The sequence below is a fragment of the Aquarana catesbeiana genome, linkage group LG01 (genome assembly GCF_042186555.1).
Source record: "Aquarana catesbeiana isolate 2022-GZ linkage group LG01, ASM4218655v1, whole genome shotgun sequence".
Taxonomy (NCBI): domain Eukaryota; kingdom Metazoa; phylum Chordata; class Amphibia; order Anura; family Ranidae; genus Aquarana; species Aquarana catesbeiana.
In genome coordinates this window covers 970,207,089-970,331,932 of record NC_133324.1, presented here as the reverse complement: position 1 = coordinate 970,331,932, position 124,844 = coordinate 970,207,089, and the positions used below count along the sequence as shown (strand labels likewise).

The window sequence follows — 124,844 nt, the reverse complement described above, 5'->3', positions numbered from 1 at the left end:
ATCTCCAGTTATTTGTATATATTATTTGTAGTTTGTGGGTCTGTGGTTGGTTTTGCACTGTTTATATTTCACTTATTTGTCACCTATTTAATAAACACCCTTATTTTTCACTTACATGTGTTTCTGGTTTCCTCTGTGCAGTCCACACAGTCTGGTCTACTAAATTCCGTGACAGCTACAGTTGAAAGACACTTATGGGTAGCTATCAAATCAGTAGATGGCGACCCTATCTCGGTGGCTTAGCCCTGCTGATAGAATACATCTTTCTAATCCAATAACGAAACATACCTTAGCAATTTGGGATAAATTTAAGAGTTTGCATGGTCTCCAATCACCACATATTCACCTGCTTTTTTTTCTTTAATAATCCAGCCTTTTATCCTGCTTGGAAATTTCCAAGATCATTCTCTGCATGGTCCACTCTCTGCATTCTCTGCATGGTCCTCTACGACTCTGACTCGCTTATACAATCTAGCTTCTGCTACCACTATTCATACCTTTCCTGTACTATGTGAAACCTTTGGGTTACCTAGAACTGAAATATTCCACTATTTACAAATTAAAGACTTCTACGAACCATTCCTTAGTACAGGCTCAACTCTCAACCAAATGACTCAATTTGAGCGGATATGTATAAGCGACCCACACATCAGAGGACTAATTTCATTCTTATATCAGCAACTCATTGAGACTTCTAATGAGATCTTACCCTTGTATGCTACTAAATGGCCACAGGATATGAACCGAGTGCTTGATGCCAAAGATTGGTCTAGTATCTGGTTAGCCACCAAAACTTCCTCTTCAAACTGTTTTGCTGTAGAAACAAATTATAAGGTTCTAGCACGTTGGTACCTTTGGATTACCTAGAACAGAAATATTCCACTATTTACGAATTATAGACTTCTACGAACCATTCCTTAGTACAGGCTCAACTCTCAACCAAATGATTCAATTTGAGCGGATATGTATAAGCGACCCACACATCAGAGGACTAATTTCATTCTTGTATGCTACTAAATGGGCACAGGATATGAACCGAGTGCTTGATGCCAAAGATTGGTCTAGTGTCTGGTTAGCCACCAAAACTTCCTCTTCAAACTGTTTTGCTGTAGAAAAAAAATTCTAGGTTCTAGCACGTTGGTACCTTGTACCAGCTAGAATAGCAAAATTAATCCCCACATATTCACCTGATTGCTTTAGAGGGTGTGATACGCCAGGCACACATTTCCACACATGGTGGCAATGTCCAGTTGTCGAAGAATTCTGCAAGAACATATTTTTAATGGCATCTAAAGCTCTGGAAACCGCAATTCCTCCAGATCCATGCTATGGTACTTCTAAATCTTAAGCCCGCTACACTCACCCACACCCATTTTCAATTGTTTATTCAACTTACCCTGTTTCCCCGAAAAAAAGACCTAGCGTGATTGTTGGTGATGGCTGCAATATAAGCCCTACCCCCCAAATAAGCCCTACCCTGAAAATAAGACCTACAAGAACTCTAGGGTTTATTTGGGGGGTAGGGCTTTTATTGCAGCCATCACAGACAATCACGCTAGGTCTTATTTTCGGGGAAACAGGGCAGTACTGCAGCTAAACAAACTATTGCCAAGGCATGGAAGTCCCAAACTCTAATCGTTGCTGAAGCTAAACACAGAATGAACACAATGAAATAGAGCACTCATATACGCTAAGATGACAGCTATTGAAGAAAATAAGATCAATACATTTTGCAAGATTTGGCAACCATGGGTTAAACACTACTTCTCCACTGATTCTGACCAATCTTTGTTGCTACCACAATAGGTTACATAGAATATTTACCAATTAAATGTGTATATCTACCATGAGCCAGAACACCACCTCGTGAAATTTCTCCCTTCTATCTTTAACCCTTTCCCCTTCTTTGATATTTTCTTTTCTTTTGGTTTTTTTTTTAAGCTTCTCTCTCATTAGACTGGTGTATTACGATGTGATAGACCAGGTATTTATCCCTTTCTTTTTCTATGCAATATAAAACATAGCGATTCTCATTTTTTATCCTTTTTTTCTCTCCTTTTTATGTCGCCTATCTTACAACCGGATAATGATATTTAGTCTGATTGTTTGATCATTATCTCTTTTCTTAAAGTCTTCAATTTACAGTGTATATAAAGTAAACACTGTGGTAAGATAGTTCTAAATTTACTATTATAATGGATTTGTTGTAGTCGTATTAGTGCAATTGTGACAGAGAAAATTGAGTACTGTCCGTGATACTTTTTTTATTTGCACTAACATACAATTTTTCAGGACAAGCTTTCGGGGTATGTCCCCTTCTTCAAGGTCCAAGCAGTACTGATTCACAAATTTTTAAGCAGAATGTTAAAGAAAAAGAAGAAAAAAAAAAAAAAAGAGAAAACCAAACACATACAAATCAATGGTAATAAAGATAGCAGCAGAGTTAGTGAGATAAGACAGAGGGAGAGCTAGGGGGGAATGCAGGGGGGGGGGATACTAATCACAGAGCGGTCGTAAAACTTTAGCATAATGTGTAAGGAAACCAATATCTAAATTCAGGCCATTATTCTTCGTGTCAAAAAGAAGTATCATTCTTAGGAAAGGAAAAGGTTTGAACTAAGAATGATACTTCTTTTTGACACGAAGAATAATGGCCTGAATTTGGATATTGGTTTCCTTACACATTATGCTAAAGTTTTACGACCGCTCTGTGATTAGTATCCCCCCCCCCCTGCATTCCCCCCTAGCTCTCCCTCTGTCTTATCTCACTAACTCTGCTGCTATCTTTATTACCATTGATTTGTATGTGTTTGGTTTTCTCTTTTTTTTTTTTTTTCTTCTTTTTCTTTAACATTCTGCTTAAAAATTTGTGAATCAGTACTGCTTGGACCTTGAAGAAGGGGACATACTCCGAAAGCTTGTCCTGAAAAATTGTATGTTAGTGCAAATAAAAAAAGTATCACGGACAGTACTCAATTTTCTCTGTCACTATTATAATGTAAATCATTTGGGATGCATTCTATGTATTCATGCATTATATTCTTTTATTTTCTCTTGTGAAAACTCAATAAATACATATAACAATAAAGTGATTCAAAGATGCTTTGGTTTTGCTTTCATTAGGAAAAAAAAAGAGAGAAAAGAATGTCCAATGGGCAGTCCTTCTTGTATCCACAAGACCCGCGTAAGTAGAGGCATTCTAGTGCTAAGAAGATCAAATGTGATCTATCCGGGGAACCTAGAACATCCATTGGGCAGTCCTTTTTGCATCCAGAAGACCCCTATAGTTAGAGATGCTATAGCGCTAAGAAAATCAGGACACTCCCTCTAAAACTCATATTTAGCAGAGGCCTAATCCTCGTACACACCATCGGACTTTCCGACAACAAAACCATGGAATTTTGTCTGAAGGGCGTTGGCTCAAACTTGTCTTGCATACAACAAAGTAATTAGAGAAAGCCCTGGACAGCCGCACTCAAATTAATATGTTGCCTTTATTGAATAAAAGTCATAAAAGATGCATGCCACAGCCACAGCTATGATTAAGCACTGACTACAGTGTGAAACACGTCAGCTTTCCTGCATTTTTCTGCTGCGGCATGTATCTTTTATGACTTTTATTCAATAAAGGCAACATATTAATTTGAGTGCGGCTGTGCAGGACTTTCTCTAATTACTTCGTTGTAAAAGCATTGCCGGCACCTGTTGCTTCTAGCATAGAGGAGATGTTTGCCTTCGATCGGCTTTCCTAGAGCAGTGATAATTTTCTCTTTGTCTTGCATACACACGGCCACACAATTGCCGGCCAACAATTACGAACGTAGTGACGTACTACATGGTTTTTCAGTTCTTTAGTGCCTCCCTTTGGGCTCCTTCTGCTAATTTCGTGTTAGTAGAAGTTTGGTGAGTGTTGATTCGCGCTTTTCATTTCACGCTTTTCAGTTCTGAACGGCCGTTCATCAACCAGCCATGTTGCGGAATCGGAGGAGATAACGTGTTATTTAATTATTGGCCTTGGAGTTATTGCTTTGACTTTATTTTTTGGATTGAATAATGATTTGATTTGGTATATTTTCTATATTTTTGGATGTATAGAATGAACTTTTTGGTTAAAGCGGAGGTCCGGCTGAAAAAAAAAAAATTAAAAGTCAGCAGCTACAAACAACTGTAGCTGCTGACTTTTAATAAGCACACTTACCTTTCCACGGTGCCAGCGATGTCGGCCGCCCAAGGCCGATCTGTCCATCGGATCAGGTCCCGGCGCCGCCATTCAAACTAAGGCAAACAGGCAGTGGAGCCTTGCTGTGTGTTTTACTTCAAATGACAGTTTGGTAGTCGGCAGTTACATTTTAAAAAATACAATGTAAAAATTAACAAGGGACACCAACATAGTTGTATCTTTGATCTTATAAACTACAGGATAATGGTGTTGTGGTAACTTGCACAAATTAAAAAAAGAAAAAAAAAAAAAAAAAAACATAATAATATTATTCTTGATATCACTAGAAAAAAAAAGCTGTTGAAAATTTGTTTGAAAAACTCCATCAGTATCACCAGCAAAGCAGCTTCATTATTATCCAATTAAAGAAGAAGAAAAGAGAACTGTGAGCTGTATTTCAAGATTTCATAATTTGCCGCGTCACGAATGTTAATTCTCCATTACGAACGCTAGTTTACAAGACCGACCGCTTCCGGCTCGTCCTTGCTGTCCTTGCCGAGCATGTGTGTTTGTACTTTGGACTTTTGTCGGACGGACTTGTGTACACACGATCGGAAAATCCGACAACACACGTTTGTTGGTGGAAAATTTGAAGACATGTCAGCCAACATTTGTTGGCGGAAAGTCCGACAACAATTGTCCGATGGAGCGCACACACGGTCAGATTTTCCGCCAACAGCCTGCCATCGAACATTTCCCATCGGAAAATCCGATCGTGTGTAAAAGGCTTTAGCATCCCTTGTTATCGAAGTGCTACAATGTCAGGGGACTTAATTGCTGCAAGGTGGGGTCGTTTCACATGACCCCCCCCCCCCCATAGACAGTTACCCATGTATTAAAAGACAGAAATTTCAGCTGCAAACTTGTTACGTTTTTTTATGAGAGTTTCTTTTCTGGGAACAAAATGTTGCCTTTAGTATTCTTTCTTTAGCCAAAGACCATAAGTAATGATGGGTGTTCTGGTTTACTACCGAGGAGATCCATAAATGAGAACAATTGTCCTGTAACCAGCGCCCATACTTTGTTTTATGTTACAGCTGACCTATCGTTTCTACTGTTGCACATTATTACACCAATACCAGCTGAAGCATCGTGAATATTTCAGATGTCACCCAAAACCGTCACCAGAAAATCGTATTCCAGGATCCAATGAAAAATCTTTAGAAAGTATTCTCAGTCCCCAATAAAATGTAGAACATTAATACATTTGTCAGCTGTAGGACCTGAAATCAATGGAATGGGTTTAGATTTAGAGCTTTACAAAAACTAAATACTTCTCCCCCCTCTACCGCACCTCCCTGGTCAGATCTACCAGCAACTTTCAGTTGTCATTTTGATGGCCAGGATTGTTTTGTAGATCAGGAGAAAATCCTGCTGATGCTGAGTAGATTGACACAATTGAACAGTGTTTGCAGGGTCAAGAAGAATTACAATGTAACAGCACGTTGATACATAGTAATTACTTTGATTCAGTCATAGAAGATCACAAGGGGATGGCCTTTGATCTGCATAGCGTGTAACAAAAAGCAATCTTACAAGTAAAAACAATATTTTCATTTTTCAATGTTCAGTTTTAATTTTGTTACTTATTTTTTTATATTTTTAGTTACAGATTTTAAACACTTTAGCTCTTGTATCTTTACATCGTTTATGGACCAGAGCAATGTCTACATTTCCACTATGCGCCTCTGTTTTTTGTTTTTTTTTTGTTTTTTTTTTATGATATCTTTGTCAGTAGTTAAGAATAAAGGGAGAGCGTAAAAGGATTTTTTTTTTTCTGCTTTATGACAAAGGTGTAAAAAAAAGTAGTTTTACTGTTATTAAACCATGTACATTTTATTCTTTTTTTTTTTTTTTTTTTTTAAAGATAAGAAAAATTATGTTTCTGGTACCAAGCATGGAAATTTTATTTGCAAATGTAAAAAGATCTCTTTTTTTGTTTAACTTTGCTAAGTTTCTTGATATGTGACAATGAAAAAAAAATTAAAAACTAATGAAACTATATATATTTTTTTAAATATAGAAAAATAAAAAATCAGATGAGGAGATAAGGCGAGGAAAGAGTTATTAAGGGCAGGGCTTTGCACTGTGACATCATAACTTAGTCAATATTTGGGGTGACCCCCCTTTGCCTTCTTCTAGGTAGACTAGACGAAGAAGAAGTTGTTGAAGGAACTCGGCAAGTAGGTTGTTCTATGTACATCTTGGAGAACTAAGCACAGGTGTTCTGTAGATGTCGGCTGCCTCCAATCCTACTGTCTCTTCATGTCATCGCAGACAGACTCTTACAGAACTTCTTATTCTTCTTTACGCTGAAGATAGTTCTTAATGACATTGGCTGTATTATTGGGGTTATTGTTCTGCTGCAGAATAAATTTGGGGCCAAACACACGCCTCCCTGATGGTATGGCATTATAGAGAAGTATCTGCCTGTATTTATCAGCATTGAGGACACCATTGATCCTCACCAAATCTCCAACTCCATTTATAGAAATGCAGACCCAAACTTGCAAGAGACCTTCACCATGCTTTCACAGTTGGCTGCAGACACTCAGTATTGTACCGCTCTCCAGCCCTTCACCCAACAAACTGCCTCCAAACTGCCTCCTGCCAAATATTTCACATTGTGACTCATTAGTTCAGAGCACCTGCTGCCATTTTTCTGCACCCCAGTTTCTATGTTTTCCTGGATAGTTGAGTTACTTAGCCTTTTTTTCCACAAGCATTTTTGGCCAGAATTCTTCCATGAAGACCACTTCTGGTCAGACTTCTCCAGACAGTAGAAGGGTGTACCAGGGTCCCCCTGGTTTCCACCAGACTTCTCCAGACAGTAAATGGGTGTACCTGGGTCCCACTGATTTCCACCAGATTTCTCCGGACAGTAGAAGGGTGAAGTAAGCATGATGCGTCTTTCATCTGCTGCATTCAGTTTTCTTGGCCGACCACTGCATCTACACTCCTCAACATTACCCTATCACAGCGTCTATGCTCCTCAATGTTACCAGACCACTGCGTCTACACTCCTCAACATTACCCAACCACTGCATCTATGCTCCTCAACGTTACCTGACCATTGCGCCTACACTCCTCAATGTTATCCACCACTGTGTCTATGCTCCTCAAGGTTACCCAACCACTGCGTCTACACTACTCAATGATACCCAAATACTGCCTCTATGCTCCTCAATGTTACCAGACCACTGCATCTACGCTCCTCAATGTTACCCGAACCATTTTACCTACACTCCTTAATGTTACCCACCACTGCGTCTATGCTCCCCAATGTTACACGACCACTGCATCTATTCTCCTCAACATTACAAGACCACTGCGTCAACTCTCCTCAGCGTTGCGCATTTCTTTGTGCTTCTTCAAAAGAGCTTGAACAGCACATCTTGAACCCCCAGTCTGCTGGGAAATCTGTGCCTGGGAGAGACTTTGCTGATGCAGTATAACTCCCCTGTGTCTTGTTGCTGTGCTCAGTCTTGCCATGGTGTATGACCTGTGACATGAAACTGTCTTCCACAACCTCACCTTAGTAGTGGAGTTTGGCTGTTCCTCGCCCAGTTTTAAGCCTCCTACACAGCTGTTTGCATTTCAGTTAATTACTGTGTTTCAACCTACATATGAAATTGATGATCATTAGCACCTGCTTGGTATAATTTGTTGATCATACACTTGACTCTAAGCCTACAAAATCCCTGAATTTGTGCGAGTGTACAAAGTGTGCAAGTGTAATGCCGCGTACACACGGTCGGACTTTTCGTCTACAAAAGTCCGACGGACGCCGACAGACTAAAGGTGGCTGACAATCCGATCGTGTGTGGGCTTCCCCGGACTTTCAGCGGACTTTTCCAGCCGCAAATTTGATGGACTTTAGATTTGAAACATGCTTCAAATCTTTACGTCGTACCTACACCGGACCCAGAAATCCGCTCGTCTGTGTGCTAGTCTGACGGGCAAAAACCCACGCTAGGGCAGCTATTGGCTACTGGCTTTCAACTTCCTTATTTTAGTCCGATGTACGTCATCACGTACGAATCCGTCGGACTTTTGTGTGATCGTATGTAGGCAAGTCCGTTCGTAAGGAAGTCTGCCGCAAGTCCGCCAAAAGTCCGTCGAAAGTCTGTCGGACTTTTGTAGCCGAAAAGTCAGACCGTGTGTACGCGGCATTAGAATTGATGCTGGTTTGAAGCCAAAAGGTGGTCACACCAAACATTGTGGGTGCTATGTAAACTTTGTATAATAATAATATTGATTTGATAAATATTTTTCTTCTGTTCGCTCACTTTGCATCTTGTAAATTGATAAAAATAAGCAATTAAAATATATATTTTTGAAAGCATTCTTACTTTCCTTACATTTCTCCACACCTGCCTAAAACTTTTTCACAGTACTTTATGTATATATATATATATATATATATATATATATATATAAAATTAGATTTTATTTTTATTTACTGACCTCTGGAAGATAGGACCCCTATCAGAGATCCTAGCCCAATGACCATCATTTCATCCAGTCATTCTCAAAGGATATTTTGACATCCAAACTCTGATCTTACCAGAATCTGCCCCATGTGGTGTCATTACTGGAGATCTTTAGACGTGGGTCAGTCTCGGGGTCCCATCTACACTGATTGAAGGGTTGGCCGGTAGTAATAGAACATCTGTCACCGAATGTACTAATAAAATGGAATCCATTGCCGGTCATCTCTCAGAGTCATTGTTACACGGCCATTATACATTTTTAACAGAACTTGTGAACTTTATACACTGTTTAATAAACATATGATACAAAAAAAGAAAAAGCTTGGGTAAAGAAAAGAACAACAGAACTGGGACTGGGAGATAATATTCTGGTACATTCGGTGGAAGCTTTAGCGCTAAAGCTAATAATTATACAACATGGAAATTTATCCCAAAAGTGATTATATCTTCTGAGCCTCTCCACATCGTGCGATCATGGCTGGTCTGGGGGTTGGAGTTGGGTTGGGGGTTGGAGTTGAGTTGGGTTGGGGGTTGGAATTGAGTTGGGTTGGGAGTTGGAGTTGAGTTGGGTTGGGGGTTGGAGTTGAGTTGGGTTGGGGGTTGGAGTTAAGTTGGGTTGGGGGTTGGAGTTGAGTTGGGTTGGGGGTTGGCCATTATTATCCTTCTGCTGGACGCTCACCCTAGGACCCCGCTCTGCCGCTCCTGAGGAGGGGGTCCAGAAGGGGCTTACAGAGGATTCTGGATGGCCCCAGCTGTATCCTAAAAGGAAAGATTGACAGAAAGCATCACCTGATATATTTCTCTGTCATTAATGTCATTGGAATAAAATCAATTCTATTGTTGGCGTCATTGAGAAAAAATAGTCAAATCACTGGTGTCAGTGGGATATACCCAGTTGATAGACGCTCAAAAAAATGTAATCATTGTATGCAGGACGTGTCTAGTATGTCCAGTCCTTCTGCCCTGCTGCCGGGATCCCCCTGTCACAGTACACCACAATTCAGCTCTGATGAATCACAGATGCATTGTAAAGGACGTCCTGGCAGCAGGTGCTGTAAAAAAAAAAAAAACAGTCTGGCAATGTTTATCAACAACATTGTTCAGCCACCAATACAGAAAGATACAAAGAAATGTTGTTTCATTTTGTAACTTTCTGTTTAATTATCTACAGATCAAATGGATGAACTTTGATCTGCAGATGAAGTCTGTTAAAGCAACCTGACAAGAAAAAAAAAAGTTTTGTTTTTTTTTATTAACTGCTTGCTGACCACTTCACGCACATATACTGTGGAAAAGGGGCATGTACAGGCATACTAACGTACCTGTACGCCGGCTTTGAGAAGCGGCTTGCGCACGCGCGCTCGCCCGCTGTGAGCTCCGTAAGTGTGATCGCGGGTCCCGCGGACTCGATGTCTGTGGGGATACCCACGATAGTCACACGGAGAGGAAGAACGGGGAGATGCTGATGTGAACAAGCATTTCCCCATTCTGCCTAGCGACAGGACACTGATCACCGCTCCCTGTAATCTGGAGCGGTGATCAGTGTCGTGTCACACACAGCCCCTCCCCCCTACTGTTGGAATCACTCCCTAGGACACACTTAACCCCTGCAGCGCCCCCTCCTGGTTAACCACTTCACTGCCAGTCACATTTACACAGTAATCAATGCATTTTTAATCGCACTGATTGCTGTATAAATGTGAATGGTCCCAAAATAGCGCCAAAAGTGTCCGATGTGTCCGCCATAATGTCGCAGTCACGATAGAAATTGCTGAGCGCCGCCATTACAAGTAAACAAAAAATTATTAATAAAAATGCCATAAAACTATCCCCTATTTTGTAGACGCTATAACTTTTGCGCAAACCTATCAATAAACGCTTATTGTGATTTTTTTTTACCAAAAATATGTAGAGGAATACATATCGGCCTAAACTGAGGGAAAAAAAATGTTTTTTTATATATTTTTTGGGGATATTTATTATAGCAAAAAGTAAAAAAATAATGCGTTTTTTTTTTCAAAAATGCCGCTATTTTTTTGTTTATAGCGCAAAAAATAAAAACCGCAGAGGTGATCAAATATCACCAAAAGAAAACTCTATTTGTGGGGAATTAATTTTGTTTGCAAAAGTGCTTTGGTTATTGGCCAGCCAAATGGTCCGGGGCTTAAGTGGTTAAATGTTCCACTGTTGAACCCCTTATTAACCCTTAGTTTACTCTAATCAGCTCATTGGCCCTAATTAACTCCTTATTCTCCTTCTCCTTTTAATTATAGTTTTCCTGGTGGTTTTTTTCCATTTTATTAACTAATATTTTATCTTTTTTTCTGCTTTTGTTTGCTCTGTTCATTAATATTTTTATACCTTTTTTTACACCTCACGAAAAAAAACGCAAAATTTAAAAAACTACTTTACTTCATTTGTAAATAACTTTGCAATGCTTTGTACCAAAATCATGATTTGTGTGTTGTTTTAAACAAGATAAATTACAGAACAAAATGCACACTTTTTAAGTGCAATAACATTATTTATTTGTAAATTAACACTGCTCAATAAAGAAAAGGTGCCTTTTGTTTGGTTTTATTACATTTAATTTTCTAAGGATTGCAAAAAAAATCATGGTTGCAGGAAAATATTCACAAAAAGAAAGCCTTGTTTGTCCTTATATATATATATATATATATATATATATATATACACACACACACACACAGACAGTATATTATGTTGTTATCATAAGTAATAAAAAAAATGATCACCTAATAAACAGGCTCATAGCAGAAATGTGAAAATTGCTCTGGTCCATAACGGGGTGAACAGGTGTGGGAGCCGAAGTGGGTAAAATAAGATAAGCCTCCTCATTGGTGTCATCAATATAAACCAATCCCCATTGCTGGTGTCAGTGGAATAAAATAAGCCCCATTGTTTGTTACATAGTAGGTGAGGTTGAAAAAAGACACAAGTCCATCAAGTCCAACCTATGTGTGTGATTATGTGTCAGTATTACATTGTATATCCCTGTATGTTGCGATTGTTCAGGTATTTATCTAATAGTTTTTTAAAACTATCAATACCCCCCACTGAGACCACCACCTGTGGAAGGGAATTCCACATCCTTGCCGCTCTTACAATAAAGAACCCTCTACCTAATTTAAGGTTAAACCTCTTTTCTTCTAATTTTAATGAGTGGCCACTGCAAAAAACTTTTATCCCTATTGTGGGGTCACCAGTACAGTATTTGTAAATTGAAATCATATCCCCTCTCAAGCGTCTCTTCTCCAGAGAGAATAAGTTCAGCGCTCACAACCTTTCCTCATATCTAATATCCTCCAGACCCTTTATTATCTTTGTTGCCCTTCTTTGTACTCGCTCCATTTCCAGTACATCCTTCCTGAGGACTGGTGCCCAGAACTGGACAGCATACTCCAGGTGCGACCGGACCAGAGTCTTGTAGAGCGGGAGAATTATCGTTTTATCTCTGGAGTTGATCCCCCTTTTTAATGCCAATATTCTGTTTGCTTTGTTAGCAGCAGCTTGGCATTGCATACCATTGCTGAGTCTATCATCTACTAGGACCCCCAGGTCCTTTTCCATCCTAGATTCCCCCAGAGGTTCTCCCCCCAGTGTATAGATTGCATTCATATTTTTGCCACCCAAATGCATTATTTTACATTTTTCTACATTGAACCTCATTTGCCATGTAGTTGCCCACCCCATTAATTTGTTCAGATCTTCTTGCAAGGTTTCCACATCCTGATGAGAAGTTGTTGCCCTGCTTAGCTTAGTATCGTCCGCAAATACAGAGATTGAACTGTTTATCCCATCCTCCAGATCATTTATGAACAAATTAAATAGGATTGGTCCCAGCACAGAACCCTGGAGGACCCCACTACCCACCCCTGCCCATTCCGAGTACTCCTCATTTATCACCACCCTCTGAACTCGTCCTTGTAGCCAGTTTTGTGTCAGTAGAATAAAATAAGCCCCATTATTGGGATCAGTGGAATAAAATAAGCCCCATTGTTGGTGTCAGTGGAATGAAATAAGCCACATTGTTGGTATCACTCGATTAAAATAAGCCCCATTGTTGGTGTCAGTGGATTAAAATAAGCCCCGTTGTTGGTGTTGGTAGATTAAATAAACTCCATTTTTGGTGTCAGTGGAATAAAATAAGCCCCATTATTGGCGTCAGTGGAATAAATAAGCTCCATTGTTGTCAGTGGAATAAAATAAGCCCCATTTGTCAGTGAAATGCAGTAATTGGAGGAATTGGGTAAGAGGATGCTTGGAGGAGAGACTGTGGGAATGGAGGGGGGAGACTGGAGGAACTGGGCCCAAAGACTGAAGGAAATGAAAGGAAAGACTGTGGAAACTGAGGCGAGCGAGTGTGGAAAATGGATGGACAGCCTGAAGGAACTGGAAGGAGATACTACAGGAAATAGGAGGAGTGATTCCAGGAACTGGGAGGAGATACTACAGAAAATAGGAGTGATTGCAGGAACTGGGAGGAGATACTACAGGAAATAGGAGGAGTGATTGCATGAACTGGAAGGAGATACTACAGGAAATAGGAGGAGTGATTGCAGGAACTGGAAGGAGATACTACAGGAAATAGGAGTGATTGCAGGAACTTGGAGGAGATACTACAGGAAATAGAAGGAGTGATTGCAGGAACTGGAAGGAGATACTACAGGAAATAGGAGGAGTAATTCCAAGAACTGGGAGGAGATACTACAGGAAATAGGAGGAGTGATTCCAGGAACTGGGAGGAGATACTACAGGAAATAGGAGGAGTGATTCCAGGAACTTGGAGGAGATACTACAGGAAATAGGAGGAGTGATTGCAGGAACTGGGAGGAGATACTACAGAAAATAGGAGGAGTGATTGCAAGAACTGGAAGGAAATACTACAGGAAATAGGAGGAGTGATTGCAGGAACTGGAAGGAGATACTACAGGAAATAGGAGGAGTGATTCCAGGAACTGGGAGGAGATACTACAGGAAATAGGAGGAGTAATTACAGGAACTTGGAGGAGATACTACAGGAAATAGGAGGAGTGATTGCAGGAACTGGAAGGAGATACTACAGCAAATAGGAGGAGTGATTGCAGGAACTGGAAGGAGATACTACAGGAAATAGGAGGAGTGATTCCAGGAACTGGGAGGAGATACTACAGGAAATAGGAGGAGTGATTCCAGGAACTGGGAGGAGATACTACAGGAAATAGGAGGAGTGATTCCAGGAACTGGGAGGAGATACTACAGAAAATAGGAGGAGTGATTGCAAGAACTGGAAGGAGATACTACAGGAAATAGGAGGAGTGATTCCAGGAACTGGGAGAAGATACTACAGGAAATAGGAGGAGTGATTCCAGGAACTGGGAGGAGATACTACAGGAAATAGGAGGAGTGATTGCAGGAACTGAGTTGAGACACTGAAGGGGCTTGGGGGAGAGACTGAAAGAACTGTATTAAAAAATCATAAATTGGGGGGTGGGTGAGACTGCAAGATCCTTGAAGTGTGACTGCAGGAATGGGTAGGAGATACTGCAAAAACTGGGGGAGGAGAGACTACAGAAACTGGATGATAATGAGAGACTGCAGGGACTAGGGGGAGAGACTGAAGAAATAGGGGGGAAAAAACTACAGGAACTCTGAACAGAGGCTGCAAGAACTTGGAGGAGAGGCTGCAGGAACTGGTAGGAGATACTGCAGGAACTGGGGAAGGAGAGACTGCAAGAACTGGGGAAGGAAAGACTGCAGAAACCCTGAGGTGTGGCTGCAGGAACTGGAAGGAGATACTGCAGGAACCGGGGAAGGAGAGACTACAGGAACTGGAGGAGGGGAGACTGCCAGGACTAGTGGGAGAGACTGAAGAAATGGGGGGGGGGGGACTACAGAAACTCTGACGAGTGGCTGCAGGAACTTGGAGGACAGACTGCAGGAACTGTGGGAAAAGAATAAAGGTAGTCCAGGAGCACTGGGTGGAAAGATTGCAGAAAATGGGGAGAGATGTTTAATATCTTAGGAAGACAGATTGTGGGAAATGGACAGTGATTGGGGGTGTCTGGCAAAGATGTGACCACTGGTGAGAAAATAAAGAGTATAATCTAGTGCCCTGGAACAGCAGTACCCAGTAGATAGAGCTATAGGGAGGGTGGTGGACAGCAGTACCCAGTATATGGAGCTATAGGGAGGGTGGTGGACAGCAGTATCCAGTATATGGAGCTATAGGGAGGGTGGTGGACAGCATTACTCAGTATATGGAGCTATAGGGAGGGTGGTGGACAGCAGTACTTAGTATATGGAGCTATAGGGAGGGTGGTGGGCAGCAGTACCCAGTATATGGAGCTATAGGGAGGGTGGTGGACAGCATTACTCAGTATATGGAGCTATAGGGAGGGTGGTGGACAGCAGTACCCAGTATATAGAGCTATAGGGAGGGTGGTGACAGAAGTAAAATGAAGCGAGAGAGTTGGGGCTCAGAGGTACCCCTGGGGCGGGGGTGATAAATGTGATTACAAGGAGTGTGCTAAGGACATGCACACTGCTCATAGAGGTGGGGGCATTGCAGAATGAGGGAGTTCTCTAGAGAGGGCGCAAAAGAGTCAGTCGAGTTTATGCTAAAAGGAGTATTTTCCCGAGCTGCCCAATTCTTTGTGAGGAGCAGAAACTGAAATCCGAATCTACATGATATACTACAAGCTAGGATGGAGGAATATACTGACTGCCTGTGTGTGAGCGACATTACAGACATTCGGTGGGTGATCCCCAATCATATAATTTCCTGCACCCAATAAACCAAATAGGATGCTTACCCGATAACTAGCGCCCCCTATCTCGAGGTTTCCTGGGGAAAAAAAGACAATGCAGCTGTTATTGTGAGTAAGGGGAAAACAAAGTCATCAATGCTAAATGACTGATCAGAGTCATGTGCACAGTGTTGGAATCCAAACCAATTGGTGTTGCTATATTAAAGCAGAGCTCCACCTTTATAACAAGCCAATTGCTTCTCCTATTGGATCTGCCAGACAGTGCAGTCGGTATCCATGTTAGGCTGGATTCACACCTATGCAGTTTTAGTGCTTTTTGCATTTTGCAGATTTGCACTACAGTCCATTTAACATGGTTTCCTATGGAACACGTTCTGTAGTGCAAATCTGCAAAATGCAAAAGGCACTAAAACTGCCATAGGTGTGAATCCAGCCTTAAACAGCATATGCTTAAACTAGCTGCATACAGAGTTCATCAGTTTCATTGGTTATTTATTGATAAAGTTCTACGCTACTAAGTAGGAAGTCCAACCTGACTATGTAATAATCAAATATGGCTGCACCCATCTACATATATAATAAATACTGATTACAGAAACAAGGTAAAGCAGATGGGATTTGAAGGAAATATTTAGCAGGGCCCCGATGTAAGGGTTCATGAATGATCAGAAATCATCTCTTAGCTGGAATGAAATGGTCTTTGCCCAAACCGGTGCACAGACAATGGGATCTCTCACTTCCTATAGGAAAATTAAACTTAGGAAGAAAATGACCGACCATAGATTAGAAAAATGTTCTCCTTACGTTGACGTTTTTTATTCCACCTCCTTAGAAAAAGAGAGCAGACCACCAGAATGAGCACCACAGCCAGACAAATGAGGACAATCTTCAGAATGTCAGAGGGGGAAGATTTTCTGATTAAAAAGAAAATAAATATATAAAAAAATAACTTAATCAATCATCCAAACAATAAAATGAATAGCCTATTATAAGTAAATAAAAAGACAGCTTATACTGCTATACTCACCTTCAATCTGGAGTGGTCCTCCAAAGTAAAATCTTTCTGCCACAAGATGTCACCAGTCTTCCACACTGAATGATGGCCAGCTTTTAATCCCTTTCCCCTGAGCCCAGCCACCATCACACAGCCTGGGCTAACAGTATTAATGCACAAAACTGCCCTCACCGATCATGACGTTAAAGACTGCAAACACTGAAGACGAAAAGGAATGACCAGTGACATTATCAGATTGGCTAGAAGACCCACTGAAAAAATGAAATATACACAGTATTTATGTGTGTAGCATGAGTGGTTAAGCAGCTCCCTCTAGTGGCTGCGATAAGCCTACACAAAATGTTACCATCAGGAACATCGCCCAATCAGGAAATCAGGTGTTCTCCAGGAACATCTACCAGACAGGAAATCAGGTGTTCATCAGGACCATCACCCAGACTGGAAAATAGGTGTTCACCAGGAACATCACCCAGACAGTAAATCAGGTGTCCATCAGGAACTTCATCTAGACAGGAAATCTGGTGTTCATCAGGAACATCACCCAGACAGAAAATCAGATGTCCATCAGGAACATCACCCAGACAGGAAATCAGGTATTCATCAGGAACTTCACCTAGACAGGAAATCAAGTGTTCATCAGGAACATCACTCAGACAGGAAATCAAGTGTTCTCCAGGAACATCACCCAGACAGAAAACCAGATGTCCATCAGGAACATCACCCAGACAAGAAATTATTATTATACAGGATTTATACAGGTGTTCTCCAGGAACATCTACCAGACAGGAAATCAGGTGTTCATCAGGATCATCACCCAGACTGGAAATCAGGTGTTCATCAGGAACTTCACCTAGACAGGAAATCAAGTGTTCATCAGGAACATCACTCAGACAGGAAATCAAGTGTTCTCCAGGAACATCACCCAGACAGAAAACCAGATGTCCATCAGGAACATCACCCAGACAAGAAATTATTATTATACAGGATTTATACAGGTGTTCTCCAGGAACATCTACCAGACAGGAAATCAGGTGTTCATCAGGACCATCACCCAGACTGGAAATCAGGTGTTCATCAGGAACATCACCTAGACAAGAAATTATTATTATACAGGATTTATACAGGTGTTCTCCAGGAACATCTACCAGACCGGAAATCAGGTGTTCATCAGGACCATCACCCAGACAGGAAATCAGGTGTCCATCAGGAACTTCACCTAGACATGAAATCTGGTGTTCATCAGGAACATCACCCAGACTAGAAAATAAGTGTCCACCAGGAACATCACCCAGACAGGAAATCAGGTGTCCATCAGGAACTTCACCTAGACAGGAAATCTGGTGTCCATCAGGAACTTCACCTAGACAGGAAATCTGGTGTTCATCAGGAACATCACCCAGACAGGAAATCAGGTGTCCATCAGGAACTTCACCTAGAAAGGAAATCTGGTGTTCATCAGGAACATCACCCAGAGAGGAAATCATTTGTCCATCAGGAACATCACCCAGACAGGAAATCAGGTGTTCACCGGGAACATCACCCAGACAGGAAATCAGATGTCCATCAGGAACATCACCCAGACAGGAAATCAGGTGTCAATCAGGAACATCATATAGTTATATATATTAAACAATACAGCCCTAAATTAATATAACAAACATATAGCTGCTCACACTACACTTGACAAACCAAAGTGAAATAATATATTATAACAGTGCAGTGCTAAATGGCAATAAAGTGTAAACACTTAATGCGTCCCATAGGTGTATATATCAATGTAAACAATAAAGCGCATTGTGCAAAATACAAAAAATTCAAAAAAATTGTGTAGAGTCCAGTTCAAAAATTAAATAGCAGAATCCAAAAACAGGAAAAAAAGAAAGAAGATCCCAGTGCAATCTCAATGGTTATAGAAAACGGCAATAACAATTCATGTATCTTTCACCCATATGTGGACAATCACCACCAAAGGAGATGTTTCGCTTACCGGCACATGTGGACTCAGATACCGTAGTACTTGGTAATTAGCCTAATTACTACACTAAGTTTATATATATATATATATATATATATATATATATATATATATATATATATATATATATATATATATATATATATATATATATATATATATATATACGTAATGACCAGGATGGACGTATACCCCAGATGATGTCTTAGTAGATGAAACGCGTTGAGTTTCAGTGCTATTCAGGCCATTGCATTCTAGATGTCTATCTCCTGTTGGATCTTACGACAGGCGTTTTAATCTTGGATATGATGTAAGTGTTCTACCTTTTTAAATAAATTTTACTGCTACAGTTTTTCACTATGTGGAGGCTTTCTGTATTTTTATGGTCCAATGGAATACATGACATGTTAAAGTGAGAAGTGATCCTATAGTGAGATCGAGATGAGAGACCCTCAGAACTGCCTTCTAAGCACCATACTCCTATTTTTTTACAAGCGTGGTTGACTCAGTACTACGGTATCTGAGTCCACATGTTTTGGCAAGCGCAACATCTCCTTTGGGGGTGGTTGTCCACACATGTGTGAAAGATACTTGAATTGTTATTGCCTTTATCCATAACCATTGAGATTGCACCATGATCTTCTTTCTTTTTTCCTGTCTTAGGATTCTGCTTTTTAATTTATGAACTGTACTGGAGAATTTTTTTTAATTTTTTTGTATTTGTATCAGGAACATCACCTAGACAGAAAATCAGGTGTCTATCAGGAACATCACTCAGACAGGAAAACAGGTGTCCATCAGGAACTTCACCTAGACAGGAAATCTGGTGTCCATCAGGAACTTCACCTAGACAGGAAATCTGGTGTCCATCAGGAACTTCACCTAGACAGGAAATCTGGTGTTCATTAGGAACATCACCCAGACAGGAAAACAGGTGTCTATCAGGAATATAACCCAAACATGCAATTAGGTGTCCACCAGGAACATCACCCAGACAGGAAATCAGGTGTCCATCAGGAACTTCACCTAGACAGGAAATCTGGTGTCCATCAGGAACTTCACCTAGACAGGAAATCTGGTGTTCATTAGGAACATCACCCAGACAGGAAATCAGGTGTCTTCAGGAACTTCACCTAGAAAGGAAATCTGGTGTTCATCAGGAACATCACCCAGAGAGGAAATCATTTGTCCATCAGGAACATCACCCAGACAGGAAATCAGGTGTTCACCGGGAACATCACCCAGACAGGAAATCAGATGTCCATCAGGAACATCACCCAGACAGGAAATCAGGTGTCAATCAGGAACATCATATAGTTATATATATTAAACAATACAGCCCTAAATTAATATAACAAACATATAGCTGCTCACACTACACTTGACAAACCAAAGTGAAATAATATATTATAACAGTGCAGTGCTAAATAGCAATAAAGTGTAAACACTTAATGCGTCCCATAGGTGTATATATCAATGTAAACAATAAAGCGCATTGTGCAAAATACAAAAAATTCAAAAAAATTGTGTAGAGTCCAGTTCAAAAATTAAATAGCAGAATCCAAAAACAGGAAAAAAAGAAAGAAGATCCCAGTGCAATCTCAATGGTTATAGAAAACGGCAATAACAATTCATGTATCTTTCACCCATATGTGGACAATCACCACCAAAGGAGATGTTTCGCTTACCGGCACATGTGGACTCAGATACCGTAGTACTTAGTAATTAGCCTAATTACTACACTAAGTTATATATATATATATATATATATATATATATATATATATATATATATATACGTAATGACCAGGATGGACGTATACCCCAGATGATGTCTTAGTAGATGAAACGCGTTGAGTTTCAGTGCTATTCAGGCCATTGCGTTCTAGATGTCTATCTCCTGTTGGATCTTACGACAGGTGTTTTAATCTTGGATATGATGTAAGTGTTCTACCTTTTTAAATAAATTTTACTGCTACAGTTTTTCACTATGTGGAGGCTTTTTGTATTTTTATGGTCCAATGGAATACATGACATGTTAAAGTGAGAAGTGATCCTATAGTGAGATCGAGATGAGAGACCCTCAGAACTGCCTTCTAAGCACCATACTCCTATTTTTTTACAAGCGTGGTTGACTCAGTACTACGGTATCTGAGTCCACATGTTTTGGCAAGCGCAACATCTCCTTTGGGGGTGGTTGTCCACACATGTGTGAAAGATACTTGAATTGTTATTGCCTTTATCCATAACCATTGAGATTGCACCATGATCTTCTTTCTTTTTTCCTGTCTTAGGATTCTGCTTTTTAATTTATGAACTGTACTGGAGAATTTTTTTTAATTTTTTTGTATTTGTATCAGGAACATCACCTAGACAGAAAATCAGGTGTCTATCAGGAACATCACTCAGACAGGAAAACAGGTGTCTATCAGGAATATAACCCAAACATGCAATTAGGTGTTCACCAGGAACATCATCCAGAAAGTAAATCAGGTGTTTACCGGGAACATCACCCAGAGAAAAAATGTGGTGCTCATCAGAAACATCACCCAGACAGGAAATCAGGTGTCTATCGGGAACATCACCCAGACAGGAAATCAGGTGTCTATCAGGAACATCACCCAGACAGGCAATCAGGTTTCCGTAAAGAATATCACACAGACAAAAAAAAATCTGATTTCCATCAGGAACATAACCTAGACAGGAAATAAAGTGTTTATCAGGAACATCACCCACACAGGAAATTAGGGGTTTTAAGGAAAACTGGATTTCTAGAATCAAGAACTGATCTGTGTAGGCTTATGTGCGATTGCATTATGCTGTCCATACTTCCAAGCACAAGGGAGGTGCCAGACATACTGTGACAGGCAGGCGCAGGATTAGGAAGTAGCGTGCATGCTTAGCTTGGTGCCCAGCGGCCTATATAAGCTGATATAGTGCCACAAGAAGTTGCTGAATGGTCTTCAGCTTGTTCTTGCTATTCCTGAGACTCGATTCTGTTACTGCATATCCATTTATGTTCAGGATTATTCTCTGGCCTTCACCTTTTCATGCCATCTGCCTTTACTCATTACCTGCTCAACTGTTCCTGAACCCTGGCTTTCTTACTGGACTTGTCCCTGCCTCTTGATTCTGTATTTTACTGCCTGGCTAATACCGGTCATGGCTTGTCCTGGAGCTCGATTCTGCCACCTTGCTGTCCTGCTGTTGTTGCCTCTGGCTTGCCCTTTGGATCCTTCTTTGGTCTCCTGTTACAGTGCCCATAACTGGATGTTCATCCCCCATAACTGAGATCCTCCATTCCCCATAACTGAGGTCCCCCATCTCCCATAACTGAGGTCCTCCATCCTCCATAGCTGAGGTCCTCCATCCCCCATAACTGATGTCCTCCATCCTCCATAACTGAGATCCTAAATCCCCCATGACTGAGACACTCCATCCCCTATAACTGAGGCCCTCTATCCCCCATAACTGAGAACCTCCATCCCCTATAACTGAGATCCTTAATCCCCCATAACTGAGATCCTTAATCACCCACAACTGAAGTCCTTCAGCCCCCTTTCTTAGCTTTGTTGCCCTTCTCTGGACTCTATCCAGTTCCAGCACATACCTCCTGAGGACTGGTGCCCAGAACTGGAGGGCATACTCAAGATGTGGCCGGATCAGAGTCTTGTAAAGGGGTAGAATTATAGTATAATCTTTGGAATAAATCCCCTTTCTAATGCATGCTAATATTCTAGTGGCCTTACTTGCTGCAGCTTGGCATTGCATTGCCACCCCCATCAAATCATTCTTTGCAGCTATTACCTTTTGTACCACCGCCCCCTCCCTTTAGAATGTAAGCTCTACGAGCAGGGCCCTCCTGTACCTTTTGTATTGAACTGTACTGTAATTGTGTTGTCCCCCTTATACATTGTAAAGCGCTGAGTAAACTGTTGGCGCTATATAAATCTCGTATAATAATAATTGCATGCTTTTGCTGAGACTGTGATCTACTAGAACCCCCAGATCCTTTTCCATCCTGTATTCCCCCAGAGTTTCTCCCCCTAGCATGTACCTTGTAAAGTTTTTCTTTTATCTGAGGACCTGATCTGGAGCCAGATCACCTCATATCTGAAAATGAAAGCTCAGCAGTGACTAAATTATATGAGGATTTTGAGGTGGAAAAGCATCGCCCAAAACTGTGGCTACATTTTTATTGTACTTCAATAGAAAGCATTTTGATACATTGTTACAGTCTGGTATTCTGATTCATTATTCTGAATAATGGCAGATAGAAGAGAACTGCACTGGATAGTCAAAGCGGCTCAATGAATTATCAATTCTCACTCCATAAATTGGGAGATATTTATTTAAGGAATCTTCAACAATTATCCTCTAATATTACATTACACACCCCATGTGTCTTCTGTGTATTACCCTTTCCTTAGGCTTAGAACTATTCACACACAGACCAAAAGATTGTGAAATCGTTCTTCTACAAGTTTGTAGATGAGTTATGTGCTCCCCTTATCTGCTCAGTATTTATATAGGATCCCTTATCTGGTCAGTATTTATGTAGGACCCCTTATCTGCTCAGTATTTATATAGGATCCCTTATCTGGTCAGTATTTATGTAGGACCCCTTATCTGCTCAGTATTTATATAGGATCCCTTATCTGGTCAGTATTTATGTAGGACCCCTTATCAGTTTAGTATCTATGTAGGACCTCATATCTGATCAGTATTTATGTAGGACCCAATATCAGCTCAGTATTTATGTAGGACCCCATATCTACTCAGTATTATGTAGGACCCCATATCTACTCAGTATTATGTAGGACCCCATATCTGCTTAGCATTTATGTATGACCCGTTATCTGCTCAGTATTTATGTTAGACTGCTGATCTGCTCAGTATTTACCAGTGGTGGCCCGTGCATTGTGGGTGCATGGGCACCGCCCCCCCAACACCTCCGCCGCCCTCCCTATTCATGTGTCCGGCCCCTTTCAGGAAGCCGGACACATGAAATACTATGGCGGGGGTGTGTATTTTTGAAGCACGTGATTAGAGCCAGAGGTTCAAATAGGCTTCAAAATAGGGTGGGCTCGGAGCGCAGAGCACTGCGTCCCGATCCCACCCTGCTGTGTGGCATAGCGAATTAATTTTCGCTATTTTCACACTAACGTTCCTCCCTGCCAATCAGCAGGCAGGTCAGTGAGACCTGTCTCCCGATTGGCCAAAGCATTAGGCGATCCTATTGCTTTGGTGGAAGAGGGGACACATCGGAGGAAGCCTGAGGAGCCGAGCGGACACAGGAGCCGCAGCCGCCGATTCCCGCCGAGGAGGAGAGCCACCGCTTCCCACCGAGGAGTAGAGCCCCCGAGGAGGAGAGCCGCTGCTTTCCACCGAGGAGGAGAGACACCGAGGAGGAGAGCCGCCAAGGAGGAGAGCTGCCGAGGAGAGCTGGAGCTTCCCGCCAAGGAGGAGAGCCGCTGAGGAGGAGAGTCTCCACTTTCTGCCGAGGAGGAGACTCGCCGCTTCTCACGAGGAAGAGAGTCGCCGAGGAGGAGAGCCCCGTCACTCCAGGAGTGGAGCAGAGCCCCGCCGTAAAACCCGCTGTAAGAGCCGCCAGACTGGCCGCGGGGGGGGGGGGGTAAGTGAAGTGACAGCCGAGCCGGGGGACGCGCCTGGCTGCATTTGATGGCCACAAGTGGCTGTATATACTGGGCACAAGTGACTGCATATGATGGTCATAAGTGGCTGCTTTTGACAGGCACAAATGGCTGCATATGATGGGCACAAGTGGCTGCATTTGATTGGCACAAGTGGTTGCATATGATGGGCACAAGTGGCTGCATATGATGGGCACAAGTGGCTGCATATGATGGGCACAAGTGGCTGCATATGATGGGCACAAGTGGCTGCATATGATGGGGCACAATTGCTGCATTTGATAGGCACAGTGAAGCTGCAATTGAAGGGGGGGTTCAGTATTTTTCAGTTTGTTTGCTCCCTAAAAAAAAAATTTTGAGCACCAGCCGCCACTGGTATTTACAGTATGTAGGACCCCTTATCTGCTCAGTATTTTGCAGGACCCGATATCTGCTCAATATTTATGTAGGGCCCCTTATCAGTTCAGCTACATTTTCTCCTTCCAGAGACACCACCGATGCAGGGCACTTTTTAGAGGAGATACTAGAATTAGAAAAGAGGCTAGGTAGAGGAGAGGCTCGGCATAAAGGACATAATGGTGACAGAGGACAGTAGAGCTGCGCGATTAATCGTTAAAGAATCAAGATCGCGATTCAACCCTCCTCACGATCTTAAAACAGCATTTCCCCGATTCTATGTAACAAGTGCAGAGAATTCTCTGCTCACTTCTGACAGCTGACCAAAAAGAGATAAAGAGAGATAAAGAGAAACATTGTAACAATTAGATCAAAGGAATGAACTTCGGTCTGTAAATGAGTTCAATTTAACCACTTAAAGACTAAACCTTTTTCTGACACTCGTTGCTTACAAGTTAAAACCAGTATTTTTTGCTAGAAAGTTACTTTTTAGCAGAGACCCTAGAGAATAAAATGACTGTTGTTGCAATAGTATATGTAACACTGTATTTGCGCAGCGGTCTTTCAAACGCAATTTTTTGGGAAAAATACACTTTTTTTTAAAAACTAAACAGTAAAGTTAGCCCAATTTTTTTGTATAATGTGAAAGATAATGTTATGCTGCGAGAATCATGAGAGAATCATGATCTTTATTCTAAGCAAAAAAATTGTGATTCTTATTTTAGGCAGAATCGTGCAGCTCTAGAGAAGAGGTTCAGTATAGAGGAGATACTGGAGGTAGAGGAGGGGCTCAGTATAGAGGAGATACTGCAGGTAGAGGAGAGGCTCAGTACAGAGGAGATACTAGAGGTAGAGAAGAGGCTCAGTATAGAGGAGATACTGGGGGTAGAGGAGAGGCTCAGTATAGAGGAGATACTGGAGGTAGAGGAGGGGCTCAGTATAGAGGAGATACTGGGGGTAGAGGAGAGGCTCAGTGTAGAGGAGATACTGGAGGTAGAGGATAGGCTCAGTATAGAGGAGATACTGGAGGTAGAGAAGAGGCTCAGTATAAAGGAGATACTGAAGGTAGAGGAGAGGCTCAGTATAAAGGAGATACTGGATGTAGAGGAGAGGCTCAGTATAGAGGAGATTTTGGAGGTAGAGGAGAGGATCAGTATAGAGGAGATACTGGAGGTAGAGGAGAGGCTCAGTATAGAGAAGATACTGGAGGTAGAGGAGAGGCTCAGTATAGAGGAGAGAGATGATGGAGGTAGAGGAGGGACTCAGTATAGAGGAGATACTGGAGGTATAGGAGAGGCTCAGTATAGAGGAGATACTGGAGGTAGAGGAGAGGCTCCGTATAAAGGAGATACTGGAGGTAGAGGAGGGACTCAGTATAGAGGAGATCCGGGAGGTAGAGGAGAGGCTCAGTATAGAGGAGATACTGGAGGTAGAGGAGAGGATCAGTATAGAGGAGATACTGGAGGTAGAGGAGAGGCTCAGTATACAGAAGATACTGGATGTAGAGGAGAGGCTCAGTAGAGAGGAGATACTGGCTGTAGAGGAGAGGCTCAGTATAGAGGAGATACTGGATGTAGAGGAGAGGCTCAGTATAGAGGAGATACTGGAGGTAGAGGAGAGGATCAGTATAGAGGAGATACTGGAGGTAGAGGAGAGGCTCAGTATAGAGGAGATACTGGAGGTAGAGGAGAGGCTCAGTATAGATGAGATACTGGAGGTAGAGGAGAGGCTCAGTATAGAGAAGATACTGGAGGTAGAGGAGAGGCTCAGTATAGAGGAGATACTGGAGGTAGAGGAGAGGATCAGTATAGAGGAGATACTGGAGGTAGAGGAGAGGCTCAGTATAGAGAAGATACTGGAGGTAGAGGAGAGGCTCAGTATAGAGGAGATACTGGAGGTAGAGGAGAGGATCAGTATAGAGGAGATACTGAAGGTAGAGGAGAGGATCAGTATAGAGGAGATACTGGAGGTAGAGGAGGGACTCAGTATAGAGGAGATACTGGATGTAGAGGAGAGGCTCAGTACAGAGGAGATACTGGAGGTAGAGGAGAGGCTCAGTATAGAGGAGATACTGGAGGTAGAGGAGGAACTCAGTATAGAGGAGATACTGGAGGTAGAGGAGAGGCTCCGTATAAAGGAGATACTGGAGGTAGAGGAGAGGCTCAGTATAGAGGAGATACTGGAGGTAGAGGAGAGGCTCAGTATAGAGGAGATACTGGAGGTAGAGGAGAGGCTCAGTATAGAAGAGATACTGGATGTAGAGGAGAGGCTCAGTATAGAGGAGATACTGGAGGTAGAGGAGAGGCTCAGTATAGAGGAGATACTGGAAATAGAAGAGAGGCTGAGTATAGAGGAGATACTGGAGGTAGAGGAGAGGCTCAGTATAGAGGAGATACTGGAGGTAGAGGAGAGGCTCAGTATAGAGGAGATACTGGAGGTAGAGGAGAGGCTCAGTATAGAGGAGATACTGGAGGTAGAGGAGAGGCTCAGTATAGAGAAGATACTGGAGGTAGAGGAGAGGCTCAGTATAGAGGAGATACTGGAGGTAGAGGAGAGGCTCAGTATAGAAGAGATACTGGAGGTAGAGGAGAGGCTCAGTATAGAGAAGATACTGGAGGTAGAGGAGAGGCTCAGTATAGAGGAGATACTGGAGGTAGAGGAGAGGCTCAGTATAGAAGAGATACTGGAGGTAGAGGAGAGGCTCAGTATAGAGGAGATAGTGGACGTAGAGGAGAGGCTCAGTATAGAGGAGATACTGCAGGTAGAGGAGAGGCTCAGTATAGAGGAGATACTGGAGGTAGAGGAGAGGCTCAGTATAGAGAAGATACTGGAGGTAGAGGAGAGGCTCAGTATAGAGGAGATACTGGAGGTAGAGGAGAGGCTCAGTATAGAAGAGATACTGGAGGTAGAGGAGAGGCTCAGTATAGAGGAGATAGTGGACGTAGAGGAGAGGCTCAGTATAGAGGAGATACTGGAGGTAGAGGAGAGGCTCAGTATAGAGGAGATACTGGAGGTAGAGGAGAGGCTCAGTATAGAGGAGATACTGGTGGTAGAGGAGAGGCTCAGTATAGGAGGAAATACTGGATGTAGAGGAGAGGCTCAGTATAGAGGAAATACTGGAGGTAGAGGAGAGGCTCCGTATAAAGGAGATACTGGGGGTAGAGGAGAGGCTCAGTATAGAGGAGATACTGGAGGTAGAGGAGAGGCTCAGTATAAAGGAGATACTGGAGGTAGAGGAGAGGCTCCGTATAGAGGAGATACTGGGGGTAGAGGAGAGGCTCAGTATAGGAGGAAATACTGGAGGTAGAGGAGAGGCTCCGTATAGAGGAGATACTGGAGGTAGAGGAGAGGCTCAGTATAGGAGGAAATACTGGATGTAGAGGAGAGGCTCAGTATAGAGGAAATACTGGAGGTAGAGGAGAGGCTCAATATAGAGGAGATCCTGGAGGTAGAGGAGAGGCTCTGTATAAAGGAGATACTGGGGGTAGAGGAGAGGCTCAGTACAGAGGAGATACTGGAGGTAGAGGAGAGGATCAGTATAGAGGAGATACTGGAGGTAGAGGAGGGACTCAGTATAGAGGAGATACTGGAGGTAGAGGAGAGGCTGAGTATAGAGGAGATACTGGAGGTAGAGGAGAGGCTCAGTATAGAGGAGATACTGGAGGTAGAGGAGAGGCTCAGTATAGAGAAGATACTGGAGGTAGAGGAGAGGCTCAGTATAGAGGAGATACTGGAGGTAGAGGAGAGGCTCAGTATAGAGGAGATACTGGAGGTAGAGGAGAGGCTCAGTATAGAGAAGATACTGGAGGTAGAGGAGAGGCTCAGTATAGAGGAGATACTGGAGGTAGAGGAGAGGCTCAGTATAGAAGAGATACTGGAGGTAGAGGAGAGGCTCAGTATAGAGGAGATAGTGGACGTAGAGGAGAGGCTCAGTATAGAGGAGATACTGGAGGTAGAGGAGAGGCTCAGTATAGAGGAGATACTGGAGGTAGAGGAGAGGCTCAGTATAGAGAAGATACTGGAGGTAGAGGAGAGGCTCAGTATAGAGGAGATACTGGAGGTAGAGGAGAGGCTCAGTATAGAAGAGATACTGGAGGTAGAGGAGAGGCTCAGTATAGAGGAGATAGTGGACGTAGAGGAGAGGCTCAGTATAGAGGAGATACTGGAGGTAGAGGAGAGGCTCAGTATAGAGGAAATACTGGAGGTAGAGGAGAGGCTCAGTATAGAGGAGATACTGGTGGTAGAGGAGAGGCTCAGTATAGGAGGAAATACTGGATGTAGAGGAGAGGCTCAGTATAGAGGAAATACTGGAGGTAGAGGAGAGGCTCCGTATAAAGGAGATACTGGGGGTAGAGGAGAGGCTCAGTATAGAGGAGATACTGGAGGTAGAGGAGAGGCTCAGTATAAAGGAGATACTGGAGGTAGAGGAGAGGCTCCGTATAGAGGAGATACTGGGGGTAGAGGAGAGGCTCAGTATAGGAGGAAATACTGGAGGTAGAGGAGAGGCTCCGTATAGAGGAGATACTGGAGGTAGAGGAGAGGCTCAGTATAGGAGGAAATACTGGATGTAGAGGAGAGGCTCAGTATAGAGGAAATACTGGAGGTAGAGGAGAGGCTCAATATAGAGGAGATCCTGGAGGTAGAGGAGAGGCTCCGTATAAAGGAGATACTGGGGGTAGAGGAGAGGCTCAGTACAGAGGAGATACTGGAGGTAGAGGAGAGGATCAGTATAGAGGAGATACTGGAGGTAGAGGAGGGACTCAGTATAGAGGAGATACTGGAGGTAGAGGAGAGGCTCAGTATAGAGGAGATACTGGAGGTAGAGGAGAGGCTCCGTATAAAGGAGATACTGGAGGTAGAGGAGGGGCTCAGTATAGAGGAGATACTGGAGGTAGAGGAGAGGCTCAGTATAGAGAAGATACTGGAGGTAGAGGAGAGGCTCAGTATAGAGGAGATACTGGAGGTAGAGGAGAGGCTCAGTATAGAGGAGATACTGGAGGTAGAGGAGAGGCTCAGTATAGAGGAGATACTGGAGGTAGAGGAGAGGCTCAGTATAGAGGAAATACTGGAGGTAGATGAGAGGATCAGTATAGAGGAGATACTGGAGGTAGAGGAGGGGCTCAGTATAGAGGAGATACTGGAGGTAGAGGAGAGGCTCCGTATAAAGGAGATACTGGGGTTAGAGGAGAGGCTCAGTACAGAGGAGATACTGGAGGTAGAGGAGAGGCTCAGTACAGAGGAGATACTGGAGGTAGAGGAGAGGCTCCGTATAAAGGAGATACTGGAGGTAGAGGAGGGGCTCAGTATAGAGGAGATACTGGAGTTAAAGGAGAAGCTTAGATTGTCATTATAGGGAGGCACTGGAGGGAAGGGGAACACTGGAGATAGAAGAGCGACTCAGTGCAGGTAGAGCACTGAAATTAGAGGTCAGACTAAGTATATAGGGTACACCGGAAGTGGGGGGAAAGGTGTGGTACAATGAAAGCATTCTTCCTCCACCTATCTGGGCCCTCCAATTACAGTTTGCAGACCTTTTTATCTTTTTTTGATTTTTTCCTATCAATAATAAATTAATGTAATAAAAAAAAAATGCGATTGAGATATCCACCACTTCTCACCTAATTTTATTCCCGTTTTTCTTATCATCGCCCTTATCTTCCTTCTCCACTTCACAGAAAGGATCGGTTATGTTACCTTAAAAAGTTAGAACAAAGCAGAGTTTACACAGCTCCACCACACACTACTCTTTAGTTCCTCTGAAAGTCATTTTACAAGAATAACAAGATTTACTAACGTTTTATAAGCCGTCTTTCTTTTTTCTCAAACCCACAAATCATAGAAAAGGATAGGAAAAAAAGGGGGGGGCTGCACTAAGGTGTAGTGTGTGAAACATTGACCAAACCAAATATAAAAAAAAGTGAAAAAGCAGCAATTCTATTATATGACACCCATATAGTAATTAGATATAAAAACATAAGAATCGCGCTGATTTGTAAATGTAAACCATAAATAATAAATGAGCCGGAGAGAAGAAATTGATAATCACTGTAATACAAAAATTAGCATATAACCCAAAAACCCCAATCACAAACATGTGAGTGGGAAATCAAAACCAAAAGAGGAATAATGATTTCCCACTCACATGTTTGTGATTGGGGTTTTTGGGTTATATGCTAATTTTTGTATTGCAGTGATTATCAATTTCTTCACTCCGTCTCATTTATTATTTATGGTTTACATTTACAAATCAGCGCAATGCTTATGTTTTTACATAGAATAGGACAGAACATCTATCTCTGATAGCTCTTTGCTGGACTTTACGCTTGTTCAGCAGTAGATGAACCTCATCTAGAGCAGTGGGGTTTTTTTTTTCTATCCCCACAATACATGACGGCTTCCTTTTCCCGCTGACAATTGTTGTTAAGGAAGCAGCGGGTGCCAGAATGTGCCGTGAACTCGGCAACCAGTGACATCACCGGCTCTACTCATTTTCTGGACAGAAATTCCTGCTTTGTGCAAACAAAGTGGCAGGGATAGCGAAGACATCATTGACCAAATATGGCCAAATGATCATACTTTGTCAATTACTTCACTGGATATACCCCGCCCCTTCGTTTATATTACCGGTGAGGACCAAAGCTGTCATTTGTGGCAAGTGTAGTGACAGAATTCAATGTTTGTCAATCGGCTGGCTTTTTTTTTTTTTTTGGAGGAACTGGGGGCCTCCTAATTTTTAAAAAGGGTCTCCATATTCTCATATGCCCCCCCCCCTCCTGCAGACCAGGCCAGGGCTGTGAAGTAAAGACTTTTGGCCTTATCAATAGGGATGAGCCGAACACCCCCCTGTTCGGTTCGCACCAGAACATGCGAACAGAAAAAAAATTCGTTCGAACACGCGATCACCGTTAGTCTATGGGACACGAACATGAATAATCAAAAGTGCTAATTTTAAAGGCTTATATGCAAGTTTTTGTCATAAAAAGTGTTTGGGGACCCGGGTCCTGCCCCAGGGGACATTGATCAATGCAAAAAAATAGTTTTAAAAATGGTCGTTTTTTCGGGAGCAGTGATTTTAATAATGCTTAAAGTGAAACAATAAAAGTGTAATATCCCTTTAAATTTCGTACCTGGGGGGGTGTCTATAGTATGCCTGTAAAGGGGCGCATGTTTCTCATGTTTATAACAGTCTGAGAGCAAAATGACATTTCAAAGGAAAAAAAGTCATTTAAAACTACTCGCGGCTATTAATGAATTGCCGGTCCGACAATACACATAAAAGTTCATTGATAAAAACGGCATGGGAATTCCCCACAGGGGAACCCCGAACCAAAATTTTTTTAAAAATGACATGGGGGGTCCCCCTAAATTCCATACCAGGCACTTCAGGTCTGGTATGGATATTAAGGGGAACCCCAGCCAAAATTTAAAAAAAAAAAATGATGTGGGGGTCCCCCTAAATTCCATACCAGACCCTTTAGGTCTGGTACGGATTTTAAGCGGAACCCCGCACCAAAATTTAAAAAAAACGGCATGGGGTCCCCCCAAAAATCCATACCAGACCCTTATCCGAGCTCGCAACCTGGCAGGCCACAGGAAAAGAGGGGGGACGAGAGAGCGCCCCCCCTCCTGAACCGTTCCAGGCCACATGCCCTCAACATTGGGAGGGTGCTTTGGGGTAGCCCCCCAAAACACCTTGTCCCCATGTTGATGAGGACAAGGGCCTCATCCCCACAACCCTGGCCAGTGGTTGTGGGGGTCTGCGGCTGGAGGGCTTATCGGAATCTGGAAGCCCCCTTTAACAAGGGGACCCCCAGATCCTGGCCCTCCCCCTGTGTGAAATGGTAAGGGGGTACAAAAGTACCCCTACCATTTCACTAAAAAACTGTCAAAAATGACAAGAGACAGTTTTTGACAATTCCTTTATTTAAATGCTTCTTCTTTCTTCTTTCTTCTATCTTCCTTCGGTTTCTTCCTCCATCTTCTTCTTCTTCTGGTTCTTCTGGCTCTTCCTCCGGTGTTCTCATTCAACATCTCCTCCGCGGCGTCTTCTTCCCTTCTTCTCCTCGGGCCGCTCCGCATCCATGGCATGGAGGGAGACTCCCGCTCTTCTCTTCATCTTCTTCTCTTCTTCATCTTCATCTTCTTCTCCGGGCCGCTTCACATCCATGGTGGCATGGAGGGAGGCTCCCGCTGTGTGACGCTTCTCCTCTTCTGACGGTTCCTAAATAATGGGGGCGGGGCCACCCGGTGACCCTGCCCCCTCTGACGCACAGGGCCTTGACGGGACTACCCTGTGGCATCACGGGGAATGCCACAGGGAAGTCCTGTCATGTCCCCGTGCGTCAGAGGGGGCGGGGTCACCGGGTGGCCCCGCCCCCCGTTATTTAAGAACCGTCAGAAGAGGAGAAGCATCACACAGCGTGAGCCTCCCTCCATGCCACCATGGATGCGGAGCGGCCCGGAGAAGAAGATGAAGAAGATGAAAAAGAGAAGAAGATGAAGAAGAGAAGAAGATGAAGAGAAGAGTGGGAGCCTCCCTCCATGCCATGGATGCGGAGCGGCCCGAGGAGAAGGGAAGAAGACGCCGTGGAGGAGATGCTGGACGAGAACACCGGAGGAAGAACCAGAAGAGCCAGAAGAACCAGAAGAAGAAGAAGATGGAGGAAGAAACCGAAGGAAGATAGAAGAAAGAAGAAAGAAGAAGCATTTAAATAAAGGAATTGTCAAAAACTGTCTCTTGTCATTTTTAACATTTTTGACAGTTTTTTAGTAAAATGGTAGGGGTACCCCTTACCATTTCACACAGGGGGGAGGGCCGGGATCTGGGGGTCCCCTTGTTAAAATAAGCCCCCCGCCCGCAGACCCCCACAACCACCGGCCAGGGTTGTGGGGATGAGGCCCTTGTCCTCATCAACATGGGGACAAGGTGTTTTGGGGGGCTACCCCAAAGCACCCTCCCAATGTTGAGGGCATGTGGCCTGGTACGGTTCAGGAGGGGCCTGTCCCCCTCTTTTCCTGGGGCCTGCCAAGTTGCGTGCTCAGATAAGGGTCTGGTATGGATTTTTGGGGGGACCCCACGCCGTTTTTTTTTTAATTTTGGCGCGGGGTTCCCCTTAATATCCATACCAGACCTGAAGGGCCTGGTATGGAATTTAGGGGGACCCCCACTTCATTTTTTTTTTTTTTTTTTGGCTGGGGGACCCCCACATCATTTTTTTTTTAAATTCTGGTTCGGGGTTCCCCTGTGGGGAATTCCCATGCCGTTTTTATCAATGAACTTTTATGTGTATTGTCGGACCGGCAATTCATTAATAGCCGCGAGTAGTTTATAAATGACTTTTTTTCCTTTGAAATGTCATTTTGCTGTCAGACTGTTCTAAACACGGGAAACATGTGCCCCTTTACAGGCATACTATAGACACCGCCCAGCTACAAAAATTAAAGGGATATTACACTTTTATTGTTTCACTTTAAGCATTATTAAAATCACTACTTCCGAAAAAACAGCCGTTTTTAAAACTTTTTTTTGCATTAATCCATGTCCCCTGGGGCAGGACCCAGGTCCCCAAATGCTTTTTATGACAATACCATGGATATAAGCCTTTAAAATTAGCACTTTTGATTTCTCCCATCGACTTTTAAAGGGTGTTCCGCGGCATTCAAATTTGCCGCGAACACCCCAAATTGTTCGCTGTTCGGCGAACTTGTGAACAGCCGATGTTCGAGTCAAACATGAGTTTGACTCAAACTCGAAGCTCATCCCTACTTATCAATATAAGGACAAAGTGCTTTGCCAGCAGGGGCCCACCTAGTAATGTACCCCCCCATGTTAAGGACACGTAGCCTTGTATGGGGAGATGGGGGTGCAAGCTCTTGCCCCATTTCCTTTCCTGGCATGCTTAGATAAGGGTTTGTCATGGATTTTGGGGGGGATATTCCACTTTTTCTTTCAAATTTTGCACCCGAACTTCAATAAAGTTCCCTGAACCCTCCTTAAACCAAACCCGGGTACGATCAGCTCATCCCTACATCTGACGGACCTTCTCCACCAATAACCAGGCTCCTTTATTGAAGGATATGCTCACTCTTCGCATTGGTATAATTTTTTTTTCACCAAATCTCCACCTTTTTTAATTAAAAAAGCCACCCCTGGGCTTCAGTATAATTATTTTTGTCCTAGGCTTAGATGATGTCTTAAGCCCACTGCAGGCAGGAGGGAGCATTTCCTCAGTCTCCCCCAAGTCATCAGACTGCATCATTGTAAGGTTGCAGCAAGCCACAAAGTGAGACGCTGCAGCAAGGGCACCAGGATTTACATGACTGAGCCGGAATCCCAGTCCAGGAAGTAGATGGTGACCCTGGAGGATAAATAAATAAAGATGGTGCCATCCTTCTAGAGGAAAAAGCAGATGAAGGCAAACCTCTGACAATAAATATCCATTGGTGACACTGTACTACTCTGGGAAGGGGATCTGGATTTTTAATTTTTTTTTTACACCGTGATTGCTTATAACACTGGTACTCACTGTTATAAGCAATGTTTTAATTGTCGTGAATGGCTTCCATTCATGACAGCTTGCCTACTATCGTGATGCTGTGATTGGCTACAGCTATCACATGGTACAAGGCCGCTGTGAATTGCCTATGTGACCGATCACAACAGTAAGCAAGCTGTCACAAATGGAAGCGTTCATGGCGGTTTTGCTTACATGTTATCATGTGACCGCTATGATTGGTCATAGCGATCACACGATACCCCGGTCACAGGATCGTGCCCCTGAGAACGCCTGGGGGCACACGTTAGGGAGGACGTAACTGGATGCCCTCCCAGAACTGAAAAACCACCCTGACGCCGTATAAAGACTATGTGGGTGGGAAGTGCTTAACTAGGTTGCTAGTCAGATATTTTCTCATTTGCTTTGGGTTCAATTGTATCTTTTTGGTTTAATCGCAAATAAATCTTACATGAAATTTATAGTCTGGTCTTATATTTCTGTTCTCGGGGGTCTTATATTTCTCGCCTCGGGGGTCTTATATTTCTCTCCTCAGAGATCTTATATTTCTGTCCCTGGGGGTCTTATATTTCTCTCCTCGGGGGTCTTATATTTCTCTCCTCGCGGATCTTATATTTCTGTCCTCTGGTGTCTTATTTTTCTGTCCTCTGGGGTCTTATATTTCTGATCTCGGGGGTCCTATATTTCTTGCTTCGGGGATCTTATATTTCTATCCTCGGGGGTCTTATATTTCTCTCCTCGGGGGTCTTATATTTCTTGCCTCGGGGGTCTTATATTTCTCTCCTCGGGGGTCTTATATGTCTCTCCTCGGGGGTCTTATTTTTCTGTCCTCGGGGGTCTTATATTTCTGATCTCGGGGGTCTTATATTTCTCGCCTCAGGGGTCTTATATTTCTCTCCTCGGGGGTCTTATATTTCTCTCCTCGGAGATCTTATATTTCTCTCCTCGGGGGTCTTATATTTCTCTCCTCAGAGATCTTATATTTCTGTCCTCGGGGATCTTATATTTCTCTCCTCGGGGGTCTTATATTTCTCTCCTCAGAGATCTTATATTTTTCTCCTCGGGGGTCTTATATTTCTCACCTCAGGGGTCTTATATTTCTGATCTCGGGGGTCTTATATTTCTGTCCTCGGGGGTCTTATATTTCTCTCCTCAGAGATCTTATATTTCTCTCCTCGGGGGTCTTATATTTCTCTCCTCGGGGGTCCTATATTTCTCTCCTCAGAGGGCTTATATTGCTCTCCTTGGGGGTCTTATATTTCTGTCGTCGGGGGGTCCCTGCAAGAGCAAGCACAGATGAACTACACATATGTGGTTTGCTTTACCTTTAAAATATTTCTTGAAGTTTCCCAGCAAGTCCTGTGATTTAGACACATCTGCCAAGAAGAATAAATTGCTTAGTGACCTGACTTTTCTCCATTCACATAAGTAATACACTTTGGTCAGAGACCCGCCCCTTAATGAGCTCTTCTCTCTGCTCGCTCCTCCTGCCAGCAAACGGTCAGATAACTCCTAGTGCCGGCCTTTCCTCTCCCAGTCTGGGTTTTGCTGTGCAGAGGATTACAGTCATATACTACAGAGACAGATCCTGGAACCACTGCTAGATTTATAACCCCTTAATGACAATGATACACAGTGATCACATGATACAGAAGCCACATTAGAGCCCACTAGATTGCCACCAGGAGGTGGTGTGACTTCTGTATTATGTGACAACTGTGATTGGCTCTCACAGCAGTCACATGATTGTGGGCCTGTCCACATGGCCCCCTGATCAGAAGCCTTGACTGACAACTGTCAGCGACAACTCAGTGGGCTGAGAGCGCCACTCCCATCACCCAACCTTCTTCCACTGTGACCACATATGTGTGGCAGCCAGGCGGCAGTAAAGTCCACCTTCCTTCCACAGAATGGAGGATAACCAGAGGAGGACATCGGGTGTACTACTTATACCAAGAAAAACTTTACTGAAGTATACAGAGCGTATATAGTTCCCTCCGCTCACTTGCCAGGAGGTGCTGTGCAAATACAGAAATGGGAGAAGGTGATGATGTAAATAAACATTGATCAGGCAGGAGATAGAGAGATACAAAGTAACATTGTTTATAAACATTTATCAAGCAGGAGATAGAGAGATACAAAGTAACATTGTTTATAAACATTGATCAGACGGGAGATAGAGAGATACAAAGTAACATTGTTTATAAACATTGATCAGACGGGAGATAGAGAGATACAAAGTAACATTGTTTTTTGCTTATTACCTATAGTTATTAACTAGGCTTAACAAATACTATTCAAAACTATTTTTTATGTCTTGTGTTTGTCAATTGTCACAATAAAAAAAGTGCAGATTAAAAGGAGAAAAAAAAAACTATTTCATTTCTAAATAATTTTAAAAACTTTGTATCAGAATCATAATTTTGGTGTAATTTTAAACAGGACAAATGATATGTAAATTATACTTTTTAACTACCAAAAATTTTTTTTTAACAAACCAAAATTAGGAAACGTGTTTTGATTTTTTTTTTTTTTGCCTATGGTTTGCATAAAAAATAAAAAATAAATTTGCTAGACAATATCACTAATAGGAAGCCTTGTTTATTCTAAAAAAAAAAAAAACATATATGTGATACTTTATCTCATACAATTTTTGAATTTGTACATACTTTTCAAGAAATTTCTAGCGTCTTTAAACCAGTCCCGTGGTCTTTGAAGTCCTGCCAGACAACATATACAGGTCAGAGATCTCAGGTTTCTCCAGTGTTGTGAATCAATACAGGTTAGTCACCTAAATGTCCCAATCCTAATATCCCAATTTTTCCATCATGCAATGCAGTAGAGACCGATCAGCCCACAGTTCAGGTCCTCCCTCCCCCCCGGCCTGATTTCTAATGAGCAGAGGATCACAACATGCTAATACAGAGAGAGATTGAGAGACTACTAAAAGTTGTAATAAAATATACAGTTTAAAACAAAAATACGTACCTTCCCAGAATTCCTCACTTTTGTTCAGCCACTCTTGTACTCCAGGCACCCCTGCCAGACAACATAGACAACTTAGTGACATCAATTTTCTCCATTATACATGTAAGGATCCTGCCATGAGCCGGAGTGTAGTTTAGATTTAGTGTAGCCAGCCCGAGCTCTGTTTATGTTATCTGGGTTTGTAAGTTTTCTCCTAAGACCAAGGACTTTGATTGCTTCTGCCTGTTTCCGGAGAGTGTTCTCCAGTAAATAGAGTGAGAAGATACAATCTATGGGGTTATATGAATATTTATTCCACCTTGGCCAATCAGTTTATGCCAGTGATTTGGGCTGGGAAGAGGATAAATAGTTGAGAAAAACTTCTAGATTGGTGTTTTTTTCCCCCAGGCTACACCTGGAGAGGACAGTGTTGGAAGTTCCTTTGCCTCCCAGACCTGCTATCTGGAGAGGAGGTGAGTCCAGGGGTCCTTGTCTCAGCTCATAGGTCTACTTATACCAACTGCTGGTCTCAACTCAAAAGTGCATGTCCGCTAATATCTGGTCTCAGCTGAAAGGTCCATGGCTAACAATTTCTGATCTTAACTCAAAGGTCAACTTTTACCAATTGCTGGTCTTAACTCAAAAGTCCACTTCTACTAAATGCTGGTCTCAGCTCAAAGGTCGACTACTACCAACTGCTGGGCTCAGCTCAAAGGTCCATGACTACTAATTGCTGGTCTCAGCTCATAGGTCTACTTATACCAACTGCTGGTCTCAACTCAAAAGTGCACGTCCGCTAATATCTGGTCTCAGCTGAAAGGTCCATGACTAACAATTTCTGATCTTAACTCCACTTCTTCTAAATGCTGGTCTCAGCTCAAAGGTCCACTACTACCAATTGCTGGTCTTAATTCAAAGGTCCCGATTGCTGGTCTTAGATCAAGGGTGCACTACTGAAGATACTTGCTGTCCATCTAGCCCAGTGTTTCTCAACTCCAGTCCTCAAGGCGCACCAACAGGTCATGTTTTCAGGATCTCCACTATTTTGCACAGGTGATTTGATCAGTTTTCACTGCCTTAGTAATTACCACAGCTGTTTCATCTGAGGGAAATCCTGAAAACATGACCTGTTGTTGTGCCTTGAGGACTGGAGTTGAGGAACACTGATCTAGCCTACCAAATCTATATTAGCCTTTAACAAAGGTTAAAGATACTACTGAGTGGTGGGAATTGGTTGCAGCTCTTTTTGGTTATTCTGTACCCCCAACCTAAATGAGCCATTAAAAGAACAAATAAAGATGGAGGCAGTCTGTCTGTCAGTCCCTGTCGGTGGATCATTGAGTGTTCAGGTGCAGCTGTAGAACGAATCAGTGGCATAGCACAGGTTGCCAGTGTCCATAGCGCCCTCTCAGATAGGGATGAGCTCAGGCTTGTTCAGACAAACCTGTCCAAGCTTACCCACCTGGCCGCTGTCAAAGCTGAGAGCGAATCATAGGCAGTGGAGACAAAATCCCCTGCCCTGCAGCGGCACATACGCAAGGGGTGTGTTGCTGGGTGGAAACGCCTCTGCTGCCTGTGATTGGCTGTTGGCTATGACAGCTTCTTAGTGGCCACTAAGAATTTTGCACCCAGGGCACCTGCCCCTAAGGTTCTGCCTCACTACACCGCTGGGACAAATCACCATTGAAAGGCTGGGGGGGGGGGTCCTGAAATTTCAGGGGGTCATTGGAACACACTAAAGCCACATAGCTTGGTCTCCTCCCTCCCACCTATCCAAGCTTGGTGATTCGCTAGAAATGGAATGTTGGTCACCTACCTGTACACCAGCAAGCTCCCAGTATTAGAATGCAGCCCTGTGCTCATAGTGTGCATCTCCCCTCCCCCAATGTGAGTTCTGTTTTGTTGGAAATCACAGGAAGCAAACACAGAGACAGGCTCTGGTACTTCTATTATCTGCTTTAAAATACACATTATAAAATGTCCATACCTTCAAAAATATCTGTTACTTCGTCCTTCCAGTCTTGTGATCCAAGTTTATCTGTCAGACAACACAGAGAGGTCAGCGGCCTCACTTTTCACTTCGATGAGCTCGTTACACGCAGTGTTAGAATACCGCCCTCTGCTGTGTAGTCCTGCCTGATTGGCTCACCATTCTGCCCCTCCCCCCCTCTTCCCGGCCCAAAATCTGCTGTAAAGGGCATTACAGGAAGCTTTTTTTTTTTTTTTTTGTTAAAATACAAAAATTACAAAAATACAAAAATATTAATTTTTTTGGCCTGATGATGACTTAAAACCCCCAAGACATTTGATTTTTTTTTTTCTGGAAGCAGAGACCCTGGAGAATAAAATATTGGAACAACTGTTAATCCAATCAATATTTTCAGTATAAACAAATGACACTCAGTTTGATTTTAGTGACACAAACACAACATAATACCCGTTGTTTCCTGTAAAGTATAAAAGATGAGGTTGCATTGAGTAAATACACTGATCAGCCATAACTTTATGACCGCGGACAGGTAAAGTGATTAACATTGATTATCCTGTACAATGGCACCTGAATGTCACAGGGATATATTAGGCAGCAAGTGAACATGTTGTCCTTGAAGTTGATGTGTTGAAAGCAGAAAAAAATGGGCATTGCGGTCTGTTGTGTATGGGGGCTGTGTAGCCACAGACCGGTCAGGGTGCCCACTCATGCCCCTGTTGAAGACCCCCTTGGTCGAAACGCGTCGGGCGATCTCCCCTTCCTTACGCTGCTTAGATTTTATTTTAATTGTGATCACTTTTATCCATTTTTTGTATGGTATTTTTAGAAATAAAAATCCCTGGTTTACCTGCACTATGCAGAAGTTTTTTATTCTTTATTTGCATATTATCCCGATGCAAGAAACTGCCTTCCAGTAGCCCTACTTCCATCACGGGGTCTGGATCAAATCTGTCCCCGGCTTCTCCTTGGAACACATCCTTGAGGTCTATTGGCTGATATCCAGTTGGCGGCCCTTCCTGATGTTTCTTCACCCCACCAGAGAAGTCGAGAAGTGAGACAGAGGTTCCACCGTTCCGGATATCGTTTTCCAGCCTAGGTTTGGCTCCATGCACCATTGACTCCATGTCATATGACAGTGGAGTCCACGTCATCTGGTAAGAGTACCCATCTTATCTTACTTCCTGATGTTTTCATTCTGATGCCCCATATCGAGATGTTGGTTTACAGCTACGGAAGTTCTGTACCCCGTTGTTGACTCAGTCACAGATCCACACCGTGCACCATTGACTTTATTTTCTAGTTTCACATCATTTTTTGGTCCATACCAGTTCCTCTTAATAATTTGAGTTTGGAATCATCCATTTACCATATGTGGACACTTTATACTGTGTTTGTTCATTTCATTTCACTTATGGTTTTTGCACATATGCTTTACTGTTCAGTACAGCATCTCTTATTTAATTGTTTCACTACACCCTAACTTCCTATTACTTCTTAGCGCTGCATTTTTTTTTTTTCCCATTTACCAGTTATTGTTTGTCACAATGTATGCAGCTGCTGGCTCACATATATTTTATTTTTGCTATTAGAGCGCAGTGTTTTCATATTTCTCTTGCCCACTCTGACCCATGTACACAGCCAAAATCGCCTACAATGGGCACGTGAGCATCAGAACTGGACCCCGGAGCAACTTGGCCTCCAAATTCAACCAGATCTCCATCCAATTGAGCATCTATGGCAGGGGTCCTCAAACTACGGCCCGCGGGCCAAATACGGCCCGCCAAGGTCTTTTACCCGGCCCTCCCTGCCTTTCGGGCACTGGAGCCCCCACAACGGTCCACCCGGAGAGATGCTTTCCCTGCGGACCCCGCTTCATAGGGGGAAACGGTACTAATTTCGGGCACTGTCCAGAGTGGGGGCGGAGACACAGAGCCCGCTCCAGCGCGGGAAAGCTTCACAAGGATTCTCCTCGCGGCTGCCTGTTCATAGCGGTAAGTCCCGCGGCGCTCCTCTCACTAATCCCCGTGCACTGGACAGGCTGGCTGCATTGCTGGGCACAGATCACTCTGCATTGCTGGGCACAGATCATGCTGCATTGCTGGGCACAGATCATGCTGCATTGCTGGGCACAGATCACTCTGCATTGCTGGGCACAGATCACTCTGCATTGCTGGGCACATATCACTCTGCATTGCTGGGCACAGATCACTCTGCATTGCTGGGCACAGATCATGCTGCATTGCTGGGCACAGATCACTCTGCATTGCTGGGCACAGATCACTCTGCATTGCTGGGCACATATCACTCTGCATTGCTGGGCACAGATCACTCTGCATTGCTGGGCACAGATCATGCTGCATTGCTGGGCACAGATCACTCTGCATTGCTGGGCACAGATCACTCTGCATTGCTGGGCACAGATCACTCTGCATTGCTGGGCACAGATCACTCTGCATTGCTGGGCACAGATCACTCTGCATTGCTGGGCACAGATCACGCTGCATTGCTGGGCACAGATCACTCTGCATTGCTGGGCACAGATCACGCTGCATTGCTGGGCACAGATCACTCTGCATTGCTGGGCACAGATCACTCTGCATTGCTGGGCACAGATCACTCTGCATTGCTGGGCACAGGTCAGGCTGCATAACTGGGCACAGATCACGCTGCATTGCTGGGCACAGATCACGCTGCATTGCTGGGCACAGATCACGCTGCATTGCTGGGCACAGATCACGCTGCATTGCTGGGCACAGATCACTCTGCATTGCTGGGCACAGGTCAGGCTGCATAACTGGGCACAGGTCAGGCTGCATAACTGGGCACAGGTCAGGCTGCATAACTGGGCACAGGTCAGGCTGCATAACTGGACAATGGAGAGGCTGGCTGCATTACTGGGTACAGGACAGGCTGCATTACTGGGCATAGGTTAGGCTACATTGCTGGGCACAGATCAGGCTGCCTTGCTGGGCACAGATCAGGCTGCCTTGCTGGGCACAGATCAGGCTGCATTGCTGGGCACAGATCAGGCTGCCTTGCTGGGCACAGATCAGGCTGCCTTGCTGGGCACAGATCAGGCTGCCTTGCTGGGCACTGATCAGGCTGCCTTGCTGGGCACTGATCAGGCTGCCTTGCTGGGCACTGGTAATGCTGCCCTGCTGGGCACTGGTCAGGCTGCCTTGCTGGGCACTGGTCAGGCTGCATTACTGGGCACTGGTCAGGCTGCATTACTGGGCACTGGTCAGGCTGCCTTGCTGGGCACTGGAGAGGCTGCATTACTGGGCACTGGAGAGGCTGCATTACTGGGCACTGGTCAGGCTGCATTACTGGGCACTGGTCAGGCTGCATTACTGGGTACAAGTCAGGCTGCATTACTGGGCACAAGTCAGGCTGCCTTGCTGGGCACTGGAGTGGCTGGCTGCCTTGCTGGGCACTGATAAGGCTGGCTGCCTTGCTGGGCACTGGAGAGGCTGGCTGCCTTACTGGGCACTGGAGAGGCTGGCTGCCTTGCTGGGCACTGGAGAGGCTGGATGCCTTGCTGGGCACTGGAGAGGCTGGATGCCTTGCTGGGCACTGGAGAGGCTGGCTGCCTTGCTGGGCACTGGAGAGGCTGGCTGCGCTGCTGGGCACTGGTCAGGCTGGCTGCGCTGCTGGGCACTGGTCAGGCTGGCTGCGCTGCTGGGCACTGGTCAGGCTGCATTGTTGGGCACTGGTCAGGCTGCATTGTTGGGCACTGGTCAGGCTGCATTGTTGGGCACTGGTGAGGCTGCATTGCTGGGCACTGGTGCGGCTGCATTGATTCGGCCCCCCAACAATCTGAGGGACAGTGGACTGGCCTCCTATTTAAAAAGTTTGAGGACCCCTGATCTATGGGATGTGCTGGAAAAACATGTCCGATCCACGGAGACCCCACCTCCCAACTTACAGGACATAAAGTATTATGAGCATCAGAACTGGATCATGAAGAGAAAAAGGCTATTTGTGGGAATTGAGTGAACTGGACTATGAAGCAATAGAAGAAGGTGGACTAGTCTGATGAATTGAAGAATTGTTTGAAGAACACAACAATGAGTTTGAGGTGTTGACTTGTCCTCCACATTCTCCAGACCTCAGTCCAATTGAGCATCTGGGGGATGTGCTGGAAAAACAAGTCTGATCCATGGAAGCCCCACCTCCCCACTTACAGGACTTAAGGGATTATGAGCATCGGAACTGGACCACAAAGCAATGGAAGAAGGTGACCTGGTCTGATGATTTTTGGAATGGTTTGAAGAACACAGCAATGAGTTTGAGGTGTTGACTTGGGCTCCACATTCTCCAGACCTCAGTCCAATTGAGCATCTGGGGGATGTGCTGGAAAAAAGAAGTCCTATCCATGGCGGCCCCACCCCTCAACCTACAGGACCTAAAGGATCATGAGCATCGGAACTGGATCATGAAAAGAAAAAGGCTATTTGTGGGAATTGGGTGAACTGGACCATGAAGCAATGGAAGAAGGTGGACTAGACTGATGAATTGAAGAATGGTTTGAAGAACACAACAATGAGTTTGAGGTGTTGACTTGGCCTCCACATTCTCCAGTCCTCAGTCCAATTGAGCATTTGGGGGATGTGATGGATAAACAAGTCTGATCCATGGAAGCCCCACCTCCCTACTTACAGGACTTAAGGGATCATGAGCATCAGAACTGGACCACAAAGCAATGGAAGAAGGTGACCTGGTATAATGATGTGAAGAATGGTTTGAAGAACACAGCAATGAGTTTGAGGTGTTGACTTTGCCTCCACATTCTCCAGACCTCAGTCCAATTGAGCATCTGGGGGATGTGCTGGAAAAAGAAGTCCAATCCGTGGCGGCCCCACCTCCCAACTTACAGGACCTAAAGGATCATGAGCATCAGAACTGGATCATGAAGAGAAAAAGGCTATTTGTGGGTATTGAGTGAACTGGACCATGAAGCAATGGAAGAAGGTGGACTAGGCTGATGAATTAAAGAATGATTTGAAGAACACAACAATGAGTTTGACGTGTTGACTTGGCCTCCACATTCTCCAGAACTCAGACCAATTGAGCATCTGGGGGATGGGCTGGAAAAACAAGTCTGATCCATGGAAGCCCCACCTCCCAACTTACAGGACTTAAGGGATCATGAGCATCAGAACTGGACTCCGGAGCAACTTGGCCTCCAAATTCTCCAGATCTCCATCCAATTGAGCATCTGTGGGATGTGCTGGAAAAAGAAGTCCAATCCATGGCGGCCCCACCTCCCAACTTACAGGACCTAAAAGATCATGAGCATCAGAACTGGATCATGAAGAGAAAAAGGCTATTCGTGGGAATTGGGTGAACTGGACCATGAAGCAATGGAAGAAGGTGGACTAGTCTGATGAATTGAAGAATGGTTTGAAGAACACAACAATGGGTTTGACGTGTTGACTTGGCCTCCACATTCTCCAGAACTCAGTCCAATTGAGCATCTGGGGATGTGCTGGAAAAACAAGTCTGATCCATGGAAGCCCCACCTTCCAACTTACAGGACTTAAGGGATCATGAGCATCAGAACTGGACCACAAAGCAATGGAAGAAGGTGACCTGGTCTGATGATGTGAAGAATGGTTTGAAGAACACAGCAATGAGTTTGAGGTGTTGACTTTGCCTCCACATTCTCCAGACCTCAGTCCAATTGAGCATCTGGAGGATGTGCTGGAAAAACAAGTCTGATCCATGGAAGCCCCACCTCCCAACTTACAGGACTTAAGGGATCATGAGCATCGGAACTGGACCACAAAGCAATGGAAGAAGGTGACCTGGTCTGATGATGTGAAGAATGGTTTGAAGAACACAGCAATGAGTTTGAGGTGTTGACTTGGTCTCCACATTCTCCAGACCTCAGTCCAATTGAGCATCTGGGGGATGTGCTGGAAAAACAAGTCTGATCCATGGAAGCCCCACCTCCCAACTTACAGGACTTAAGGGATCATAAGCATCAGAACTGGACTCCGGAGCAACTTGGCCTCCAAATTCTCCAGATCTCCATCCAATTGAGCATCTGTGGGATGTGCTGGAAAAACACGTCCAATCCATGGAGACCCCACCTCCCAACCTGCAGGACTTAAAGGATCATGAGCATCAGAACTGGATCATGAAGAGAAAAAGGCTATTTGTGGGAATTGAGTGAACTGGACCATGAAGCAATGGAAGAAGGTGGACTAGGCTGATGAATTGGAGAATGGTTTGAAGAACACAACAATGAGTTTTAGGCCTCCACATTCTCCAGACCTCAGTCCAATTGAGCATCTGGGGGTTGTCCTGGAAAAACAAGTCTGATCCATGGAAGCCCCACCTCCCAACTTACAGGACTTAGGGGATCATGAGCATCAGAACTGGACCACAAAGCAATGGAAGAAGGTGACCTGGCCTGATGACGTGAAGAATAGTTTGAAGAACACAGCAATGAGTTTGAGGTGTTGACTTTGCCTCCACATTCTCCAGACCTCAGTCCAATTGAGCATCTGGGGGATGTGCAGGAAAAAGAAGTCCAATCCATGGCGGCCCCACCTCCCAACTTACAGGACTTAATAGATCAGAAGCATTAGAACCGGATCATGGAGCAATGGAAGAAAGTTGCCTGGTCTGAATCACGTTTTCTTTTCCATCATGTGAATGGTCGGGTGTGTGTCACTTACCTGGGGAAAAGATGGCACCAGGATGCGGTATGGGAAGAAGACAAGCCGGTGGAGGCAGTGTGATGCTTTTAGCAATGTTCTGCTGGGAAACCTTGGCTCCAGCCATTCATGTGGATGTTACTTGACACATACCAACTACCTAAACATTGTTGGTGACCAAGTACACCCTTTCATGGAAATGGTGTTCCCTGATGGCAGTGGCCTCTTTCAGCAGGATAATGCACTTTGCCACACTGCAAAATTGGTACAAGAATGGTTTGAGGAAAACATTAATAAGTTAGGGGTGTTGACGTGGCCTCCAAATTTTACAGATCTCAATCCAATAGAGCACCTGTGGGATGTGCTGGAAAAACAAGTCTGATCCATGGAGACCCCACCTCCCAACTTACAGGGCTTAAAGGATCTGCTACTGCTGGCTTGGTGCCAGATACCACAACGTACCTTCAGAGGTCTAGTGGAGTCCGTACCTTGATGGGTCAGGAAAGGGGGACCTACCCAATATTAGGTGGGTGGTAATAAAGTTATGGCTGATCGATGTAAATACCAAATTGGCCAAAATTGAGTGCATCTGCAAAGTGACACAACCCAAAACTGTCCATAGAGGACGCCTTAAAGACTTTTACAATTTATGGATTTAGAGTTAAATGTCAGCCCCCATATCCAATCACTGGCTAAATCCTGCCGCCTTAACCTCCGCAACATCTCCAAAATTCGACCCTTCCTGACTAATGACACTACAAAACAACTTATTCACTCCTTGATTATTTCCCGCCTCGACTATTGCAACTCTCTCCTTAATGGCCTACCCTTAAGCAGGCTATCCCCCCTTCAGTCTATTATGAATGCTGCTGCTAGACTAATACACCTCACTAATCGATCCGTGACTGCTGCTCCTCTCTGCCAATCCCTTCACTGGCTTCCCCTACCCCACCGTGTAAAATTCAAAATGCTAACCATAACATACAAGGCCATTCACAACATCGCCCCCACCTACATCACCAACCTCATCTGCAGATATCGCCCAAATCGCCCCCTCCGCTCCTCCCAGGACCTCCTGCTCTCTAGCTCCCTTGTTACCTCCTCCCATGCTCGCCTTCAGGACTTCTCCAGAGCCTCTCCCATCCTCTGGAATTCCCTGCCCCAGTATGTCCGATCAGCCCCTACCCTGTCCACCTTTAGGAGATCCTTGAAAACTCATTTATTCAGGGAAGCCTATCCCACACCCACATAACTGTCCCTGAGCCACCCCCATCAAATCATTCTTTGCAGCTATTACCTTTTGTACCACCACCCCCTCCCTTTAGAATGTAAGCTCTACAAGCAGGGCCCTCCTGTACCTTTTGTATTGAACTGTACTGTAATTGTGTTGTCCCCCTTATACATTGTAAAGCGCTGAGTAAACTGTTGGCGCTATATAAATCTCATATAATAATAATAATAATAATAATAATAATAAATGTCAGTGAGTGGTCCCGGAGTTGCTGGTCTCACTCCGGTGTGTGCGGCAATACCCAATATGTGGGCAGTGATACCTAACTTTCCCCCTACAGGCTGCAGTGTCATACAGACCACCCTATGTAACGCCCCCTTGCAGGGCCGGGACTAAGGGGTGGGCAGGAGGGACGGTTGCCCTGGGAACTGGGGTATTATGTGAGGTGGGAGGGCACCGTGAGGAGATTGGGGGGAGGGGATTTGTGTTGGAAGGGGGTAAGAATTGTCCTAGGAAGTAACATTTGGGGGGGTGTGCTAGGAGTGGTGATTTAGGGAGATCTGTGTTGGGAAGGGGGATAGGGGGGAAAGGATTTGTGCTAGGAGGGAGGATTGGGGGTATGTGCCAGAAGAGGTGAAATGGTAGAGGGGGGGTTAATTAGCACAATAAACAATGGGTGAAAGACCCTCAGAAGGCACATTAGACATACTTGCAATAAACACATTACAGCAGACAACCCCGGACAGGTGGCTTGCTGATGACATCAACATCTGCTATGAGTCCCAACAGTGTGGAGCAGTCAGTGGGCAGGAGAAGGTAGCTGCCATGACCACTGTGGTATCAGTAGAGCATTTATGCTAGGATGGGGGATTTTGGGGGAGAGTGTTCTTCTAGAAAAGCTAATGTGGTTGTGGGGGAGGGATTTGTTTCTAAGGGGGGAAAGCATTTTGATTGGGGAGCATTTGTGGGGACATTTGGGGGGAGTTTTCTGCTGGGATGGAGGTTTGGAGTGGGGAAGAGGATTTGCGCTCAGAGGGGAAATTTGAGGGGTAGGGGACTTGAGCTAGGAGGGGAAATTGAGGGGGGGGGATTTGTGCTAGGATAGGGGATTGGGGGAGAGGAATTTGTGCTGGGAGGGGGATTTGGAGTGGGGGAGAGGATTTGCGCTCAGAGGGGAAATTTGAGGGGTGGAGGATTTGTGCTAGGAGGGGAAATTTGAGGGGTAGGGGACTTGAGCTAGGAGGGGAAATTGAGGGGGGGGGGGATTTGTGCTAGGATAGGGGATTGGGGGAGAGGAATTTGTGCTGGGAGGGGGATTTGGAGTGGGGGAGAGGATTTGCGCTCAGAGGGGAAATTTGAGGGGTGGGGGATTTGTGCTAGGAGGGGAAATTTGGTGGGGGGGGGGTTATGCTAGGATGGGGGATTGGGGGATGGTAAATTTGTGCTGGGAGGGGATATTTGGGACGGGGGGGATTTGTGATAGGATAGGGCATTGGGGGAGGGGAATTTGAGCTGGGAGGGGGATTTGGAGTGGGGGGGGTTGTGCTAGGAGGGGAAGCATTTTAATTGGGGAGCATTTGTGGGGAAATTTGGGGGAGTTTTGTGCTGGGAGGGAGGTTTGGAGTGGGGAAGAGGATTTGCGCTCAGAGGGGAAATTTGAGGGGTAGAGGACTTGAGCTAGGAGGGGAAATTGAGGGGGGGGGGTTTGTGCTAGGATAGGGGATTGGGGGAGAGGAATTTATGCTGGGAGGGGGATTTGGAGTGGGGGAGAGGATTTGCGCTCAGAGGGGAAATTTAAGGGATGGAGGATTTGTTCTAGGAGGGGAAATTTGGGGGGGGGGGGGGTTATGCTAGGATGGGGGATTGGGGGAGGAGAATTTGTGCGGGGAGGGGGATTTGAAGTGAGGGGAGAGGACTTGCGCTCAGAGGGAAAATTTGAGGGAAAGACGACTTGAGCTAGGAGGGGAAACTTGTGGGGGGGGGGATTTGTGCTGGGAGGGAAATTTGAGGGGTAGAAGATTTGTGCTAGAAGGGGATATTTGAGGCGGGGGGGGATTTGTGATAGGATAGGGGATTGGGGGAGGGGAATCCGAGCTGGGAGGGGTATTTGGAGTGGGGGAGAGGATTTGCGCTCAGAGGGGAGATTTGAGGGGTGGAGGATTTATGCTAGGAGGGGAAAAGGGGAAATTTGGGGGGGGGGGTATGCTAGGATGGGGGATTGGGGGAGGAGAATTTGTGCTGGGAGGGGGATTTGGAGTGAGAGGAGAGGATTTGCGCTCAGAGGGAAAATTTGAGGGAAAGAGGACTTGAGCTAGGAGGGGAAATTTTTTTTTGGGGGGGGGGTGATTTGTGCTCGGAGGGGAAGATTGAGGGGTAGAGGATTTGTGCTAGAACGGGATATTTGGGGAGGGAGGGGATTTGTGATAGGATAGGGGATTGGGGGGAGGGGAATTTGAGCTGGGAAAGGGATTTGGAGTGGAAGGGGGAAAGATTTGTGCTCGGAGGGGAAATTTGAGGAGTAGAGGATTTGTGTTCGAAGACTTAGTAATGACGTAAATTAAGGAAAGGTTTTTTTTAATAAGGTCATCATGTGGGGGGGGAGGGGGGGACCAGGGAAGGTGTGAAATAAGCAGAATTACCATCAGATATAAAGAATCTTACATGGAAGAGCGAAAAGGAGGGCTGCCAAGTAGGTGCGCTTTACTATATAGAAATTGTATTCTTCACATCCCTGGAACTCGGCGTCTTTCTCTCTCATGCACGTCAGGAGGACACAGCGTTCCATAGAATTGTCCGCAATATTCAGATTTGGGATTATCGGGCAGAAAATGACTTCCTCCCATATCCGTAAATAAATGTTCTTCCTATAATCTTCCAGAGGGATCTGAGGATCATTGTCCTCCAAGGAAAAATATATTATACCAAATTTCCCTAGTTGACAAAACGTGAATTCTTCTTCTTCTTTGGATCGTCCTGGAAAGGGAGATAAGGGTGACATACATTACCCATCAAAGTTAGATATAACGCAGTGCGGTTCCTGGCCCTGCTGGAGTGCGGTCATCACACAGAGATAGAGACAATGAAGGAGATCAGAGGAAATGACCCACCATGACCCCACAATAACCCCAAAAAAGAAGATGAGGGAGCCTTTTCTGATACACTATATTACCAAAAGTATTGAGACATCTGCCTTTACACGCACATGAACTTTAATGGCATCCCGGTCTTCGTCCGTAGGGTTCAATATTGAGTTGGCCCACCCTTTGCAGCTATAACAGCTTCAACTTCTTCTGGAAAGGCTGTCCACAAGGTTTAGGAGTGTGTCTATGGGAATGTTTGACCATTCTTCCAGAAGAGCATTTATGAGGTCAGGCACTGATGTTGGACAAGAAGGCCTTTCAGCACCCAATTTAGGATACAGCCGTTTGTGCAGGAACGTGTGCGTTGGGAGTATTGCATTGGAGGACAAGAAGGCCTGGCTCGCAGTCTCCACTCTGATTCATCCCAACGGTGTTCGATCGGGTTGAGGTCAGGACTCTGAGCAGGCCAGTCAAGTTCCTCCACCCCAAACTGGCTCATCCATGTCTTTTATGGACCTTGCTTTGTGCACTGGTGCGCAGTCATGTTGGAACAGGAAGGGGCCATCCCCAAACTGTTCCCACAAAGTTGGGAGCATGAAAATGTCCAAAATGTCTTGGTATGCTGACGCCTTAAGAGTTCCCTTCACTGGAACTAAGGGGCCAAGCCCAACCCCTGAAAAGCAACCCCACACCATAATCCCCCCTCCACCAAATGATTTGGACCAGTGCACAAACAAGACAACCCCCCACCCCCGGTTGGTCCGTCACTCAGTCAAAAACCCCTGTCGCTTGCTTGTCCCCCCCCACCAGCCCCACACTTACCCCAAATAGGTCACGGGCAACTTCGGCTCCTTCCTGCATCTCCTCCTCCTCGGCTGCTTCACTACTCCTTCCCTCAACAGCCATTACGATCGCTTTGTAAGCAAGGTCCATAAAGACATGGATGACCGAGTTTGGGGTGGAGGAACTTGACTGGCCTGGACAGAGTCCTGACCTCAACCCCATAGATCACCTTTAGACACACTCCTAAACCTCATGGACAGCCTTCCCAGAAGATTTGAAGCTGTTATACCTGCAACGGGTGGGCCAACTCAATATTGAACCCTACGGACTAAGACTGGGATGCAATTAAAGTTCATGTGCGTGTAAAGGCAGGCGTCCCAATACTTTTGGAAATATAGTTTGTGACGAAATTCAGACTGACACACAGAGAAAACATTTCAAATTTTACGTCCTCATATAAAAAAAAAAGAATTATTTTTATCACAGGTGTCTATATAGCACCATCAATTTACCAATTCTAGACATGTGGTCCATGTTAGTATCCGCCCCCAAGGAGCTGACAATCTGAGGTCACTCTCTCCTCTATATACAGTATCTCACAATACGGCAGTTGGCAAGTGGTTAAAATAAAAGCCAAAACCAAAATTTACCTTTAATATCACTTTGGTATGTGTGTGCATGTACAGTATCTCACAAAAGTAAGTATACCCCTCACATTTTTGTAAATATTTTATTCTATCTTTTCATGTGACAACACTGAAGAAATGACAATTTGCTACAATGTAAAGTAGTGAGTGTACAGATTGTATAACAGTGTAAATTTGCTGTCCCCTCAAAAAAAATCAACACAGAGCCATTAATATCTGGCAACAAAAGTGAGTACACCCCTAAGTGAAAATGTCCAAATTGTGCCCAATTAGCCATTTTCCCTCCCCGGTGTCATTTGACTCGTTAGTGTTACCAGGTCTCAGGTGTGAATGCGGAGCAGGTGTGTTAAATTTGGTGTTATTGCTCTCACTCTCTCATACTGGTCACTGGAAGTTCAACATGGCACCTCATGGCAAAGAACTCTCTAAGGATCTGAAGAATTGTTGCTCTACATAAAGATGGCCTAGGCTATAAGAAGATTGCCAAGACCCTGAAACTGAGCTGCAGCACGGTGGCCAAGACCATACAGCGGTTTAACAGGACAGGTTCCACTCAGAACAGGCCTCGCCATGGTCCACCAAAGAAGTTGAGGTCACGTGCTCAGCGTCATATCCAGAGGTTGTCTTTGGGAAATAGATGTATGAGTCCTGCCAGCATTTCTGCAGAGGTTGAAGGGGTGGGTGGTCAGCCTGTCAGTGCTCAGACCATACGCCACACACTGCATCAAATTGGTCTGCATGGCTGTCGTCCCAGAAGGAAGCCTCTTCTAAAGATGATGCACAAGAAAGCCTGCAAACAGTTTGCTGAAGACAAGCAGACTAATGACATGGATTACTGGAACCATGTCCTGTGGTCTGATGAGACCAAGATAAACTTATTTGGTTCAGATGGTGACAAGCGTGTGTGGGGGCAACCAGGTGAGGAGGACAAAGACAAGTGTGTCTTGCCTACAGTCAAGCATGGTGGTGGGAGTGTCATGGTCTGGGGCTGAATGAGTGCTGCCGGCACTGGGGAGCTACAGATCATTGAGGGAACCATGAATGCCAACATGTACTGTGACATACTGAAGCAGAGCATGATCCCCTCCCTTCAGAGACTGGGCCGCAGGGCAGTATTCCAACATGATAACCACCCCAAACACAACTCCAAGATGACCACTGCCTTGCTAAAGAAGCTGAGGGTAAAGGTGATGGACTGGCCAAGCATGTCTCCAGACCTAAACCCTATTGAGCATCTGTGGGTCATCCTCAAATGGAAGGTGGAGGAGCGCAAGGTCTCTAACATCCACCAGCTCTGTGATGTCATCATGGAGGAGGGGAAGAGGACTCCAGTGACAACCTGTGAAGCTCTGGTGACCTCCATGCCCAAGAGGGTTAAGGCAGTGCTGGAAAATAATGGCGGCCACACAAAATATTGACACTTTGGACTCAATTTGGACATTTTCACTTAGGGGTGTACTCACTTTTGTTGCCAGTGGTTTAGACATTAATGGCTGTATGTTGAGTTATTTTGAGGGCACAGAAAATTTACACTGTTATACAAGCTGTACACTCTCTACTTTACATTGTAGACAAGTGTCATTTCTTCAGTGTTGTCACATGAAAAGATTTACAAAAAATGTGTACTTACTTTTGTGAGATACTGTACATGCACACACATGCCAAAGTGATATTAAAGGCAAATTTTGGTTTTGGTTTTTGCTTTAACCACTTGCCAACCGCCTAACTGTAAATGTACTTCATGATTTTGACCTTAAATACCGGGGTTATGGCTGCAGCCAGATGCCGTAAGCCCCCCGGTAACTTTTTTTTTGTTAGGAGACCAGCTTTCATATAAAAGCAATCCTGGCAGCGGATTTGTCACTTTTCTAGGCAGTGGTTGTTTCCGGGTTTACCTGATCTGTCCAGAAGATAGGTGGGCAGACAAGTCAAAGGAGGGCAAGATGGCCCTCACTTGGCTCTATGCCCTTGGAGGACCGGTACGACCCCTGACATCACTTCGGGTTCTAGGCCCTCAACTTTTTCTTTTCAAAGTTACTTTTTTTTTTTTTTTTTTTGCTTTTAAAGATAAATGAGAGATCTGGGGTCTTTTTGACCTGTCATGCTTATTTCTATTACAAGGGATGTTTATATTGCTTGTAATAGGAGAAAAAGTCATTAAAAAATCAATAAAAAATAAAAACAAACAATTAAAGAGACAGTGTAAAAAATAAATAAATAAAAAGTAAAATAAATAAGAAAAAAAAGTTCAAAGTCCCCGTCCCTACGAGCTCGTGCGCAGAAGCGTGCGCATATGTAAGTCGCGTCCACATATGAAAACTGTGTTTAAACCACACATGTGAGGTATCGCCGCAAATGTTAGAGCGAGAGCAATAATTCTTGCCCTGGACCTCCTTTGTACCTCTAAACTGGTAACCTGTAAACAATTTTAAAGCGTTGCCTATGAAGATTTTTAAGCACCGTAGTTTTTCGACATTACACGCGCGTGCGTAATTTTAAAGCGTGACATGTTCGGTATCTATTTTTTCGGCGTAACATCATCTTTCACATTATACAAAAAAATTGGGCTAACTTTTATTTTATTTTTTATTTTTTTTAATTCATTCAAGTGTTTTTTTTCCCCAAAAATTGCTTTTGAAATACAGCGTGACCTAAAATATTGCAACAACCGCCATTTTATTCTCTAGGGGTCCCTGCTAAAAAATAATGTTTGGGGGTTCTAAGTCATTTTCTAGCAAAAGAATACTGATTTTTACTGGTAAACAAAAACTGTAAGAAAAAGGCCTGGTCTAACAAGTCATGCTTACCGGCTCTGTGTTATGGTTTTGCACAGAGCAGCCTGGATCCTCCTCTTCTTGGGTCCCCCCGTCAGCGCTCCTGGCCCCTCACTCCTGCTGCACACTGAAAGTTTTTTACCTTCATGCATAGAAAGCATTAAGGTGAAAACCTTAAGGCCCCTTTCACACTGAGGTGCTTCTAAACTGCAAGTAAAACACTAAGCGCTTTTGTGGTGCTTTTGTGGTGCTTTTCAGGCGCTTTTAAAGAACTTTTGAGGCGCTTCCCAATTATTTTAATGGAGAAGGACCTTTTTGAGACTTTTTTTTTAGCGCTCCAAACATGCTCCAAAGATGCTGCTTGCAGGAGTTTTTTCACTTCCCTTCCAGTGCACACCGCCCCGGTGTGAAAGCATTCATTGGTTTGAATAGAAATAGGTTTTCCTGAGCTTTTCAGGCGTTTTTTTTGCATGAAAAGCACCTTAGTGTGAAAGGGGTCTGAGCCTTTACAGCCACTTTAAAGTATGTGTGAATCCCCAACCTATTCCAGTTTAACTAGTTGCAGACCTTGGGTGTGCTACACATGGCCAAAAAAAGGTCATCCTTCTACACAGGGCATGTGTAGCATGTCCAGTCCTTCTGCCCTGCTGCCAGGACCCCCATCTCCCAGTACTCAGCAATTCAACACTGATTAATCAAAGCTGGCATTGCTGGGTACACAGAGAAGGTTGAGGTAGCTGGAGCTGTCAAAAAAGGTCACCCTTCTACACAGGGTATGTGTAGCACATCCAGTCCTTCTGCCCTGCTGCCAGGACCCCCATCTCCCAGTGCTCAGCAATTCAACACTGATTAATCAAAGCCGGCATTGCTGAGTACACAGAGAAGGCCGGGGCAGCGAATCTGTCAAAAAAGATCATCCTTCTACACAGGGCATGTGTAGCACGTCCAGTCCTTCTGCCCTGCTGCCAGGACCCCATCTCCAAGTACACAGCAATTCAACACGGATTAATCAATGCCAGCATTGCTGAGCACACAGAGAAGGTCGGGGCATCTGACGGTGTCAAAAAAGGTCACCCTTCTACACAGGGCATGTGTAGCACGTCCAGGCCTTCTGCCCTGCTGCCAGGACCCCCATCTCCCAGTACACAGCAATTCAACACGGATTAATCAATGCCAGCATTGCTGAGCACACAGAGAAGGCCGGGGCATCTGACGGTGTCAAAAAAGGTCACCCTTCTACACAGGGCATGTGTAGCACGTCCAGTCCTTCTGCCCTGCTGCCAGGACCCCCATCTCCCAGTACACAGCAATTCAACACTGATTAATCAAAGCCGGCATTGCTGAGTACACAGAGAAGGTCAGGGCAGCTGGAGTTGTAAAAAAAAGCAAGCAGTCGGACAAGGAGATGCTTTAAAAAAAATTGCAGGTTACCAGTTTAGAGTTACAGAGGTCTAGCACTAGAATTATTGCTCTTGCTTTAACATTCGTGGTGATACCTCACATGTGTGGTGTGAACACCGTTTAGTTATGCGTTCGCTCCTGCGCGTGAGCATGAAGGGATAGGGGTGCTTTAATTTTTTTTTGGTTTTTTTGTCTTATTTATTTTATTTTTTATTTTTACACTGTCCCTTTATTTTTATTTAATTTTTTTAGCACTTTTATTTCTATTACAAGCAATTTAAACTACAATTTGTAATAGAAAAAATGGATGACAGGTCCCCTTTATGGAGAGTAGAAGACCTCATATCTCTCCTCTACCTTTAAAAGCAAAAGATCAAAAACATTTTTTGGATTTTCTCTTTAACTGAAAAAAAAAATGTCTACTTCCCGCCCTAGGCGGGAAGTGACGTTGTGACGTCATGATGTCGCTCCGGTCCTCCAAGACCATAGAGGCGATCAGAGATGATCTGGTCTCTGTTCCCCTCTATGGCCAGCTGCGTGAACCTTCGGATGGGTGCGCCGGTTAAATCGGTAAGCCAGAGAAACACTGGGAAGCCACGCGGACAGCTCTAATGTGAAAGCCAGCCGTCGGCGGGAAAAAAAAATACAGAGGTTATGGCTGATAGCTTCATCCATAACCCCAGTAAACCACTTGCGAACCGCAACATATATATATACGTATTACCGTTGGCAAGTGAGTAGTCATACCTGAGTTTGGCAGCAAAGTTCATGAAAGTAATCAATAGCAAAGCAAGAGCCCATCAAGCAGTAATCCACACGGAGTCCAGCATCTGTTGGCACAAGTCCATGTAGATGCAGACCCCTTGGAACCCCGACTGGGTTCCCACAAAGGGGGCAAACCAGCAGAGTAAGCCCCTGTTCACACTAGTTATAAGACCCATGAGGCTTGAGTCACAAAGAATCGCATGGCAAGGGGAATCACATTGGTTTAAATAGTGCCCATCCTAAATCAATGCATCTCAGCATAGGGCGACTTAGGAAAAAGTTCCTGCACTACTTTGATGTGACTCCCAGTGCAACTTGGCCCCATAGACTTTTATGTTATCTTACAGAAGTCGCATCAGCAATAGATAGGAATGCAACTTTGATACGTCAGTGTTTTTTGTTGAACCATCACCTCCCTCATCCTTGCTGCCTAAAATCTTCCTCCCTAGCACAATGCATTGACACCTGATTGTAGCAACTATGCACTTTCTCGCTCGCATTTTTAACGCAGTTTTCACTTGAATGGGCTGCCCTACATGCAAGAAACACCCCAAAGTGGCTCAAGAACCTTTTTTTGGTCATGGAGCGTTGTGCGTTTTGCCACGCTTGTAACACATTTTGTCATGCAGCAAAACATCGTCTGCTAACCGCGATTGGGGTGTCATTAACAATTAGCCTGCATTCACATCTGTGCATACCTCAATGCGTTTGCCGCACGTTGCCGTACAATTTCCAAAATACTCGGCGAAGCGCTTTTTTTTTTTGCAATGCGTTTCCAAAGAGCGCCTTTTCTGTGCAGGTTGCCATGCATTTAGAAGTGGCGCAGATACAAACGCAGCCTAAATGGCAAATCTTAAGCGTGATACTTGTTTGCCGCACATTCTAAATGTGCCGTGACGCACATTTGGAGGGGCTTCAGTAACCAAAACTGCAGTGTTTATCCTCATGACACAACACAGGAAGCACCTCCATGGTTAACAGAGGACAGAATTAAAATTAGACTTGAGAAACTTAACATTAATAAATCACCGGGACCAGATGGCTTGCATCCGAGGGTACTTAGGGAACTCAGTCAAGTGATTGCCAGACAGTTGTTCCTAATTTTTACAGACAGTCTATTGACTGGAATGGTACCAGCTGATTGGAGAAAAGCCAATGTAGCACCAATATTTAAAAAGGGCCCAAAATACATCCCTGGGAATTACAGACCAGTTAGCCTAACATCAATAGTATGTAAACTCTTGGAGGGGATGATAAGGGACTATATACAAGATTTTAGTAATAAGAATGATATCATTAGCAGTAATCAGCATGGATTCATGAAGAATCGTTCTTGCCAAACCAATCTATTAACCTTCTATGAGGAAGTGAGTTGCCATCTAGATAAAGGAAGGCCTGTAGACGTGGTGTATCTGGATTTTGCAAAAGCATTTGACACAGTTCCCCATAAACGTTTACTGTACAAAATAAGGTCCGTTGGCATGGACCATAGGGTGAGTACATGGATTGAAAACTGGCTACAAGGGCGTGTTCAGAGGGTGGTGATAAATGGGGAGTACTCGGAATGGTCAGGGGTGGGTAGTGGGGTTCCCCAGGGTTCTGTGCTGGGACCAATCCTGTTTAATTTGTTCATAAATGACCTGGAGGGTGGGATAAACAGTTCAATCTCTGTATTTGCAGACGATACTAAGCTAAGCAGGGCAATAACTTCTCCGCAGGATGTGGAAATCTTGCAAAAAGACCTGAACAAATTAATGGGGTGGGCGACTACATGGCAAATGAGGTTCAATGTAGAAAAATGTAAAATAATGCATTTGGGTGTCAAAAATATGAATACAATCTATACACTGGGGGGAGAACCTCTGGGGGAATCTAGGATGGAAAATGACCTGGGGGTCCTAGTAGATGATAGGCTCAGCAATGGCATGCAATGCCAAGCTGCTGCTAACAAAGCAAACAGAATATTGGCATTAAAAGGGGGATCAACTCCAGAGATAAAACGATAATTCTCCCACTCTACAAGACTCTGGTCCGGCCGCACCTGGAGTATGCTGTCCAGTTCTGGGCACCAGTCCTCAGGAAGGATGTACTGGAAATGGAGCGAGTACAAAGAAGGTCAACAAAGCTAATAAAGGGTCTGGAGGATACTAGTTATGAAGAAAGGTTGCGAGCACTGAAATTATTCTCTCTGGAGAAGAGACGCTTGAGAGGGGATATGATTTCAATTTACAAATACCAGACTGGTGACCCCACAATAGGGAGAAAACTTTTTCGCAGAAGGGAGTTTAACAAGACTCGTGGCCACTCATTAAAATTAGAAGAAAAGAGGTTTAACCTTAAACTACGTAGAGGGTTCTTTACTGTAAGAGCGGCAAGGATGTGGAATTCCCTTCCACAGGCGGTGGTCTCAGCGGGGAGCATTGATAGCTTCAAGAAACTATTAGATAATCACCTGAATGACCACAACATACAGGGATATACAATGCAATACTGACATATAATCACACACATAGGTTGGACTTGATGGACTTGTGTCTTTTTTCGACCTCACCTACTATGTAACTATGTACAGAGAATGTGCACGTTGCCGCGCATTTTGAAAATGTGCATCGCACTTGAGATGCTATTTAGACATTTTTGAACGCGCAGTGGCCCGCAAAAAAAAAAATACGCGTGCTTTGCCCCACGTTTTGGAAATGTGCATTGTGCCTGTGTTGCCATTTATTCTGCGTTCACATTAACGCATTTTCTATTGCTCAGTGGCCCACACAGAATGCGCGCAATTTGCCATACATTTCAAAAACGCGCATCACGCTTGTGTTTAGGTTGCGTTCCCATCTGCGTCAACCCGCACAGAATATGTGGAAACGTGGGGGGAAAATGCGTTTTGCACTTGCGTTGCCACTTAGGCTGCTTTTTGCATCATGGCTTTTCCGAACACGCAGCAATCTGCACAGAAAACGCGGAGACGCGAGGAAAACGCGTGTCGCACTTGCGTTGCCATTTGGGCTGCTTCTTTAATCTGCCGAGATTTTCCGAAACACGCAGCAACCTGCACATAAAAATGTAAAGCTTTGCCATGCGTTTTCGGGAATGCGCGGCAAATGCACATCAAGCTTGCATTGCCATATAGGCTGGGCTTGCATTTGAGCATTTCCGAGCATGTGACCACCCAAACAGGAAATGTTGTACTTGCGTTGCCATTTAGGCTGCGTGCGCGTCTGTGTGGTTTTTGATCGTACGGCAGCCCCCCCCCCAACCGAAAACGTGCGCTTTGCTTCACATTTTTAGGAAATATGCATCTCGCTTGCATTACCCTTATGGGGACGCAAGCGTGATGTGCGCTTGCACCGCATTTCAAAATGTGCAGCAAAGCTTCCTTTTTCTGGGCAAGTTGCCTTAAAACGTGCAGCTGTCAATGCAGCCTGATTGTTTATAAAACCCCAAGCATGGTTAGCAGATGCGTGTTTTGCCGCAAAACAAAAACGCGCTACAAATGCTAAAAAACGTTCCCTGAAAAAAAAACACGTGATTCACCACGAACAAAAACAAACTATTTTGGGGCGCTTGTTGTGCATAGGGCCGTCCATTCATGCTGCGCTGCACATGAGGCCTATGCGCAACAAGCGCCCCAAAATAGTTTACGCTTGAAAAACGCTAGCTGGAACACATGTTTCTGCTATGCTCAGGTGTGAATGGAATGTGCTATGGAGGAAGATTTTAGGCAGCAAGGATGACCAGGGAATAAACACTGATGCATCAAAGTCACATAAGAATGCTTCTTTTCTGTGCTGCCAGGACATGTGTGGATTGCAACTGCATCAAAATCGCAAGGAAAGTCACACTGGAAATCGCACAACAACGGGGTCGCAGCAGTGTGAACCGAGGCTATATCTTGACAGTTATTCCCAAGCCTCTCTTCACTGAGCAGCCCCTATTTATGTATCATCATGCTTGTTCCAGGTCAGCAGCTCCTCAAACAGTGGAGCTGGAATGAAATGGCTGATGCAGCTTCAGAAACAAGTCAGCAATGGAAGGAATCTCCCATAATTCTGTGTTATCAGGTTCCCTTTAACTCATAATGTTGGAGACTTACCCATCATGCCCACAACAAGGACCAAGAAATAGAAGTTCATCATGTCTGACCTCCGGGAAGTCCACCTGGTAGTAAATGGATAGAGGAACACAGCTCAGTCTACACCGATACGTGTCTGAGAAAGGAGCGAGCGTTCTGCTAGGACATAGTATATGGTACAGGAAGGAACATTGTCTAATATTCCAAGGCGAGGTGCCAACATCCTGTCAGGCTTTTGTTACACAAACATTTTTACTGAACAGGATAATGTTCACTTTATTTGTCATAAAAGCCATCAGAGGACATCAGAGGAGGTGAAGTTCCATAAACATGGACACCGGTGTACTGCCAATGCCAGGAGAGTGACCTGGAGGTCTATAGAATGACCAATGCCAGGAGAGTGACCTGGAGCTCTATAGAATGACCAATGCCAGGAAAGTGACCTGGAGGTCTATAGAATGACCAATGCCAGGAGAGTGACCTGGAGGTCTATAGAATGACCAATGCCAGGAGAATGACCTGGCGGTCTATAGAATGACCAATGCCAGGAGAGTGACCTAGAAGTCTATAGAATGACCAATGCCAGGAGAGTGACCTGTAAGTCTACAAAATGGCCAATGCCAGGAAAGTGACCTGGAGGTCTATAGAATGACCAATGCCAGGAGAATGACCTGGCGGTCTATAGAATGACCAATGCCAGGAGAGTGACCTGTAAGTCTACAGAATGGCCAATGCCAGGAAAGTGACCTGGAGGTCTATAGAATGACCAATGCCAGGAGAATGACCTCGCAGTCTATAGAATGACCAATGCCAGGAGAGTGACCTGTAAGTCTACAGAATGGCCAATGCCAGGAAAGTGACCTGGAGGTCTATAGAATGACCAATATCAGGAGAGTGAGCCGGGGTTCTATGGAATGGCCAATGTCAGGAGAGTGACCAGGAGGTCTATAGAATGGCCAATGTCAGGAGAGTGACCAGGAGGTCTATAGAATGACCAATGCCAGGAGAATGACCTCGCAGTCTATAGAATGACCAATGCCAGGAGAGTGACCTGTAAGTCTACAGAATGGCCAATGCCAGGAAAGTGACCTGGAGGTCTATAGAATGACCAATATCAGGAGAGTGAGCCGGGGTTCTATGGAATGGCCAATGTCAGGAGAGTGACCAGGAGGTCTATAGAATGGCCAATGTCAGGAGAGTGATCAGGAGGTCTATAGAATGGCCAATGTCAGGAGAGTGACCAGGAGGTCTACAGAATGGCCAATTCCAGAAGAGTGACCTGGAGGTTTTATAGAATAGCCACCTTTGTTCCATCTATGTTACATCTCAGTGCTGCTGATCTCCTGTCATCTCTTTGCTGCCACTTCATTTTTACATGCATACCAGCAATGGCTGTTCTTCATCAGGTTTCCTGATGGTGACAACAGTGGACCATGTCTGTGTGATGTGTGTTGAAATGGCCATTTGTTGTATCTATTGGAAACCTGTGTGACAGGGTGACAATGCAGGAACACAGTTGGGAGGCATGAACAGGGCCTTGTCACCTTATGACAGGAAGTGCCCAAACATGTTTGTTTGCATTGAATTTGTAGAGTTCCCCTCACTTCCTGTCTCATAAGACATTGTCAGTAGGACAAGAAGTAAAAATGTCTCTAATAGAGCCCCACTAACAGGATAGATCTGACAGGGGTTCTAATTCTTCCCTGGTGTGTATGAGTAGAGAGGAAATACCTACCAGGTCAGAGTCCTCAATGGTGGAAAGATTTGTAGGGATGTGTTACCATACCTACCAACTTTCTGAGATGAGAATGAGGGACACCTACTAGCAAAGGTATGTAGGCATAGGACACGCCCCCTGCCACGCCCCCCTTAAAGGAAAATTGTACAAAAAAAGATTGGTTAAATCTACAAGTGTTTTTTTATGACTACTATTCCTTTATACTGACTTTTGGAATTTACAAATGCAGCAATTTTGAAATTGGGTGAAAGGTTTAGCACTGGGAAACACTTTTTTTAAAGATAAATATTGCATTTTATATACAACTCTATAGATCCGACCAAAATGAGGGACAAATGAGGAGGAAAGAAGGACAGAGGGACTTTGTTCCAAATCAGGGACAGTCCCTCAAAATCAGGGACAGTTGGGAGCTATGGTGTTACTGTCCTTGAAGAGCATTGCACCCAGAGGTGATCTATATTCCATTACCCGATGGTCATTCTGTTGAGTTGGCTTTGGAGTCCTGTGTGAGAGGCCAATATGAAAAGTCACACCTGTTCTGGCAGCTGGCCAATCTCTGGTGAGCGTGTTATCAGTGGGTGGGAACTAGCTTTGAGAAAACTGGGGGGGGGGGATATTCTGGAATGGTCTTTCCTGTACTTGGGAGGTTCCTGAGAGAAGGCTGGGTCTCTGGAAAAGGGCACCAAGGCTGGAGCCCATGCCTTGTGTACCTGGGGCAATGTTGATGAGCGGAATGGAGAACATTATAACTTCCTGTTTTGTGCTCTAGAAGTAGCTGTCAGATGCTCCTGGATGCTGAGATCTACCTAGCTAATACTAGCTAAGGAGCTAAATACCCCCTGTGAGAGCTTTTGGTTTTCCACCTCCTTCTCCTGTCCCACCAAGCTGAAGTAAAGCATTGTAACTGCCTTCAAGTGTGGACCTACTTTTTTGTATTGGGCAAGTAAGTATGACCTATCCTGAGGACCAAGAATGTCCAATGGGCAGTCCCTCTTGTATCCACAAGCCTCATATACCTAGAGGACCTATAGTGCTAGGTGTGATCTATCCTGAGGACCAAGAATATCCAATGGGCAGTCCTTCCTGGCCATATTAGGAGCATCATGGGCCTGGTGCTGAAGATTCTGGTGGGCCTTTTTTATGGAAATAAATAAAATGAAAATGCAAACACATTTTGTTAAAGCAAATTACATATTTAAACAAATTAAATAGAGAGGAGGGTGAGAGCGAGGGGGAGGGAGGTGAGAGAGAGGGGGTGGGTGGGGTTAGAGAGCAAGGATGGTGTGAGAGAGAGAGAGAGAGAGAGAGAGGGGGTGAGAGAGAGGGGGTGAGAGAGAGAGAGGGGGTGAGAGACAGAGAGGAAGGGTGAGAGACAGAGAGAGAGTGAGAGAAGGATGTGAAAGAGAGAGATGAGAGAGAGGGGAGTGTGAGAGAGAGAGGGGGTTGTGAGAGAGAGAGATAGAGAAAGGTGGGTGAGAGAGAGAGGGGGTGAGAGAGGAGATGACAGAGAAAGGAGGTGAGAGAAAGAGAGAGGGGGTGAGAGAGATGGGGGGTGAAAGATGACAGAAAGAGATAGGGGGTGAGAGAGAGGGGGTCAGAAAGAGAGGGGGTCAGAGAGAGAGAGGGAGTTAAGCAGAAATTAGAGGGTCCCCTACACCCCAAAATACCTCATTTCTACTTAACGCCACAAGCCTCTGCTCTTTGTTGCACCCCAGCCCCCCTGCACACCCCCTCTTTGGTCATGTTTGCCCTCCAATTCCTTCTCTCTTTACCTCTGGACACCCCATCCATCTCCTCACCTTCGCTGGACAGGCTGATGGCAAGCTCAGTGACAGTGGCAGGCAGGGCTTGTTGTACATCCTCAATGTTGGCAGGATTCAGCAAAGGTGATGGTGGACCAGGGCTCAGGGAGTTTGATATACCTATGAAAGTTCTAACAATTTACATATCCATGCCGCCTACGATTTACATATCAACGCAACCACAATTTACAATTCAATCATGTGTACACTGCACACAGAGCAGGGCTGGGCAGCTTTAGTGGCTCCCTCACACCACTGGGCTGGGCCTATTTTAAGGCAGGGGCCTGGAGTTGCAGCTCCAATAACCCCTATGTTAATCTGGCCCTGAGTCCTTCTAGTATCCACAAGACGCATATAAATAGAGGACCTATAGTTCTAAGAAAATCAGGTGTGATCTATTCTGAGGACCAAGAATGTCCACTGAGCAGTCCTTCTTGTATCCAGAAGGACCCCCTATAGTTAAAGGCCTTATAGTGCTGGGAACATCAGGACACTACCTATAAAGCTCCCACTTAGCGGAGGCTCAATGTCCCCTGTTACCCAAGTGCTACAATGTCAAGGGAAGCAATTGCTGAAAAGGTGGAGGTCCTGTCACATGACCTTCCCCTATACAGCTACCCATGTATTAGGAGATGCAAATTTCAACAACAAAGTAGTTTCATTTTTTTGGGAGTTTCTTTTCTGGGAACAAAATGCTGATTTTTGTGTCCTTTCTTCAACCAAAGACAATAATTATTTATTATTATTACCGAGGAGAATCATAAATGAGAACGATTGTCCTGTAAACAGTGCCCAAATGTTATTTCATTTGCAGCTGACCTGTCATTTTTACTGTAGGTCAATGTTACTGTAAAACCAGCTGAATGCATATCTCAGATGTCACCCAAAAACACCAAAAAATCTTGAAAAATCTAAATAAAATATAGAAACGTTACCAACATGCTTGTCTGCTGTAAGACCTTAAATCCATTGAATATGTTTAGATTAACATCTTTGCAAAAACATCATCTGAATACTTTGAGCGTGTGATCTTCCCCTTTCCTTCCCCACACCTCCATGGCCATGCTTATGAGCAAAGTCCAGCTGTTATTTTGACAGCTGGACTTTGAAAGTGGTGGTCTTATATGTAAAAGAGGAAACTCAGAGTGCCGGCCTGGACCACATCCAGGGTGAGGGGTCCCTCTGACTTCCAAAATCACATACAAACCCACTGCTTTCACCTGGTAGCTCAGAGTGTGGCCTGCCTGCCCCCCCCCCCCCACACACACACCTTGTGTGAATGTGCATTGGCTGAGCAGGGTGGGTAAGGGCTGGGTGGGGGGGGGGGGCTGAACATAGAGTGTGCCACTGGGGGAAATGACTTGCCCCATCATCCTGTGTAGGCGAAACTGGAAACTCAGGGGGCCCGGGACCTACATAGGGTGACGCAGCAAACGCTTTTCCCCAACGACATAATGTAAAACCTAATGTGACAGGCAGGCCACACGGGACCCTGGAGCATGGGCAGGGTTGCCACAGCGATCCCTCAAGCTCCACCCATGGTGGACGGTGTCAGTAGTTCTTTTATTTTTATTATTTTATTTTTTTACACGTTTATTTCTTTATCATTTTATTTTTTATTATGATTTATAGTTTTCTTTAGCAGCTTTGTTTGGGGGGGGCTTTGGTGAAATATCAGAGATCAAAACAGAAACCTGATGTCTCACTTTTGAGAGAAAGAAATTGAGGACACCAATTCTTGAATTACTTTCTCTGCAGCCTCAGCTGCACTGAAGATGATCTATACAGGTTCTCCTGTTCATTCACAAACTGAATCATAGTAAACATAGTTTACAATGTTTCAGTTAGTAATGAACACAATGAGTGATCGGTACTGGTCACTGACTGTGTTCATTTAGAAAAGGAACTGGCCGGTAAATTATATTACCAGCCTTCTCTTCTTCTCTCAAACCTTAAGATCCCCCACAGCAGCCAGCGGTAAAGGAGAGGAGGGTAGCTGACAGAGCCATGGGGGGGAACACAGGGGGGGCCCAGGCATCGGGGGGAATCAGATAGTGGACAGGAGGGGGTGACCAGTGCGGTGGGGGGGTAATTACAAAAACCGATGCCCCGAATGGTTCTCCATGCAGCAAGCTAAAAGTCACAGGAGGGAGAGGAGGAAAAATGGCTTTCACAGATAGGAGTGTGGGACGGAAAAATGAAACAGGGACAGACCTACAGGTACAAGAAGACAGGGACGGACCCACAGGTACAAGAAGACAGGGAGGGACCCACAGGTACAAGAAGACAGGGAGGGACCCACAGGTACAAGAAGACAGGGACAGACCCACAGGTACAAGAAGACAGGGACGGACCCACAGGTACAAGAAGACAGGGACGGACCCACAGGTACAAAAAGACAGGGATGGACCCACAGGTACAAGAAGACAGGGACAGACCCACAGGTACAAGAAGACAGAGAGGGACCCACAGGTACAAGAAGACAGGGACAGACCCACAGGTACAAGAAGACAGGGACGGACCCACAGGTACAAGAAGACAGGGACGGACCCACAGGTACAAGAAGACAGGGACGGACACACAGGTACAAGAAGACAGGGACAGACCCACAGGTACAAGAAGACAGGGACGGACCCACAGGTACAAGAAGACAGGGACGGACCCACAGGTACAAGAAGACAGGGACGGACCCACAGGTACAAGAAGACAGGGACGGACCCACAGGTACAAGAAGACAGGGACGGACCCACAGGTACAAGAAGACAGGGATGAAACCACAGGTACAAACTAAATAGACTATACCAAACATCTGTGTTGAAGAAGAGTCAGACAGTTGAAATGAAGTGGAGTGCATCCAAAGTTGCCACATCACAATACATTTTTGGGACAGACCCTACCAGTATAGATCATTTTGTTTTTGGGGAGATCTGAATTCACTTGACAAAAGGCTGAAAAGTTGAATTAACATTTTTTTTTTCCCAGTTAGGCTTGGAATTAAGTTAGAATGCCTACAACACAAACTTCAGGGGTACTCGGGGCACGAAAACGCAGGTGGGTTTCAAACACAAATAACGGACTGCCCCAAAAACACATCAATCACATCCACCAGTGCATTACCACACCTGTGACATTGGGTATGGCCTCAAATTTGAACTGATACGAGCTATCTAGTTCTTTATGAATTCTGTGAAACAATCTCATTCTGCACCTAAAAGGTATTGGTTGTTTTTTAATGCTTAAATCAATAAAATTAGGAATTGAAGGAGACTACTAGAATCCAAACCTACCAATATTTGCTCATTTGGGAGTTCCGAAACTCCTTAAATATGATTGGTGATTTATTTTTTTTATCCGCAGGATCCCATCTACGCCATGAAGTGATGGTCCAGCAAGGTGTTTGAGTAGAACATCAAATACCGGTATATCAGAGGCAAAGAAATTCACTGAAAGTCATCTCTCAGCACTGTTGTGGATGTGGCATTTGTCAGATTTAGCAGGACTTTACGGTATTTTCAATAGACTTGTGTTAAAAATAGAAAAGGTAACGAAAAAAAGACCCAAAGTTTCCAAAAAAATGTACTTTATTCTAAATAAAACAAACTCTTCCACTTTCTTCTACGCACTGCCATCATTGCTAGACTGGTAATTGGAGGAGGCTATATTGTCTATTGGATGGAGGCTGACCTTGTGACCCCAACTGCTGCTCCTGAGAAGGTACGTAGAGAGGATTGTTCTTGACCTCAGCCGAATTCTACAAGGGAAAAAAAGACAACCAGTGTCATTTGGTACATGCCATTTTTATAGTCGGTAATTCTGCATCACACACTGCCTAGGAAGAGATATATTGATGATTATCTAATAGTGATGTTTTAAGTCTAGGCCCTAGAGTCTAGACTATACTCTCATACTTCATTATCCTGAATGTCTACGGATACACTATACAGATCACTAGCAGATAATTATCGATATTTCTCTTTCTCTATACACAATCTATTATCCCAGATCACACTACCCAGACTATAGACATTTTTATCAGACATTCATCAATATACCGTATGTCTTTCTCTATACATTATAGATGTCACTATCAGATAATCATCAATATATCTCTTTTCCTACGCACTTCTTTGTCTGTATCACATTACCTAGACTATACATACAATATATTATCAAAAGTATAGGGACGCCTGCCTTTACACGCACATGAACTTTAATGGCATCCCAGTCTGTAGGGTTCAATATTGAGCTGGCCCACCCTTTGCAGCTATAACAGCTTCAGCTCTTCTGGGAGTGTGTCTATGGGAATGTTTAACCATTCTTCCAGAAGCACATTTGTGAGGTCAGGCACTGATGTTGGATGAGAAGGCCTGGCTCGCAGTCTCTGCTCTAATTCATCCTAAAGATGTTCTATGGGTTTGAGGTCAGGACTCTGTGCAGGACAGTCAAGTTCCTCCACCCCAAACTTGCTCTGCACTGGTCCAAATCAGTTGGTGGAGGGAAGATTATGGTGTTGGGTTGCTTTTCAGGGGTTGGGTTTGACCCCTTAGTTCCAGTGAAGGGAACTGTTAAGGTGTCAGCATTCCAAGACATTTTGGACAATTTGATGCTCCTAACTTTGTGGGAACAGTTTGAGCATGGCCCCTTCCTGTTCCAACATGACTGTGCACCAGTGCACAAAGCAAGGACCATAAATACTATTGCTTTGACTGAAGATGTCACTATGAGATATAAACCAATACCACAGTACCATCAGTACCACAAGAACTTCATCTTTTTACATTTAATGTATCCCTAGAAATCACAGTTTACTCAATTTTCCCAGACTTATAGCTCACCTGTGGGGTTTCTTCTATTTCCTGATAGATGTGACCGGTTGGATTGTTCACAGGAGGAATTACTGGGTTCCCTGAATTTGTGGCTTCAGCATTACCCGTGACCACCTTCTCGTCTCCCTCCTGTAATTTCTGTAAAATAGGAGGCAGCGGCATTAGAAATCAGGGACGGGCAGAGGGGGGGAAGACTAGATTTTAAGTCTAGATTTACAAAACATTCCACATTTTTTGAAACAATGTTTTATTTTATATCTTGTTTTTACTATTTGTATGCAATCTTTATATTACAAACATGGCTGCCATTAGTGGGGGGTACAGGCAATAAACTTGTAAGGGGCCCCAACATCCTAAGGGGCCCGGTCGGGCCTGCACGCCCATACAGCAGCATAATGAATGAAACTGTTAGCAAAGCAGGCAGCCCCTGGCCCACACGGCGCCCGCAATAGGGAGAATGACAAAAACACAAGTCGCCGCCTGATTCCTCCTCCCTGTGTCCCCCCGGAAGGTGATCCAGAACTCTCTCTGCTTCCTTCCCTGCTGAGGCGGAGCTCGCTGCTGCTAGGTTACTTACTGGTTACTAGTATTGTGATTGGAGTGGGTTGGAACACGGGGAGGGGGTGTGGTCAGCCTCGTTAGTGGTGGGAGTGGACCAAGCCCTCTCAGGTGCATGCAGATGCCAGAGACCAACATGGAGGGTAGGTCACCAGTGTGCAGTGGCATGCTGCTGTGCTGTAGATTGGAGTGGACCAGTGAAAAAGGATGAGGATGATTTTGGGTGGGGATAAGAGTTGCATTGTGGAGATGCTCTACACAATGTAACTCTCATCCCCACTCAGAATCATGGGGATACATTGTGGAGAGAGATGGGTGATGCTGGGTGGGGATGGGGATACATTGTGGAGAGGGATGGATGATGCTGGGTGGGGATTGGGATACATTGTGGAGAGGGATGGATGATGCTGGGTGGGGATTGGGATACATTGTGGAGAGAGATGGGTGATGCTGAGTGGGGATGGGGATACATTGTGGAGAGGGATGGATGATGCTGGGTGGGGATGGGGATACATTGTGGAGAGGGATGGATGATGCTGGGTGGGGATTGGGATACATTGTGGAGAGGGATGGATGATGCTGGGTGGGGATTGGGATACATTGTGGAGAGGGATGGATAATGCTGGGTGGGGATTGGGATACATTGTAGAGAGGGATGGATGATGCTGGGTGGGGATTGGGATACATTGTGGAGAGGGATGGATAATGCTGGGTGGGGATTGGGATACATTGTAGAGAGGGGTGGATGATGCTGGGTGGGGATTGGGGTATATTGTAGAGAGGGATGGATGATGCTGGGTGGGGATTGGGATACATTGTGGAGAGGGATGGATGATGCTGGGTGGGGATTGGGATACATTGTGGAGAGGGATGGATGATGCTGGGTGGGGATTGGGATACATTGTGGAGAGGGATGGATGATGCTGGGTGGGGATTGGGGTATATTGTAGAGAGGGATGCATGATGCTGGGTGGGGATGGGGATACATTGTGGAGAGGGATGGATGATGCTGGGTGGGGATTGGGATACATTGTGGAGAGGGATGGATGATGCTGGGTGGGGATTGGGATACATTGTGGAGAGGGATGGATGATGCTGGGTGGGGATTGGGATACATTGTGGAGAGGGATGGATGATGCTGGGTGGGGATTGGGATACATTGTGGAGAGGGATGGATGATGCTGGGTGGGGATGGGGATACATTGTGGAGAGGGATGGATGATGCTGTGTGGGGATTGGGATACATTGTGGAGAGAGATGGGTGATGCTGGGTGGGGATGGGGATACATTGTGGAGAGGGATGGATGATGCTGGGTGGGGATGGGGATACATTGTGGAGAGGGATGGATGATGCTGGGTGGGGATTGGGATACATTGTGGAGAGGGATGGATGATGCTGGGTGGGGATTGGGATACATTGTGGAGAGGGATAGATGATGCTGGGTGGGGATTGGGATACATTGTGGAGAGGGATGGATGATGCTGGGTGGGGATTGGGATACATTGTGGAGAGGGATGGATGATGCTGGGTGGGGATTGGGATACATTGTGGAGAGGGATAGATGATGCTGGGTGGGGATTGGGATACATTGTGGAGAGGGATGGATGATGCTGGGTGGGGATTGGGATACATTGTGGAGAGGGATGGATGATGCTGGGTGGGGATTGGGATACATTGTGAAGAGGGATGGATGATGCTGGGTGGGGATTGGGATACATTGTGGAGAGGGATGAATGATGCTGGGTGGGGATTGGGATACATTGTGGAGAGGGATGGATGATGCTGGGTGGGGATTGGGATACATTGTGGAGAGGGATGGATGATGCTGGGTGGGGATTGGGATACATTGTGGAGAGGGATGGATGATGCTGGATGGGGATTGGGATACATTGTGGAGAGGGATGGATGATGCTGGGTGGGGATTGGGATACATTGTGGAGAGGAATGGATGATGCTGGGTGGGGATGGGGATACATTGTGGAGAGGGATGGATGATGCTGGGGGGGGATTGGGGTATATTGTAGAGAGGGATGGATGATGCTGGGTGGGGATTGGGATACATTGTGGAGAGGGATGGATGATGCTGGGTGGGGATTGGGATACATTGTGGAGAGGGATGGATGATGCTGGGTGGGGATTGGGATACATTGTGGAGAGGGATGGATGATGCTGGGTGGGGATTGGGATACATTGTGGAGAGGGATGGATGATGCTGGGTGGGGATTGGGATACATTGTGGAGAGGGATGGATGATGCTGGGTGGGGATTGGGATACATTGTGGAGAGGGATGGATGATGCTGGGTGGGGATTGGGATACATTGTGGAGAGGGATGGATGATGCTGGGTGGGGATTGGGATACATTGTGGAGAGGGATGGATGATGCTGGGTGGGGATTGGGATACATTGTGGAGAGGGGTGGATGATGCTGGGTGGGGATTGGGATATATTGTGGAGAGGGATGGATGATGCTGGGTGGGGATTGGGATACATTGTGGAGAGGGATGGATGATGCTGGGTGGGGATTGGGATACATTGTGGAGAGGGATGGATGATGCTGGGTGGGGATTGGGATACATTGTGGAGAGGGATAGATGATGATGGGTGGGGATTGGGATACATTGTGGAGAGGGATGGATGATGCTGGGTGGGGATTGGGATACATTGTGGAGAGGGATAGATGATGATGGGTGGGGATTGGGATACATTGTGGAGAGGGATGGATGATGCTGGGTGGGGATTGGGATACATTGTGGAGAGGGATGGATGATGCTGGGTGGGGATTGGGATACATTGTGGAGAGGGATGGCAGATGCTGGGTGGGGATTGGGATACATTGTGGAGAGGGATGGATGATGCTGGGTGGGGATTGGGATACATTGTGGAGAGGGATGGATGATGCTGGGTGGGGATTGGGATACATTGTGGAGAGGGATGGATGATGCTGGGTGGGGATTGGGATACATTGTGAAGAGGGATAGATGATTCTGGGCGGGGTTACATTGGGATAAGAGTGTTAAAATAAAAGTGGGTGCGCCGAAGGACTTGGTGGGATGGCCATTGGGCAAATGGGGTGGGACGGCCAGTGGGAGGGACTTGAGGAATGTTGGTGGTCAGGCCCTGGGGGGCCCAGGCCACCAAGTTGTGTAAGGGGCCCCAAAATGTCTGATGGTTGCCCTGATTACAAAAGAGTTGCGCCCATGATACAGAATCCATCTCAGGGTACAATTTTTTGAAGGAGCAGAAACATTTTCCTTACCTGAGCACTGGTGCCCCCTGCCTTGAGGGTACCTGGGAAAATATTCAAACAATGTAGCCGTTAATATGTGATTAAGGGATGAGAAAACACTAAAACAACAACAAGTGTTCCGAAATATTCATTGGAGGAAATTGCAGAGTGAAGAAATCAGAACTCAGATAACGGAAATAAGACGGTTGGCCATGGATTACCGCTATGATGTAAGGGCACAACGGAAAATTTGCAGCAGCAATCTGCTTTCACGGTTCAATTTCCTCTTTACTGTGCTTACAAAAGATTTTGCAGTTGAAGTGATCCTCTGTATTGGCTAACACAAGTTAATTAGGTTACAGTATTAAGGACCTGTGTTGATGGGCTTTTGTTCACTTCAAGAGGATTTTTTAGATCCCTATTGTAAGATAAGCTCAGTACATTTCGGAACCAGAAGGCTTTTACATGGTCATGCTTATGTGCATTCTCATAATCCTGAGTTAAATGCCCACTGCAAGACAGGCATGCACACGCAAACATATTAGCATGCATGCAAAACAGAACGGCATGCCCAGTATTGACACTGGTGCCAAACGGCCTATTTAGGCTGGGCTATGACATAAACAGATTGCTGAATGGTCACCTAGTTCCTGCTTACCTGCACCATGACCTGCTATACCTGCCTACCCGTGTATGACTCAGCATGCCCCTGTCCTGTACCTAGATTTCTGCATGCCTGCCTGCTGTGACTGCCTGCCTTGGCTTGTACCCTAACTCTGCTTCTGCCTTGTGCTCCTGCACCCCGCTGCCCGGCTGTGTACCGATCCTGGCTTGTATCCGGACTCTGAATCTGCCTGATGTTCCTGTACCTTGCTGCCCGGCTGCTGATGACCTTTTGGCTTGTGTCCTGGCTATGCTCCTGTCTGCCAATCAAGTGTCACTTTGTTCCAGTTCCTGGTTCCTGCCTGGTGATCGGTGGTCTTCAGCTCCCCACAAACACCAACTAGCGCTGCCCATTACACCGCTACACTTACCGTTACACTGCCCATTACACTCTGCATCCGCACACCTCCTGTCATCACTACCAGAGGTGTTGGACAAAAGGTGCAAGAGAAGCCCCCTCTCCAGCTCGATCTCCAACAGGTACTAGACACCCATTTAAGTCTCTGGTAACGCAAAACCTGCTTAAAGCGGGTCAAATGCAGGTCAGAGGGAGGTCAACTGCAAGTCAAATAGAGGTTTTAAGGAGATCAACAGGAGATTCAACAAAGGTCGGAAAGAGATAAGTTTCAGGTCAGAAGGAGCTCAACAGGAGGTCAAACGAAGATCAAAAGGAGGTAAATTGTAGGTCAGGAGGAGGTCAATAGGAGGTCAAACAAAGTTCAGTGGTAGACCAATTGCAGGTCAGAAGGAGGTCAAATGAAAGTTAGATCGAGGTCAAACAAAGGTTAGGAGGAGGTCAATTGCAGATCAAATAAAGATCAGAAGGAAGTCAATCACAGGTGAAATGCCCCTGTCAGGTAATTTTAAATGAGCTTGGAGGCATCTCAAACTGATGTCAAACTGATTCCATCCACAGAAGCCCAAAGCCTGTCAACATGGACCCAAAAAATGTGAGCCTCTGGGACTTAGGTTGCTTATTCGGACCTCAAGATTTATAGAATTATAACTGTAATATGTATTGCATGAGGAATGACCCTTAGGAGGCTCAAAATCTTTCAACTTTAGTTGCCTAAATCTGAAGTTGAGGGTGCTTTTATTTTACCTTCCCTGGTTCCTCCCAGCCCCCTCATTGTGAGAAGCTCACAGTGTGCAGTGAAATCAGAGTAAGCCATTTCAGTCCAGGAGAGGAGCCGGTACAACTGTGCAAGACTGAAGGTAAGGCCGGAGGATTTGGATCAGCAAATAAAGGTGTCATCTAAACTTCAAACTTTTTGCATTAATTGATGGCCAACACAGTACAAGACCTGACTGCTGCTGCTTTTCTATGGTAAAACAGAAGGTTTGTACATCTCCCCTCCAAAACAAATCCCAAATCTATTGGGTTTTGGGGGGGGGGGCAGAGGGGGCCCTGACCCCCCCAACATTATGCTGTGCCCCACCATGTGCCCCCCCAATTAAAAAAAAACATTTATACAAAAAGGCAATGTCTAAAAATGTCTAAGAGGGAGAGTGTCCCCAGTCAGCTCCTGCAGGTGATTCCTCCCCCCTCCCTCTGCTCGCTGACACTGCATAATGCGAGCGCTCACACAACCACAGCCGCCCGATCTGCTCCTTCCCCTGCATCCTCATTGGCAGGGAGAAGAGCGAGTTGCAGGAAGGACTCCACCAGGACTCTCAGTTACTGAAAAAACAGACTGATTTCTCCCATCCTTAGGACAGGAGAACCAGCCTGTAAATTCCAAGAGATGCCAGACCAGCGCTGTCAATAGCAGGGGCAGGACAGCAAGAGGAGGCTGGGGAACCCCACAGTGGCAGAACACCAGGGCCCGTAGGCAAGACAACCTTTGCAACCCTGATAGTTCTCCCACTGCTTTGGACCCTTATATTTTCTTGGTATGCTGGTGACATATATCTCTTGTTTTCTGCCACCCTGGGGGACCCCAATACAGTAGGGATGGAGCTCACTGCAGAACATGTGAAAGGGCCGTTGTGGGATCATAGTAAAGGGCCTCAGGTGTATAGACCTGGGAGCTAAGCACAGGGATGGTGGAAACCCCTCATAATGGGCACAGCGGGTGTACAGACCCAGGAACTCAGCATAGGGATGGTGGAAACCCCTCATAATGGACATAGCAGGTGTACAGACCCGGGAACTCAGCACAGGGATGGTGGAAACCCCTCATAATGGGCACAGCGGGTGTACAGACCCGGGAACTCAGCACAGGGATGGTGGGAACCCCTCATAATGGGCACAGCGGGTGTACAGACCCAGGAACTCAGCACAGGGATGGGGGGAACCCCTCATAATGGACATAGCAGGTGTACAGACCCGGGAACTCAGCACAGGGATGGTGGGAACCCCTCATAATGGGCACAGCAGGTGTACAGACCCAGGAACTCAGCACAGGGAGGGTGGGAACCCCTCATAATGGGCATAGCAGGTGTACAGACCCGGGAACTCAGCACAGGGATGGGGGAACCCCTCATAATGGACATAGCAGGTGTACAGACCTGGGAACTCAGCACAGGGATGGGGGAACCCCTCATAATGGACATAGCAGGTGTACAGACCCGGGAACTCAGCACAGGGATGGTGGGAACCCCTCATAATGGGCACAGCAGGTGTACAGAGCCAGAAATTGTGCAGGGATGGTGGGTGTGACAGACCTAACTGGGACAGGGGCTTTTGTAGAGGACTGGGAGGAAGCCTCTTACCCACTAACTATGGGCCAGTGGAACCCAGCTTACCTTCAAGAGGTTGGGAAACCCATGTCTCACCTCCCCAGGTCCTCTTATGTGTAAGTTACCCTGTGTCTATTAGGGGCACAGGGTGACCGAGCAAATAATGGACAACTACTTAATGGACACTGAGTCTATCACTGTGGGAACCCCTCATAATGGGCACAGCAGGTGTACAGACCTGGGATCTCAGCACAGGAATGGTGGAAACCCCTCATAATGGGCACAGCGGGTGTACAGACCCGGGAACTCAGCACAGGGATGGTGGGAACCCCTCATAATGGGCACAGCAGGTGTACAGACCTATAAATGGTGCAGAGATGGTGGGAACCCCTCATAATGGGCTCAGCAGGTATACAGACCCAGGAATGGTGTAGGGATGTGGGAATGATAGCTTTCTTTTTTTTTTAGCTTTTTCCCTTTTCACCTGGTGATCCTGCCAGTAACACACTTCCTGCCTTAGGGTTACACTGCCCACTCATTGTATTGTTTCTATGGAGGAGCAGCATTGTCCCTCTAGAACAGGACTACAAAATACCCCCCCCCTTCTCATCTCTACAGCCACCATGATGTGTGCCGCCATTCACATTAACCAATCTGAAACCATCTCTGATGTCTTCTTAGATGAATTGAACTCTGATTGGCTGATATGGTCGCTGTCACCGATCTGCACTGTGTTGCTTAGCGGGAATGTTGGGAAGGAGAATCCTCGCTCTCCGATGTATCAGGAAACAGAAAACAAACCAGAAGAACGTTCAGCATTTCCTCAATTACTTTGTTCTATTCTCTTTTTCCATCGATGGAGGCAGAAGGCGGCCAGAAGGAGCAGAATCACGGTGAGGGCGGCGATGACGGCGAAGGCGGTGATGGCGGTGTACAACCGCTTGTAGCTGAAAGAGAGAAACGAGGAGAACTCATTGTACCCGCAGGATAGGATTTCCGGGCTTTGAAGCTGAATTGTAAACATTGGTCAATATTAACCCCTTCAATATTGTACACTTTCACCCCCTTCCTGCCCAGGCCAATTTTCAGCTTTCAGCGCTCTCACACTTTGAATGACAATTGCGCGGTCATGCAACCACTGTACTCATAGAACATTCTTATCAATTTTTTTCACACTAATTGAGCTTTCTTTTGATGGTATTTATTTATCATTGGGTTTTTTTTGTTATTTACTAAATAAATTTTGAAAAAAAAACCCCAAATGACCCTTTTTTGGAAAATAGACAGTCCAAGGTATTTAGTAAGAGGCATGGCGGGTTTTTTGAAGATGTCATTTTTTTTGTCACAATTTGTTGGAAAATGAGGACATTTAAAAAAAATGTTTTTTTTTTCCCCACAATTTAAGTTATTTATTTATTTTACGCATGGGCAGTACAGCGTCATCATATAATGTATATATGTAAAAAAAAAAAAATAATATTTTTTTTTAATACATTTTTATTTATATATTTATTTTTTACATACAGTAACCAGAGCAATACTGTAATACTCTGTGGAGGTTATCAGGATTTTTTTTTTTTTTTTACACACTATGATTGCTTAAAATTGTGCATATTAGGCTACGTTTCCACTAGTGCGACTCCAAAGTTACGCAATTTAAAGTGCGACTTTGGAGTGCGACTTTGATGCAACATTGAGTGCAGCTTTGATCCAACTTTACACTCTCTGGATGAAAGTCGCATCAAAGTAGTGCAGGCACCTTTTCAAAGTCGCGGATTTTCAAAGTCGCATTGGATGGGAAGGGGTGCCATTGACATCAATGGGGGATGTGACTTGTCATGCGGCTTTATGTGTCCAAAGTCGCATGACAAGTCGCACTAGTGGAAACGGAGCCTTACAGTTAAAAGCCATCATTCTTTTTTCCGAATGAAAACTATTCATTCAGTGCTTACTATTGCTAAAAGCTGTGATTGACCCTGTCTGTACCATGTGATTACTGTGACTAATCACAGAGCGCATCACAATAGTACACAATGAAAGACATGAATCAAAGCCATTCATTGTGTACAACTGTCCGGTGATCTGCTGTGATTGGCCACAGCTCATCACATGGTACAGATGGGCTGTGATTGGCCCTGTCTGTACCATGTAATCACTGTGACCAATCACAGAGCTCTTCACAACAGTACTCAATGAAAGGCATGAATCAAAGCCATTCATTGTGTCATGTGATCTGCTGTGATTGGCCACAGCGATCACATGGTATCAGCACCAGGCCGGTACAGTGTGCGGCAGGTGACAAAACGGGCCAGAGGGCAGCCAGTGGGGCAGCGATCCTTGGAGGATGTCATATGATGTCCCCCCATGATGATAGGGCTCCCGCCCAGCTGTCATATTACAATAGCTTGGCCAGTCTGGGGCGCGCGCGCGTGCAACGCTGGCGACCCACTCCAGCTGTGATTGGACACAGCGGAAGCCGGCAACCGGCGATCGTTCCCGAGTCAGGCAGAAGGGCGATCTGACAGTGGCTTGTGTTTCTGCTAAGCAGGAACATGGATATCTGTCTCCCTCCAGTTAAACCATCCCCCACACAGCTAGAAAGCACTCCTAGGGAACACATTTAACCCTTTGATTGCCCCTGATGTTAACCCCTTCCCTGCCAGTGTCATTAGTACAGTGACAGTGCATTTTTTTAACACTGATCAATATAATAATGTCATTGGTCCCCAAAAAGTGTCACTTTGTGTCAGATTTGTCTGCCGCAGTCCCGCTAAAAATCGCTGATCCCCGCCATTACTAGTAAAAAATAAAAATGCCATTAATATATCCCCTATTTTGTAGACGCTATAACTTTTGTGCAATTCAATCAATATACGCTTATTGTGATTTTTTTTACCAGAAATGTGTAGAAAAATATATATGGCCTAAACTGTGGAAAAAATTGTTTGTTTTTTTTGGATATTTTATTATTGCAAAAAGTAATAAATATTGTGTTTTTTTTTTTTTTTCAAAATTGTCGGGTTTTTTTGTTTATAGCACAGAAAATAAAAACTACAGAGGTGATCAAATACCACCAAAAGAAATCTCTATTTGTGGGGGAAAAAAGGACATTTTATTTGTGTACAGCGTCGTACGACCGCGCAATTTTCAGTTAAAGCGACGCAGTGCCGTATCGCAAAAAAAAAAATGGCTTGGTCATGAAGGAGGGGTGTAAATCTTCCGGTGGTCAAGTGGTTAACCTAAAATTAATCTATTGGAGTTACCGCTAGAGAGCGGAAGTGTCGGTGGAGTATAGAAACGCATGGCGATGTGATAAATTGGCATCAACAGTCTCAACGCGTTTCGTGGATCAAGCTCCACTTCCTCAGGAGCAGATGCATGCGTCTCTATAAAAAAAATATATAAACAACAAAAAGAATGTAATAATGAATAGCAATGTAGATCAGGGGGACAAGGAAAAAAGGGAAGAAAACCACCATTAGATGGAATATCCTACCCTGGCATTTCTCACAGTCAATGAAAACATTTTTAATAAATATTTAAAAATTTAAATTGTAAAAAAACAAAAACAAAAAAACACTGACACCATCCACCCCCCCCCCCCCCCAAAAGAAAGCATTGTTAAAAATATATATATATATATATATATATATATATATATATATATATATATATATATATTGTACAAAAAAATTAATAAATAAATTGTAAAAAGTAAAATTGTAAAAAAATAAAAAATAAAAATAAAAAACTACTGACACAGTCCACGTGTCATCAGTGCCCATCAGTGCTGCATATTAGTGCCACTGTCACATGACATAAAAAAAAAAGTATCAGCGGGTACTTGGAAAAAAAGTATGTCAATATGAGTACATTATATATTTCTACAGAATCCAATTGGAACTGCTAGATACATTAGCACTTAGTTCACTATGGAGATCCAAAAATACCTTGAGGTCCTCGTATGTGATGGGGGGGGGCTTCGGTAAGATATCAGGGGTCTAAACAGGCCCATGACATCTCCACTTTGAGAGAGGGATAGGGACTGAGGACACAGATTCCCCAGTCCCATTCTCTGTAGCCCCAGCTGCACTGAAGATAAATGGAGAGGAGACAGAGGACACAGTTTACTCTGCTCAGTTATGAATGAACAGAGTCAGTGATTACTGACTCTGGGCATTCAGGAAAGGACAGATTTACCGGCTCCTTTCTCTGCTCTTTGGTCCTGACAGATCTGGGACAGGGGGGACCGGAGGAGCACAGAGGGGGACCCGGAGAAGCACGGATGACAAAGGGGGACTGGAGGAGCACAGAGGGGGAACCAGAGGAGCACCGAGGACAGAGGGGGACTGGAGGAGCATGGTGGACAGAGGGGGACTGGAGGAGCATGGTGGACAGAGGGGGACTGGAGGAGCATGGTGGACAGAGGGGGACTGGAGAAGCACAGAGGACAGAGGGGGACTGGAGAAGCACAGAGGACAGAGGGGGACTGGAGGAGCACAGAGGACAGAGAGGGACTGGAGGAGCACAGAGGGGGAACCAGAGGAGCACGGAGGACAAAGGGGGACTGGAGGAGCATGGTGGACAGAGGGGGACTGGAGGAGCATGGTGGACAGAGGGGGACTGGAGGAGCATGGTGGACAGAGGGGGACTGGAGGAGCATGGTGGACAGAGGGGGACTGGAGGAGCATGGTGGACAGAGGGGGACTGGAGGAGCATGGTGGACAGAGGGGGACTGGAGGAGCATGGTGGACAGAGGGGGACTGGAGGAGCATGGTGGACAGAGGGGGACTGGAGAAGCACAGAGGACAGAGGGGGACTGGAGGAGCACAGAGGACAGAGGGGGACTGGAGGAGCACAGAGGACAGAGGGGGACTGGAGGAGCACAGAGGGGGAACCAGAGGAGCACGGAGGACAAAGGGGGACTGGAGGAGCACAGAGGACAGAGGGGGACTGGAGGAGCACAGAGGACAGAGGGGGACTGGAGGAGCACAGAGGACAGAGGGTGACTGGAGGAGCACAGAGGGGGAACCAGAGGAGCACGGAGGACAAAGGGGGACTGGAGGAGCACGGTGGACAGAGGGGGACTGGAGGAGCATGGTGGACAGAGGGGGACTGGAGGAGCATGGTGGACAGAGGGGGACTGGAGGAGCATGGTGGACAGAGGGGGACTGGAGAAGCACAGAGGACAGAGGGGGACTGGAGAAGCACAGAGGACAGAGGGGGACTGGAGGATCACAGAGGACAGAGGGGGACTGGAGGAGCACAGAGGGGGAACCAGAGGAGCACGGAGGACAAAGGGGGACTGGAGGAGCACGGTGGACAGAGGGGGACTGGAGGAGCATGGTGGACAGAGGGGGACTGGAGGAGCATGGTGGACAGAGGGGGACTGGAGGAGCATGGTGGACAGAGGGGGACTGGAGGAGCACAGAGGAGAGAGGGGGACTGGAGGAGCACAGAGAGGGACCAAGAGGAGCATGGAGGGGAACTGGAGGAGCATGGAGGACAGAGGGGGACTGGAGGAGCATGGTGGACAGAGGGGTGCTGGTAGGCTGCATTGATGGGTGCTGGTAGGCTGCATTGATGGGCACTGGTGAGGCTCCATTTGATGGGCACTGATGAGGCTGCATTGATGGGCGCTGGTAGGCTGCATTGATGGGCGTTGGTAGGCTGCATTGATGGGTGCTGATAGGCTGCATTTATGGGTGCTGGTAGGCTGCATTTGATGGGCACTGGTGGGGCTGCATTTGATGGCACTGGTGAGGCTGCATTTGATGGGCGCTTCATTAAAAAGGTGGGGTATACATGGGCAGGGCAAAGGGGGTGGAGTCAGGGGTGGAGCCAAGGGGCGGAGGCAAAATGAGGTTTCGCCTAGGGTGTCAAAAATCCTTGCACCAGCCCTGCCTGTAATTAAAGGGTCAATGCAAAGCTGAGCAGATTGGGATCACAGTGCAGTGTGGGGGTTGATCACAATAAAATATTGGGATAGACAGTACAGCGCTGCTCCAAGGCCGGCTCGCCACCACGATTCCATACACACCTCTCACTTTTTGGGTGCAAGCCCGGTCCGTCACACCATACTCTGTATATACACAAAAATTTGGATGACTGAACCCCAAAAAAAGCCCATCTTTACTTTGCCCCCAAGAAAATGGAAAATAGAATAAGGGGACTTTTCAGGTGCCTGAAACAATGAAAAACTATAACATATATAGTAAAAATAGCAAATTTTTATTGAATACATTTGTTAAAAAAGATATACCGGTAACAATCTTCTATTTAAAATTGCGTGATCAGACCAAAACATTGAAGAATGAAATATAACTACTGTACAAAAAGGTAATTCTCGACATGTTTCGCTAGAATATATATCTTCTTCAGGAGTTAGTTTTGGGTGAATACGCTGTACACAGACAATTCCGAATCTCCTGAAGAAGATATATATTCTAGCGAAACATGTCGAGAATTACGTTTTTGTACAGTAGTTTATTTCATTCTTCAGTGTTTTGGTTTGATCACGCAATGTTAAATAGAAGATTGTTAGATCTTTTTTAACAAATATACTCAATAAAAATTAGCTATTTTTATTACATGTGATATAGTTTTTCACTGTTTCAGGCACCTTAAAAGTCCCTTTATTTCATCTTCCATTTTCTCTCATTAATTTGGGATGTGGTGCCTTGCTCCACTCATCCTTGGCTGATTCACTTGATTTTAAACCCCTTGGCGCCAGCACCTTCCGATCCTTGTCCCTTTGAGGGCTTTTAGAAGTCGGGAGGCAGGGCGGGCAGAGTTTGTGATCAGGAGCTTTCTGTGCCGGGAGCGCGGTATATATGCGGCCTCTCGGATTTAAGGTGCATGCGGCCCGCACCAAGGCGTTAAGGTAAAAGGCAACATGGTACCAATGGCGTCCCTAGGGGAGGGCCAGAGGGGGCCCTGACCCCCCCCCCCCCCCAACATTAGGCTGTGCCCCACCATCCCCCCCTCCCAAATAAAAAAAACCTTTTTTTTTTTTTTTTTACAAAAAATCAATGTCTAAGAGGGAGAGAGTCCCCAGTCAGCTCCTGCAGGTGATTCCTCCCCCCTCCCTCTGCTCGCTGACACTGCATAATGCGAGCGCTCACACAACCACGGCCGCCCGATCTGCTCCTTCCCCTGCATCCTCATTGGCAGGGAGAAGAGCGAGTTGCAGGAAGGACTCCACCAGGACTCTCAGTTACTGAAAAAACAGACTGATTTCTCCCATCCTTAGGACAAGAGAACCAGCCTGTAAATTCCAAGAGATGCCAGACCAGCCCTGTCAATAGCAGGGGCAGGACAGCAAGAGGAGGCTGGGGAACCCCACAGTGGCAGAACACCAGGGCCTGGAGGCAAGACAACCTTTGCAACCCTGATAGTTCTCCCACTGCTTTGGATCCTTATATTTTCTTGGTATGCTGGTGACATATATCTCTTGTTTTCTGCCACCCTGGGGGGTCCCAATACAGTAGGAAGGGAGCTCACTGCAGAACATGTGAAGGGGCCATTGTGGGGTCGTAGTAAAGGGCCCCAGGATATATCTATCTATCTATCTATCTATCTATCTATCTATCTATCTATCTATCTATCTATCTATCTATCTATCTATCTATCTATCTATCTATCTATCTATCTATCTATCTATCTATCTATCTATATCTATATATATATATATGCATTTTATAGTTTCCCCCCTACTTTTGTCCCTGTCCCCCCATGTGCCCCCTAAATATGAAAGCTGGAGACGCCACTGCATGGTACAGCAACCAACACTGTGGGGAATGAAAAAAAGTCAACGCGTTTTAACGCTATATTAGCACCTCGTCAGGACTCCGTGGAGTTGATTTACTAAAACTGGAGAGCGCAAAATCTGGTGCAGCTCTGTATAGAAACCAATCAGCTCCCAGGTTTTATTGCCAAAGCTTAATTGAACAACCTGAAGTTAGAAGCTGATTGGCTACAATGCACAGCGGCAATCTCTGGTTTTAGTAAATCAACCACACGAGTCATGAATATGCGCTAATACAGTACAAAATCTGTTGTGTGCGTGTATGTATGTATGTATATATATATATATATATATATATATATATATATATATATATATATATATATTTACACACACACACACACACACACACACACACACACACACACACACACACACACACACACACACACACACACTATATTGCCAAAAGTATTGGGACACCTGCCTTCACACATACATGAACTTTAATGGCCTCCCAATCTTAGTCCGTAGGGTTCAATAGTGAGTTGGCCCAACCTTTGCAGCTATAACAGCTGCAACTCTTCTGGGAGGGTCGTCCACAAGGTTTAGGAGTGTGTCTATGGGAATGTTTGACCATTCTTCCATAAACACATTTGTGAGGTCAAGCACTGATGTTGGGATGTTGGACGAGAAGGTCTGGCTCGCAGTCTCCGCTCTTATTCATCCCAAAGGTGTTCTATTGGGTTGAGGTGCAGGCCAGTCAAGTTCCTCCACCACAAAATCGCTCATCCATTTCTTTACGGATCTTTCTTTATTCTTTTTTTCGCTATTCGAATATTCATTCATTATTGTCACACAAGTGGGTGCCTGTAATGCAGGGTGCAGGGGCGCCGCCCCCCCCATCCATGCACCCGGCCCCTAATCTACACGCGGGCGCCAGATGCATGGATTCCAATGGGGGAAGGTGAGTGTTATCTTTTTTTTAGTAGAACATGATTAGAGCCAAAGGCTCCAATTGGCTTCAAAAAAGGGTGGGCTTGGGGCACAGTGCTCTCCGCCCCAAGCCCACCCTTTTTTTAAGCCAATAAGAGCCTCGGGCTCTAATCACGTGCTTTAGAAAAAAAGAAAAACCCCATTGGAATATATGTGTCCGGCGCCCTGCATGTAGATTAGGGGCTGGGTGCATGGATTGGGGGAGTGGCGCCCCTGCACCCTGCATTGCGAACCGCCACTGTTGGACACCACAGGTCTAATTTCTATGGTCCCCAGATATTTCCATACATTGCCCATGGTCTCAATTTCTCTGTAGAGTAAAGAATTTTCTTTTCACTGTGACGGTCAGATTACCCTTCATTGAGTCGATTATCGGAGTCCTTTCCATCACCTTCTTCAGCTGCACTCCGACTTTTACCTTCTTCACTTTTACCACCTTCCCGATTGCCTTCTTCAGCTTCATCCCGACTATTACCGTCTTCACTTTTACCACCTTCTCCATGGCCTTCTTCAGCTTCATCCCGACTATTACCGTCTTCACTTTTACCACCTTCCCCATCGCCTCCCTCAGCTTCATCCCGACTATTACCGTCTTCACTTTTACCACCTTCCCCATCACCTCCTTCACATTTGCCTTTTTTTTTTTTACCTCCTCTCCCATTGGGGTTTTTATCTTTCTTATTCTCCTTCGGCAAATGACTTTCTAGCTCTTCTTTGGGTTTGGTTGGTTGTTTGTTGCTGCTTTTGTGCCAGGAAATTGTACCCGGGTGAGAGACGGGCACGGTTGTGGTATTTGGATCTGGAAGAAGTAGACATAAAATATTTGGTACATGGGGACAACCCAGGTGCAGAAGACATAGGTGTGCGCAGCCCATCGCATTAGGGGTGTGCACCCCAAAACTCAAACACAACCGTGCCTTTCTCTGCAGCCTCAGCTGTACTGGACAGTGAATGACTGGGAAGTGCTCTGTGCTGAGCGGCTTCCTGTTCATTCACAAACTGAAGCATAGTAATTACAGTTTACTATGCTTCAGTTATGAATGAACACAGTGAGTGAGTATTTTCATTTAGAAAATGAAGGAGCTGTTAAATGACATATTGATTAGCCCCTTCCCCCACTCTTCATCCTGAAACAACCCCAGTAGGAGCCGGGGGGTGTGTGGGGGGGGGAGAGGACAGGTTAGGAGGGGAAGCCAGCAGCACTGCAATGGGAAGCCCGGGCAGTAGGGGGAATCGGCACTGCACAGAGTGATTAGGGTGTGCCCAGGCACACCTGGCACACCCAGGGCTGCCGTTTGAAATCACAGGGCCCCACAGAGCCTACCTGACTGCCCCCCATCGGCCAAAAGTGACTGAGGACATAGATTTTTCAGTCCCATTCTCTGCAACCCCAGCTGCACAGATGGATGAATCAGAGGCATTTTGAGGTTTCCTGCTCATTCACAATACAGTTTTCTATGCTTCAGTAATGAATGGACACAGGAGTGATTGGTACCGATCTCTCACTGTGTTCATTCGGGAAATGAAGGGGCCAGAAAATGACCCAGCTCTTCAGCAATGCAGTCGGAAGGAGGAAATAGGAGGAGAAGCTGGCAGTGCTGCATGGGGGGGGCGGAAGAGAATTGGTATCTGCAATAAGACCGTACAACCGGCCCCCCTACAGGAGGGCCGCCTGTACTGTCTTATTGCAGATACCAATCCTCTTCTGCCACCCCCCCCCCCCAACCCTGCAGCACTGCCAGCTTCTCATCCTCTTTCACCCTTTCTGGCTGCATTGCAGGGGGATTGGTTCTAGTACGTGTCCCTTTCATCTGCTGTCTGGGCCCCCCTTTTTGAACTGATGGGGCCCGGGCACAGTACAAGGTGGCTGGCTGTACTGCCTTATCATCAGCCCTGGGCACGCCCCCTGCATTTACCTATGATAGAGGAGGAGCTGCAGTGGAGGGGAGAGGGGTGCAGCTGGAGCCTGCTCTCCCGGTGTAATCTGTGGGGCTCAGTGGTCAGTAGACATGTGCAATTAGCTTCGTTTTTTAACTAATTTTGACAAATTCGTTAATTTGGAGCTATCAGAATTTCCGCATTTTTGAATTTCCAAATTTTTGAAATTTCGGAAATTCGAAAATTCGAAAATTCAAAAGAACAAAAATCCTAAAATTCGAAAAATCTGAAAAAATAACTAACTTGATATAATTTCTTGTGTTGACAATTTGTATAACTACTGTTTTGTTTTGAACAAACTGCAACCTGTACTGTACTATCTAATGTGAAATTCAATAAAAAAACTATTGTTAAAAAAAAAAAAAAAAATGAAATAATAACTAACTAATAATAACTTGACTATTACTAACTATTAAATTATAGCTATTGAAATTTCCCTTCAAATGTGGCTGTTGGTGAACGTAACGAATACAAACTTATGCGAAGTTATGAATTATCTCAAATAACGAATGCCGCATCTAAACAAATGGAACGTAATAAATTAATAATAATAAATACCTCCACCTACTTCAGACTTTCCTATACATAATATCTGATCCTTCAAGCAAGAACAATGGCCACTAAATTCACACTTCCCAATGTGAATTATCTCTTATGTAGGCCTTTGGGTGGAGATGTCTATGTGGTTCATAATGGTGAACCCCTCTATGGGCTCAATAACCGGTTAGACCGATTAGACCTGAGATGTTCTGGGGTACCAGCAACATTATTTGTAACCTCCACCTAGCTCAGACATTTCTATACATTTCAAAACATAATATCTGATCCTCTGATCCTCCGAGCAAGAACAAAGGCCGATAATTTCCCACTTCCCAATGTAAATGGTTATCTCTTACATACAGTAGGCCTTTGGGTGGAGACATCTATGTGGTTCCTCCAAAAGAACCCTCCCTATGGGCCCAATGACTGGTTAGACCTGAGATGCTCTGGGGTATCAGCAATGTTATTTGTAACCTCCACCTAGTTCATACATTTCTATACATAATATCAGACCCTTTAAGCAAGAATAAAGGCCACTTATAACACATGTCCCAATGTCCCATCCTAAACATTACACTCCTTCGTGAGTTTTTACTCCTTTTACCTTATAAATTTCCCAGAATTCATGGAGTTTTTACAAAGAGTTTTTCTTCTTCCCTGTGTGGTAATGCACCCCCTGTTTTTGCTCTGCCTGGGGCATCTACCTCTACTGCCCTACCTGAGTGTCATCCCTGGATGTGACCTACCCGGCACAGTGGAGAAGACAGTGGACATGTTGACCCAATCTTCGCTCTGACAGCTGTAACTGGCAAGGAGTGAGTTTGGGGCTCCTTCCCCTCTTGCCTTGAACACAAGGCCTGGTACTTGGATGGAAGACTGGTCAATGGTAAATTTCTCCTGGCTTACATCCATCGATGAGCAGATGAATATCTCCAAGTTGCACAATAACTGGATTTGGTTCTCAGAATTGCTTTCATTGGTACATGTGACTGTGATGTTCCATCCTTCAGTGAGGCCCTCTACCATTCCTAATCCAAAGAGCCCTGGAAAAGAAGATTGTGATAAAACACATTCTCCACGAGAAGTATCATGCAGGAAGATTCTTAACACATACCTTCAAGTGTGGTCACCATACGGCACACTTCCAACATGAGGACCACATCTTCATCTGAGGATAGTGTAAGGTGTTCTCGTTTGAGCAGCCACACGCAGGCACAGATGGGTTATAGTATGAGTTCCCAACCTTTCCTCAGCATGAACACTGACAACAACAACCACCTTCACCTGCTCTACTAGAAAAAATTGTATTTCTGTCTGTGCTCCTTTTAAAGAGTTCTCCTCACTTCCCATCTGGTAATTTTTTTTTTTAGCTGGACAGGAAGTGAGGAGAAATCTCTCTAATGTAACCCTGCAATAAAAGCATAACAGGGCTTTTTACCTTTCCCTACTCCACCCTAAAAAAAAAGTTTTGGTCTACAATATTTTCATGATACAGGATTACTATAGATTGTCAGCCAGTCTGTGTATTTACAGGGCACCAAGTGGAAGACGGGTCCTTCAGGTGTCCCACTGCTCAACCAGAATGATTTAAAAACTCATCATCAGTGCAGAACTAGTCCACCTGAAAAAACTGTTTTTCAGGCAGACCAGATTGGACCCACCAGTCTCCTCTATGGAGCGGCGGGTGTCAGCAGACATGTGCCCGTTGACTCCAACCAACATTCGATCCTGTCCACTAAAAACAGGTGGACAGGTGTGAACAAGTGTTCATTCTGACATGAGGTGCTAGTCATTAAATAAACAGATTGCTTTCAAACCATATGTGAAATCAATAAGCAATAAACATAATAAGCAATTGACACATTACATAGTGATATCATATCACTACGCAGCTCAGCCCTACACGTTTCGTCAGATTCTGCTTTTCAGGGGCACAAGCTGAGCCCACTTTTCCGGGTGGAACGGTCTATGAACAGTGCTGTTGATTTTTTGTTTTAAAGGGGCTCAGTAGAACCCTAGCTCAGTAGTACCTCCAGCTTAGTAATACCCCCAGATCATTAGTACACCTGTTCAGCAGATGCCAGATCATTAGTACCCCCAATCAGCAGATCCCCAACTCATTATCACCCTTGTTCATCAGATCCCTGGTTCAGTAGTAACCTCCAGCTCTGCTAATCCCCTGCTCATTAGTAACCCCTAACTCTGCTGATCCTCCATTCAGTAGTAACCTAAACCTCTGCTGATCCTCTGGCTTGACGATTCTCCTCTCTCTCCAGTCCCTGCTCACCTCCCGCTAATGTACAGTGCTCTATTGCTGCACCCAATGTGTGACATCTTATAGCTTCTCCCACCCTGGTCCCCCAGCTCTGCTGAGTCTCTGACACTCAGCCCTTTCTCTCTCACCTCCCACTCACCTTCTACTTTATTGCTCCCATGCTGCACCCCACATGTGACATCTGCTAGTTTCTTCCACCCTAATCCTCCAGCTCTGCTGATTCTCTGCCACTCAGTCCTTTCTCTCTCCAGTCCCTGCTCCCCTCCCACTATATTGCTCCCATGCTGCACCCCACGTGTGACGTCTAATAGTTTCTCCCTCCCTGGTCCCCCAGCTCTACTGATTCTCTGCCACAAAGTCCTTTCTCTCTCCAGTCCCTGCTCACCTTCTACTTTATTGTTCCCATGCTTCACCCTACATGTGACATCTGATAGTTTATCCTGCCTTTGTCCCCCCGTTCTGATGATTCTCTACCACTCAGTCCCTTCTCTCACCAGTCCTTGCTCACCTCCCACTTTATTGCTCCCATGCTCCTCACCACGTGTGACATCTGTTAGTTTCTCCTGCTTCGGTCCCCCCAGCTCTACTGATCCTCTGCCACTAGGTCCTCCCTCTCTGGTCCCCGCTCACCTTCCACTATAGTCTTCCCATGTTGCTCACCACGTGTGACATCTGTTAGTTTCTCCTGCTTCGGTCCCCCCCAGCTCTACTGATCCTCTGCCACTAGGTCCTCCCTCTCTGGTCCCCGCTCACCTTCCACTATAGTCTTCCCATGTTGCACACCACGTGTGCTGTCTGCTAGTTGCTCCACTTTGGTACAGACCCTGCTCACCTTCCTGCTGCTCCACATCAGATGACGTCTGCACCAGACACTCCCAGAATATATACACATGAACCGGAAGTGACTGCCAATGATGTCTTTCTGGTTCACTTGTTGGTTTCCCAGTGCATCCTGGGATATCTCATACCTGCAATACCTCCAAAACAAAGCAAACCTAATTCTGAATAAATGCCCCTCAAATGCTGCAGATGCTGTTAGCGAGCATTGTGATAGACTTCTCTGGGGGCTTTGAAGTACCAAGAAAGGGGGTATCATTTTTGAAGCAAAGCAAAGGCAACGTGTGATCATTAGGGTAAGGTAACCATTTTATTTTGTGACAGGAGCTTTGATTGGAATTCAGAGTGTTTAAAAAAAAGCTGTACTCTTTGTACAGCTGGTGGCTCCCAATCTCAGCTGTTTCAGCTCCACTCCACGCTATTGATCAGGAACAAATTTGGGCAGTTCCTAATCATGTGCTCACTTTGCCAGCCAATAATAAGGGAGTGCAGGCATGTTGGAGGCTTTATTGAATATATACAGTGCCTTAAAAAAGTATTCATACCCCTTGACTTTTTCCACATTTTGTCATGTTACAACCAAAAACGTAAATGTATTTTATTGGGTTTTTATGTGATAGACCAACACAAAGTGGCACATTTGTGAAATGGAAGGAAAATGATAAATGGTTTTCAAAATTTTTTAGATATGTTAAATGTGTGGCGTGCATTTGTATTCAGCCCCCTTTACTCTGATATCCCTAACTAAAATCTAGTAGAACCAATTGCCTTCAGAAGTCCCCCTAATTAGTATATAGAGTCCACCTGTGTATAATTTGATCTCAGTATGAATACAGCTGTTTTGTGAAGCCCTCAGAGGTTTGTTGGAGAACCTTAGTGAACAAACAGCATCATGAAGGCCAAGGAACATACCAGACAGGTCAGGGATAAAGTGGTGGAGAAGTATAAAGCAGGGTTAGGTTATAAAAAAATCTCCCAGGCTTTGAACATCTCACGGAGCTCTGTTCAATCCATCATCGGGAAATGGAAAGAGTATGGCACAACTGCAAACCTACCAAGACATGGCCGTCCACCTAAACTGACAGGCCGGGCAAGGAGAGCATTCATCAGAGAAGAGCCAAGAGGTCCATGGTAACTCTGGAGGAGCTGCAGAGATCCACAGCTCAGGTGGGAGAATCTGTCCACAGGACAACTATTATGCCGCGTACACACGAGCGGATTTTCCGTCAGAAAAATCTTGGATGTTTTTTTCCGACAGAATTCCACTCAAGCTTGGATTGCATACACACAGTCACACAAAAGTTCACTGAACTTTCGACCGTCAAGAACGCAGTGACGTACAACACTAAGACGAGCTGAGAAAATGAAGTTCAATGCTTCCGACCATGCGTCAAATTGTTTCCGAGCATGCGTAGAAATTTTGCGCATCGGAATTGGTACAGACGATCGGAATTTCCGATCGAAAAACTTTTTCCAACCGAAAAATTGAGAACCTGCTCTCAATCTTTTGCTGGCAGGAATTCGCCCAACAAAAGTCCGATGGAGCATACACACGTTCGCATTTTCTAACCAAAAGCTCTCATCGGTCTTTTACTGCCCGAATTTCCGATCGTGTGTATGCGGCATTAGCCGTGCACTCCACTAATCCTTGTGGAAGAGTGACAAGAAGAAAGACATTGTTGACAGAAAGACGTAAGAAGTCCTGTTTGCAGTTTGTGAGAAGCCATGTGGAGGACACAGCAAACATGTGTAAGAAGGTGCTCTGGTCAGATGAGACCAAAATTTAACTTTTTGGCATGAAAGCAAAATGCTATGTGTGGGGGAAAACTTACACTGCACATCACCCTGAACACACCATCCCCACCGTGAAACATGGTGGTGGCAGCATCATGTGGTGGGGATGCTTTTCTTCAGCAGGGACAGGGAAGCTGGTCAGAGTTGATGGGAAGATGGATGGAGACAAATACAGGGCAATCTGTAGGAGTCTGCAAAAGACTTAAGACTGGGGTGGAGGTTCACCTTCCAGCAGGACAACGACCCGAAACATCCAGCCAGAGCTACAATGGAATGGTTTAGATCAAAGCATATTCATGTGTTAGAATGGCCCAGTCACAGTCCAGACCTAAATCACATTGAGAATCTGTGGCAAGACTTGAAAATTGCTGTTCCCAGACGCTCTCCTTCCAATCTGACAGAGCTTGAGATATTTTGCAAAGAAGAAGAATGGGCAAAAATGTCCTCTCTAGATGTGTAAAGCTGGTAGAGACATCCCCAAAAAGACTTCCAGCTGTAATTGCAGAGAAAGGGGGTTCTACAAAGTATTGACTCCGGGGGGCGCCATACAAATGCCCCCCCACACACACACACACACTTTTCACATATCTATTTGTATCATTTATCATTTTCCTTCTACTTCACAATTATGTGCCACTTTGTGTTGGTCTATCACATAAAATCCCAATAAAATACATTTACGTTTTTGGTTGTAACATGACAAAATGTGGAAAATTTCAAGGGGTATGAATACTTTTTCAAGGCACTGTATATCTTTAGTCTTCAGATAAACACTGCCACCTTCAGGCTGTAGTGGGATCTCAGGTGTCAACTGTTTTAATAGTTTAATTACTGATACAATAACATTAAAAAAAAAAAAAAAAACTTTTCATTTCACAAAAAGTAGCACTTTTTTGCTAATTTGTCAGCCTATAGTAGAAAAAAAAAAAAAGAGGGGAGGGGGTTGTTAAAATAGTGTAAGACATCCTGACACTGCTAAATTTGTCCAAGAGATCAATGAAATCTGGTCACAAGAGAGTTAAATGTTTAACATCTATTTGTTAGCTACGCCAGCTGTAACATGTTTGTCTTATTTTATTGTTTAAAAACATTGATCAGACAGGAGATAGAGAGATACAAAGTAACATTGTTTATAAACATTGATCAGACAGGAGATAGAGAGATACAAAGTAACATTGTTTATAAACATTGATCAGACAGGAGATAGAGGGATACAAAGTAACATTGTTTATAAACATTGATCAGACAGGAGATAGAGAGATACAAAGTAACATTGTTTATAAACATTGATCAGACGGGAGACAGAGAGATACAAAATAACATTGTTTATAAACATTGATCAGACAGCTCAGTGACCAAAAAACAACTCCTAGCTTTTAGATATGATTCTGGGCAATCACAGTGACTACGTGATTGGGAAGTCCATCCAGCTTTGCCCATCCCCCAGGTAAAGGGGTTAACAATTTGGTTGTTTTGTTGATCTTGTGGAGTCCCACCCGATGATAACATTCCCCTGGTAATGGTTTTGCCGTTGTGTCTCATTCTGTTATTATCTACACAATATAACACTGAGGGCTACAATCTGATTTTAAGCAATTAATCTGAACACCAGCATTATGTAATGGTGAATGATGAAGGAATGATAAGTGTGATATGATCTCCTTGTTTTGGACTCATTTTGGGAGGATTTTCCTATGTTGGCATGAACTGAGTGTTACCATCTTAGATAATGTTGTGTTGCAGCTGTAGGATTATACACCTTTCTATACAGATCTAACTGAACCGAGAACGATGAAGTGATCAGAGTGGAGACTCACCTGATAAACACAACACAATGGAAAAGATCTGAAGGTTCTCCATTGTAGTCCCTCAGAGATGAGTCTGTAGACCCGTCCAGGAGAGAAGAACGCACCCTTGTGCACCCAAACATGGCACCCCATGTGACACCAGTCCGCGGCCACACAGGATGTGTGGAGGGAGAAGAATTTCATTAAAATTTCAATAAAAGGAAACATGAAAGATCCTGTGAGTCACACCGCACCAACTACAGAAAACATTTCCCCTTTTGGAGGCATCATTAGGGTTGCCATCTCATCCCTTTAAAACTGAACACATAATAAATTACACTGTGGCTGATGAAGGTGGTAATTAAACTCACTTGGGGTCCTTATCTGCATTAAATTAGCCTCAGAACCCATGTCATTCATATGTATTCGGGTTTAAAGGGATGAGGTGGCAACCCTAGGCATCATCAATTAACCACTAGGCGTCCACGCTATAGCCGAAAGACGGCTACAGCGCGGACTCCAATTGCCAGGAGGGCGTCCCTGGACGTCCTCCCTTTTACTTCCGCGTTGCGTGCTCCCGCGGGCGCGCATCGGGGAAGTTTTGTGCTGGTCGTGTCCCTCGGACACAGCCAGTCACAGATCGCCGTAAATGGCCAATGACAGCGGCCGTTTACAGTGCGATCGCTCTGCCAATGAGAGAGGATCTCATATGTAAACATATGAGATCCTCTCTCATCGCCAGCTCTCCCTCCTCACACAGAGACAGCGTGTGAGGAGGGAGAGCGAACCGCTGCGGCGGCAAGTAAACAGAAAAAAAAAAAATGAAAAAAAAAGTGTCAGCACAGTTATCTGTCCCTGCCATCTGTCCTGCCATCTGCCCCTGCCATCTGTCCTGTCATCTGCCCCTGCCATCTGCCCCAGCCATCTGCCCCTGCCATCTGCCCCTGCCATCTGTCCTACCATCTGCCCCTGCCATCTGTCCTGTCATCTGCCCCTGCCATCTGTCCTGTCATCTGCCCCTGCCATCTGTCCTGTCATCTGCCCCTGCCATCTGTCCTACCATCTGCCCCTGCCATCTGTCCTGTCATCTGCCCCTGCCATCTGTCCTACCATCTGCCCCAGCCATCTGCCCCTGCCATCTGTCCTGTCATCTGCCCCTGCCATCTGTCCTGTCATCTGCCCCTGCCATCTGTCCTACCATCTGTCCCTGCCATCTGTCCTACCATTTGCCCCTGCCATCTGTCCTGTCATCTGCCCCTGCCATCTGTCCTGCCATCTGTCCCTGCTGTCATGTCCCTGCCATCTGTCCCCAGTGCCATCTGCCCTGCCATCTGTCCCCAGTGCCATCTGTCCCCACTGCCATCTGTCCCCAGTGCCACCTATAAGTGCCATCTGTCATCAGTGCCACATAGTGCCATCTGTCATCAGTGCCACATAGTGCCATCTGTCATCAGTGTCATGTGTCATCAGTGCCACGTATCAGTGCCATCTGTCATCAGTGTCATGAGTGCCACGTATCAGTGCCATCTGTCATCAGTGCCACGTATTAGTGCCATCTTTCATCAGTGCCACGTATTAGTGCCATCTTTCATCAGTGCCACGTGTCATCAGTGCCACATATTAGTGCCATCTGTCATCAGTGTCACGTGTCATCAGTGCCACGTATTAGTGCCATCTGTCAGTGCCATGTATTAGTGCCATCTGTCATCAGTGCCACGTATTAGTGCCATCTTTCATCAGTGCCACGTATTAGTGCCATCTTTCATCAGTGCCACGTGTCATCAGTGCCACATATTAGTGCCATTTGTCATCAGCGCCACGTGTCATCAGTGCCACATATTAGTGCCATCTGTCATCAGTGTCACGTGTCATCAGTGCCACGTATTAGTGCCATCTGTCAGTGCCATGTATTAGTGCCATCTGTCATCAGTGCCACATATTAGTGCCATCTGTCATCAGTGCCATGTATTAGTGCCATCTGTCATCAGTGCCACATCAGTGTCAGTGCCACGTATCAGTGCCATCTGTCATCAGTGCCACATCAGTGCCACGTATCAGTGCCATTTGTCATCAGTGCCACGTCAGTGTCACATGTCATTGTCCTGGTGCTCCAGGGCCTTCAAAAGTGTAATAGGTAGTCAACAAATTAGATGTGTAATTTATGCTCCTAGAACACCTGATGGTGCTCCCTGCATGTTAGGCCTCTTTATGTGGCCAGGCTGTGAAAAAGTCCCACACATGTGGTATCGTAATACTCAGGAGGATTAGCAGAATGTATTTTGGGGTGTTATTTGTGGTATACACAATACACATACCATGTGAGAGAAATATCCTATTACAATGACAATTTTGTGGGGGAAAAAAATCTTCATTTTGCAAAGAATTTTGGGAAAAAATGACAACATTAAAAACCTCACCATGCATCTTACTAAATACCTTGGAATGTCGACTTTCAAAAAAGGGGTCATTTGGGGGGTATTTGTACTTTCCTGGCTTGTTCGGGTCGCAAGAAATGAGATAGGCCAGCAGTACAGCAGGTGTGATCATTTTTTTATGATTTGCACCATAACTTGTAGACTCTCTAACTTTTTTTTTATAAATTCTTTATTTTCTGAAAATTATATATTACATGCCACATAAAACATTTCTTTTAAACATCGTGTCCACTTATACAGCTTCTTTTTATCATAATATAACTACGTAGCACGCTTCCTTACAAAATAATTCTAAATCTCTTCTGTTCCAGAGGCAAGTATATCTTTCCCCTTTCTTTTCCCAAGGCCCTTATACTCCCCCCCCCCCCCCATCATACGGAAAAGAAGAAAAAAAAAAAAAGAAAGGAACCCAACCTTCAGGGGGGTCCCCCCTCCTCAATTCCATTCGATCCTACATAGCCCCCCTCTCCTGTTCTCTAGTTCTATACTCTACTAGAGGGGACCAAATCCTCCGATATTTCTCATCTTGTTCTTTCAGCATCATAGTCAAGTTTTCCATTTGTTGAATTTCTATAATTCTGGCCCACCACTGGGTTTTAGTCGGAGGGACTGTACTCTTCCACAGAGCCGGTATACAAGCTTTTGCGGCCGTGAGAAGGTGTTTAAGCAGGGAGTTCTTATATTTTTCCACCGATAGGGGGACGTCATTTAATAAGAATGCAGCCGGGTTGTTCCCAAGAGACACACCTGTAATATCCTTAATCGTTTCCTCAACCATTTCCCAGAAGCTCTTAATTTCCTCACAGTCCCAAAATATGTGTAGCATCGTACCCACCCCTCTCTTACAACGCCAACACCTATCTGAAACCTGTGGGAAAATTTTTTGAAGAACTGATGGTGTTCTGTACCATCTAGTAAGGATTTTGTATCCTCCCTCTTGGTATCTGCTAGCAATCGATGTTTTATGTATAGATTTTAGCATTTTAACCTTCTGTTTTTGAGAAAACGTTACCCCTAACTCTCTCTCCCAGGCTTGCATGAAGTTGAGCTCCTGTGGGGCTTCCAGGCTTGTTAGTGTTTCGTAAAAGTGTGATAGGGAGTGCCTCATACTTTCGCCGTTTAAGCAATTCCGCTCAAAGCAAGATAGCTCCCGTATCACTGGATGTGTTTTGATCTTTGAGCAGATATACACTCCTAGCTGCATGGACCTGAAATAATCCAGGTCCACTGCAACTTCTCCCTCTATCTCGCCTCGTGTCATCAGACGGCTATCCCTAGAAAAGTCTATAAGCCTACTTTTCCCTTTATATTTTAATACCTCATACCTCCGATCGATTAAGCCTGGTAAAAAATCCGGGGCGCCCAATACCGGGGTCATAGGGCTCGGATAAGGTGAAAGATTTGTTTTTTTAAAGATCATATTAATGGAGCGGATGGTCGCACCTGTTAGCGGATGCTTTTTCACTATAGTGGGTAATTCTGATTTTACTATCCAGGCTATTCCCTCCAGTGGAATTTTAGTCGTCGCTTGTTCTAACTGTACGTGTGGCTTCCTTACGGAAGCACACCATTCCACCACTCTCGCTAATTGTAGGGCTTCCATATATCGCACTGGGTCTGGAAAGCCAATACCTCCTTTTTCTTTTGGGAGCACTAAAATGTTTCTCCTTACCCTTGCTGGTTTACCTGCCCAAATGAACCTCAGGAACCTTGACCTAAGGTCCTTTAAAAAGTTCGATGGGATCTTTATTGGCAATGTTTGCAACAAGTATAGGACTCTGGGCATCACGTTCATCTTTATAATGTTTGTCCTTCCGAACCAAGTGAAGGTTTCCCTGTCCCATCTCCTAAAGTCCTGTTTAATTTGTCTTAACATCGGGGCATAGTTTAGTTCAAACACTCTACTAAGCTTCTTTGGAATTTTAGTCCCCAGATAACTTATATGGGAGTCTGACCATCTAAAATTGAATTGTGACTTTATCTGGTGTGTTTCAGTTGTCTTCATTTCCAACTCCATAGCTTCGGATTTAGTGTAGTTTACCTTATAATTTGCTAAGTCTCCAAAATTATTTATCTCACTTAGAAGGGACGGAAGGGATGTATTTGGAGAGGATATAAAGAAGATCAGGTCGTCGGCATATGCTGCCAACTTGTGTTCTTCACTCTCTGTCTTGATACCCTTAATATTGCGATTAGCGCGTATTTTCCTTAGGAAAGGTTCCAGTGTGAGAATGAAGATAATTGGCGATAGGGGGCATCCCTGCCGCGTTCCATTTTGTATCCTAAAAGGATCCGACAGTCTGTCATTTACCTTAACCCTCGCGCTTGGAATTGAGTAAAGGTTTGAGAACCAGCTCAGCATTCCTTCACCCAGTCCAATATGTTGTAAAGTTGTTTCAAGAAAAATCCAATCAACTCTATCGAATGCTTTTTCTGCATCCGCTGAAAACAATATAAGGGGTTCCTGTCTACTCTGTGCAGTGTATATTGCATTAATTACTCTCTGCGTATTTTCCCTCCCCTCCCTTCCTGCCGTAAATCCCACTTGGTCTGGGTGAATCAGTGCCGGAATATGCTCTTCTAATCTTCACGCCAGAATCTTAGAGAAAATTTTTAAGTCCACATTCAACAGCGCAATTGGCCGGTAACTGGAACATTGGGATGGGTCCTTTCCCTCCTTCGGGATTACTGCTACATGTGCCATCAGAATCTCCCTAGGTAACCTCCGTCCCTCCCGTAGGGAGTTAAAAGCCGCTGTAAATCTCGGAGCCAATTTCTCAGCAAAAAGTTTATAGTACAACAGGGTATAACCATCTGGGCCCGGGGCTTTCCCTACCTTTAGAAGGTTTACTGCTTTCTTAAATTCTTCTATTGAAATTGGTACATCTAATTCTCGTGCTACCTCCTCCGTTAACCTTGGCATTTCTGAATTGCATAGGTAATCTCTTGCCCTCTCTTGTTTGTTTCTACACCTCTGTGGGGACTGATGACCGTCCAGCTGGTAAAGACCCTCATAATATTCTCTAAAAATCTGTGCCATCTCCTGCGAAGAATTCGCCACCTTACCCCTCTGTGTTTTAATACCCGACAAGTGAGACTGTATTGAAGCATCCTTGAGGGCCTTTGCCAACATCCTACTTGGTTTATTCCCGAATTCATATAGTGTCCGCCTTCCCCGTTTCAATTTCGCTTTTGCCTGTTCAATAAGTAGGGAATTCAAGTCCCCTCGGAGGGCACCTAGTTTCTCCTCTAATGACTGTGTCTGAAATTTTTTATGTTTTAATTCTACTTCCCGGATTTTTTTTAACAATTCCTCGATCTGTTCATTAAGCTTTTTTTTCCTATGCGCCCCTAGTGATATCAAAACTCCCCTCATCACACATTTGTGTGTTTCCCAAACACAGAGTGGGGTAACTTCATTCGACTCGTTTATCAGAAAGAAGGAGTCTAGTTCCTGGCTAAGTTTTTGCTCATACTCCTTGTCCTTTAGCAACGTTTCATTAATCTTCCAATGCCATTCCCGGCGTTCCTCCTCCCCTAAATCCAGCGTACAGTCTGTCGGAGCATGATCTGACAAGGTGAATGATCCTATTTCCGCACTCACCAGTGATGTTATGACTGTCTGTGATATCAAGACATAGTCAATACGAGTATATGTCTTATGTTTTGACGAAAAGAAAGTATAGTCCCTGTCTTGAACATGGAGTGTCCTCCATGAATCTATTACCTGCAAATTGCTTAATAATTTCTTAACTCGTATTTTTGTCAGTGAAAGATGTGATGTTCCCCTGGACGTGTCCAGGAGCGGGTCCAATGTAAGATTTAAATCTCCTCCTATCACTAGGGTATCCTCCTTGTGTTGATGTATCGTTTGTAGGCAGGTTTCAAGGTAGCCGACCTGGTCTTCATTTGGGAGGTATAGGTTCACCAGTGTAACCCTCTGTATTCCAATTAGTCCTTTTACAATTAAAAGACGGCCCTCTTCATCTGTAACTACCTTCAATTCCTTCCATGGGATCTGTTTTGAAACAATGATAGATACTCCATTGGTTTTGGCACTCAAGGATGCACTATGATAAACTATTGAGAATTTGTGATTTGCAAATTTTGGTATTCTGTCCCTTCTAAAGTGTGTCTCCTGGAAAAAAACAATCTGCGTCCCAAGCCTTCCCATTTCCGCAAGTAATCTAATCCGTTTCTCCGGAATGTTCAGTCCCTTGACATTATATGAGGTGAATTTTATTCTGGTCATGTTTTTGCGATCTCTTGGAAACTATGAGGAGAAGGGCCCCTAAACCAGAACCCCAAAAAACAAAACAAAAAAAAAAAAGAAAGAAAAGAAAAAAGAAAAAAAAAAAAAAGAAAAAAAAAAACAAAACCCACGTTATAAACGCCTCCGACTTATTCCTCCACTCGGAGGGGAGACGTCTTTTGTTGGGGAATGCCCCTGAGCACGAAAAGTTTGAGCGTGAATATATCAGTATTGGCAGTGGCACGCCCTTTGATAGTAACTGAAGAGAGTAAGGAAACCAAAAAGAAAAAAAAAAAAAAAAAAAAAGAAGAAACCAAGAAAAAAGGGAAAACAAGAGAAGGACAGGAAGAAAAATTTTCAGCATATTTGTCTTCCCTACTCCTCAGGACATCGCCCTGTATCTTCCCTTTGCACCACATAGAGAGATCAAAACTACCTTGTTCAGCTATATTTACATTTCCATACTTATTTGGTAATTATCAACATAGAGCCCAGTCTACCCCCCCCTACCCCCCACCCCCCCCCCACACCCCTACCCAGCCCCCTTTCTGTCCTTTACTCCAAAGTACCCCTTGCATCCCCCCACTCCACCCCTATCGCCCCCATTCCCCTCCCCCAGTGCCCCCACCACCATCCCCAAAAAAACGGGGTGATGAAAGGGGGGGAAGAAGAAGAAAAAAAAAAAAATTATAAAGCTTTCTCGTGCCCTCCCCCATCCTATCTCACTCTAATTCATAAGGGGCACAGAGTACCCATGTCAATTAGTGTAGGGGTATTTTGTGATTAAAGAGATATAGTGTTTAATATCTTGGCTCCTTCCCCCCTCTTCCCTTCCCTCCCTCCCCTCCTACCACTCCCCCCACCTCCCCAATCCCCTCCCCCTCCCCCTTCCCCCCTCCTTTACGCCCTACCCATCCCCTTCTTCTTGTGCATCAAATGTGTCATGTGTTTCCAAAAACCTATTATCATGGCAAAGAAGGAATAATTATTGGTATTTGATAACTCAACTCCTTCCCCCCTCCTCCCTCCCCTCCCCCCCCCCCCACCGCATACCACTCCCCCCACCTCCCCACTCCCCTCCCTCATTCCCCTCCCCCCTTTACACCCTCCCCATCACTTTCTTCATGTGCAACAAATATATCATGTGTTTCCAAAAAACCCACGTGCTATTCATCCAAAACACAGCAATTAAATTTTTCCATTGTCACAGCACACCACCAAGAGAAAAAGAAAAAAAAAAAAAAAAAAAAAAGGGGGAGCAGAGAGTCTTCCACTGATATCGCTTATAATACATCAACTTCTTATGGGATATCTTCCATAAAACATGAAAAAAAAAAAAAAAAAAAAAATTAAGGAGGCAAAACAAGGGGGGGGGGGGGGGGGCGCACCGGGGGGGGGGGGGAGGGGGAAAGTCCAGGGAGCCCTCCAAAAAGTCCGGAGTAGGGAGGGACCAGAGAAATCAAGAGACAAGATACCAAACAAGAAAAAACAAGTCCACCAAAGAGCTATTATTCTGCTTCCTTCTCCCAGTTTCTACTCCTCTGCATTCTCTTCTGTTGAGTATACTCTCCCATATTGTCAATAGGAATATCAATCCAGTCAGGGACCTCCACCACTTCTGAGTCTAAAAACTTAAATAAGTCCGGTAGTTGCTCTGGCACCATCAAGGCAAAGGTATGGCCATCCTTTTTTATAATTAATGAAAATGGGTGCCCCCATCTATAAGTTGCGCCTTTTGCCCGTATTTGATCCAGAAGTGGTCTCAGTAACCTTCTCCTTCTCTTCGTCTGCCAACTAAGGTCTGGGAACTCCTGGACCCCCTGGCCTGCGTATTCCAACACCCCTTTCTGCCACGCTGCTCTCATTATATCCTCTTTCACACTGAAAAAGTGTACCCGGCATAACACATCTCTGGGGGGCCCCTGTTCCAACATGGGCCCTGCCGGACTCCTATGAACGCGGTCCAGCTCAATATGGGTATCAGAAGTTTTTCCTAAATATTTATTAAAGATATCAGTTACTGTTTTCCTCAACTCAAGTGTTTTTATTATCTCTGGAATCCCTTTGACGCGTACATTATTTCTCCTGCTTCTATTCTCAGATTCCTCTGCTTGTAGCTGCAACCTTAACAATTTTTGATGTTGTGTTTTAAACTTCCTTTCCAGCAAATCTATACGGGCGTCTGCCGAGGACTGTGAGGACTCACAGCTACACAGTCTTTTGTCCATTACCTCTAGCTTGGCAGTTACTTCACTCATTTCTTCCCTTACCGCCACCTTTAGATCACTCAATAGGGCTTGTAATTCCTCTTTGGTTGGTAACGCCTGTATGAGCTTCCTAATGTCCTGTTCGCCACCAACAGCCAGTGCAATAGTTTCCCCCCTGTTATCAGAACATACCTGAGTCTCTGTAGTGGCCCTGGTCCAGGGCATGATTGGGGGACTTACTTCAGCGGCTTCTACCAGCTCTGTACGGATATTCCCAACTGATTCGCTTATGGTGATCGGGATAGCTGGTTCCTCCATGGCCGCTTGCTGTCTCTGGGCGGCCCGTACAGCGCGCTGTGAAAGGGCACTGGCCTCCACTGACATGGCTGGCTCTTTCTTTGCAGCAAGGTACTTGGTAATGGACGGGTATCTAGATGCTTCAGCCCGACCTGTGCCCTTCTCTCGTCTGCATCCCGGCATATACTCGTCCCGGCTTAAACTCATGGTTCTCCTGGCGTCTCTTACTCAGCCCGCCGAACCCGATCTCCTGCTCGAGCGCGCCACTGCAATGCTCCGCCTCTCACTCCGTCATGCTCAGACCGCACCAACCTAGTGGATATTCTGACTTTAGCGACACTCCCCCTAGACTCTCTAACTTTCACAAAGACCACATAATATCCACTAGTTTGGGTTATTTTTACAAAAGATATGTAGCATTATAAATTGTGGCCAAAATTTATGAAGAAAAATTACTAATTTGCAAAATTTTATCACAGAAACAAAGAAAAATGTGTTTTTTTTCAAAATTTTCGGTCTTTTTTCATTTATAGCGCAAAAAATAAAAAACCCAGAGGTGATCAAATACCACCAAAATAAAGCTCTATTTGTATGAAAAAAAGGACAAAAAATTAATTTGGGTACAGTATTACATGACTGAGTAATTGTCATGCAAAGTGTGAGAGTGCTGAAAGCTGAAAATTGGTCTGGTCACGAGGGGGGTTTAAGTGCCCAGTTGTCAAGTGGTTAATAAAGAATGAAGAATGGTCCTTCTCAACTGATGAAAAGACTTAGCTCGGGGGAACAAGTGGAACCACTGCCATAGCAACCTATGGGCCCCTCCCCATGATCTGTACACCTCAGACTAGGGGGGATCCCCTGCCTGCTTCCTCTTCAGACTTGAGATCACAGGAATACATAGAGAGTAATCATCAACACACAAATAGATATCAACATTAAACCCCTTTGTATTCACTCTATGGCTACACTCCACTTCCTTTTTGCTTGAGGTTCTTCTATGAACCCTTTCGCTGCCAAAGCCCTTTTCTTTTCTTTTTTTTTTTTTTTTGCATATGTTTAAAAAAAAATAATTGTATGCTTGAAGTTTACTTAAAACCCCCCAAAACATGATATATTTTCTAAATGCAGACACCAAAGAGCACCCTTTCTTAAAGCGGAGTTCCACCCAATTTTGAGAGGTGGTCTTAAACGAAAGACCACCTCTCCACCCCTATGAACCACATGTAAAAATGACTATCTACAGCTCAAGATACATTAGTGTGGTGGTCAGTGGGAAGAATGCTGCTTACACTTGTGGTTTTTGGGAAGAATTACCCCCCCCCCCCCCCGTACAGATAACTAAAAATATGAATGGTGTCAGTGGGAGCTTATCTGAGAGGCAGACATTGCTTATTGCTCAAGGAACCCCTAGCAACGTTTGGAGGAACCCTGGTTGAGAAACTGTGCCATAGAGAATAAAAAAAAAAAAGTCTTAGTTCCACGTGTCCCAGGATATTAGTGTAACAGTTTATGAAATGCAGAATTTCGGTAAAAAATACACTAAAGTTAATTCTAGGGCACATATCCCAATTTTTGGTAGACTATAAAGGATGAGGTTACTCAACATGTCAACGTTTAACCACTTGCCGACCAGCCAACAGTAATTTTACTGCTGGTCGGCAGCTTGAGCTAGACATGCGGAGAACGGAAATTGGTCTAGTTTCGGATTGATTTGCTAGGTTACTAAATTCGAGGCTAAATTTTGGGCTCGCTTATCCTTTGCCTTCCACATTGCTTTTATTATCCATTTTTTGTGATCACATTTTATCATCTCTGCTTCTGTTCTGTGATGTATGATCCTTAATAAATCTTTTTGATTGACCAGCACCATTGGGAGCCACTCTTTTTACATTTTTCCCGCATATTTGGCCCCTGCTGAGAACATCCATCTCTACGGCTACTCTTTGGGCTCATTCATCGGTTGGTCCATTGATGTTACCTGATTGGATGGTTTGGAGCCCAAGGATCCATTGTGTTGTTCTTCCGGTCTCTCCAGCTTTATTCCATCAGAGCGCTAGGAGTTAGCACCTAGAGCCCACTAGACCCACTGCCGTACGGTATTATGTGTGTCCACCACATCTGGTAAGAGCATTCCATCTTTCCATTTGACTACTGTGTTTGAAGTTCTCCAAATATATCTGAGCTACTTCATTCCTTTTGAAAATCATCTCTGGAAGTGGACTTCTTCACTGTTGGCATGTCTTTGGACTATGGTGTTCTTGGATATACACAATATTTTGTGCTTCATGGCTTCTTGTACAAAGGGTTCTATTGAACATATAAATCAACATAATAATACATATAGACAATGAAGGACACACTATGTGTACATGTTCACGTAGATTATAAAATTTCAAAAATAATAATCTAAGACACTAGGATATGCACCAGATCCCAAAATTACACTTGGAATCTTATAAGATCAACAAATACTAACAGTATGGTGAAACACTAAGTTCCACTATTTTGCCAATATAGTTGCAGAACTTTATATAACATTTGCGGTAAGAAAAGAAAACAAAAAGATAAATGTAGAATATGACTAATGGTATCAGGTGCGAGTCCATCAGATCAATAGTGGCCCATAGCGGCATTTGTTGTTTCTCATGAAGGGGAGGTAATGGGGCAATAGCCGCTGCTGTATAGTAAGCGTGTAGGTTGGGAACCGAGAGGCCACCATTGATCCTTCGGGTGTACAGCACCTGCCGTTTAATCCTGGGTTTTTTAGAACCCCAAATAAATTGCATAATTTTACGATGATGTATGCGTAGAACATAAGAAGGGACCTGGACTGGTAAGACCCGAAAATAATATAGCAACTTTGGGAGATAGTTCATACGAATGGTTGCAATCCTTCCTAACCAGGACAATGGAAGGGTGGACCAGGAGGAGAGCATAGCCGTCAGCTTTCGAAACAATAAGGGAAAGTTGGCTTGGTATAGGCCTGAGTGTGCTTCATGATTTCATAGTGAACTTTTTTGTATACACTTCAGTGTTTTACTATAGAATTTTTGTGCACTATTTTATCATGGTCCACTGTTCATGATATGTTTTATGTCAGTAGAATTTTTTTTCCACATTTATTTTTAATGGGTGTCATACTATTATTTTTTTCACTAGTTTTTTACCCCTGTTTTTATAGAGGGGTTTTCACTAATTAGTGCTACACTGTTTTATCTCACATTTACCTGGAGTTTGTTTGAGTGTTAGCAGCTGTCGCTGTATATTATTGTTGGTTTAGCGCAGTTTTTTCCCCCATTTTTCCAATATGTTACTAAATTCGTTTAGTTTCGGAATTCATTTAGTTGCATTTATTCATTTTCGAAAGAATTACAGATTTTCGTAATGATTCGAATTCGGATTGGTCGAAAAACGATCAACCGGTACAAATTCTGTGTGAAGAATAGCTGGTTGTTTAAAGGGGTGGGCTGGGAAGCCGGCCGCTGTGTTCTTAACAACCGATGACTCGTCAGCTGTCAGCGGGTGTCTCCTCCTGGACCATACCAGGTCACATGCCCTGAACATGGGGGGTTTCTTTGAGACAGGGGGGCCCTGTCCTGCAAAGCACCTTGTCCCCATGTTGATGGGGACAAGGGCCTCTTCCCCACAAGACCTCACAGTGCATGTCAGAGCAAATCAGAATCATGAGGTCAGAGGAACTGCCCAAAGAGCTCAGAGACAGAATTGTGGCAAGGCACAGATCTGGTCAACGTTACAAAAAAAATTCTGCTGCACTTAAGGTTGCTAAGAGCACAGTGGCCTCCATAATCCTTAAATGGAAGACGTTTGGGACGACCAGAACCCTTCCTAGAGCTGGCCGTCCGGCCAAACTGAGCTATCGGGGGAGAAGAGCCTTGGTGAGAGAGGTAAAGAAGAACCCAAAGATCACTGTGGCTGAGCTCCAGAGATGCAGTCGGGAGATGGGAGAAAGTTGTAGAAAGTCAACCATCACTGCAGCCCTCCACCAGTCAGGGCTTTATGGCAGAGTGGCCCGACAGAAGCCTCTCCTCAGTGCAAGACACATGAAAGCCCGCATGGAGTTTGCTAAAAAAACACCTGAAGGACTCCAAGATGGTGAGAAATAAGATTCTCTGGTCTGATGAGACCAAGATAGAACTTTTTGGCCTTAATTCTAAGCAGTATGTGTGGAAAAAACCAAGCACTGCTCATCACCTGTTCAATACAGTCCCAACAGTGAAGCATGGTGGTGGCAGCATCATGCTGTGGGGGTGTTTTTTAGCTGCAGGGACAGGATGACTGGTTGCAATCGAGGGAAAGATGAATACGGCCAAGTACAGGGATATCCTGGATGAAAACCTTCTCCAGAGTGCTCAGGACCTCAGACTGGGCCGAAGGTTTACCTTCCAACAAGACAATGACCCTAAGCACACAGCTAAAATAACAAGGAGTGGCTTCACAACAACTCCGTGACTGTTCTTGAATGGCCCAGCCAGAGCCCTGACTTAAACCCAATTGAGCATCTCTGGAGAGACCTAAAAATGGCCGTCCACCAACGTTTACCATCCAACCTGACAGGACTGGAGAGGATCTGCAAGGAGGAATGGCAGAGGATCCCCAAATCCAGGTGTGAAAAACTTGTTGCATCTTTCCCAAAAAGACTGATGGCTGTATTAGGGGGCTTCTACTAAATACTGAGCAAAGGGTCTGAATACTTAGGACCATGTGATATTTCAGTTTTTCTTTTTTAATAAATCTGCAAAAATGTCAACAATTCTGTGTTTTTCTGTCAATGTGGGGTGCTGTGTGTACAATATGGGGAGCTGTGTGTACAATATGGGGAGCTGTGTGTACAATATGGGGAGCTGTGTGTACAATATGGGGAGCTGTGTGTACAATATGGGGTGCTGTGTGTACAATATGGGGTGCTGTGTGTACAATATGGGGTGCTGTGTGTACAATATGGGGTGCTGTGTGTACAATATGGGGTGCTGTGTGTACATTAATGAGGAAAAAATGAACTTAAATGATTTTAGCAAATGGCTGCAATATAACAAAGAGTGAAAAATTTAAGGGGGTCTGAATACTTTCCGTCCCCACTATATATATCCCATTGAGATTATAGACTATAAATTCCCTACAGACTATGGTAAATAATATACACTGATTTGGAGCAATTTTACTAAAGAAATGTAGCAGAATTCCAGTTAGACATGTGCGATTATTTTCGTACGAATTTCCGTAAATTCGTACATTTGGGAGGATCCGAAATACGAATTGCTACGCTCCTGAATTTTGTACGAAATATGACATTTCGTTTTAAGAATTTCAGATCCAAAATTCCTAACGAACATTCGTAATTGTTACAAAAAGTTAACGAACCTAACGAAAATTCGTATTTCGCACAAAATTTCGGACATGAATTACGAAATACGAATTAATTACGAAACGGAATGGAACGAAACGAAAATTTATTGACGGCGCACATGTCTAATTCATGTTGGCCTAAATTTATGAAGAAATATTTTTATAGTTATTAAAAAAAAAAAGTGGCATGTAATAGACATGTTCTCACACTTACACATCAACACATATCACTACGATTTATTTCATATATACAATATATTTCATCTAGGTTTCTCACATGGAGGTCCACATCCTACACTCATTGCACCCACCAGCAATGGTTTTGCCTATGGCGGTTGTTCTCATTCCCGCAGACCACCCTGGCGTCGGGCAGCTTTGCATTGCGGCTCTCTGCGATTCTGGACGCTGTTTCACTGGATCGCTGATGCAGACGTGAGTTTGGACGCACAACCTTCAATTCATTCTAGACAAGTAAAATATTTGTATACACAAAACCTTTTTTCATTTCCTGCTTATTTACTGAAAATATTTTATTTTATTTTTTTTTTTTATTGAAAAATATTTTTTAGAATCATTCCATGACGTATGCTCCTATACCGCGAAACGCGTAGAACTTTGATTATTACCAATCTTCCCATATCATGGAATACCAAGATTTCAATGATTCCATTTACCTCCATAAGTATCTGTCATGGTATTAAATCTCTTTTATTACTTTAATTATTTGTCTTAATTTTCTCTTTTGGGTCTATTCACAGTAACAAATGTACACATGCATATTGATTGTTATCTTTGCTCTCTGTGTGACAATGGATTATGACTTATTGTGTCATTTATGTGTATTTTATGTATAATCAATCCATAGTTTATTATATAGAGGCTTGATGCCCACAGCATTTTAGAGGTTGGATGCCCAAAATGTTTTTTTACACACCATGGATTATACCAAATAAATGAATGTTGGTCACTTGACCTGCGTTTGTGCTGCTGCGTGCTTCATTTAAAGTCCCACTTCTCTTTTTCTTTTAAAAAAAAAAAAATCATGTTTCATAGTTTGTTATAGAATTTTGCAAACGGATATTTTTTTTCCTTCATTGATATGCACTGATGAGGCAGCACTGGTGGGCACTGAGAGGCACAGATAAGGCGGCACTGATGGGCACAGGTAAGACGGCACTGATGGGGACAGATAAGGCGGCATTGATGGGGACAGGTAAAACGGTACTGATGGGGACAGATAAAACGGTACTGATGGGGACAGATAAAACGGTACTGATGGGGACAGATAAGGTGGTACTGATGGGCACAGATAAGGCAGCACTGATGGGGACAGATAAAACGGTACTGATGGGGACAGATAAGGCGGTACTGATGGGGACAGATAAAACGGTACTGATGGGGACAGATAAGGTGGTACTGATGGGCACAGATAAGGTGGTACTGATGGGCACAGATAAGGTGGTACTGATGGGCACAGATAAGACAGCACTGATGGGGACAGATAAAACGGTACTGATGGGGACAGATAAGGCGGTACTGATGGGGACAGATAAAACGGTACTGATGGGGACAGATAAGGTGGTACTGATGGGGACAGATAAGGTGGTACTGATGGGCACAGATAAGGCAGCACTGATGGGGACAGATAAAATGGTACTGATGGGGACAGATAAGGTGGTACTGATGGGGACAGATAAAACGGTACTGATGGGGACAGATAACGCAGCACTGATCGGGACAGATTAGACGGCACTGATGGGGACAGATAAGGTGGTAGTGATGGCCACTGAAAAGATGGCCCTGATGGGTGGCACTGATAGGTACCACTGATGGGCACTGATGGGTGGCACTGTGGGCACTGGTGGGCACTGGTAGGCGGCACTGTTGTGCACTGGTAGGTGGGACAGGTGGGCACAGATGAGTTGGCGGGAGCTCTCCTTGATCGGGACCGATGTCCCTCTGACAGCCACCGGTGATAGGCTTATTTTTTTTTTAATAGCCGATTACCGGATCTGTTTACATCACGTGATCAGCTGTCATTGGCTGACAGCTGATCACATGGTAAGGGGTCGGGAACGACCCCTTACTCCGATCTGTGATCAGCCGAGTCTCATAGACTCACTGATGACAGAGCGCGCCGTGCCCACCCTACAGGGGGCGCGCAGGCCGCTCGAGCAGGGGAGGACGTCTATTGACGCCCCCCCCCGGCAAAGTAGGTCCGCGCTGCAAACATCATTCGGATCCGAAGAAGTTAAAGAGTCATTGTAATCATTTGATGAAGATCTTTTCGTTTGTTTGTTCCCCTTTGCTGCATTCGAATTGAAAACAATATAACATTTTCGTTTTGACCGATTGGAAAATGTATCGATTTGATCGCTTCGAATCGAAAAAAAAAAAAAAAACGGTAAATTCCAAATGCGAATTCAGGATACGAATTCCAAAAACGAATTGAATGAATCAACCGAATCTAACTAAACGAAATAACGAGATTAACGAACTGAAAACGAAACGAAACAATTTTTTTTTTTCGTCATTCACATGTCAAGCATTTAAATACCAGCAAAAGAAAGCTCTCTGTGTGTGTGTGTGTGAAAAAAATTAGATAAACTTGATTTGCATACAATGTTGCATGACCGCGCAATTGCCACTTAAAGTAGCGCAGTGCTGAATAACGAAAAACTCTCTGGTCATGAAGGGGGGGGGGTAAGACCTTCCAGCCCCCGCAGGTCATCAGTTTAGTGATAACCATGAATAATGGGCCTAGAATTATTCATTACATGGGTGGGGGGGGGGGGGCAAAGGGACTCGGCTAGGTGACAGTGCCGCACAGATCATCTTCTCGTGACATTTGGGTTACTCAACATTCTCTGAAGATATGTGTGTGTCAGTCCTGGATGCAAGTTGTGTCAATCTTGTGTAGAAACATTTATAAATAGTCCTGCGATCAATGAGTCACGGCGGCGTGGTATCTTTGTAGTAAGTCCTGAGGGTGCCAATTCCTCTTTTTTACAGACACTATGTCTGCAAGACCGTGCAATGCCCGAGCGTGACCACTAGAGGTCAGTTTTGTACCTTTGGTTTTTTCTTTTTCATTCGCAGAATACGTGCCAGGCGTCTGCTCCCCTCTGTGTATAACGATCCCCAATCTTTGGCAATTCATAACCCCCCAACATTTAGAGATGGAAACGAAGGGACACCTACTAGCAAATGTATGTAGGGTCACGCCCCCCCCCCCCCCGCGCCACACCCCCTTTAAAAGGAGAATTAACCAAAAAAAAAAAAAAAAAGGTTAATTAAATCCAGAAGGGACTTTTCTTCAGTACTTTTCCTTTATATTGGCTTTTAAAATTTACAAATGTAGCAATTTATAATTTGGATGAAAGGTTCAGCACCGGGAAACACTTTTTGAATGATAAAAAGTGCATTTTATATACAACTATATGGATCAGACCAACATGAGGGACAAATGAGGAGGAATGAGGGACAGAGGGACTTTGCTCCAAATCTGGGACAGTCCCGCAAAATCAGGGACAGTTGGGAGGTATGGGCAATTTTGTAATACGTTCTGTACTACACACCATTTCCTCTCTTTATTATAAGTTCTGTATTATGCACCATTTCCTCTCTTAAGATTAATTTCTGTATTGCGCACCATTTCCTCTTTTTATTATAAGTCCTGTATTAGAAACCATTTCCTCTCCTTATTACACAGTGCCTTTAAAAAGTATTCATACCCCTTGCAATTTTCCACATTTTGTCAAAAAAAAACGTAATCGTATTTTATTGGGATTTTATGTGATAGAGTCCCAGGGATATGCAATTAGCGGACCTCCAGCTGTTGCAGAACTACAAGTCCCATGAGGCATTGCAAGACTCTGACAGCCAAAAGCGTGACACCCAGAGGCAGAGGCATGATGGGAGTTGTAGTTTTGCAACAGCTGGAGGTCCGCCAATTGCATATGCCTGTGATAGACCAACACAAAGTGGCACATAATTGTGAAATGGAAGGAAAATGATAAATGGTTTTCAACATTTTTGACAAATAAATATGTAAAAAGTGTGGGGGAGGGGGCATTTGTATTCAGCCCCCTTTACTCTGATACCCCCAAATAAAATCTAGTGGAACCAATTGCCTTCAGAAGTCACCTAATTAGTAAATAGAGTTCACCTGTCATTTAATCTCAGTATAAATACAGCTGTTCTGTGAAGCCCTCAGAGGTTTGTTAGAGAACCTTAGTGAACAGCATCACGAAGGCCAAGGAACACACCAGACAGGTCAGGGATAAAGTTTTGGTGAAGTATAAAGCAGGGTTAGGTTATAAAAAAATCTCCCAAGCTTTGAACATCTCACGGAGCTCTGTTCAATCCATCATCCTGTAGCACGGCCCCCTTGGGGACTGCTGAGAATTACCTGCTCATCTGCATGGCCATGACCAAGTGAATCTTCCACATCACCTGACACTCTGGGTTCAGACATCCTGTTAGTACTATAGATATATATAGAGGCTTCTATATAGGCTTATATATAGGCTTCCTAAGAGTAATGGCAGTAGAGTTCCACGTGGCAGATCTGTTATTCATCGCTAGCTAGTTGGAGCTCGTTAACTGTAATCAGTTTGGTTGCAGATGAAACAATGGATTCCAAGTGGTGAAGGCCTAAGGCGTCTGAGTGAAGTGTTCCAGCAATGCAGTAAAGTGTTCTTGGGTAGGGATGTGTACGCACTGTGTTCTGTAATGGTGGTAGTAAATAGATAAAGATTGAGCAGCTTGCTCTCTCACCAACGACCCAACTCGATCTGCAGTCTTCTGTACAGGAACACTGATGGCGACACTCCGGCAGCAGATCCTCTGTCTCGGCTTTCTGTAGGGTCTTTCTCTGCATGTCCGCACCGATGAGTAGGCGCTGTAAATGATGCTAATAACAGGATGTCCGACAGCAGGTAGCAGAACTAGGCCTCTCAGGCCCCGTGGTGGAAGTAGCGTTCCACGTGGTAGGCCGCGACCTCTCTCTCTCAGTCACACAGAGAGGTCCGTCTTGTGTCAGGCCCAGGAGGAAGAGAGCGTGCACGGGCTTCTAAGCTCCTTTTATCATCCCTCCCAGCAACCTTCAGACCACTGCAAGGGCCCCTGGGATTTGTAGTCTTAGGGTACATGGATGCATAGCAGCAGATTCAAAGAGGACTATCCACCCCATAACTCACTCTGTTGGCGCACAGGTATGAGGTCACTGGCTGCACGAATAAGCACGGGGACAAACAATGTTTAGAACACTGGAGGTTCAAGGTTTTATGATAACAGTCCATATCGCTGCAATCTGAAAATGGAAAGAGTATGACACAACTGTAAACCTACCAAGACATGGCCGTCCACCTAAACTGACCGGCCGGGCAAGGAGAACATTCATCAGAGAAGAGTCAAGAGGCCCATGGTAACTTTGGAGGAGCTGCAGAGATCCACAGCTCAGGTGGGAGAATCTGTCCACAGGACAACTATTAGTCGTGTTCTCCACAAATCTGACTTTTATGGAAGAGTGACAAGAAGAAAGACATTGGTGAAAGAAAGTCATAAGAAGTCCAGTTTGCAGATTGCAAGAAGCCATGTGGGGGACACAGCAAACATGTGGAAGAAGGTGTTCTGGTCAGATGAGACCAAAATTGAACTTTTGGTATAAAAGCAAAATGCTAAGTGTGGCAGAAAACTAACACTGCACATCACCCTGAACACACCATCCCCACTGTGAAACATGGTGGTGGCAGCATCATGTGGTGGGGATGCTTTTCTTCAGCAGGGACAGGAAAGCTGGTCAGAGTTGATGGGAAGATGGATGGAGACAAATACAGGACAATCTTAGAAGAAAACCTGTTAGAGTCTGCAAAAGACTTGAGACTGGGGCGGAGGATCACCTTCCAGCAGGACAACCACCCTAAACATACAGCCAGAGATACAATGGAATGGTTTAGATCAAAGCATATTCATGTGTTAGAATGGCCCAGTCACAGTCCAGACCTAAATCACATTGAGAATCTGTGGCAAGACTTGAAAATTGCTGTTCACAGACGCTCTCCATCCAATCTGACAGAGCTTGAGATATTCTGCAAAGGAAAAAAATGGGCAAAAATGTCCTCTCTAGATGTGCAAAGCTGGTAGAGACATCCCCAAAAAAGACTTGTAGAGAAAGGGGGTTCTACAAAGTATTGACTCCGGGGGGAGCCATACAAATGCCCCCTCCACACTTTTCACATATTTATTTGTATAATTTATCATTTTCCTTCCACTTCTCAATTATGTGCCACTTTGTGTTGGTCTATCACATAAAAAAAGACTTGCAGCTGTAATTGCAGCGAAAGGGGGTTCCACAAAGTATTGACTCAGGGGTATGAATACTTTTTCAAAGCACATATATTAATTTCCATTTAAAAAAAAATCCTGTCAAAATAAAAAAAATACTGACCCTGACCTTTGACCTTAACCCAAACACCAACCCTGGCACCGACCTAGATCAAACCTTAATCTAGAAATATACATAGATATATATATAGATATATCTATATATATCTATATTTACACACACACAGACACACATTTGTTTTTATTATTTACTTTTTTTTTTACTCACAGTTTTTGTTTTCTCTCTGCAAGGAGAGAGAGAGAGATACAATGTACACAGCTATATCACATGTATGCTCCCATGGATTGGTGTCAGGAAAGGAAAATTACGTGAAGTATTTGATACAATTGATACAATTTTCCGATATGTTGCACCAAAAGAGGCGCCAACACAAGTCATATGGATGGGTGTCCTATAGGTGTGCAGTTGCACCATAGACAGGAATAGGATTCTCCTTATCATGCATTGCTGTGCAACAAATCACACAGCTGAGAGCCAGGAATAAATGTTTTCACCAGCTTTTCGATTTTCTATATGCATTTATTTGGAAATTTGTGAATCCTGGGTAGAAGTTGTGTGAAAACATTTATAAACAGCCCGGAGTTCAATGAGCCACAATAGTTTGGTACCTTTATAAAAAGTTCTGTATTGGACACTATTTTCTCTTTTATATCAGCATTGTCTGCATGAGCATGCAATATCCTAGTTTGAACACTAGAGGTCAGTGGTGTAGCACTGATTGGTTCTCACAGAAACCTTTTGCATACTTCACACTACAGCTCCCGCTCTACCTTTTTCTGAACACTAGATGGCAGTGTCTGCTCAGCTCTCTGTACAAAAAAAAAAAAAAAAAAGAAAAAGTGTTCCATGCTCCGCAGTAGTTTGGTAACTTTGTAATAAGTTCTGTAGTAGACACTATTTCCCCTCTGAAGTACTTGGTGCAAATAAATATTATTCGAGAGTGGTTACAGATTCCCTCTATTGCACCTGTGTATTAACTTGTCTATTCCTATAGTTAGCTATTCTATTAAAACTCTGATAGTGTTACTGTTGATATCACATAAATACAAGGTTAGCTATGAAACCAAGCACACTGCTTAATAAAACAAAGTCTTATTTATTTCCCAACAGCCTTGTTATACACTCACTGGCCACTTTATTAGGTACACCTGTTCAATTGCTTGGTAAACACAAATTGCTAATCAGCCAATTACATGGCAGCAACTCAATGCATTTAGAGACGTGGTGAAGACGACTTGCTGTAGTTAAAATGGGGAAGAAAGTGGATTTAAGTGACTTTGAGCGTGGCGTGGTTGTTGGTGCCAGACGGGCTGGTCTGAGGATTTCTGTGATTTTCACACACAACTATCTCTCGGGGTTTACAGAGAATGGCGTTTACCGACAGCGACACTACCGTTAGTGACACACCCACATGGCTAACAGAGGCAGGAGGCAACGAAAGACTTAATAAACTTAACACAAATAAGTCACCAGGACCAGATGGCTAAAGCCTCCTCCACACGATCGGATTTTCCGATGGGAAATGTGTGATGACAGGCTGTTGGCGGAAAATCCGACCATGTTTACGCTCCATCGGACAATTGTTGTCAGATTTTCTGCGAAAAAATGTTGGATGGCAGGTTTTAAAATTTTCCGCGAACAAATGTGTGTTGTGGGACTTTCCAAGTGTGTGTACACAAGTCCGTCGGACAAAAGTCCAAAGTACAAAACACACATGCTCGGAAGCAAGGACGAGCCAGAAGCGGTCGGTCTTGTAAACTAGCGATCGTAATGGAGAATTCACATTCGTGACGCGGCAAATTATGAAATGTGGAAATGCAGCGCACAATTCTCTTCTTCTTTAATGGGATAATAATGAAGCTGCTTTGCTGGTGATACTGATGGAGTTATTGCAAACAAGTTTTCAAAGGCTTTTTTTCTAGTGATATCAAGAATAATATTATTATGCTTTTTGTGGAGGGCAAGTTACCACAACACCATTATCCCGTAGTTTTTAAGATCAAAGATACAACTATGTTGGTGTCCCTTGTCAATTTTGCATTGTATTTTATAAAATGTAACTGCCGACTCCCAAACTGTCATTTGAAGTAAAACACAGAGCCAAGTATTATTCTACACAATTTATTTATTGTGCATTAAAAAAAGAAAACAAATAAAATTAGACATGCTATCTGCCAATAGAACTTAACCAAAAAGTGCATTCTATGCATCCAAAAATATAGAAAATATACCAAATCAAATCATTATTATTCAACCAAAAAATAAAATAAAAGCCTCATGCATGTGTCCCGCTTCTTAATATAGGGGGTCACCAATGTTGGTGAAAGCAGAGGTCTGTCATCCGGAGATAATTTCGAAAATTATTCTCCTGGAGCTCCCGCAGCAAAGGCATATGATATAATTGGTCACGATTAATAAAGCAACCAATTTTTGGTCCAAGAAATCCTCCTCCTCCTGTTCCTGGACTGGACTTGGGTCAAAGCAATAACTGCAAGGCCAACAATAAATAACACGTTATCTCCTCCGATTCTGCAAAATGTCTGGTTTTGAAGAAACAAACTGAAACGCGTGAAATGAAAAGCGCAAAATGAAAAGCACAAATCAACACTCACCAAACTTCTACTAACACGAAATTAGCAGAAGGAGCCTGAAGGGTGGCGCTAAAGAGCTCAAAAATGTAGTACGTCACTATGTTCGTGTTTGTTAGCCGTTGCCGTTTGTAAGCAAGACAAAATCCAGGCACGCGCCTTCGGACAAAAGTACAAGGTATTGTCTGTGGAAAATCCAATCATGTGCACGAGGCTTTACACTCAAGAGTCCTCAGAGAACTCAGTCAGGTTATAGACAGGCCATTGTTCCTAATCTTTGTGGACAGGATTGGTACCAGCTGATTGGAGAAAAGCCAACGTGGTACCAATATTCAAAAAAGGGCAAAGACATATTCCTGGGAATTACAAGCCAGTCAGCCTAACATTAATAGTGGGTAAATGATTGGAAGGGATGATTAGGGATTATATCCAAAGATTTACTGAGGAGAAGAATATCATTAGTGGTAATCAGCATGGGTTTATGAGAGGACGTTCCTGCCAGACCAATCTGGTAACATTCTATGAGGAAGTGAGCAGCCATCTAACTAGGGGGAGGCCGGTGGATGTGGTGTATCTGGACTTTGCAAAATTATTAGATACAGTTTCCCATAAACGCTTAATTTACAAGCTGAGGTCCGCAGGCTTGGACCATAGGGACCATGCTTGAGTAAAACACTCCAAAGGGTGGTGATTAGGGATGAGCCGAACACCCCTCTGTTCGGTTCGCATCAGAACATGCGAACAGGAAAAAAGTTTGTTCGAACACGCAAACACTGTTAAAGTCTATGGGACTCGAACATGAATAATCAAAAGTGCTCATTTTAAAGGCTTATATGCATGGTATTGTCACAAAAAGTGTTTGGGGACCCGGGTCCTGCCCCAGGGGACATGTATCAATGCAAAAAAAAGTTTTAAAAACAGCCGTTTTTTCAGGAGCAGTGATTTTAATAATGCTTAAAGTAAAACAATAAAAGTGTAATATTCCTTTAAATTTCGTAGCTGGGGGGTGTCTATAGTATGCCTGTAAAGGGGCGCATGTTTCCGTGTTTAGAACAGTCTGACAGCAAAATTACATTTCAAAGAAAAAAAGTCATTTAAAACTACTCGCGGCTATTAATGCATTGCCGGTCTGACAATACACATAAAAGTTCACTGATAAAAACAGCATGGGAATTCCCCACAGGGGAACCCCGAACCAAAATTTAAAAAAAATTACGTGGGGGTCCCCCTAAATTCCATACCAGGCCCTTCAGGTCTGGTATGGATATTAAGGGGAACCCCGGCCAAAATTAAAAAAAAATGACCTGGGTGTCCCCCTAAATTCCATACCAGACCCTTATCCGAGCACGAAACCTGGCAGGCCACAGGAAAATAGGGGGGGGGCGAGAGAGCGCCCCCCCTCCTGGACCGTACCAGGCCACATGCCTTCAACATTGGGAGGGTGCTTTGGGGTAGCCCCCCAAAGCACCTTGTCCCCATGTTGATGAGGACAAGGGCCTCATCCCCACAACCCTGGCCGGTGGTTGTGGGGGTCTGCGGGCGGGGGGCTTATCGGAATCTGGAAGTCCCCTTTAACAAGGGGACCCCCAGATCCCGCCCCCCCCCGTGTGAAATGGTAAGGGGGTACCCCTTCCATTTCACTAAAAAACTGTCAAAAGTGTTAAAAATGACAAGAGACAGTTTTTGACAATTCATTTATTTAAATGCTTCTTCTTTCTTCTATCTTCCTTCATCTTCATCTTCTTCTTCTGGTTCTTCTGTGTAGTGTTTTTTTTATTGACACTTTTTCCCTAGGTAAATGGGTAGGGGTACCATGTACCCCATACTCATTCACATAGGGTGGGGGGCCGGGATCTGGGGGCCCCCCTTATTAAAGGGGGCTCCCGGATTCCGATAAGCCCCCCGCCCGCAGACCCCGACAACCAACGGCCAGGGTTGTCGGGAAGAGGCCCTTGTCCTCATCAACATGGGGACAAGGTGCTTTGGGATGGGGGGGCCGCAGGGCGCCCCCTCCCCCAAAGCACCCACCCCCCATGTTGAGGGCATGCGGCCTGGTATGGCTCAGGAGGGGGGGCGCTCACCCGTCCCCACCCCCTTTCCTGACCGACCGGGCTGCGTGCTTGGATAAGGGTCTGGTATGGATTTTGAGGGGGCCCCTCACCGTTTTTTCGGAGTAGGGGTTCCTCTTAAAATCCATACCAGACCGAAGGGCCTGGTATGCCCTGGGGGGGAACCCACGCCATTTTTTTTATTTAAAATTTGGCGTGGAGTTCCCCCTCAAGATTCATACCAAACAGTGCGAGTTGGCACCCTGTCGGGTTGCCATGGAAATGGCAAACCGCAGCCAAACGCAATCGCAGCTAATCGCACTGTGCAAATGCAGCTGATCGCAGTGCCTGGAGTCTTGAACTCCACAGGAAAAAAAAACATGCTTTTAACTGCGGCAGAATAGCCGTCCGTGTGAAAGGCGCCTTAGACGCCACTTCCTCTCTTTCATATCAGCATTGTTTGGATAATTGGGCAGTGTCCTTGCTTGAACACTAGAGGCCAGTGGTGTATTATTAAAGTTGTTTTCACAGACTCCTATTGCTACTATGCCATTCAGCTCTTGCTATGCCCTATTCTGAACACCAGATGTCAGTAGTGTAGCACTGATTTGTCTGCACAGAATTCAGACTACAGCTTCTGCTATACCCTTTGTTGAACAGTAGATGGAAGAGTCTGCTCAGCCTGCTATATAATGAAATACATTAGAATGAAGTTCTTTATTAAACACTATATCCAATTTTTGTGACAGGGCTGACAACCTTCCCCCTCAATTTTTTTTTTTTTAACTGACGCATCATTGAACATTTGCAGAGAGAGCGCAACAGAAACACCTATTAGAAAGGGAATTGATATTTAAACAATGTGTAAACAATAACAATGCCCATAACAGGTAATCTGACCAGCGTTAATATGAAAAAGTCAAAAGAGCACAACAAAAGCATGACTAGGATTATTAAAAAAAAAATAATAATAATCCGGGGACCCTGGGATGGAGAAGATTAAAGTGATTGTAAGTGTAATTTTTTTTTTAAAATAACAAACTGTGCAGCTTGTTTGGCACAGAGTGGCCCCGAACCTCCTCTTCTGGGGTCCCCCGGCGGTTCTCGTGGCTCCTCCTCGCATCAGATAACACCCCATGGGGAAGCGCTCTGCCGGGGAATTACCTTGCGGGCGTGCTCCCGAGCCCAGCATTCGGCGTCCATAGAGGCTGAATGCAGGACTTAGCCCCGCCCCCCGGATCATTGGATTTGATTGACAGCAGCGGGAGCCAATGGCTGCGCTGTTAATCTATCCAATCAAGAGCCGAAAGCCGTGGAGAGACAGCGCGTCCCTCCCCCGACTGAATGAAGGGGTTCAGGTAAGTAAAATGGGAGGGCTAGGGGGCCGGTGACTGCCAGGTGTTTTTTCACCTTAAAGCATAGGATGTATTAAGGTGAAAAACCTGAACCTTTACAACCCCTTTAAGTCCTGTGGTGCACTACGAGCAGAAAGGCAAGTGGTGGTCATGGTCAGGTTGTGCCTAAGAGTGGGAGGGACTTAAAGAGGGAGGATTAAACCCAAGTCTAGTCACTGTATACACACACACAGTCCTTGTAATCCCAAAATACTACAAATTATTGTGCCACAAACTGACAGTGTCGCAGACACACATAAACCTCAGGACAAAGGATCAGTTTTTTTTTTTAAACGTTCAAATATATACGCTCTTCTGCACACTTCACTGTAACCAGCAACTGTTGGGACAATGGACTCTTTTGGTTAGGGCTATGTAAGGGGCGAGGGAGAGAGGAGGAAAAGAGAAGGGCAATAGAGGGGGAGAAGAGGGGAGAAGAGGAGAGAAAAAAAAGGGGAAAGAGAGAGAGAGGGAGAAAAATGAGAAAGGAGAGGGAGAGAGAGGAAGTGGCGAAAGAGGAAGGGGGGGGAGAGAGGGGTGAGGATGGGGAAAGAGAGAGAGATGAGTGGGACAAGGGCAAAGAGGAATAAAAAAAGGAGAGATAGAGGTAGAGCAATAGGGACGAGAGAGAGAGAGAGAGAGAGAGAGAGAGAGAGAGAGAGAGAGAGAGAGAGAGAGAGAGAGAGAGAGAGAGAGAAGAGGCAGGGGAAGAGGGAAGGTAGTGAAAGGGGGGAGAAAGTAAGGAGGGGGGAGAAGAAGGAAAGGGGAGAGAGAGGGATGTTGAAAGAGGGATTAAAGTAAGGGAGAGAAGGATGAGAGGGAGAGGAAGAGAAGGTGGAACGGAGAGGGATAGAGAGCAGGAGAGGGATAGAGAGCAGGAGAGGGAAAGAAGCTTTTTTGGATGGGGGGGCTTCCTACAAACTGTAAAACAAAAACAAAAAATGGATGGCTGGCAACCATGTATTGTAATAAATTCTGCATTAGACATTCCTCGCTTTCAGATCGTGTAATTATAACCTTGTTGCTGCAGATTAATTAGTGCAATGAATTCTAAAACTATGATCAGGGATGCCTGAATCAATATCCCACCTAAAATTCTAGAACCATATTACCCGGGGTGCCCAAATCCAAACCCCACAGAGGTTCTGCTCTGGGTTCTAGATCTATATTACCAGGGGTGCTCAAATCTAAATGCTGCAGATGTCCCACTCAAAATTCTGGAACCATGCGATTGGGGTGACCAAACCTAAATCCTACAGGAGGTCCCATCCCGAATTCTAGATCCATATTACCGGGCGTGTCTAAATTTAAATCCCACCCAAAATTCTAAAACCATATGATCAGGAGTACCCAAATTAAAATCCCACAGAGGTCCCACCCTGAATTCTAGAACCAGATTACCAGGGACACCAAATCTAAGCACCAGAAAAATTCTACTCTGAATAGTAGAACCGTATGACCAGGGGTGCCAAATCCTAATCCTAAAGAGGTCCGATTCTAACCTAAAATCAGGTATCCTCTGTGACCTGGTATTCCTTGTAGCCATCACCTCTGCAAGGCGAGTGTCTGAACTGGTGGTTTTATCCTGCAAGGAACCCTTTCTGGTTCTGCCTTTCACCTCAAGCAGGACATTATTGCTCTTTTGTCATTCTGGCCGACTCCAGTTCCCTAAAAAATTTTTTTTCTCTAATGTCAGAAAGTGGTTGGGCCCATGAGTCTCTTAGACAAAGATAATTTAAGGAAGACTGGTTCTTTTTCCACCATCTCTAGGTGGCTCAGTCAGATCATCATGCAAGACCATAAAGCTTGGAGTTGGAGGATTATAGTCTTGATAGATAGTGCACCTTAGTGGTCGACCTCGCGGACCACTAAACTCACAATTTTGAATCCCGCAAACCCCTAAAATGAATTTTTCATGCCTTATTCACACACAATTCTCTCTGCCCCTCTCCCCCTAAATCACACTGCTGCCCTATATACACACACACACACACACACACACACACACAGCCCTCTGGCCCCACCACCCCCTGGATTACACTGCTGGCTTATACACACAATGCTCCGGCTCTCTGCCCCCCACCCCCTGGATCACACTGCTGCCTTATACATACACAAGGCCCTCTGGATTACACTGCTGCCTCATACACACAATGCTCCGGCTCTCTGTCCGCTACCCCCTAGATCACACTTGTCCCCTATACACACACAATGCCCCAGCTCTCTGCCCCCCTCCCCCTGGATCACACTGCTGCCTTATACACACAAGGTTCTCTTCCCGCTCCACCACCTGGATCACACTGCTGCCTTATACACACACACACACACACACACACACAAGGCCCTCTGGCCCCCACCCCCTGGATTACACTGCTGCCTTATACACACAATGCTCCGGCTCTCTGCCCCCCACCCCCTAGATAGCACTGCTACCCTATACACATACAATGCTCTGGCTCTCTTGCCCCCCAACCCCCTTGATTACACTGCTGCCTTATACACACACACAAAATGCTCCCATTTTCTGCCCCCCTCCCCCTGGATCACACTGCTATGCTATACACACACAATGCTCCGGCTCTCTGCCCCCCTTCCCCTGGATCACATTGCTGCCTCATACACACAATGCTCCAGCTCTCTATCCCCCCTCGCATTACACAATGCTCTGGCTCTCTGCCCCCCACCCCCTAGATCACACTGCTACCCTATACACATACAATGCTCTGGCTCTCTGCCTCCCACCCCCTGGAACACACTGTTGCCTTATACACACACAATGCTCCAGCTCTCTATCCCCCCCACATCACACAATGCTCCAGCACTCTAACGCCCCCAGGTCATACTTCTGCCTTATACACATCACAATGCTCCAGGTCTCTGCCCCCCTCCTCCTGGATCACATTCCTGCCTTATACACACAATGTTATGGCTCTCTGACCCCCCCCCCCCCCCACACACACACACACACACACACACACACACAGACTCGCCATTGGTTCTCACCTCTTTACCCAGCCATGTGCT

At 44.9% G+C, this 124,844-nt stretch overlaps 2 protein-coding genes across 4 annotated transcripts; both read right to left on the bottom strand.

Annotated features, from left to right (window-relative positions):
* Positions 1 to 8,981: 8,981 nt before the first annotated feature.
* Positions 8,982 to 61,604, bottom strand: LOC141122814 (uncharacterized). 3 transcript variants are annotated; one of them, XM_073612006.1, is made up of 10 exons: positions 61,436 to 61,602; positions 50,551 to 50,862; positions 39,991 to 40,041; positions 38,025 to 38,075; positions 37,706 to 37,756; positions 36,362 to 36,412; positions 30,141 to 30,216; positions 16,287 to 16,396; positions 15,528 to 15,559; positions 8,982 to 9,471 (listed from the first exon to the last, which is right to left on the bottom strand). In XM_073612006.1, the coding sequence occupies exons 1-10, from the start codon at positions 61,476 to 61,478 to the stop codon at positions 9,439 to 9,441; spliced, it is 810 nt and encodes a 269-aa protein (XP_073468107.1). In that variant the 5' UTR covers positions 61,479 to 61,602; the 3' UTR covers positions 8,982 to 9,438. The 3 variants fall into 3 exon arrangements, with proteins under 3 accessions (XP_073468107.1, XP_073468108.1, XP_073468109.1); XM_073612007.1 differs by lacking the exon at positions 36,362 to 36,412 and having other exon boundaries at positions 61,436 to 61,604; XM_073612008.1 differs by lacking the exon at positions 16,287 to 16,396 and having other exon boundaries at positions 61,436 to 61,601.
* Positions 61,605 to 68,517: 6,913 nt separating this feature from the next.
* Positions 68,518 to 95,022, bottom strand: LOC141122798 (uncharacterized). Its single transcript, XM_073612005.1, has 7 exons — positions 94,857 to 95,022; positions 88,880 to 89,176; positions 86,010 to 86,454; positions 77,744 to 77,859; positions 73,598 to 73,629; positions 69,790 to 69,918; positions 68,518 to 68,705 (listed from the first exon to the last, which is right to left on the bottom strand). Exons 1-7 carry the CDS (start codon positions 94,897 to 94,899, stop codon positions 68,589 to 68,591), a joined length of 1,179 nt encoding a protein of 392 aa, XP_073468106.1. The 5' UTR covers positions 94,900 to 95,022; the 3' UTR covers positions 68,518 to 68,588.
* Between the last annotated feature and the right edge of the window lie 29,822 nt (positions 95,023 to 124,844).

Excerpts from the sequence above, each read along its gene's own strand:
- LOC141122814 (XM_073612006.1), bottom strand. The coding sequence starts at position 61,478 with ATGATGAACTTCTATTTCTTGGTCCTTGTTGTGGGCATGATGG. Across the intron at positions 38,076-39,990 it reads AGTAACAGATATTTTTGAAG|GGGTGCCTGGAGTACAAGAG; the intron begins GTATGGACATTT and ends GTTGTCTGGCAG. Across the intron at positions 36,413-37,705 it reads CGCTAGAAATTTCTTGAAAA|ATGTGTCTAAATCACAGGAC; the intron begins GTATGTACAAAT and ends TCTTCTTGGCAG.
- LOC141122798 (XM_073612005.1), bottom strand. The coding sequence starts at position 94,899 with ATGGAGAACCTTCAGATCTTTTCCATTGTGTTGTGTTTATCAG. Across the intron at positions 73,630-77,743 it reads GAAAAAGAGAATAGAACAAA|GTACCCTCAAGGCAGGGGGC; the intron begins GTAATTGAGGAA and ends ATATTTTCCCAG. Across the intron at positions 68,706-69,789 it reads AAATAGAAGAAACCCCACAG|AATTCGGCTGAGGTCAAGAA; the intron begins GTGAGCTATAAG and ends TTTCCCTTGTAG.